The sequence below is a fragment of the Lampetra planeri genome, chromosome 4, assembly GCF_965212315.1.
Source record: "Lampetra planeri chromosome 4, kcLamPlan1.2.h2, whole genome shotgun sequence".
Taxonomy (NCBI): domain Eukaryota; kingdom Metazoa; phylum Chordata; class Hyperoartia; order Petromyzontiformes; family Petromyzontidae; genus Lampetra; species Lampetra planeri.
Window position 1 is genome coordinate 20,285,642 of NC_136110.1, and position 144,179 is coordinate 20,429,820.

General features: G+C 45.9%; 5 protein-coding genes across 8 annotated transcripts; 3 read left to right on the forward strand and 2 right to left on the reverse strand.

The window, feature by feature from the left end:
- The first annotated feature begins 6,990 nt into the window (after positions 1-6,990).
- LOC144717806 (chymotrypsin-like elastase family member 2A) lies at positions 6,991-13,142 on the forward strand. Its single transcript, XM_078593469.1, has 8 exons — positions 6,991-7,097; positions 7,753-7,847; positions 8,917-9,014; positions 9,302-9,430; positions 10,247-10,383; positions 10,728-10,870; positions 11,475-11,627; positions 12,212-13,142. Exons 1-8 carry the CDS (start codon positions 7,058-7,060, stop codon positions 12,314-12,316), a joined length of 900 nt encoding a protein of 299 aa, XP_078449595.1. The 5' UTR covers positions 6,991-7,057; the 3' UTR covers positions 12,317-13,142.
- A 4,514-nt stretch (positions 13,143-17,656) lies between these two features.
- On the reverse strand, positions 17,657-22,964 carry LOC144717805 (chymotrypsin-like elastase family member 2A). The gene is made up of 8 exons (XM_078593468.1): positions 22,856-22,964; positions 22,253-22,347; positions 21,690-21,787; positions 21,255-21,383; positions 20,401-20,537; positions 19,942-20,084; positions 19,027-19,179; positions 17,657-18,229 (listed from the first exon to the last, which is right to left on the reverse strand). The coding sequence occupies exons 1-8, from the start codon at positions 22,893-22,895 to the stop codon at positions 18,125-18,127; spliced, it is 900 nt and encodes a 299-aa protein (XP_078449594.1). The 5' UTR covers positions 22,896-22,964; the 3' UTR covers positions 17,657-18,124.
- A 15,755-nt stretch (positions 22,965-38,719) lies between these two features.
- On the forward strand, positions 38,720-45,442 carry LOC144717808 (chymotrypsin-like elastase family member 2A). Its single transcript, XM_078593471.1, has 8 exons — positions 38,720-38,798; positions 39,442-39,536; positions 40,607-40,704; positions 40,992-41,120; positions 41,939-42,075; positions 42,420-42,562; positions 43,167-43,319; positions 43,905-45,442. Exons 1-8 carry the CDS (start codon positions 38,759-38,761, stop codon positions 44,007-44,009), a joined length of 900 nt encoding a protein of 299 aa, XP_078449597.1. The 5' UTR covers positions 38,720-38,758; the 3' UTR covers positions 44,010-45,442.
- A 9,027-nt stretch (positions 45,443-54,469) lies between these two features.
- Positions 54,470-91,693, forward strand: LOC144717809 (stromal membrane-associated protein 1-like). Of its 4 annotated transcripts, none has more exons than XM_078593472.1 (11): positions 54,470-54,818; positions 61,142-61,275; positions 62,291-62,376; positions 63,622-63,700; positions 66,311-66,355; positions 67,822-67,890; positions 69,648-69,750; positions 80,750-80,871; positions 87,526-87,694; positions 88,368-88,804; positions 89,709-91,693. In XM_078593472.1, the coding sequence occupies exons 1-11, from the start codon at positions 54,701-54,703 to the stop codon at positions 89,844-89,846; spliced, it is 1,500 nt and encodes a 499-aa protein (XP_078449598.1). In that variant the 5' UTR covers positions 54,470-54,700; the 3' UTR covers positions 89,847-91,693. The 4 variants fall into 4 exon arrangements, with proteins under 4 accessions (XP_078449598.1, XP_078449599.1, XP_078449600.1 ...); XM_078593473.1 differs by having other exon boundaries at positions 69,651-69,750; XM_078593474.1 differs by lacking the exon at positions 66,311-66,355.
- A 27,905-nt stretch (positions 91,694-119,598) lies between these two features.
- LOC144718010 (galactosylgalactosylxylosylprotein 3-beta-glucuronosyltransferase 2-like) lies at positions 119,599-134,228 on the reverse strand. Its single transcript, XM_078593868.1, has 5 exons — positions 133,668-134,228; positions 128,495-128,764; positions 124,743-124,887; positions 122,768-122,916; positions 119,599-119,685 (listed from the first exon to the last, which is right to left on the reverse strand). Exons 1-5 carry the CDS (start codon positions 134,121-134,123, stop codon positions 119,599-119,601), a joined length of 1,107 nt encoding a protein of 368 aa, XP_078449994.1. The 5' UTR covers positions 134,124-134,228.
- Between the last annotated feature and the right edge of the window lie 9,951 nt (positions 134,229-144,179).

Genomic DNA, 144,179 nt, shown 5'->3' on the forward strand with positions numbered 1-144,179 from the left:
GTCGGGAACCGTCTGTCGCAGAGGCTCTGTGATTTGATGTGCTTGACTCGCACTCGAAATGTGGTTACCGTGCGAGCCATGGAGTCATCTTGCCCGTCTGAATAAACTAAACGGATGTGCTCACTTACGAGGAAAACCCAGTGTGGGTATTTTGGCAGGGCTCAGTTGTAGCCATCGCATTGTTACTTACACTTGGCCAGATCGTAGTGAACAGCTGGAAATTTGTATAGGTGCTTTGCATTTGTTTTTTAGACTTTAACCAAGCCTATGCTTTTGTATGGAGAGATGGACTAAACGAGTTCTAGGTTATTGTGGCATCCACAGTAAGACAATCAGACTCTTGCAGAATGTTTAATGGGACTCGGGATTTTGTGCAGCTGGGGGGGGGGGGGGGGGGGGCGAACACCAGAGAAAATTGAGATGAGCATTGATATTGCAATAAAATGTCCACTCTTCAATCTGTAATATTGGATATAACAGGAAGAATGTGTTGCTCCACCTATGTTATGTATATATGTGCATTGATGTACTGGTAAATAATCTCGAGTGCGTAAATGGCTTAAGTTTATCCACCGCATTGTGGATTACAAAAATAATCATTGCCAACACCAGTCACGATTATTTGAACTGGTCCTGGACCTTCCCGAGGTAGACTCAGCCTCAAATGAGTACTTTGTGCGATGTGTAAATTTCTCACTTGGGAGACAAAGGCGTCCGGGCGTGTGCTGGCGCTGATCTTAATAGGTGCTCACTTACAGCGCTTTCTCCAAAAGTGTATTAAGGCTATACGGGGGATCTTGGTCATTGTTCACAGATGGTCCTTGCCTCACACTGCACTCCACGAATATTACCGTCACTCTGGCAGTTTGTAAAAATAAGCAACCTTTAAATGACGTAAACATATCATAAGCCATTTCACAATGTGATATTTTGAAATTTAATATTTGTCCCTCCATAGTAAGTCCATAACAAGACAAAAATTGGCAGTGGCTTTTTAAAACTCTATACATATTTTTGTTATTGAATAGGGATTACATTACCACAATTTTAGGTGACTTTAAAGGTGCCCATTATGTGGTCACAATCTTAAATATCAGTAAAAAATAAATGTGTGCAGGTGCAATGCTCTCTTGCAAATGTCATTCTATTTGACAAACTGTGAAACCACGCACATCTTAAGCAAATACAAAGGAGGGCATGTGCCTGTGTCTTATTCTTCCTACATTATTTGTTCAACCATTTAATATCCTGCTGCTTCGAATGCAAACGCCGCTGTATCTTTTGACAAATTCTGTACGACCCAAGCCCCATGTGATGTCACCCGACGCGACATCTACGCGAGCAGGGTGGGGGAATTGGTGGGCCGGCGCCACCCGAGGTCTTGCCGGCGCCACCCGAGGTCTTCCCGGCGCGGCGAGTGCTGTTCCAGAGTAGCCCCCTGCCTCTGTCAGGCCCTCGTGTGCTCGCAAACTCCGTCGGGGGCGCATTGCGCGGCCCCCTACCACTCCGCCCGGCCTGGTTGCGGCCTCAACCGGCCTGCCCCCAGCAGGTCTCCATCTCGTCCTCAGGTTCCTCATCCCCTGTATAGAACAGTCCTTCCCCAAAGTGAGGCCCTCCTGGGGTGGGGTACTTGCCCCCCTACTCTAAGTGCACATGCGTGTGCGCCACAGGTTCGTCATCGCACACCTCAGCTGGGCAACCACTCCACACCTAACGACCTCACACAGGGATTCATATTCGACACCCCGCTTCGTTGAGCCTGAGACGCCCATGTGATCACCAGTTTACATATGAGTGTGTCTCTACGTAGGTGGAGGATATCTCTACATGTATATGGGTGTATCCGTGCGCGTATGTCGCCTCAAGGTGCACCCTTGAGGTGCCTCAAGGCACAAGCGTCAAGGTACCGTCACCGCCCCCTAGTGGTGAGCGACCGCTGGGGTCCCACTCTACAGGGTGCTTCAAATAAATGTTAACACTTATAAGGGACTATCGTTATTAATGTAAAAAGAACGGATAATGCACTGTAACATGATAACAAATGTATGTTAATACATTAAATAAGTCAAAGAGTCTCCACTTGTTCTCCATCATTGTCAACACATGCCTAAAATCTTCTCCAGGCATTTGTTGACAACCTGAAGATCGCCCCTTGCCAACACACAACCCCTAATCCTCTGTCCACTCGAGGTCACGCGGCCTTCGCACGGCCCAGGGAGACGGTTCATCGGCGTGAACACCCTGTGCACGCCTTGCTGGCGGCAGGGAATATTTTCTAAACTGAGGGACAACCCGTTCTGGTCGTGCCCTCTCAGAGTTAGTTACCGTCCCTAGCAACAGCACCCACTCACGCGCACACACACACAAACGCACCATCAACAATATAAAAACCGAGACTTTTTTTCGAATCATGTAGAGGCTTTGAAACAAAGTGGTACAGTACTGTGGCGCCCACACAGTAACACAGTGACTGCATGTGCAATGCAAGTCTAATGAGCGACTTCCGCGACATGTCGTGTAGAGGGTACTTCTTCTTTATTACTCACATTGGGCACAACACAGGCCAACGCTTATTCTTCCTTACACTAAGTACAACACTAGGTATTAACGTCTCTACTGGTTACACACAGCCGATCACTTGGTGTGGTCCCATCGCCCTCACTCGGCTACGCCGCTGGCTGGCGGCGTGACGATGACGGCGATGGAAACCACACAGGAGTTCTTCCACGTGGCAAGACGACAGAGAGATGACGACGAGCAGCGACGCAACCAGGACCCAGACCCCACACATGAGCCCCGAGCCCCGGGTCCGGGAAAACACTGGATGATCTGCACTAATGGACTCTAGAATCAAGTTGCCGTACTGATATCTTCTGGCCACTTTGTATCAGATCACGTGTGGAAGATTCTCATATATCTACATGGTCCACCAACATTCGACTATAAAATGCCGGATCACAGGCATGTGCCACTGCGTCCAGCTTAAAAGGCAAACAGGTATATCCCAAACACAACATTTAGGCTGATGAATTAATCTTCTATGTTGTCATAGACATAACACTTTATGATAAAATGTTGTAACTATCAAAATTAACAAAAAAAGGTCAAGAATCTTGATTTGAAGCTTTCTTGACTTCAGGAATCCATACTCTTTGGTTCTTTCAGTAAAGTCACGTATGTAGAAAAATAAAGAATAAATTATTCATCAGGACGTTTCGATCGCAACACAAGCGATCGTCCTCAGACATTAAAAATAATCCAGCAGTAGAACTGCTGAGCCAGGAAGAACACAGCGAGAGAGTTTCTACAACAAGAAGTTATAACTTTTGGCCAAGGGCAAGCAGGCGGGGTCCGAGCTGGAAAGGAGTCCCATCCCTGCAAGTAAGCACATCAGTTGTGTTAATGGGGGAGATTAGGAAGAAAGAGATTATGGAGAGAGATTAGCATGTCAAAGTAAATGAGCTTCTGTCGCCGCATAGGAGTACTATTGCCGCATATGCGCACAGCAGCAGTGTTAATGGGAGACAAGCACTATGTTGATGGGAGAGATTAGGCAGAGGGATTAGGGAGATTAGCAAGATAATGTCATGTCTATGTGTAACACAAGCTGCGGCGCTGCCAACTGCGCTGTGAGAGGCAAGCGCGTCAACGCAAGAGAACCACCGCAACGGTGGTCGCGCCAGTGAGACACACAGCCCATCACACAGCCAAAACCATCGATACATCGAAGCTAAGGGAGCAGAGGTGGCCATGTTTGTGAAACCCCAGCCCCTGAATGCAGAGGCACCCAAAAGGGCAATGCAAATCAGAGAGTTCGAGATAACAGCCAAACGGCAGGAAGGATGGAAGCACCATAGCAAGTTACAACTTTACTTGGTTAATAACGTCTTTCCAATGATTGCTCAGCTTATACCCATCTTCTCACTTAGCATTAAGAGATAAAATGTCCACATCTGCTTGGGACCTTGTAGATAACATGACTGTTTCTTCTGCCGCGACAATGTCAACCAAATGTAAAGTTAACCTGATTGCTAAATTCAACATCCTGTCAAAAAAGAAGCCAGATCCACACGTGAAAAGGTTAGATGTTAAAAAGATTGTTATCAATCAGAGTAACAGCCCAATTTCTGATGGCCTAAAATCGGTACTAGCTAGAGGGCTGAATTTTGCAGTCACCCCCAAATACATCCCAGTGGATGATATCATTGCCCAGGATGACGTAGCCCTCAAAGGTTTGGGACACATCCCAGCAGACGTGGCAAGATCTTAAATCGCCGCCATCCTCAAAAACACTAAGAAATCCATTAGTAACATCAGCAGGGACGAGCGCTCTGAGCTTGCTCAATTGAAAAAGAGAGATGACATTGTCATCTTCTCAGCCGAAAAGGGCAATGCCAAAGTCATCATGGATAAAACCACATACAACAACAACATCCAGGACCTTCTTAATGATATGTCAGTTATACCAAAATCAACGAAAATCCTACCAACCGTCTGGCTACAAAAAAAGCAATATCATCACTAATCCGACTTCTTTAATCGAACCGACCAAGCAGCTCTCTCTAAAACCTTGGGCTTGCTAGACCATCAAGAATAATGGCCTTCCAAAAATCCATAAATAAGGTACTCCACTCCGTCCTATCGTATCCACCAACAACTCACCTATCTACAAACTGGCACAATTTCTGTCTGAGACCCTGCTTCCATTCACGGGCAAGACCAGTATTTAACTCAGCTCACTTGGTTTCTCTAATCAAGGACATTTCACTGTCTCTAGATGATTTGCTTGCTAGTTTTTTTGTAATCTCTCTGTTCACCAAGGTAACCCTACCTGACACAATAGCAATCATTGAAGACTTGGTCCAAGAGGGACTGAATCCTGATGTACCAACTTTGGTGAGGCACTGCCTTACCAACACTTACTTCACCTGGAATGGTACATTCTACAAACAAAATGAAGGTACCCCTATGGGTTGTCTCTTATCACCAGTGGTAGCGAATGTTTTCACGGAGAAATTTGAAACAGATACCATCCTGACATCCACCCTCCGTTCTTCCCTGTGGAAGAGATACGTAGATGACACTTTCGTAATCTGGCCACATGGCCAACCAGCACTGAACCAATTTTTCAACCACATCAATTCCATACACCCTTCCATCAAATTCACAATGGAAGTGGAAAATGATGGCATGCTACCATTCCTGGATGTTTTGATCGAGAAGAGGCCTGATGGCTTGTTGGGACATTCTGTCTACAGGAAGGCAACCCACACGGATTCCTATCTAAAGCCTGATTCCCACCACCATCCGGCCCAGAAGAATTCCCTCATCAAAACACTACACCATAGGGTCCACTGCATCTCCGACCAGCGCCACCTAGCCAGTGAACTGGAGCACGTACACCAAGCCCTCAAGATGAATGGATACTCAGACCGCAAAATCCGCAAAGCTGAATCCCCAACCACGGGGAGACAACCATCTCAGGACCCAATCAAAACCATCACCTTGCCATACATAGCAGGTGTTACCAAAAATATTTCCAAAATCTTAAACAAACACAAGATCCAGGTCCGATTCAATACAGTACACAAAATCCGTGATTTGATTCCATCTGTGAAGGATGTCATTCATGACATGCGATACCCTGGTGTCTACAAACTAGGTTGTGTCTGCAGCAGCCGTTACTTTGGGGAAACGAAACGACATGTCTCGGACTGTGTTCACGAACACAAGGCAGATTTGAAACACGACAGAACCAATAACTCTACCTTGGCTGATAATTGTTATAACTCTGTGGGCTCGCACGATATTGTTTTTTCCGAGACCAAGGTACTCTGCAAACCTTCGGGCTACTATCAAAGATTCGTCTATGAAGCCATCCAGATTTATAAACACGGAGACAATTTCAACCGAGATGATTGGTATAAGCTGAGCAATCATTGGAAGGACGTTATTAACCAAGTAAAGTCGTAACTTGCTGCGGTGCTTCCATCCTTCCTGCCGTTTGGCTGTTATCTCCGACTCTCTGAGTTGCATTGGCCTTTTGGGTGCCTCTGCATTAATGGGCTGTTGTCTCACTAACATGGCCACATTTGCTCGCTTAGCCTCGATGTATCGATGGTTCTGGATGTGTGGTGGGTTGTGTGTTTCACTGGCGCGACCACCGTTGCGGTGGTTCTCTTATGCGGCGATGGAAGCTCATTTACTTTGACATGCTTATCTCTCTCCCTAATCTCTCTCCCTAATCTCCCCATTAACACAACTGATGTGCTTGCGTGCGGGGATGGGACTGCTTCCCAGCTCGGACCCCGCCTGCTTGCCCTTGGCCAACATATATAACCTCTTGTTGTAGAAGCTCTCTCACTGTGTTCTACTTGGTTCAACAGTTGTAGTGCTGGATATTTTTTTCCACATGAGGACGATCGCTGGTGTTGTGATCGAAACGTCGTGATATATATTTCTTTCCTACCTACGTGACTTTACCGAAAGAACCAAAGAGTAAGGTTAATAATGTAAAAAATGGGCTTAAAATAAGGAAAATAAATGAATGCATTACATTTCAAATCACTAAAAGCCAAACAAAAGTGTCTCCCTGTTCAACCAGTGTTTGGCAGTGTTCACTTCTCCTGGCGGGCCTAAGCCAGTGATGGATATTCCCCATACTGTGGTGTGGGGTATCTGCCTATAAAACTACCAACCAGGATAAGAGCTTCCGATCCTCCCATAGCGTGTGTTTTGCATAAAAATATAACTTTTTGCACATGCTGCATCATTTATAAAAGTTTTATACGCCTAAAAATACTTTAAATTCCACCACTTCTCTCCTGCTGACACCCACCTAAATATCAGACACGATGGCACGCCTTAATTTGAAACGTAAATAATTTGATATTTGCATGCTGTTTTGGTTGAGAGTTGGACTTCCCTATTCTGTTTGCCCCTGGAGGACTCACATGGGCAACAGATTCTGTATAAAAGCGAAGAGGTCCCAGCAGTGAGACACGGCAGTGATCAAGAAACTACAAGCATTCAAGAAGCTCCAAGTCATCGATCAACCATGCTCGCCTTTCTCGTCTGTGCTGCTCTGCTGGTTGCTGGTGAGTGTTGCTCTTGCTGACACATTGAGCTGCTGAGTGATTGCAATGCACGCATTTCATTTAGTGGAGCGACCGTTCGAGCTACTTCAGGAACTAGACTTAGTTCTAGAAGATGCTCGTATGGCACTTCCGCTTTTATTTCAGTCCGCATTCATTGACTGGTGGACACCCCCCTCTTTTCTCCCGACTCTCACTGAAACAGCTACTGATGTTTTTAACCCGTATGCAATAATACGCAGGCTATCACTGTTTCGATATGATTTCAGTTGCACCGTGTATTGGGTTTTAGAGGAAGACAGTCTCACAGTTAAAGTATTAATAAACGTAAAGGTACAATACTCACAATGAAATTATCATGCGTTATGAGTCTTGCTTTCATGCCGGCCCATCGGTATAGGTCTCTAGGATTTCCTCAAAGGTGGTGGATCGCGAATCTGAATGCTCCATTGATACGATAGCGTGAATCGGGCTCGGTCCATGGTAGACCGCTTGTAAAAAAGATTTAAAAAAATTGTTCTTAACATGTTATACTTGTTCGTCTGTTTATTCGGGACTCCTTGTGACCGACTGGGCCCATATGGGACGCATACGCTGCATACCCCAGAGCTGCACCCCTGAGAACATTTATGCGTGTGTGTGCTTTTGTTCCTCACAGCTGAGGTGTCGGCTCAGAGCTGTGGGATCGCAGCGTATCCCCAGATCCGCGTGGTGAACGGCGTGGAGGCTCGCGCCAACTCCTGGCCTTGGCAGGTAACGGCAGAGGCTGAATAACAGCCATCACAGCCACACGATGCATTGTCAGTCGATCTTAGTGCAGCAGCATCTATTGTTGTACATGCCACGTGGAGGCCCTCATCCAGCAGTACATTGATAAAAAGGCTGCATGTATGCAACATCAAAATTTCAGATCTTCCACTCTTCCCAATGACATTGAATCAGTCACTGTATTCCGAATGTGAATCAGAATGTTTTTATATTGGAGAAATCCGATTCGCTTTGAAGCTCTTTTTCACAGATGTCCAGTAGGGGCAGGTCAGAACGTTACAACAACACACAACGCAAAAACACAACAAGAGTGCAAAGTATAGGAAAGATAAACAAATCACTTAAAAAATATATATAAATTAAACGAAAATATATGTTTTATCTTACCAGATAAAGCCCACTGAACTATTTCTTTTTTAGATACGTCCTGACCACAAATGATAGCTCACCAAAGTGGCCCATCATGCGAAAATTTATATCAGCAAAATAATATTGATGTAAGTTTTTAAATATGGAGGGATAACCATGAGCACCCAGGGATAAAATCCACACGACCACAGGGAGAACATGCATACTCCAAATGTACAAGTGTGAGGGTTGGGTTTGAACCCCTGACCTCCCGCATACCAGGAGAGGAATATACCTTCACATCACTGTCGGGTCCCTCAAACATAAATATTATTTTTAATAAAGTTTCGAAGTTCATATTGCATTTGTACTTCAATTCCCATGCTTGGGAAAGGCAGTAAAACAACAGCAAAACAGTCCCAGAACACACCAGGACAACACAGATTTAATTAAATTGTACTTTGGGAGAGCGGAGGCACAGTGGTTTACGTACTGCACTACGAACCGGGCTACATGGGTTATATTTCCAGCAACTGTGGCGAGTGATATCTGAACCAGTCCTGGATTACACCCCTTCGCAATCAGCTCTAATCAGCATTGTGCATTGACTCAAGGGCTAAGTTAGGACTGTATTATTCGATATAGTAATTGGAGTCCTGGACAAATAACAGTAACCGCCACCAATCTCGCTGTGATTGCATTGCAGGCGCTCGTGCAGAGGTACTCTGGAGGAAGATGGGTCAACTACTGTGGAGGAACCCTCATTGCTCGTCAATGGGTGCTCACCTCTGCGAGCTGCTTCACGTGAGTCATGGCACCAATGGAGTCGCGAGTATGTGTGCAGGCAGTGCAACTGCACCGTGGCCCAGGTACTGTACAGTATTTTCCTGTACCACATTGTGGCCACCAAGGATGGAGCAGTCGATCTTGGCAACAAGGAGGCGGCATCTATCAATTACCTTCACACGATGCCACGTGGCAGTAAATCGCAATATTTCTATTTAGTACTTCCTCACTGAAATGTTTACAGATTTAAGTGATTAAGACCACCCATTGCTCTGTTATCTCCCCACATCCACCACAACGTGCAGGAATGGCTACAGCTACAGGGTGGTGTTGGGAAAGCACAGTGTGTCCACAACCGAGCCGGGGGAGATCACCCCTCCATTGAGCCTGGCCGTCTGGCATACCTACTGGAATCCCAGCATCCCAGCAAATGGGTGAGAACGCAAACAGGCACACTGGTTTTTGTGACACCGTGACAGAATTGCCATGGAGAGACAAAAATACAAACATAAAGTGTCATTTAGACAAACAGACAAAATATAAACACTATAAGTAGAGAAACAGACATGCATACAGAGACATACAGACAGGAACTGTAGGGTCTGCAAAAACTCCTATTATCCGTGGCCCTATTCTTCCAATTATACATGATTATCTGCAATTTTATTCCTATAAATAATAGGAGTAAAATAGCAGATAATATCATCTGCGATATTGGTCCCCCACATCACCACGGTTAGGGGAGAGTTATCTGCAAAGCGCTGAACCCCTATTGCATGGGGTATGTTGGATGTGGATTAGGCCCAGACTAGCCATAGGGCAGCATTCCGGGCAAATGCACAGTGGGCCGGTCCATTCCGAGGGCAGGTGAGCCGGTTTGTGTGGAAAAATAGCAAATGTGATCGGAGTAAAAATAAAAAAATGTTCTTACCTCTAATGTCTAAGCTCCATTGCTTAGTTGGCATTAAATCCTATATTTGGCAGCCAAAAAGATTATTCTTCACCAGTCCATTTGTTTTTTGTATCTGCCCAAATGGGCCAATGAAATTGCACGGCAAAATCACATGAATACGTCACATCGCACATCTAGCTACTCGTATATAGTTTGTCCCACAGCCCATTAAAAAAAATGATTGTCAATAGCCATAATTTGGGCAGGTTTGTTTACTAATGCCTGGGCCGATTTTTTTGTCCCAGTCCGTTACTGGTGTTGAGCCTTGCATCACGCTGCCCATCTCGATCCCCCACAGGTACGACATCGCCATGTTCAAGATTGCATCGCCCGTGACTCTCACAAGCAAGGTGCGCCTCGCCTGCCTGCCCACCGCCAACCAGATCCTGCCCAACAACTACCCGTGCTACGTCACGGGATGGGGTTCTCTCGACAGTGAGTACCGTTCACCCAGTGTCCATCGGTGCTACAGTTATGGGAAGTGATTTAAGCCCAATGCGTCAATTGCCCCTCCAGTTTTACGAGATGATTTTGGCTGAGAAACTGTCACAAATCACAGTAGAGGGTTGACTCAGCCCTTCATCTTTCTGTCGTCAAAATGAACACAACTCTGTATAGAGTCAATAGCCTGCGAGTAGGTGGGCTGTGATGCTATGTGCCGTTGGCACATTGAACATAGAGACACCAATGGTTCGCTTGGGGAGCACCTGTGAACGCCACACAACCCCGATGCTTTCACCAATGCTCTCCGTTTCCACATTGTCTGTGCGCGTGAGCAGCCAGCGGCCCCTTCCCCAGCGCGCTGCAGCAGGCCAGCCTGCCCGTGGTGGACTACGCGACGTGCAGCCAGCCCAGCTGGTGGGGGAGCAGCCTGAGGAGCAGCGTGATCTGTGCAGGGGGCAGCACCCGCTCTGCGTGCTCTGTGCGTATGGAGTTCAACGCGAGCCAACCCGCCTCAATTATTTAACGAAATTACTAATGAGAATAGTTATCAACACAATGTTTATTTTAAATCTGAATTTAGTCAACAGTGACTATGAGTGGACAACAATCACCAAGCATGGTGATGACTGTGACCACTAAGATCACTGATTGGTTGACCTGGTAATGTTGGGGAAGCGGAGGGGGACGGCGCACATCCAACCCCAATAATTAATAACTCAGACTGGACAAATTGTGTGACTGCTTTAGTCGCCTAGACTAACAGATTGACCACATGAAATCCGGTGACACTTAAATTTGACTAAAATTCTTCAGACTAAGTTTTTGCATGACTACATTCAATCAATAAATAACAGAAGGAATACAAATATTGACTAAATTAATGCCAGACCAAACAGGGTGCATATTGAATCAGGCCTTAGGGTTGTGTGATTTTACTCCGTTACTTAGCAACACGGTCATAAAGTGTATTTGAAAAGTTTGCAAGCTCCTGTACTTACCCTTACCAGCACCCGCCACCATATCCCGTGCATGCTTTACCCAGTTAACGTGGATGCATATCTATCCTCTTCTATGCATCATAGGGTGATGGAGGTGGCCCACTGAACTGCCAGCAGTCAGACAATGCCTGGGTGGTGCAGGGAATCACCAGCTACGTCTCATCTCTGGGCTGCAACACAATCCGCAAGCCCACCGTGTTCACCCGTGTGTCAGCCTACAACAGCTGGATCAGCAACGTGAGTGCCAATGCTGTCAATGTCAACGTTCTTACCATGATCGCGCTGTCAATGTCAATATTGATGCTCTTACTGTAGCAATGCCATTGTCATTATCATACAAATGTTACAGTAAAAAGCATTTTCAATAACACGTCACTGTCAATGTGATTATTGTTATTGCTCTTATAAGTGTCATTATCATTGTTAATGTTGATATTGTTGTAAATAGCTATGTAGGTGTCACTTAACCTTGAACCTTGTAATTAATCAGGGAAACGTTTTATGGATGGGGCATATGTGGAGGATTGAAATGAACATGTTACCAAGGCAGGTGTTGAAAGTGGAATTCAGTGGTCAGAAACCAAATGTGAAAACCACAAGATGGTGATAAGACTCGTGAACCTTGGCGCTCAAGTGTTGACTGTGCACTAGTATAAGTGATGGCAAGGTGTGATGTCCTTTTCTTTATCGATCACAATACAAAGGTGGGATTTGCATGAGTCATCGGTGTGGCTGGTATCGGCCAGGTATGATTGCTATCATGTTCGTTTATCTATAGGCAATGACGTTCAAACACCACCCATTCCCCGTTCCTTCCGCAGGTCATGAGCTTGTACCGTGAAGCTCCTAAGATCGCCGAGGGAGAGCAGAGCGTCAACAGCGGAGTCAATGCCACAATTGCTGCATTCAAGAAGCCGCAGGCTTAAAGTATCATGCTCTTTACATCAATGCTATCGCTAATACTAGAATCACAGTTTCTTGTTACGGGTATTGCCTTTTTTAATGTGGGACTGGGCACGTGAGCATAGGATGGGTGGTTTGATGCAGTGAGTTTGTGTGGCCATGCCAGACATTACCAGTGTTAATGACACTGTAACAATGTGCCATTTATATTAGACGTTAAACAATAAGCTTTCTAATTTGACAAGAAATACATTTTGTCATACCAGCATGCATACTGTACCGCCAGTGCTAAATATACAAATTGAAAAAATCTTTTTAAAGTAAAGATCCATAATAGAACTGCCATTTTCATAGTAAGTTAAAAATGTTCTCCCTTTGTGAAGACATAATGTTAAACAATATTGCATATGTAGTATGGTACGACTAATTACAAATCCATAATTAGCTAATTATCGACTCGATTTCCAAATAATGTAATCTCAAGTGTACCGGATCTGATAATGCTCTACCAGGCAAATATTACCTGGGGCCGTGTGATGTTCTGCGTTGTGTTCACGCTCCCGACTCATGCATAATCTGGTTGCGTGTGCATTACAAAGAGGATCCAGAAACAGAGCTCAATTGGTTGGTGGAGTTAATTTAAAAAATTGTTTTAGCCTCCACGTCATATTCAAAGCATCATTTCCCTATAAAAATGGACATACAGTACACTATTAATTGTAGACTCGATTTATAATGCTTGATGTGTCCGATTTGGTTTATGAATGAACAAAACTGTACTGTAAATTGATAATGTTATTCGTGAATGTTCGGGTTGGTGTAAAATAAACATTTAAAGTACAAAATAAAGTATCTGGTTTGTTTCATTGCCTGGCACATTTACCACACACCACTCACCTGGCAGTCATAACTTATAGGCACTCACAACTTGCTTTACGTATATTCATGTACGTATGTTGAACTTATTTCGAACACCATACATAGCGAACTGTGCTAATCATCTGACATCTGACACCACCAAACACTCCTTACTCAGCACTCACCACTCATCTTCCAATCACCAAAAACCGACATTCACTAGACTCACCACTGACCAAAGATCGCCCATGTAGCCTTAGTATGTTGGGGCAAGTGCTGTAAGCATGTACCTCTGAAGGCACTCGAGGGGTTGATGGGGCTAGTAACACGCCACAAGGCACTAGGTAATCATCTATCTGGCACGTTGTTTGGCCATGAACAGGGCCGTTGGCGTGGCTTGTGTCGTTGCTCTGGAGACTGAGAGCTCGTTCAGTCACCGTGTTGATGGTGTTCGTTGTTATTTCTCACTTAACACGTGAAGGCTGCTTCCTTCCACTTCCAACTTCCAGTCACCAAACACGACTGAACATGTATGACTCACCTAATTCTCGTCACTCACCACTCATTACTGATAATTCAAACAAGATTATAACAATGCATCACGTACTCGCTGATAATTAAAAGCAGGATGGCAGCTTACAGTTTTGCGTCGACTTCTGTAAATTGAACAAAGTCTCAGTAGAAGACGCTTCCCCAGCTGACACATATGGAGGATTCCATGGACGCATTGTCGGGCGCTCAGATTTTCTCCACATTGGACCTATTGTCGGGACCTATTGTCAGGATCCCTTGGTTAAGTCATCCAGGCCCGAAAACGGAATTCTGAATGCCTCAGGGACTGTTCCAGTTTAATTGTCTCCCAATGGGATTGCAGTTGGCACCGGCGACTTTCCAGAAACTCATAGAGTTGGTGCTGGCAGGACTGCAGTGAGACTCCTTCTTCATTAACTTAGATGACATCATCGTGTTTGGCTGCACATTCGAGGAGCATTTGCAGTGGTTGCGGATAGTACTCTCCAGCGTACGGTCGGCTAATCTGAAAATGAAACCCGCCAAGTGCCATTTGCTACAGACCTCGATGTGATATTTGTGCCAGATTGTTAGTGCTAATGGAATAGCGATGGATCCGGATACAATGGCGTCCATATGCGATTGGCCAACCCCCAAGTCGGTGGGTGAAGTGCGCAGTTTTGTCGGGTTTGCGTTGTATTACCGTAGATTTGATCCGCAGTTTGCGATGGTTGCGAAATCACCTTTCCAACGCGCCTCATCTTGACTACCCAGATGTTTCCCTAACGTTCATACTGGACACTGATGCTAGTGACATGGGCATAGGGCCTGTCCTGTCCCAGGTGAAGATCGTGGTGGAAAGCGTGATCGCATACGGGAGTCACATCCTGTCAACCGGTGAGCAGTGGTACTGTGTCACCCGCAGGGAACTGTTGGCCATGGTGTACTTCGTCCAACAGTACAGGCCTTCTCTCTATGGCAGAGACGTTGTAGTCTGCATGCACCACGTGGCACTCGAGTACTCTCTGAGAGTGGGCCAGCCTCCCGGACAGTTCTCACGCTGGTTTGAAATACTCCAGGAGAATTATTTCGAGTGGTTCATCGCAGGCGTGTGGGGCACTGTAATGCCGACGCATTATTCCGCTTGCCGCTGAAATAGACGCTGCGCGTGCTTGTCGCGCGCGAGCCAGTGTAAACAGCCTATGGCTGGGTCACCGGGGGTCGTAGCGGCTTTGAGTGACCCACCACCAGCTGTGGCGGTTGCACATAGAGATTACACATTGGGCCTTATGCATGCCCAATGGGGCCAGCTACAGATGGAGGATCTCTCCCTGTTGAATGTGCGGTGCTGCACAGAAACTGACTACAAGAACCCCGGGCCTAAGGGAGTCTCACAGTTTGTCCTTCGGGAAGGTGGGCTGATGAGGTGGCAGGAGGCATCGCACCGTCTGTGTATTGTGGTCCCCACCTCCCTGCGAGGTAGATTAATGTGGGCAGTGCATGAAGATAAGTTGATGCACCTTGGGCATTTGAAAACTTTTTTTAACCATGCAAAAGACTTTCATTGGCCGGGAATGTCAAACGATGTCTTTCATTTGATCAAAGGTTGCACATATGCGTGCGCCACAAGCCGCCATCACAAAAATCTCAAACACCATTTATTGTCCATCACGGTGTCCCACATTAACAAATTGGTTGCGTTTGACATCATTGGACCCTGTCCAGCTACACAAAAGGGGAATACATTTTTCCTAGTTGGGGTTCAGTATTTTTTCCAGTGTCCAATGGCTGCATCCATAGCCGATGCATTTTTGCATGGCTATGTGATGGAAAAAAGGGCCCCCGAGCAGATTCTCATGGATTAAGGCGAAATTTCTCGTCCAAGGTGCTGCGCAAAGCATGCGACGTGCCGGGCACAAAAAAGATCAGAACGTCGCAAAACCATCCCCAAACGGATGGTGTGGTGGAACGCTTGCACAGAAACTTAACATCTATGCTCTGTCAGGCAGTTAATGACGCACAGACAGATTGAGATTTGGACGTTCCGGGAGTTTGGCAGCGTACAGGATGGCCCCACATGCTTCTACGGGATTCTCCCTGTTTTTTCTCATGTACGAGTGGGAAAAGGAACCCCCCATTGATGCACAATTAGGTATCAGGCTCGGTTAGGAAGAAAGCAGTGATGCCCGTTCCCCTACAGGTGATTCTGCGTCGTCTCTCTGAAGCTCGCGAAGCGGCCAGAGAAAACACTGCCAAGATGCAAGCTTCTAATGACGTGAGCACGTGCTTCCATGGGCAATCGGGGACAGGGCCTCGTTATACTGTCCTCAGGTGTTGCTGGGTACGCCCCCCCAAGTTACATCGGCCATGGCAAGGTCCCCGCGAGGTGGAGGACGTCAGGAGGCTTCAGTGTGTGAGAATTCAGGTGGGACGCTGCCATTGGGTTGTTCACCCATCGCGCCTGAAACCATATGTTCAGCCCTCTGTTGACAGCTCACCCCAAGCCCTGTGTGGCCAATGTCTGGTGTGTTCAACGAGCCGGGGAAATCGGCCAAGGAACTTGTGCCTCAGGAAAATGCGTTGTTCCATCCACAGTTTCCAATTCCCTAAAGCCTGGGGAACCTTCAGAAGCCGCCACATGTGATGGACCACTAGCTGGAGCCCAGTCAAATTCCTCAGAAGAGTCCAGGGATGAGCCTACCCCTTCAAGGCTTTTGTGCAAGCCCCCATTGCCTGGAGAGGCACAAAAATCCACCCAGAGCGATGGACTGGCATCAAGGACCCTGTCAAAGTGTTTAGGATTCCGCTAAGCGGATCTCCCATGGTCATGGCGGGTTTTTTATTTTTCAACATTCGGGGTTTTTTTTATCCTAAAAAGCGTCGGGCATCATGTTATTTTATGCACTTCGGCTGCCCTAGAGTTCGTCGGTTGTCGGGTTGTTTATTTATGCAGTTCGTCTACCCTAACATTCGGCGGAGATCGGGTAAAAGTTTTCATTACTGATGCGGTTCTTTGGCCCTCACGTGGTACACTGTCATTATGAGCCGAGACGGCTGATGTGTTTCAAAAAGGGGGGGCGGTGAGGCAGAGACAGTGTGGGGGTAGAGACAGTGCTGTTTCAGGAACAGTACGTGGCCCAGTGGTCACGAAAACCATCCGGGAAGCTTGGGAATGGGCTAGAGGGTTCGAGAAAGGGGACATGGCCGGGGCGGAGTGAGGTCCACAACGGGAATAAAAGGATGCGAGACGCAAGGTTTGGGGCTGCCATGGGATCAGGTCGACTGTCTTCACGCCATTGCTGTCTTCACATCGCTATCTTCGCGTCGTCGCTTTCTTCATGTCATCGCTACTTGCGTGCTATCCCTGGTCCAAGTTAGCTGTGCTTTCCCTGTCCACGTTCAAGTTACCTGCATGAAGCACCCTAAATAATAAATAAATAAAACTCTACAGTTCAAGTTGTCCGAGTCATTACACTTAACCTAAACTTCACTAGTATCACATGACGTTATGATCCCTCTACAAAATCCAACCAACCTAAGGTCTCGTGATGACATGATCTCCATTTGGTCCCTCGACATCTCGTGACATCATCACCCTGCCTCCTCACAACATCACCCCATCCTGGCGTGACATTGATACGCCTCTCAACACCCCTGCATCTCTGATCCCATCAACCCCTTCACCTCATCCAAAACTCGCGTGATGTCATCGTGATGCATTAAAGACAGGCGCACACACATGAACAAGCGTATTATTTCTAGATTACTCAAGTGTGATTATATTTCTTCTTGGTTCTTTCGGTAAAGTCACGTAGAAGGGAAGTAATAAAATAATAAAAATAAAACATAATAAAATAATTCTCACGACGTTTCGGCTACAACACAAGCAGCCGTCTTCCTTACGTGTCATAGCAATGCAGATGAACGCCAAAAGAATAATCTAAGAATCCTGTAATTATGTGTATGGTTAATGTGGTATAACTTCCACCAGTCAATTCAACAAACCAGATACTTTATTTGTACTCCAATTTGTATTTACACCAAGCCAAAATCGCATCGCCCTAAATCAGCTGTCGTCCCACAATAACACATGATGTTCCATTCCCTACTAAACTATGACAACGGAAGCAATTTAACTCATGCTACCTCGGCCTCATCCTAATATTTCAGATTCAATCAATAACTTCTCAAGTGATATAAATGGCACTTTATGATCCAGTATGCATGCTGTATTTATTGCCACTTTCTTTCGTCACCAAATATAAAGATAACTGCCTAACTACTGGTATTCATGCAAAATGGAGTCAGTCATAGATGATGACATGTATAGCAATGTGACCACACAAACTCACTACATTGAAACACCCATCCTATCCTCACATGCCCAGTCCCATATTAAAACTAAATACCCGTAGCAAGAAACTGTAATTCTAGGGTTAGTGGTAGCATTGATGTAAAGAGCTTTACTCCTGTGGCTGACTGAATGCAGCAATTGTGGCATTGGCTCCGCTGTTGACACGCTGCTCTCCATTGGCGAGCTTTGGGGCTTCACGGTACACGCTCATGACCTGCGGGAGAAACAGAGAATGTGTGGTGTTTAAACGTCAGTACCTACAGATAAACAAATATGATAGCAATCATACCTGGCCAATACCAGCCTGATTCCTTATGCCAATCCCACCTTTGCATTGTGATCGATCAAGATAAAGTTGTCATCATCACACCTTGCCATCGCTTCTCATATTGTAGTTAATACCTAGACCCCCAAGTTTTACGATGATCTTGCTCCAACTTCTGGTTTACAATTTTTCCTTTTGATTGCAAACCACTGGAGCCCACTTTCAATGCCTGTCTTGGTAACAGACCATTATCATCAATCTAATTAGAAGATTGTAAGCCAGTTGAGCTTTACATTGATATTGACAACATTGACAATTATATTGACATGTACAAGAGTTATAGCAATAATTACATTGACAGTTACATGATTTTGGCCGTTGTTTTGACCCTAATATTTAGAGTAGAACGTCGATTATCTTCTCTCTTTGATGACACAATCTTTTGAGTTGTAAGGTATGTTGCATTTATAGACTTGGCTAATTAGTCTCAGCTATTGAATAATATTTTAAAATAGACCCATATAGCAGATTTGCTTCACGTGTATGCAGTTGTTAATCACATATGCATATCCCCTGAAATGTTCAAATTGTTTATACATTAGCAGTATGTACTCTCCACATCACCGCAAAATAATTGGAACTATACTGCATATAGTTTATGGCAATGATATTTCTACAGTATTACATGTTAATAGTGACAGCCTTATGATGTTAACAACTTGGACAGTGGCAGCCTAAACACTCACGTTGCTGATCCAGGAGTTGTAGGCTGACACACGGGTGAACACGGTGGGCTTGCGAATCGCGTTGCAGCCCAGAGATGAGACGTAGCTGGTGATTCCCTGCACCACCCAGGCATTGTCCGACCGCTGGCAGTTCAGTGGGCCACCTCCATCACCCTGTGGTGCATAGCAGAGTACAGCAATGCCTCACGTTAACATTGGATCAAGAAGAATTGGATTATGGGAGTGGGTGGCTGTGATAGCAAATGCCACCATGCCTCTCCAAACTTGTGTGTCTTTGCTAGCATGCGTTTGGCTTTGTAAGAGTGTGGGCATCGAGCTCCTGTCCAAAAGTTTTGAGCTCCTGTAGTAACAGGTGTCTGCGTGAGCCAACACTCGTCAAGTGTGCTTCAGAGCCATGGTGCTAAGTAACAGAGAGATATCGCAGAATGCCAAGGCCTGATCCCTCCCGTCCCCCAACTCTACTATGCTGCCTTTGTTTTTTCCATGCACATGGCACGATTTGGGAGGGACATGTTGGCTACAGTATTAGTTTATCTACCATATTTAATTCATGTCATCCTCTTAATATCTGGATTTTATTTTGAGTAACTCTCTTAATGTACGTGAATAAAACCGTCAAATTTGAATTTACTATTAGTTATACAAAAAAACTGCAACTAAATTGTAAATAATTAGATATATAGGTAGATTTATTGACGAATGTGTGGAGCTTGTAGTCATTTATGCTTGTGCACCACTACCAACATAGCATCGCCAAATAACTGGGTTATTGAATGTTGATGCGGAGGGTGCATAGTAAATATTTGAAAAATGCAAGTATAGCAAACTACCGTTATGGCCTTCCTCAAATATTCCCATTGGAAATTTTACTTAATGAATTGAAGCGGGTTGGCTATCGTTGCGCTCCGTACGCACATAGCACGCAGAGCGGGTGCTGCCCCCCGCGCAGATCACGCTGCTCTTCAGGCTGCTCCCCCACCAGCTGGCCTGGCTGCACGTCGCGTAGTCCACCACGGGCAGGCTGGCTTGCTGCAGCTCGCTGGGGAAGGGGCCGCTGGCTGCTCACGCGCACAGACAACGTGGAGATGAAGAGCGTTGGTGAAAGCATCGGAGTTTGGTGGCGTTAACAGGCACTCCCCTATCGAACCGTCCATCTCTCCGTGCTCAAAAGGGAAAAGCCACATAGCAACACCGCCACCCTACTGACAGACTACTTCCCACTGTTGACTCTATGCAGAGTTGTGTTCATTGTGTCAACCCTAGAAAGATTAAGGGCCGAGTCAAACTGCAGGGGCAATTCAAACGTTGGATTTTAAGCACTCCCCAAAACTCTATCTCCTCTTGTTTCATTGACAGGGAGTGAACGTTACTTACTGGAAAGGGATCCCCAGCCCGTGACGTAGCACGGGTAGTTGTTGGGCAGGATCTGGTTGGCGCTGGGCAGGCAGGCCGGGCGCACCTTGCTGGAGAGAGCCACGGGCGACGCAATCTTGAACATGGCGATGTCGTACCTGTGGGGGATCGAGACAGGGGCAGTCGTGATGTGACGCTCAACACCGAACATACAACAAGCAATAGGGATTCAGCGCTGTGCACAGGAGAACTCCCCTTAACCCGGGTGATGTGGGGGATATATTTCGTGGAGTTATCCATGATTTGACTCTGCACTTATTTGTGGGGACAGATTCATGAATAATGGGAAGAATAGGACCACAGGTAATAAGACGTATTGTGGACAATACAGCTTCTGTAGATAATGGAGCCATGAGTAATAGGGTCAAATACATGAGTTCTACTGTATGTTTTAGTTATTGTATCGTAAGCATTGTATGAGATGAAGCAATAGCATTGTGTCTCAACTGTCTGTATCTTTTCAAACACAGAATGGGCATGGCCTGGAAGCAGTGCGTAAGCACAAATCAAGACATCTCATCGCCTTGTCATTAACACTGCCTTATAACACTAAATGTTACTTCTGAAGAAAAATTATTCTTCAAAAGTAACATTTAGTGTTATATAATTCATCATTGCCTGACATTCCAATTATACTTTGTTTTACTGAAAGGCAGTGTCAGTGACGTGCTTCGAGAGGGAAAATAAATGTCTGTCTCTTTGCGTCTTTGTAGAATGTATCTGTACATGTTTGTATATATATGGATATGTATCTGTCTATTGCAACTCGTAATGTCATAGTGTCACGGAAACAGTGCGCCCGTGTGCAGTCTCACCCATTGGCCGGGATGCTGGGATTCCAGTAGCTATGCCAGGCGATCAGGCTCAATGCAGGTGTGACTTGCCCAGACTCGGTTGTGGACACACTGTGTTTTCCCAGCACCACCCTGTAGCTGTAGCCACTCCTGCACGTTGTGGTGAATGTGGGGAGATAACAGAGCGACGGGCGGTCGTAATCACTTACACCTGTAAACATTGCAGTGAGGAATTAATAAACAGAAATGGTGCGAGTTACATCATGGTATTTTCACTGCCACATTGCTGCATCGTGTAAATGTCATTGATAGAGGCCGCCTCCTTGCTCCCAAGATACATTGCTCAAACTTTGGTGTCCACAATGTGGTACAGGAAAATACTCTACAACACCTGGGACCCGGTGCAGTTGCACCGCCTGCACACACAAAAGCGACGCCACTGGTGCCGTGACTCACGTGTAGCAGCTCGCAGAGGTGAGCACCCATTGACTATCAATGAGGGTTCCTCCGCAGTAGTTGACCCATCTTCCTCCAGAGTACCTCTGCACGAGCGCCTGCAATGCACACGCAGAAAAGTGGTGGTAGTTACGGTTTTTTCTCCAATTTCTAAATCTTGCAATACAGTACTAACTCAGCCCTTTCGTCAATCCACTGACCATTTGATCAGGCCTCACAATCCTAGTCACAGCTGGTTGTGAAGGGGTGGAATCTGGGACTGGTATGGATTTCACTCCCTACTAATATTAGCAGTCGCTGGGAATGTAAAACATGTAGCATGGTTCGTTGCACGGTGCATAAATCACTGCGCTTCCACTATCCCATTATAATCACTGATTCAATGTCATTGAGAAGAGTGGAAGATCTGAACATTTCATGATGCACACATGCAGCCGTTTTGCCAGTGCACTGCTGGATGATGTCCTCCACGTGGCATTTAGAACAATGGATGCTGCTGCACTGTGATCGACTGACAATGCATCGTGTGGCTGTGATGGCTGTTATTCAGCCTCTGGCTTTACCTGCCAAGGCCAGGAGTTAGCGCGAGCCTCCACGCCGTTCACCACGCGGATCTGGGAATACGCTGCAATCCCACAGCTCTGAGCAGACACCTCAGCTGTGAGAAATAAAAGGACACGCGATACAAAAACAAAGATCCCCGTATAGCCTTAACGAAATGTTGGGGCAAGTGCAGTTAATGAGCACCTATGAAGACCGGTTGCGGCACACGAAGGGGTGGGTAGCCAGCACCACGCCCAACCGCATTTGTTTTCCGAGTGGCGATGTTTACACATTGTGGCAGGTACTCATTTGTGGTTGACTCGACCTAGGCGAGGCCCAAGCCCGACCTTGATAATCGTCACTGGTGTTGGTCGTGAGCGGTCATTGAACTCGGGTCGCCGGGTTAGTATCACAGGACGCTAAGCGCTCCACTACCTCTTCCATGTGCATACACACTATAGTACACACACAATAATTGTGATGTGTTTTTGGGTTGGTCCTTATGCATTTTGTGTCATGTTTTATTCCATGTACTAGCAACCTCTTCTATAACTAAGTCCAGTTCCTGAAGAAGCTAGAGTGATCACTCTACTAAAATAAATGTGTGCATGGCAATCACTCACCACCAACCAGCAGAGCAGCGCAGACGAGAAAGGCGAGCATGGCTGATCGAAGAACTGGAGTTGATTGAAGACTAGGAGCGTCTTGTGCACCAGTGTTTCCTTTCCACTGCCGTGTCTCACTTTGGGCCGTCTTGGTTTTTATACAGAATCTGCTGTCCACGTGAACCCTCAGATTGCAATCAGAATACTTCCCTATCTGCAAAACTGTCCAAATCAAGTTGGCATGCAAATTACAAATTCAGATATTTTTTTTTCAACATGAAAATTAGGTGTTCTTTTTCTGTATTGGTGAGCAGTAAGGGATATATTGTTTATCCTGCTGACAATACCAAACCAAATTTAAGGACAGATTTTTGTATCGGTTAGGTTATAGTGCGATACGTGGAGCTGACCGATGGTTGACAGATCTGGTCACTCCCATAAATGAGCTCCTTAGGCATGTAAGGCTGCGTTGGCTGGATTATGAAGCCCACATGCCCATCCACTACATACCCAAGCAACTTCTGCTTGGCTGGATAGAGGAGGCTAAAAGAGCATGGCACGGGTAGATAAATTATGGACTAATACTGTATAGGAGGATGTAGAGCTGATCAGACTAGCCGATGACTGCGGAGGAGGCTCATGAGGGACACGACTGGAGAGTTGGAGGCAGTTGCCCTCCAACAACAATGGAGGTCAGAGGAGTGTCGCCCAAAGCAACGAGTGGAGCGCGAGGTGGACAACGAGATGCATGCGGCATTGTGAGCATTTGTGTTTTGCTGCTGTGTGTGTTGAGTGTGTTACATTATTATACAAAAACACACACACAAAACATACACGGTAAATAAACCGTTCTCATAGTCGTTGCCTTCACAAATTCCAACCGATGTAAACACTGCTAGATTTGAAGCTTTCGTGACTGCAAGGATTTTTCGAAAAAACTTAAGAGTACGATGTAATACTCTCCTGGCATTACTTTTCAACGCGGAAATTATCATCGTAGCAGTGTGTATTGTCAAAACATCACCCCCGTGTTTTGTAGAACTGACTTAATTTTGTAAACCGTGTGTAAACGAAACACGCGTTCGACTAACACACGTTGGGCAGGGTTTTCCTCTATTTAGTATTTTTTCCGGGCTTAAAAAAGCTGTGTTGGAAAGTTCCATATATACCAGAAGTGGTATCATTCTTGAAAAACTACCATCAATCTTTAAAAAGTTCACAGTCGATATCAGATGGTGGCAAACTCAAAATCCTGGTTGGTGGCTGATTGAGCTAATTATCTCCTCTCTGGTTGATAAAATGAGTACCACGAGACTGGTAGATTCATTGAGCGACTGGTGAGATGGATTTACAGGACCGTGTGTAGAAGCGGTCACCAATTGAGGTAAACATTACCAGACACTTGTTTAAGCTGGGAGATACGTCGGCTTGGCACCCAGAGGTCGGCGACCCAGGGATAGACCTGAAACCTAATTCCAGATGGTGGTGATGATGATAATGAAAATGTTAAATTGGACTTTGACGGTTATGTGTAGAGTCAGCTGTGTGACATTTAGGTGATCTAGCAGAAGGTAGCAAGCATTGTGAGCTGCGGTGGCATTAACGGAATTGACCACAATCGTCTCTTGCGTGGCGAAGTCATGAATGGCCAAATTATAGGAAGACAAAAGTGGCCAGGTGTGTACGCGTTTCTATCCATACCCCACTCTCGTGTGTCATCCTGGCCTCAGCAAGTAGTCAATGACAGTACTTTTCCAAGTCTCTCCAGAAATATTACATTGGAGTTATTTTTGCTATGCATAGAAATGTTTGATTTGAACCAGCTAATTTCTGCACTCGAGCAGGTATTGATGTGATAGAGTTTTCTAAAAGGCATCACCCATCATGTCTTTCAAAACTGTTTCGCCATTGTCCTCAGGCAAACTTGGTTCATTTGAGGCCACATCCTCTAACCCCTCACTGGTATTCATAATAACCTCTCTGTCCTAGTCTAGAATATTCAACTTCCTTTGTTAACATTTGCTTCCTTGACTCTAATCTTTTTCACACAACGGTAGTACTCTGACCAGTTTAATGATCAGCATCAGAGTCTATATTTATCCTGGAGAAATCCGATGATCTATGAAGCTCTTTTTCATATATTTTCAGTATAGGTGGGTCAGAAAGTTACAACAACAAACAATAAAAACAACGATAGGAGTGCAAATTATAAGAAAGGTAAGTAAATCACGACAAATGTATACGTAAAATAGATAAAGTATATACGTCCAAGTTGCACAAGTACACCAGTTCCCAAACTTGGGCAAGGCAGCAAAACAACAGCTTAAACAGTCCGAGATCACATCAATAAAATTGCCCATTAAATTTAACTATTAATACATGTGTAAGCATGAAAGTTACAAATCACGTTTTTAATCACAAACGATCATTGTATAACGAGATACATTTTGGAAAGATGACCTGAAGGTGGCATTGTAGCAAGAAAGTCGCTGGCCTAATGTATCTGTCCAAATTTTGCATTGTTATCCCCTTTTACGTGTGAGTTTTCTCCGAGTACTCCAGCCTCCTCCTATCTTCAAACATTCTGTAAAAGAAATTAGCCAAACAACCCAAGCAGCATCCAACTGGAAAGAGCCTTGATGCTTACGAATGCTATTGTGGCTAAATTATGTATTACAACCTTGATTTACTGGAAATATCATACATCGCAAGTGTATTTTTTCATCTTTTGTGTTTAAAAAGCAGGTTATTGTATTGCCTATTAGTTGAATCGCAGATCGCAAGTTCAAATCTTGGTCATTACCCCCCCCCACCACCCCCAAAAATTGATTGAGTCTTTGCTCTTGTTTGTTCTTTTAATTTGCGAAATTCTCAATCTCTGAAACTAAAATATTAAATGTTGTCCTATGTTGCCGAATTGTGAGTGCATTGATAATATATCAAAACACCAAATTCCTGTTCAGTTATTCTCAATTTCAGCTGCCGTTCTTGTAATAACAAAATGTATACCACTAGAACTTACATAATTACAGATTGTAACATAATTGATTAATAATTCTGGCAAATACAGAGGCTACGAAATGTGTTACCACTTCAAAGATATGAACAATGTTTCACATTAACATTTTCTACCAACTCACATCCAGTGCAAAGGACTGAGTTGATCCATGTTTTACAACTTCTGCAGCATCTTGAACACATTGTAACCACTCCCCTTGCTATTTTATTTGTTTTAAAGATCAGGGATCGGCTCAGCCCATGATCCTTTCTGGGTTAATTAAATTTGCAAAACTTTGTGTACAGTCAACAGTTGATGCACTCAGGGGAGTCTGGCTCCCCACGGCAGCAATGTGGAATTTCCACTCGTGGATCGGGACTGCCAAAGAAGAGCACTGCCCAACTGTTTATGACTTGATTTAGATTTCTTTTTTTCATTGCATACATTTCTACAGGTCGCTATTACACATTAATTATGAATGTAATCTGTTGGAGATTCTTATTAAATGTCAGATGGTGTTTGGTGCGTTGTTCCAATATGTGAAGAGCTGACCGTTTCTCCACTTCCTCCCCCTCTACATCTTCCGGCATCTGGCCAAGCGAAAATACGTCATCCAAGTGAATGCATGCAAATTACTTGGAAAACATAGATGGGACATTATGAACAAGATAGGGCAGCCTGAAACCTGAGCGTGTGCAACACCATCAGAGCAGAGAGCGTTATCACAATGAAATTGACTCAGAAACATAGTGGTTCCTCGTGTGCAAATTTGCATGTGTGTGGAAATGTCCCTTTTGAAATGTTTAGAACTAAGCAATGGCATGGAAACCCAAGACATGTGTGGAGGTTAGGACAAGTGTGGTTTTATTTATAGCTACCTTGGAAGAAATTAAATTTTGGTGGAATTAATATGTAACTACAGCCCTTGGTCAATCGATTGCTGAATGAAGGCTTCCCTGTGCCGTATCAGTCGTAGTTAGATTATATTTGCCACGTTAGTCAGTGCAGGCTGGAGACGCAGAGGGGTCCAGGACTGGTTCACACTGGACCCTCCGCTGATGTTAGCAGTGGCTGAGAATCAAACTCAGTTCCACTGGGTCCATAGTGCAATGCGCTAACCACTGCTAACATTCTAAATGTGAGTGCGGTCCTCTGTCGACCATGCTAATATCGAATGGCAATGCACACACGAGCATTGTTTAGTGAGTGACGCATTACACTGGTATTCAGATCATTAGTGCAAATTAGAAGAACAGTGATCTTGTTGCTTCCTGTTCTCTGGAGATGTAAGAATATGTAAAATAGCTGTAACATGTGGAACTTCTGTGGTAAACCTGTGGAGCTTTGCAGTATTGTATAAGAATGATGTACGCGTTCTAGATCCAGATATGTGTCGTAGTTCTGATGCTGAAGCGCCAGATATATATATCAAGTTGTTTAATATATAAGTGCCAAGTGAGGCCACCTTAAAATAATTGTTCTGTCCATTATGTGCACTCTTTGGCACTAAATGACAGAATGTACAGGGATGGAATTGATAGCCTAATTCGGAGACTTGGCCACATAACCAGGGAGAGGCAGGGCCAGTTATTTCATAAAATGCAGTCTCCACGCTGAGCTCCATTATGTTATGTTAATCCATCATATTTGCAGCCCTTGAGACACAAAACTTGTGAGTAATCAATATTGTTTCTGGTGGAGACTTCACGAGTGTATTGTTAGTGCCACGTAATGAGTTTAAAGAAGTAGTGCACACTGCATGTATTTAACGTGCTCCAATATGAGACCTAATCAGGCGTAAGCCCAACCAATTTATTAATTTGGTTACAGTCTGAGATAAACTGTGAGTCACTCTTGAAAATAGCCACCCTGAATAATTCTTGAAGATACATCCAACGCTGCCTGGGGCAAGGATGATGAAGTGTACCTTGTGGTAAGCCCGTGTTGCAATGCTTGGTCGGTGATCTTTCAGCCAGTACTGTTTATATACCACAGGGATGAAGTTTGGCTAGCCTCTACTTAGGCATTTACCACTACTTGATGTAGCAGCATAGTGGCTGTGAATATAACGAGGGAGTTCAATGTTTAATTAGCTAACGACATTTATGTTTCGATGTAAAAGTTTTACCCTGAGATAGGTCCGTCTCCACCCCGTTGGGAAGACGGCCACGCTCATTAAAAGTATCAAGTTCAAAAGATCAGCCCGAGTTCTGACTTTGTTTATGAGCCAGGGTCTACAGTAATCCCTTGCCAACCGCGAGGGTTAGGTTCCTTAAAGCCCTCGCGGTTGGTAAAGTGTAGGGGCCTGTGGGAAATAGGGGCTTGGGGGAACCATGGCCGCTGTCATGCTCACCATAGCTTTACTAAGTTGCATATTTATTCACTAAACACCGAACAAAATACAGTACATTACACAATAGCATATATTAACTTTACATACCTTTAATATTAACGGTTTAGATGACGAGGACAACGAGTTGATGTGGGGAGGGCTGGTTAGAATAACTAAGGGGGGGGGGGCTCAGCCCACCCTCCCCCTCTTCCTCCGGGCCACAGACGCAACACTCTCATCGTCACCACTCGCTGCACGCTTCAGCTCCGTGATTACGGGCAAAATGAATGTGTACTCTACAGTATGTACAACAAAACAGTCGGACAGCACATCAAATTTGATTCATTCCGCAGTCAAAATAATTTATATTCTACTTTGGGTGCAAATAAAAGTGTGTGCATTAAAAAGCTTGTTTTTTTTCCTTAAAATTTCTACAGCTCAAGAACCAGGGCAGTGAATCACGCACTCGCTGTTGTGACTCTACACCTCAGCGTTGTCAACTCCTTAACATGAATACGTCGCCAAACAAACCTGAAAAGTTCAAAGCTGCAAATGACTAGAAACTCTACACCACAGACACATCTCCTGCAGGAGTTCAACTCTGAGTAATCGCTCTGTGATGCTGGATGTGATAACCAGCGAAAACTTTGAAAACTAATTGTCAAATGTTGTGCATTGCGCTTCAACATTCCGGTGTGCTTAAACAATCAATATCTGTGTTTGTACTCACGCGATATGACCAAAACGAAGTCAATATTAACGAAGAAATATCTTGTTTGTGTCTTGAAATCACGACCGCGTTGCAATTTCGCCACATCCGTTTATCTGTGTCGCCCTCTGGCGGGCGACATTCTAAAAGGAGGCAATAAGACTGAAGCTTGCGCCATGTTTTAACAGCCGTTGCCCACGGTTCCCACTCCTCAGGCTGCCGTTACGAGACTCAGATATTGATAGTGAACCCCGAGAATATTAAAGCTGCCTTAGTTTGGCTCTGTACGTGAGTCTCGTGCCTTACACGAGATAATTATAGACACGCCACATATTTCACCTGCATCTCTTTCTCTCTGCTCAACTATTGTATAAATATTGTGAAATTGATTGCTCCATATGTTACATAGGAGAATAGTATGATGTGTAAAACGTGTGTTAGGATTGCTGGAAGGCATATGTAGGCTTTTAAGCAAAGTGGGACAGTACTCGCCACAGTGGCCAGATGTTAACTACCTCGCTCGGTATACAGGAGGTCTTGAGTTCGATCTAGACCCTGACGCCTGTATATTTGGAGTTTGCATGCTCTCCCCGTGGTCGCCTGGATTTTTATCCATGGGGTTAAAGTATTTGGCTGCTATAGATTTCCACATAAGCAACTTCGTTCAGCTATCATTTGTGGCCAGGTCACTTGTGAAAAAGAGATATATTGCTCAGTGTGCTTTACCTGGTAAAATTTTAAAAAAGTTAATCGTTACAAGTAGTCATTTTCTCAAAGGGTAACACAGTGACTGGTTGTGCCATGCAAGCAAGGGTACCACCATATTTTATTTGAGGGGTATGTGATATCGTAGAAAAATCTGGACAACATACTGTTGTGCTAAAACACCAGGGCAATGCCTCGCTCACTTTGGAATCTGTTAAGAGACATGCATATATCTTCGATTAATAAAAACACCCTCCTTATTTGTTTATTGACAATGTATTGGTTCACATAAACAAGCGTGCCTCCGGCATGTACTCTTCATCTCACAACTATTTTCATTTGTCAGTGTATTGACTACTGTTCACTTGCACTCGCGCCTAACTCTTGCCAGTTAGTGCACGGTTTGAGTACACAAGTCCGATTTATATATTGAATAATACTAACAGTCCTTTTGTCAACCCATTGTCTGACTGACCATGCTTCACCATGCTTGTCAGTGTTATTGGTGCTCAGTATCTGTTTGAATATCACTCGTCAGTGATGTTTGTTATGGCCGGGAATTAAACTCAGGTCACGGGATTCATAGTGCAGTGCCGTAACCACTGCGACTCCGCTCCCCACCAGTATGATGACACTTGCTACCACAGACCGGCAAAGTGTGGTTAAAAAAACCCTCAATGACTGCCATGGCGTGGCGAGGCCCTCATCCAGCAGCATATTAACAACGGGCTGTTAAAAAATATATATCTATGCAAACTACAATTTAATTCCACTAAACATACATTTCCAAGGTTGCTACGGAGAAATAAAAAAACGTGCACTACTCAAATTACTTTATATTAAACGAATGTCTTCACATATGCAAATTAACTAGGAACCTTCATTTCCTTGTGTGATCACAAGGTATTTGTGATATAATCACCTGATTTTTCTTTGCTGATGTTCCTGCCTATGCGCAAGTTTAATGCTGCATCATCTAGTTCCTAAACACTGCGTGCTCAAACCTTTCTCATGACTGACACCGCATGAGGAGGCCTGCATCCAGTGATAGACATAAAGCTGAAATAAATGTGTAGGATCGATTTGTACTTTTCGCATGTTGGCTATATGTGGTCTAAAACTGGTTAAACAAGGCCATACAGAAGGACATCTCTGGTGTAGGCCGATCAGTTTTAAACAAAATGCCTATATTGTAAGAGCATGTTTTGCCACAAGTACGTTTGGTTAATGCAGCATTGATGCCTTGCAATAGGTGTCTACTTGGTGTTTGAACATCTTAACACCTGCTAATGCCAAAAGGGTAAAACCTATTATTGTTTCATCGCTGAAATAAATATAACTGATCACATAGCAGGTGATATTGCCTGAATGTGTTACAGGAACTTTAATAATAAACTTTACCTTAGGAAGTCTCACTGAGTCTCAGTACTCTTTTTAAGGAGGGTCCTGCTAACATCGGGGTGTTTGGTAAATTCCCATAGTGGGTGGCTATTTGTGGGAGGAAACGGGAGAACCTGGAGAGAACCATCCACGCCGTGGGACAGCCATTGGGGAATATCTGTTCACACGTGGCGCAAACCCACGGTACTATCGTCACATTGTGCGGGACGCCTCCTCTTCATAATCACCCCCCCCCCCCAGAGGGCATCACGAACCAGTTTTAGTGTGAAAATAAAATTACGTAAGTGGATAAAGCAGGATAATAGGATCTCCCCCCCCCGCCTTGCATTATGTAACTTCTGACCTACCTCTCCTGGACATTTGTGGGGGGAAAAAGCTCCGTAGGTCATCGTGCATTTTTATAGCTGCATTATACAAATTATAAAAATATAAACGTGCATGGAACCTGTTCGCACGCATATTTGAGATTGACTATTTGTATCGGAAACTACCTCAGGCAATGCAAATATTATATTTTGTTTCAAGTTCCATGTATAAAGGATGAAAGCATTTCTTGTGCTGGAGGTATATATATATATTTCATTACAAAGGATAATTTACATGCAGGAAGCATTTTTGTGAGATTTTGGTATGTTCGGGCGTGCATTTATATCTGCCTATTTAATTTATACCTGCCTGACATGTCAAACGTTCATGATTGTAGTTGATATTAGTCGTGCCCTGCAGTCGGGAACCGTCTGTCGCAGAGGCTCTGTGATTTGATGTGCTTGACTCGCACTCGAAATGTGGTTACCGTGCGAGCCATGGAGTCATCTTGCCCGTCTGAATAAACTAAACGGATGTGCTCACTTACGAGGAAAACCCAGTGTGGGTATTTTGGCAGGGCTCAGTTGTAGCCATCGCATTGTTACTTACACTTGGCCAGATCGTAGTGAACAGCTGGAAATTTGTATAGGTGCTTTGCATTTGTTTTTTAGACTTTAACCAAGCCTATGCTTTTGTATGGAGAGATGGACTAAACGAGTTCTAGGTTATTGTGGCATCCACAGTAAGACAATCAGACTCTTGCAGAATGTTTAATGGGACTCGGGATTTTGTGCAGCTGGGGGGGGGGGGGCGAACACCAGAGAAAATTGAGATGAGCATTGATATTGCAATAAAATGTCCACTCTTCAATCTGTAATATTGGATATAACAGGAAGAATGTGTTGCTCCACCTATGTTATGTATATATGTGCATTGATGTACTGGTAAATAATCTCGAGTGCGTAAATGGCTTAAGTTTATCCACCTCATTGTGGATTACAAAAATAATCATTGCCAACACCAGTCACGATTATTTGAACTGGTCCTGGACCTTCCCGAGGTAGACTCAGCCTCAAATGAGTACTTTGTGCGATGTGTAAATTTCTCACTTGGGAGACAAAGGCGTGCGGGCGTGTGCTGGCGCTGATCTTAATAGGTGCTCACTTACAGCGCTTTCTCCAAAAGTGTATTAAGGCTATACGGGGGATCTTGGTCATTGTTCACAGATGGTCCTTGCCTCACACTGCACTCCACGAATATTACCGTCACTCTGGCAGTTTGTAAAAATAAGCAACCTTTAAATGACGTAAACATATCATAAGCCATTTCACAATGTGATATTTTGAAATTTAATATTTGTCCCTCCATAGTAAGTCCATAACAAGACAAAAATTGGCAGTGGCTTTTTAAAACTCTATACATATTTTTGTTATTGAATAGGGATTACATTACCACAATTTTAGGTGACTTTAAAGGTGCCCATTATGTGGTCACAATCTTAAATATCAGTAAAAAATAAATGTGTGCAGGTGCAATGCTCTCTTGCAAATGTCATTCTATTTGACAAACTGTGAAACCACGCACATCTTAAGCAAATACAAAGGAGGGCATGTGCCTGTGTCTTATTCTTCCTACATTATTTGTTCAACCATTTAATATCCTGCTGCTTCGAATGCAAACGCCGCTGTATCTTTTGACAAATTCTGTACGACCCAAGCCCCATGTGATGTCACCCGACGCGACATCTACGCGAGCAGGGTGGGGGAATTGGTGGGCCGGCGCCACCCGAGGTCTTGCCGGCGCCACCCGAGGTCTTCCCGGCGCGGCGAGTGCTGTTCCAGAGTAGCCCCCTGCCTCTGTCAGGCCCTCGTGTGCTCGCAAACTCCGTCGGGGGCGCATTGCGCGGCCCCCTACCACTCCGCCCGGCCTGGTTGCGGCCTCAACCGGCCTGCCCCCAGCAGGTCTCCATCTCGTCCTCAGGTTCCTCATCCCCTGTATAGAACAGTCCTTCCCCAAAGTGAGGCCCTCCTGGGGTGGGGTACTTGCCCCCCTACTCTAAGTGCACATGCGTGTGCGCCACAGGTTCGTCATCGCACACCTCAGCTGGGCAACCACTCCACACCTAACGACCTCACACAGGGATTCATATTCGACACCCCGCTTCGTTGAGCCTGAGACGCCCATGTGATCACCAGTTTACATATGAGTGTGTCTCTACGTAGGTGGAGGATATCTCTACATGTATATGGGTGTATCCGTGCGCGTATGTCGCCTCAAGGTGCACCCTTGAGGTGCCTCAAGGCACAAGCGTCAAGGTACCGTCACCGCCCCCTAGTGGTGAGCGACCGCTGGGGTCCCACTCTACAGGGTGCTTCAAATAAATGTTAACACTTATAAGGAACTATCGTTATTAATGTAAAAAGAACGGATAATGCACTGTAACATGATAACAAATGTATGTTAATACATTAAATAAGTCAAAGAGTCTCCACTTGTTCTCCATCATTGTCAACACATGCCTAAAATCTTCTCCAGGCATTTGTTGACAACCTGAAGATCGCCCCTTGCCAACACACAACCCCTAATCCTCTGTCCACTCGAGGTCACGCGGCCTTCGCACGGCCCAGGGAGACGGTTCATCGGCGTGAACACCCTGTGCACGCCTTGCTGGCGGCAGGGAATATTTTCTAAACTGAGGGACAACCCGTTCTGGTCGTGCCCTCTCAGAGTTAGTTACCGTCCCTAGCAACAGCACCCACTCACGCGCACACACACACACAAACGCACCATCAACAATATAAAAACCGAGACTTTTTTTCGAATCATGTAGAGGCTTTGAAACAAAGTGGTACAGTACTGTGGCGCCCACACAGTAACACAGTGACTGCATGTGCAATGCAAGTTTAATGAGCGACTTCCGCGACATGTCGTGTAGAGGGTACTTCTTCTTTATTACTCACATTGGGCACAACACAGGCCAACGCTTATTCTTCCTTACACTAAGTACAACACTAGGTATTAACGTCTCTACTGGTTACACACAGCCGATCACTTGGTGTGGTCCCATCGCCCTCACTCGGCTACGCCGCTGGCTGGCGGCGTGACGATGACGGCGATGGAAACCACACAGGAGTTCTTCCACGTGGCAAGACGACAGAGAGATGACGACGAGCAGCGACGCAACCAGGACCCAGACCCCACACATGAGCCCCGAGCCCCGGGTCCGGGAAAACACTGGATGATCTGCACTAATGGACTCTAGAATCAAGTTGCCGTACTGATATCTTCTGGCCACTTTGTATCAGATCACGTGTGGAAGATTCTCATATATCTACATGGTCCACCAACATTCGACTATAAAATACCAGATCACAGGCATGTGCCACTGCGTCCAGCTTAAAAGGCAAACAGGTATATCCCAAACACAACATTTAGGCTGATGAATTAATCTTCTATGTTGTCATAGACATAACACTTTATGATAAAATGTTGTAACTATCAAAATTAACAAAAAAAGGTCAAGAATCTTGATTTGAAGCTTTCTTGACTTCATGAATCCATACTCTTTGGTTCTTTCAGTAAAGTCACGTAGGTAGAAAATAAAGAATAAATTATTCATCAGGACGTTTCGATCGCAACACAAGCGATCGTCCTCAGACATTAAAAATAATCCAGCAGTAGAACTGCTGAGCCAGGAAGAACACAGCGAGAGAGTTTCTACAACAAGAAGTTATAACTTTTGGCCAAGGGCAAGCAGGCGGGGTCCGAGCTGGAAAGGAGTCCCATCCCTGCAAGTAAGCACATCAGTTGTGTTAATGGGGGAGATTAGGAAGAAAGAGATTATGGAGAGAGATTAGCATGTCAAAGTAAATGAGCTTCTGTCACCGCATAGGAGTACTATTGCCGCATATGCGCACAGCAGCAGTGTTAATGGGAGACAAGCACTATGTTGATGGGAGAGATTAGGCAGAGGGATTAGGGAGATTAGCAAGATAATGTCATGTCTATGTGTAACACAAGCTGCGGCGCTGCCAACTGCGCTGTGAGAGGCAAGCGCGTCAACACAAGAGAACCACCGCAACGGTGGTCGCGCCAGTGAGACACACAGCCCATCACACAGCCAAAACCATCGATACATCGAAGCTAAGGGAGCAGAGGTGGCCATGTTTGTGAAACCCCAGCCCCTTAATGCAGAGGCACCCAAAAGGGCAATGCAAATCAGAGAGTTCGAGATAACAGCCAAACGGCAGGAAGGATGGAAGCACCATAGCAAGTTACAACTTTACTTGGTTAATAACGTCTTTCCAATGATTGCTCAGCTTATACCCATCTTCTCACTTAGCATTAAGAGATAAAATGTCCACATCTGCTTGGGACCTTGTAGATAACATGACTGTTTCTTCTGCCGCGACAATGTCAACCAAATGTAAAGTTAACCTGATTGCTAAATTCAACATCCTGTCAAAAAAGAAGCCAGATCCACACGTGAAAAGGTTAGATGTTAACAAGATTGTTATCAATCAGAGTAACAGCCCAATTTCTGATGGCCTAAAATCGGTACTAGCTAGAGGGCTGAATTTAGCAGTCACCCCCAAATACATCCCAGTGGATGATATCATTGCCCAGGATGACGTAGCCCTCAAAGGTTTGGGACACATCCCAGCAGACGTGGCAAGATCTTAAATCGCCGCCATCCTCAAAAACACTAAGAAATCCATTAGTAACATCAGCAGGGACGAGCGCTCTGAGCTTGCTCAATTGAAAAAGAGAGATGACATTGTCATCTTCTCAGCCGAAAAGGGCAATGCCAAAGTCATCATGGATAAAACCACATACAACAACAACATCCAGGACCTTCTTAATGATATGTCAGTTATACCAAAATCAACGAAAATCCTACCAACCGTCTGGCTACAAAAAAAACAATATCATCACTAATCCGACTTCTTTAATCGAACCGACCAAGCAGCTCTCTCTAAAACCTTGGGCTTGCTAGACCATCAAGAATGATGGCCTTCCAAAAATCCAGAAATAAGGTACTCCACTCCGTCCTATCGTATCCACCATCAACTCACCTATCTACAAACTGGCACAATTTCTGTCTGAGACCCTGCTTCCATTCACGGGCAAGACCAGTATTTAACTCAGCTCACTTGGTTTTCTAATCAAGGACATTTCACTGTCTCTAGATGATTTGCTTGCCAGTTTCTTTGTAATCTCTCTGTTCACCAAGGTACCCCTACCTGACACAATAGCAATCATTGAAGACTTGGTCCAACAGGGACTGAATCCTGATGTACCAACTTTGGTGAGGCACTGCCTTACCAACACTTGCTTCACCTGGAATGGTACATTCTACAAACAAAATGAAGGTACCCCTATGGGTTGTCTCTTATCACCAGTGGTAGCGAATGTTTTCACGGAGAAATTTGAAACAGATACCATCCTGACATCCACCCTACGTTCTTCCCTGTGGAAGAGATACGTAGATGACACTTTCGTAATCTGGCCACATGGCCAACCAGCACTGAACCAATTTTTCAACCACATCAATTCCATACACCCTTCCATCAAATTCACAATGGAAGTGGAAAATGATGGCATGCTACCATTCCTGGATGTTTTGATCGAGAAGAGGCCTGATGGCTTGTTGGGACATTCTGTCTACAGGAAGGCAACCCACACGGATTCCTATCTAAAGCCTGATTCCCACCACCATCCGGCCCAGAAGAATTCCCTCATCAAAACACTACACCATAGGGTCCACTGCATCTCCGACCAGCGCCACCTAGCCAGTGAACTGGAGCACGAACACCAAGCCCTCAAGATGAATGGATACTCAGACCGCAAAATCCGCAAAGCTGTATCCCCAACCACGGGGAGACAACCATCTCAGGACCCAATCAAAACCATCACCTTGCCATACATAGCAGGTGTTACAAAAAATATTTCCAAAATCTTAAACAAACACAAGATCCAGGTCCGATTCAATACAGTACACAAAATCCGTGATTTGATTCCATCTGTGAAGGATGTCATTCATGACATGCGATACCCTGGTGTCTACAAACTAGGTTGTGTCTGCAGCAGCAGTTACATTGGGGAAACGAAACGACATGTCTCGGACTGTGTTCACGAATACAAGGCAGATTTGAAACACGACAGAACCAATAACTCTGCCTTGGCTGGTAATTGTTATAACTCTGTGGGCTCGCACGATATTGTTTTTTCCGAGACCAAGGTACTCTGCAAACCTTCGGGCTACTGTCAAAGATTCGTCTATGAAGCCATCCAGATATATAAACACAGAGACAATTTCAACCGAGAAGATTGGTATAAGCTGAGCAATCATTGGAAGAACGTTATTAACCAAGTAAAGTCGTAACTTGCTGCGGTGCTTCCATCCTTCCTGCCGTTTGGCTGTTATCTCCGACTTTCTGAGTTGCATTGCCCTTTTGGGTGCCTCTGCATTAATGGGCTGTTGTCTCACTAACATGGCCACCTTTGCTCGCTTAGCCTCGATGTATCGATGGTTCTGGCTGTGTGGTGGGTTGTGTGTCTCACTGGCGCGACCACCGTTGCGGTGGTTCTCTTATGCGGCGACGGAAGCTCATTTACTTTGACATGCTTATCTCTCTCCCTAATCTCTCTCCCTAATCTCCCCATTAACACAACTGATGTGCTTGCGTGCGGGGATGGGACTGCTTCCCAACTCGGACCCCGCCTGCTTGCCCTTGGCCAACATATATAACCTCTTGTTGTAGAAGCTCTCTCACTGTGTTCTACTTGGTTCAGCAGTTGTACTGCTGGATATTTTTTTTCCACATGAGGACGATCGCTTGTGTTGTGATCGAAACGTCGTGAAATATATTTTTTTCCTACCTACGTGACTTTACCGAAAGAACCAAAGAGTAAGGTTAATAATGTAAAAAATGGGCTTAAAATAAGGAAAATAAATGAATGCATTACATTTCAAATCACTAAAAGCCAAAGAAAAGTGTCTCCCTGTTCAACCAGTGTTTGGCAGTGTTCACTTCTCCTGGCGGGCCTAAGCCAGTGATGGATATTCCCCATACTGTGGTGTGGGGTATCTGCCTATAAAACTACCAACCAGGATAAGAGCTTCCGATCCTCCCATAGCGTGTGTTTTGCATTAAAATATAACTTTTTGCACATGCTGCATCATTTATAAAAGTTTTATACGCCTAAAAATACTTTAAATTCCACCACTTCTCTCCTGCTGACACCCACCTAAATATCAGACACGATGGCACGCCTTAATTTGAAACGTAAATAATTTGAAATTTGCATGCGGTTTTGGTTGAGAGTTGGACTTCCCTATTCTGTTTGCCCCTGGAGGACTCACATGGGCAACATATTCTGTATAAAAGCCAAGAGGTCCCAGCAGTGAGACACGGCAGTGATCAAGAAACTACAAGCATTCAAGAAGCTCCAAGTCATCGATCAACCATGCTGGCCTTTCTCGTCTGTGCTGCTCTGCTGGTTGCGGGTGAGTGTTGCTCTTACTGACACATTGAGCTGCTGAGTGATTGCAATGCACGCATTTCATTTAGTGGAGCGACCGATCGAGCTTCTTCAGGAACTAGACTTAGTTCTAGAAGATGCTCGTATGGCACTTCCGCTTTTATTTCAGTCCGCTTTCATTGACTGGTGGACACCCCCCTCTTTTCTCCCGACTCTCACTGAAACAGCTACTGATGTTTTTAACCCGTATGCAATAATACGCAGGCTATCACTGTTTCGATATGATTTCAGTTGGGTTTTAGAGGAAGACAGTCTCACAGTTACAGTATTAATAAACGCAAAGGTACAATACTCACAATGAAATTATCATGCGTTATGAGTCTTGCTTTCATGCCGGCCCATCGGTATAGGTCTCTAGGATTTCCTCAAAGGTGGTGGATCGCGCATCTGAATGCTCCATTGATACGATAGCGTGAATCGGGCTCGGTCCATGGTAGACCGCAGGTAAAAAAAAATAAAAAAAATTGTTCTTAACATGTTATACTTGTTCGTCTGTTTATTCGGGACTCCTTGTGACCGACTGGGCCCATATGGGACGCATACGCTGCATACCCCAGAGCTGCACCCCTGAGTACATTTATGCGTGTGTGTGCTTTTGTTCCTCACAGCTGAGGTGTCGGCTCAGAGCTGTGGGATCGCAGCGTATCCCCAGATCCGCGTGGTGAACGGCGTGGAGGCTCGCGCCAACTCCTGGCCTTGGCAGGTAACGGCAGAGGCTGAATAACAGCCATCACAGCCACACGATGCATTGTCAGTCGATCATAGTGCAGCAGCATCCATTGTTGTACATGCCACGTGGAGGCCCTCATCCAGCAGTGCATTGATAAAAAGGCTGCATGTGTGCAACATGAAAATTTCAGATCTTCCACTCTTCCCAATGACATTGAATCAGTCACTGTATTCCGAATGTGAATCAGAATGTTTTTATATTGGAGAAATCCGATTCGCTTTAAAGCTCTTTTTCACAGATGTCCAGTAGGGGCAGGTCAGAACGTTACAACAACACACAACGCAAAAACACAAAAAGAGTGCAAAGTATAGGAAAGATCAACAAATCACTTTAAAATATATAAATAAATTAAACGAAAATATATGTTTTATCTTACCAGATAAAGCCCACTGAACTGTTTCTTTTTTAGATACGTCCTGACCACAAATAATAGCTCACCAAAGTGGCCCATCATGTGAAAATTTATATCAGCAAAATAATATTGATGTAAGTTTTTAAATATGGAGGGATAACCATGAGCACCCAGGGATAAAATCCACACGACCACAGGGAGAACATGCATACTCCAAATGTACAGGTGTGAGGGTTGGGTTTGAACCCCTGACCTCCCGCATACCAGGAGAGGAATATACCTTCACATCACTTTCGGGTCCCTCAAATATAAATATTATTTTTAATAAAGTTTCGAAGTTCATATTGCATTTGTACTTCAATTCCCATGCTTGGGAAAGGCAGTAAAACAACAGCAAAACAGTCCCAGAACACACCAGGACAACACAGATTTAATTAAATTGTACTTTGGGAGAGCGGAGGCACAGTGGTTTACGTACTGCACTACGAACCGGGCTACATGGGTTATATTTCCAGCAACTGTGGCGAGTGATATCTGAACCAGTCCTGGATTACACCCCTTCGCAACCAGCTCTAACCAGCATTGTGCATTGACTCAAGGGCTAAGTTAGGACTGCATTATTCGATATAGTAATTGGAGTCCTGGACAAATAACAGTAACCGCCACCAATCTCGCTGTGATTGCATTGCAGTCGCTCGTGCAGAGGTACTCTGGAGGAAGATGGGTCAACTACTGTGGAGGAACCCTCATTGATCGTCAATGGGTGCTCACCTCTGCGAGCTGCTTCACGTGAGTCATGGCACCAATGGAGTCGCGAGTATGTGTGCAGGCAGTGCATCTGCACCGTGGCCCAGGTACTGTACAGTATTTTGCTGTACCACATTGTGGCCACCAAGGATGGAGCAGTCGATCTTGGCAACAAGGAGGCGGCATCTATCAATTACCTTCACACGATGCCACGTGGCAGTAAATCGCAACATTTCTATTTAGTACTTCCTCACTGAAATGTTTACAGATTTAAGTGATTAAGACCACCCATTGCTCTGCTATCTCCCCACATCCACCACAACGTGCAGGAATGGCTATAGCTACAGGGTGGTGTTGGGAAAGCACAGTGTGTCCACAACCGAGCCGGGGGAGATCACCCCTCCATTGAGCCTGGCCGTCTGGCATACCTACTGGAATCCCAGCATCCCAGCAAATGGGTGAGAACGCAAACAGGCACACTGGTTTTTGTGACACCGTGACAGAATTGCTATGGAGAGACAAAAATACAAACATAAAGTGTCATTTAGACAAACAGACAAAATATAAACACAATAAGTAGACAAACAGACATGCATACAGAGACATACAGACAGGAACTGTAGGGTCTGCAAAAACTCCTATTATCCGTGGCCCTATTCTTTCAATTATACATGATTATCTGCAATTTTTATTCCTATAAATAATAGGAGTAAAATAGCAGATAATATCATCTGCGATATTGGTCCCCCACATCACCACGGTTAGGGGAGAGTTATCTGCAAAGCGCTGAACCCCCATTGCATGGGGTATGTTGGATGTGGATTAGGCCCAGACTAGCCATAGGGCAGCATTCCGGGCAAATGCTCAATGGGCCGGTACATTCCGAGGGCCGGTGAGCCGGTTTGTGTGGAAAAATAGCAAATGTGATCGGAGTAAAAATAAAAAAAATGTTCTTACCTCTAATGTCTAAGCTCCATTGCTTAGTTGGCATTAAATCCTATATTTGGCAGCCAAAAAGATTATTCTTCACCAGCCCATTTGTTTTTTGTATCTGCCCAAATGGGCCAATGAAATTGCACGGCAAAATCACACGAATACGTCACATCGCAAATCTAGCTACTCGTATATAGTTTGTCCCACAGCCCATTAAAAAAAATGATTGTCAATAGCCATAATTTGGGCAGGTTTGTTTACAAATGCCTGGGCCGATTTTTTTGTCCCAGTCCGTCACTGGTGTTGAGCCTTGCATCACGCTGCCCATCTCGATTCCCCACAGGTACGACATCGCCATGTTCAAGATTGCATCGCCCGTGACTCTCACAAGCAAGGTGCGCCTCGCCTGCCTGCCCACCGCCAACCAGATCCTGCCCAACAACTACCCGTGCTACGTCACGGGATGGGGTTCTCTCGACAGTGAGTACCGTTCACTCAGTGTCCATCGGAGGCACAGTTATGGGAAGTGATTTAAGCCCAATGCGTCAATTGCCCCTCCAGTTTTACGAGATGATTCTGGCTGAGAAACTGTCACAAATCACAGTATAGGGTTGACTCAGCCCTTTATCTTTCTGTCGTCAAAATGAACACAACTCTGTATGGAGTCAATAGCCTGCGAGTAGGTGGGCTGTGATGCTATGTGCCGTTGGCACATTGAACATAGAGACACCAATGGTTCGCTTGGGGAGCACCTGTGAACGCCACACAACCCCGATGCTTTCACCAATGCTCTCCGTTTCCACATTGTCTGTGCGCGTGAACAGCCAGCGGCTCCTTCCCCAGCACGCTGCAGCAGGCCAGCCTGCCCGTGGTGGACTACGCGACGTGCAGCCAGCCCAGCTGGTGGGGGAGCAGCCTGAGGAGCAGCGTCATCTGTGCAGGGGGCAGCACCCGCTCTGCGTGCTCTGTGCGTATGGAGTTCAACGCGAGCCAACCCGCCTCAATTATTTAACGAAATTACTAATGAGAATAGTTATCAACACAATGTTTATTTTAAATCTGAATTTAGTCAACAGTGACTATGAGTGGACAACAATCACCAAGCATGGTGATGACTGTGACCACTGAGATCACTGATTGGCTGACCTGGTAATGTTGGGGAAGCGGAGGGGGGCGGCGCACATCCCACCCCAATAATTAATAACTCAGACTGGACAAATAGTGTGACTGCTTTAGTCGCCTAGACTAACAGATTGACCAAATGAAATCCGGTGACACTTAGATTTGACTAAACTTCTTCAGACTAAGTTTTTGCATGACTACATTCAATCAATAAATAACAGAAGGAATACAAATATTGACTAAATTAATGCCAGAGCAAACAGGGTGCATATTGAATCAGGCCTTAGGTTTGTGTGATTTTACTCCGTTACTTAGCAACACGGTCATAAAGCGTATTTGAAAAGTTTGCAAGCTCCTGTACTTACCCTTACCAGCACCCGCCACCATATCCCGTTCATGCTTTACCCAGTTAACGTGCATGCATATCTATCCTCTTCTATGCATCACAGGGTGATGGAGGTGGGCCACTGAACTGCCAGCAGTCAGACAATGCCTGGGTGGTGCAGGGAATCACCAGCTACGTCTCATCTCTGGGCTGCAACACAATCCGCAAGCCCACCGTGTTCACCCGTGTGTCAGCCTACAACAGTTGGATCAGCAACGTGAGTGCCAATGCTGTCAATGTCAACGTTCTTACCATGATCTCGCTGTCAATGTCAATATTGATGCTCTTACTGTAGCAATGCCATTGCCATTATCATACAAATGGTACAGTAAAACGCATTTTCAATAACACGTCACTGTCAATGTGATTATTGTTATTGCTCTTATAAGTGTCATTATCATTGTCAATGTTGATATTGTTGTAAATATCAATGTAGGTGCCACTTTACCTTGAACCTTGTAATTAATCAGGGAAACGTTTTATGGATGGGGCATATGTGGAGGATTGAAATTGACATGTTACCAAGGAAGGTGTTGAAAGTGGAATTCAGTGGTCAGAAACCAAATGTGAAAACCACAAGATGGTGATAAGACTCGTGAACCTTGGCGCTCAAGTGTTGAATGTGCACTAGTATAAGTGATGGCAAGGTGTGATGTCCTTATTCTATATCGATCACAATACAAAGGTGGGATTTGCATGAGTCATCGGTGTGGCTGGTATCGGCCAAGTATGATTGCTATCATGTTCGTTTATCTATAGGTACTGAGGTTCAAACACCACCCATTCCCCGTTTCTCCCGCAGGTCATGAGCGTGTACCGTGAAGCTCCGAAGATCGCCGAGGGAGAGCAGAGCGTCAACAGTGGAGTCAATGCCACAATTGCCACATTCAAGAAGCCGCAGGCTTAAAGCATCATGCTCTTTACATCAATGCTACCGCTAATACTAGAATCACAGTTTCTTGTTACGGGTATTGCCTTTTTTAATGCGGGACTGGGCACGTGAGCATAGGATGGGTGGTTTGATGCAGTGAGTTTGTGTGGCCATGCCAGACATTACCAGTGTTAATGACACTGTAACAATTTGCCATTTAGATTAGATGTTAAACAATGAGCTTTCAAATTTGACAAGAAATAAATTTTTGTCATACCAGCATGCATACTCTACCGCCAGTGCTAAATATACAATTTGAAAACATTTTTAAAGTAAAGTTCCATAATAGAACTGCCATTTTCATAGTAAGTTCAAAATGTTCTCCCTTTGTGAAGACATAATGTTAAACAATATTGCATATATAGTATGGTACGACTGATTACAAATCCATAATTAGCAAATTATCGACTCGATTTCCAAATAATGTAATCTCATGTGTACCGGATCTGCTAATGCTCTACCAGGCAGATATTACCTGGGGCCGTGTTATGTTCTGCGTTGTGTTCAGGCTCCCGACTCATGCATAATCTGGTTGCGTGTGCATTACAAAGAGGATCCAGAAACAGAGCTCAATTGGTTGGTGGAGTTAATTTAAAAAATTGTTTTAGCCTCCACGCCATATTCAAAGCATCACTCTCCTATAAAAATGGACATACAGTACACTATTAATTGTACTTTTTATGAAATTTTCTTTTTAAACAAAATTATTTTTTTCTTAAGTAAAAATGACACTAATATAGCAACAACAATGTCTGTTAAGATGTTATACTTACAAACATGTGATAATTTACGTCGGATATTTCAGCATAACGGAGACATGGCTGACCTCTGTGCAATCTAGCCATCATTGTAGGTGATGGCTAAGACTGCACAGTAGGGCGAAGCTATTAGACAGTGGTGGAGGACTAAACACAATCATTTGAGACTGATCCTGCAGATCAAAGCTACCTCTGAACTATCTATTCAGGGACTGACATTTTGGTGACAATTCATCCAGGTAATTCTTCGCATCTGTTCTACGAACAATGATTGGAAAAATAAGTTAATGGGACGACCTTTAAAGGCATGCATCTTTGGACTACCAAAAAAATGTCATTGTTACACGTGTACAGTTTAGCATTATACAGGCCATTATATTACTTTAATATTGTTAATTTAATTTGAATATTAGGGTCAGGCCAATTAAGAATTTGTGCAATTCCGTCCATTATAATTTAGTAGTGTTTGGGTCACGCGGTACCGTGGTGTATTGTGGGAAGCAGATTAATGAAGGGTGATGAAGACTAGATTTATAAAGCTTAATGTGTCCGATTTGGTTTATGAATTAACAGCACTGTACTGTAGATTGATAATGTTATTCGTGAATGTTTGGGTTGGTGTAAAATAAACATTTAAAGTACAAAATAAAATATCTGGTTTGTTTCATTGCCTGGTACATTTACCACACACCACTCACCTGGCAGTCGTAACTTACAGGCACTCACAACTTGCTTTACGTATATGCATGTACGTATGTTGAACTTATTTCGAACACCATACATAGCGAATTGTGCTAATCATCTGACACCACCAAACACTCGTTACTCAGCACTCACCACTCATCCTCCAATCACCCAATACCTACATTCATTAGACTCACCAGTGACCAATGATCGCCCATGTAGCTTTAGTCTTCTTGGTTCTTTCGGTAAAGTCACGTAGAATGGAAGTAATAAAATAATTAAAATAAAACATAATAAAATAAAATAATTCTCACGACGTTTCGGCTACAACGCAAGCAGCCGTCTTCAGGTTGCTTGCGTTGTAGCCGAAACGTCGTGAGAATTATTTTATTTTATTATGTTTTATTTTTATTATTTTATTACTTCCCTTCTACGTGACTTTACCGAAAGAACCAAGAAGATGAATCCCTGCAGTCACGAAAGCTTTAAATCGAAATTTAGCTTTAGTCTGTTGGGGCAAGTGCTGTAAGCATGCACCTCTGAAGGCACTCGAGGGGTTGATGGGGCTAGTAACACATCTGGCTGCCTTTGTCTCCCTAATGACAATGTTTCCACAAGGCAGTAAGTAATCACTTGAGGCTGCGTCGACCTATGCGCGGCCCTGGGCCGGTTCAGATATTCGCCACTGATATTGGTCGTGAGCGGGAATAGAACGAGCTTCGCCGGATACAGAGCACCTTTGATTAGCTCTGTTGGCTACGTACGGTACGAAAAAAGTTAAACATACACACAGAGTGCAGTGCACTAACCACTGCGTATCTATCCCACTCACTACTTACTAGTGGTGATATGTCGGGCAGCCAAGACATGGGTTTCTTGGAGTGTCAGGACATCAATGTAATGTTTGTTCATTGTGTTCGCGAGATACTCGCACGTCCCTCAATGTTCAGTTTGAGGAAACCTGTCCCAGGGCCTATCTGGCACGTTGTTTGGCCATGAACAGGGCCATTGGCGTGGCTTGTGTCGTTGCTCTGGAGACTGAGAGCTCGTTCGGTCGCCGCGTTGATGGCATTCGTTGTTATTTCTCACTTAACAGAGTGGGCCACGTGAAGGCAAGCTTCCTTCCACTTCCAACTTCCACTCACCAAACACGACTGAACCCGAATGACTCACCTAATCCTCGTCACTCACCAATCATTACTGATTAAAACAATGCATCACGTACTCGCTGACATTTATTTAGGATAGATTGGTGGCGCACACAAATGTTGCGAAACTTCCTTCAAATGTGCGTCGAGGTGCCATACCCCGGCATGCCAGGAGACGGCGGTAGAGCCCACAGTCAAATTTCGATTTAATGCTTTCGTGACTGCAGGGATTCATCTTCTTGGTTCTTTCGGTAAAGTCACGTAGAAGGGAAGTAATAAAATAATGAAAATAAAACATAATAAAATAATTCTCACGACGTTTCGGCCACAACGCAAGCAGCCGTCCTCAGATGAAAACCAGGTCTGTCGAGGCGACAGCGTCTGAATGAAACAGCACACGTGCTTGGAGCATATATATAAGCTGGGTTGGAAGGGGGGGAAAGGGCGCCTTGACAAAATAATTTGCATATCAAGAGAAATTTAGCATATTGATGGGAAATGCAGGTATGTGATTAGTACTACTTATGCCCGTGCATTATGCAGGATTAGCAGAATCAAAGGGAGGGGATATGGGAAATGCAGGTATGTGATTAGTACTACTTATGCCCGTGCATTATGCAGGATTAGCAGCATCAAAGGGAGGGGATATGGGAAATGCAGGTATGTGATTAGTACTACTTATGCCCGTGCACTATGCAGGATTAGCAGCATCAAAGGGAGGGGATAGGGGTAGCATTAATAAAGGGAAGGAGTGTTAATAGTATGTAGCTGCAGTAACTAAAACCACCACGTAAACAACTAAATTATAAACTACATTGTATCATCAGTATACTAAATATACTCTACAATAAGCTGAGTTACTAACAGTAAGTAATACATTACAATTCTACGTCATAAAAAATATAACAGGTCCCTGCGGGGTGGGCTGGTAGGAACGAATAACCAAAGAATATAAACATAATGTATTATTACACTTGTTTAGCCAGGAAAGCCTCACTGAGTGTAAAGGTTTTTGTAGGGTCCTGCCAAGTGTTTGCAATAGGGGGCGATGTTGCTACACCTAATCGGACGATACAAAGGGAGAGTTTGAGGCCTAGTTCTAGGCTTTAGGCCTAGCTGTAGGCTTTAGGCCGCTGTGAGTTAATTTTTATTTTAAATGTTTGAATTATTAATGTATAATTATTAATGTAAAAGCTTTATATGTAAATGTTTCTATTTAAAAACATCAGGGAATGTAACATTGTTAAACATTAACTCCCTTTCACACACGCGGGGGTACGATACGAAGGGAGAGTTTGAGGCCTAGTTCTAGGCTTTAGGCCTAGCTGTAGGCTTTAGGCCGCTGTGAGTTAATTTTTAATTTAAATGTTTTAATTAAAAGCTATCTCAGGGAATTATAAGGGAATGTTACACTTGTTTAGCCAGGAAAGCATCACTGAGTCTAAAGGTTGTTTAATTAAAAGCTATCTCAGGGAATTATAAGGGAATGTTACACTTGTTTAGCCAGGAAAGCGTCACTGAGTCTAAAGATTTTTGTAGGGTCCTGCCAAGTGTTTGCAGTAGGGGGCGATGTTGCTACACCTAATCGGACATCGGACGGACGGACGGACGGACGATATAATCTATTGTAGGCTGGTTCACGGTTCCTACCAGTAATATGCTTCCATCTAAACTTTATTCTCTTACATCACACGAGTCTACACCGTACTATATACTGCCATAGACAAACCCAACATTTAATTATATACTGTATTGCTATAAACCACCCTAAAGCTTATACATTGTAATATTACACAATGTATTATTCTACCCACCCTAATGTATATCACACTGCTGTATATTCACTATACAATTACGATACTACATATTACTTCGTACATTGTATTAAGCATATAAATGTTATACTATTTGTTATTATACACTGTACCATTGACCGTCGTGTGAAAGATACTAAGAGGAAGCAACGAAATATGTCAATGGGAGAGTAGTGAGGGAAAATTGCAGCGGAGCAAAGAATCCATTCCCTGCGGAGAATACAATGCCAGTGAGTGGAACGCGGTCTGAAAGTCACCGTAAACGTGAACACAATCAGTTAAAATCCGAAATGGTTTAGTACGTCCTTCCAATGATTGCTAAGCCAGAATCCATCTTCTCGGTTGAAATTGTCTCTGTGTTTGTATATATGGATCGCCTCATGAACGAATCTCTCATGGTAGCCAGATGGCTTGCAGAGAACCTCTTTCTTGGAGAATTCAACATCATGTGTGCCCACTGAATTGTAACAGTGATCTGCCACGGCTGAGGTGTTTGTCCTACCGTGTTTCAAGTCTGCATTATGTTCACGGATGCATTCCGAGACATGTCGTTTGGTTTCTCCAATGTAACTGCTATCACAGAGGCAACTTAGTTTGTAGACGCCAGGGTACTGTATGTCTGGAACCACATCTTTTACAGACGGGACCAGATCACGGATTTTATGTACTGTGTTGAATCGGACCTGGATCTTGTGTTTTATCAGGATTTTGGAGATCTTTTTTGTGACCCCAACAATGTAGGGTAAGGTGATGGTCTTGAAAGGCTCCTCAACAGGATCCTTCTTGATGGTTGGAGTGATGGCTTTGCGGATTGTGTAGTCGGAGTAACCATTAGCTTTAAGAGCTTGGCGTACGTGTTTGAGTTCACTGGCAATGTGTTCCTGGTCGGATATGCATTGGGCTCTATGGTATAGAGTCTTGATGAGGGAATTCTTCTGGGGTGGATGGTGGTGGGACTCCGGTTTTAGGTAAGCATCCGTATGGGTGGCTTTCCTGTAGACAGAGTGGCTCATTGAACCATCAGGTCTCCTTTTAATTAGGACATCCAAAAAGGGTAGCTTGCCATCTTTTTTGACTTCCATGGTGAATCTGATGGCTGGGTGTATGGAATTGATGTGGTCGAGAAATTGGTCTAGAGCTGGCCGGCCATGTGGCCAGATGACAAAACTGTCATCTACGTACCTCTTCCATAAGGTCGGGCGTAGAGTGGCAGTCTGGATGGCGTCAGTCTCAAATGTTTCCATGAAAACGTTGGCTACAACCGGAGATAGGGGGGAGCCCATTGGGGTGCCCTCAGTTTGCTTGTAGAAAGTTCCCTTCCAGGTGAAATATGTATTGGTTAAGCAGTGTCTCACCAGGGGGGGGTACCCCAGTATTCAGTCCTTGATGAACCAAGTCTTCAATGATTGCGATGGTGTCAGGTACAGGAACTTTGGTGAATAAGGAAACCACAGGGAAATCCCCTTGATTGTCGATACCAGGAAAGTAGAGTTTAGTACCGCAGAGGTGTTTTTTCCAATGAAAGGCCGTAGGATTTCAGACAAAAAACGAGCCAGTTTGTAGGTGGGGGAGTTGATAGTATAGACAATGGGACGAAGAGGTGTATCTTCTTTATGTATCTTTGGCAAGCCATATAATCTTGGTGGCCTGGCTGCAGAAGGTTTCAACGAGAACTGTTTGGTCTGATCAATTAATGCGGTTGAATCAGAAACGATTTTGTTGGTTTTAGAGACGAGGCTCTTGGTGGGGTCTCTTTTTTTTTTTTTTGACGACCTGCTTGTCAGTTTTGATGTGGTTTCCTTATTCACCAAAGTTCGTGTACCTGACACCATCGCAATCATTGAAGACTTGGTTCATAAAGGACTGAATACTGGGGTACCTCCCCTGGTGAGACACTGCTTAACCAATACATACTTCACCTGGAATGGAACTTTCTACAAGCAAACTGAGGGCACCCCAATGGGCTCCCCCCTATCTCCGGTTGTAGCCAACGTTTTCATGGAAACATTTGAGACTGACGCCATCCAGACTGCCACTCTACACCCGACCTTATGGAAGAGGTACGTAGATGACAGTTTTGTCATCTGGCCACATGGCCGGCCAGCTCTAGACCAATTTCTCGACCACATCAATTCCATACACCCAGCCATCAGATTCACCATGGAAGTCGAAAAAGATGGCAAGCTACCCTTTTTGGATGTCCTAATTAAAAGGAGACCTGATGGTTCAATGAGCCACTCTGTCTACAGGAAAGCCACCCATACGGATGCTTACCTAAAACCGGAGTCCCACCACCATCCATCCCAGAAGAATTCCCTCATCAAGACTCTATACCATAGAGCCCAATGCATATCCGACCAGGAACACATTGCCAGTGAACTCAAACACGTACGCCAATCTCTTAAGGCGAATGGTTACTCCGACTACACAATCCGCAAAGCCATCACTCCAACCATCAAGAAGGATCCTGTTGAGGAGCCTTTCAAGACCATCACCTTACCCTACATTGCTGGGGTCACAAAAAAGATCTCCAAAATCCTGATAAAACACAAGATCCAGGTCCGATTCAACACAGTACATAAAATCCGTGATCTGGTCCCGTCTGTAAAAGATGTGGTTCCAGACATACAGTACCCTGGCGTCTACAAACTAAGTTGCCTCTGTGGTAGCAGTTACATTGGAGAAACCAAACGACATGTCTCGAAACGCATCCGTGAACATAAAGCAAACTTGAAACACGGTAGGACAAACACCTCAGCCGTGGCAGATCACTGTTACAATTCAGTGGGCTCACATGATATTGACTTCTCCAAGACAGAGGTTCTCTGCAAGCCATCTGGCTACCATGAGAGATTCGTTCATGAGGCGATCCACATATACAAACACAGAGACAATTTCCACCGAGAAGATGGATTCTGGCTTAGCAATCATTGGAAGGACGTACTAAACCATTTCGGATCTTAACTGATTGTGTTCACGTTTACGGTGACTTTCAGACCGCGTTCCACTCACTGGCATTGTATTCTCCGCAGGGAATGGATTCTTTGCTCCGCTGCAATTTTCCGTTCTCTACTCTCCCATTGACATATTTCGTTGCTTCCTCTTAGTATCTTTCACACGACGGTCAATGGTACAGTGTGTACTAACAAATAATGTAACATTTATATGCTTAATACAATGTACAAAGTAATATATAGTATCGTAATTGTATAGTGAATATACAGCAGTGTGATATACATTAGGGTGGGTAGAATAATAAATAGTGTAATATTACAATGTATAAGCTTTAGGGTGGTTTATAGCAATACAGTATATAATTTAATGTTGGGTTTGTCTATGGCATTCCAAAGAACGCAGTATATAGTACGGTGTAGACTCGTGTGATGTAAGAGAATAAAGTTTATATGGAAGCATATTATATTTTTTACGACGTAGAATTGTAATGTATTACTTACTGTTAGTAACTCAGCTTATTGTAGAGTATATTTAGTATACTGATGATACTATGTATTTTATACTTTAGTTGTTTACGTGGTGGTTTTAGTTACTGCACCTACATACTATTAACACTCCTTCCCTTTATTAATGCTACCCCTATCCCCTCCCTTTGATGCTGCTAATCCTGCATAATGCACGGGCATAAGTAGTACTAATCACATACCTGCATTTCCCATATCCCCTCCCTTTGATGCTGCTAATCCTGCATAATGCACGGGCATAAGTAGTACTAATCACATACCTGCATTTCCCATATCCCCTCCCTTTGATGCTGCTAATCCTGCATAATGCACGGGCATAAGTAGTACTAATCACATACCTGCATTTCCCATCAATATGCTAAATTCCAATTGATATGCAAATTATTTTGTCAAGGCGCCCTTTCCCCCCCTTCCAACCCAGCTTATATATATGCTCCAAGCACGTGTGCTGTTTCATTCAGACGCTGTCGCCTCGACAGACCTGGTTTTCACCTGAGGACGGCTGCTTGCGTTGTGGCCGAAACGTCGTGAGAATTATTTTATTATGTTATATTTTTATACAGGGAGGAACAATGTTCCACACTGCCCACCAGGGATTATTTAGCTGTCTGTCTGTCTGACTGTCTGTCTGTCGTGCATAAATAAATATATATATAATACACACAGCTCTTTGATTGGTGGAGACCTTACAAACAGCTCTTTGATTGGTGGAGACATACTGCCGGGTACGGAGAGGGGAGGTGCCTAAGGGAGGAGGGTCAGGGGAGGGGCCTAAGGAAGGGGGGAGTCAGGAGAGGGGCCTGAGGGGGGGGGGGGTCAGGGGAGGGGCCTAAGGATATGGGGGGGGGGTGCTCAGGGGAGGGGCCTAACTGAAGGGGGGTCAGGGGAGGGGCCTAAGGGAAGGGGGGTCAGGGGAGGGGCCTGAGGATATGGGGGGGTGGTCAGGGGAGGGGCCTATGGGAAAGGGGGTCAGGGGAGGGGTCTAAGGGGGGAGGGGCCTAAGGGAGGGGGGGGCAATAGTTAAGGGGGCTGTCTGCCTGGCTACCTAAAGTCAAGTTATCTTTTATACATACAGGTACGAACAACAGGTTCCACACTGCCCACCAGGGATTATTTGTCTGTCTGTCATGCACGAATGCGCTGTCCGACCAAGTTCCTACCTGCCCACTCCGAAGGAACGTGTTTATTTTATTACTTCCCTTCTACATGACTTTACCGAAAGAACCAAGAAGATGAAGCCCACAGTCAGTTTAACACGTTGGCTTTCGCGACCAATAACATCCATAAGGGGGCGTCCATAAATGACGTCACGCATCTGGGGGGGGGGGAGGTCAGACATTTGTGACGATGTGTGACGAAGGGGGGGGGGGTGAGAAATGTGACCGTCACATCAAAACTCGCAACTTTAAATAAATATAGACAACACGTTCTACTTAATGAAATAGACTTTTTAATAAATATTTTCTCCTACAACATCAGAGTGCAGCGCCACATTAAATACGCACTACAATGACAATAGTTTAAAGCGATTTGAAGCATGTTTTATTTTGGGGGAAGGGGGGCAGAGCTTTGTGACATCATATTTGAGGGGGGGGGTCTGACTTTTTGTGACGCCGTGTGACGAAGGGGGGGGGGATCAAAAATCGTCCAACATCGCGTGACGTCATTTATGGACGGCCCCTATTGCCAGAAAGGATACAACCTATTGTTATATTTTCATACCGGCAAAAAGGTCCCTTTTTGTAGCGAACCCCGAGCTATAAATAATCTGTTAGTGCATCATTGTCTTTTGGCGTTCTCTCGTCTGACGCTGGTGATACCAGACACAATTATCACTAATTTTGCGTCACTATATAGTGGCCACGTGTGACGTAAATTACCAGCTGGCCACTATATGACGTAATTGCCAGTTGTTTGCGTGGTGATGCCATAGGGCAATTACATTTCAAGTGACGCCACGGATCACTTCCACGACAATGCGCGGAAATGGCGACATGACGTCACGCACGCAACAACCGCAGTCGAAGCGGTTCAATTGTTCCTATTCGTCAAAGGCCTTTGTCGAGTCATCGACCGTCAACGGCGATTCGGTTTGGGGCAGCGTCGCCTCTGACGTCCGCGGCGGATCCACGAGGAACCGGGATCGACGACAAAAAACACAAACGTCACTTGCAACAACTCTTACATTTTACCCACGCGGACAAGGCGCCAACCTCGCCCCGTCTTGCAACGCGATTGGTCCGCGGCGCGTCAAGCGCGCGCTTAACCAATCACAGCGCGAATCTGTAAAAAAAAAAACTCCCCCCTCCCTATGCCTCGTTTATGCGCGTCATAAACACGCGCGCGATACTGAAGCGGTTTCCGCCATGTTGGAAAGGGAAGGCCCCTCGCCCCCTCCCCAACCCCCAATGGGCGTTCGCATCATAAACGGAGTCCCCTCCCTCCCCCTGACGTCATCACGGCGGCCTGTTGTGTCGCCTGCCCCGACCCCACCCAACATGGCGCCGCGCGCGCCCCTCCCACCCGCCCCCCTCTTTTAAACAGTCCGCGCCCATCGGCTGTGGGAAATGCAATCGACGGCCGCACCATATTCACGTCCTCGCCGGCTCCGCCCGACGCAGCCTCAAGTTGCTGCCGCCGCCGCATCTCTTCCCCCTCCACCAACACCACCACCACGTCGAGAACACAGCGGACAGCCCTCGTTGTCCCGGGGCCCCGTCGTCGCAATCGCGAGTTATCGCCGATTTAAGCTGAGGTCGCGGTAAACGCCGTTCCAAGGGCAAGATGACGACGCGCTCGGAGCGCGAGAAGGCGCTAAAGCAGAATGAACAGCACCAGGCTCTGCTCGTGGGGATGCTGCGAGAAGAGGACAATAAGTACTGCGCCGACTGCGAGGCGAAAGGTGCGGGACACGGGGACACACCCGGGGCCTAGGGGACATCGGTGATAGGTTTGGTGGCAGGGAGAAAAGAGACAGGGAGAGAGGATGTAGTAGGGGTACGGGGGAGGCAGGAAACAAGCAGTGTAGGGAGATTGGGGATAGGGAGATGCTAAGATTACGGGACAGAGGGACAACGATTTGGGATAACAGGTAACTCGAAGGAAGGGCAGACGAGAGGTGGGCGGACAGAGCGGAGGGAAACGAGAGAACATGAATTAAGAGAGCCCGAATGACTGAGGTAGGGTGATTGCTGATGGAGTGACGGAAAAGCGTGACCGTGAGACGGGATAATATGATTATGTGAGACGAGACAGGGTAAAGGGACAAGGAGACTGGGACATAACAGGTAATTAAACTGGCGTGGCACGAGAGGGCAGAGGAAAGTAGAACTCTATAGACAGAGGGGTAGGGGATGCGGATATGGTGAGACACAAGTCACCGAGGGAGGAGGGGGGATTGGGGACGGGAAGAGAGAGACGGAAACAAGAGACTGGCTGAGATGGAGGCTTATTAATTGGGAGAGCGACTGTACCGAAAGAACCAAAGAGTATGGATTCCTGCGGTCACGAAAGCTTCAAATCAAGATCAAATCAAGATAGGGATAGCGAGCTTTACTCAAATCTCAAATGATAAACCCCAAACCCAGGTTACCCACAAACTGAACAGTTGAACCAAGATTTAAAGAGCTGACCCGAGTTATCCAATGGGTTAACGCGCTAATTCTAGGCACAGGGATCAAACCCAAAACCAATTCGAAACAGAACCCTTTAACCTGGGAACCAGGTTCTAAAATGAAAGTCCTTCGCTCTGGCCAGTGATTGTCCTTTAGGGAGTATTGGGCACGAATGGAGATTAATTGTTCTCTCCTCGACGCAGAACTCGTGGTGTATCTCATGCCTGCACGCGATGTCCTGTGTTCAAACATACGGAACCCATTGTGCTTCGCTAAACTGGACCAGTTCTGCATTCAATCGAGAGGCTAGAATTACATCATTGTAAAGAGATGTCTGAAACAGCAATCTCACTGCGTTATTCTGTATTTTTCTTTATGTTTAACGAATTTTTAATCCGTTTTCGTAACCTTGTCGGATGTTTTATTTTTATTATTAACATGACAGGCATGAACTGGGAATAGGGGTTATGGCTGGGGTAAGCGTGATAGCTAAGGTTACCCTTCGCTCAATACCCTTAAGCTGTTCACATCAGCCGCGTATGTAGTGGAATAAGTAGGTAATGTGCATTGGCAATGTTGTTGAGTAAGAAGGAGCTGACATATAAGAGGGGGGAGGGTGAGGTGGCTGAGTGCCTCAAGAGGACCGAATGCTGAGTTGGCACTTTTGAGAATCTTTGTCAAAATCCAGACAAGCCACCTGTGATTAAACTGCATTTTAAACTGTTGAGTTGATGATCACAGCCCAATTATGATTGACTGTTCAGAGATATCGCTCAGAGGTAGTTCTGTGACATCCGCTTCGTTGGTCCATTCTCAAACGTAGTGGGTTTGCACTGTTCTGTGACAGTTCCAAATTAATGTGACACCAATAGCGCGGTAGGGTTAAAATTGGGGATGTGAAAACACTAACGCGGAGGCGGGAATTATGTATAACTAGCTTTACAACCCGGCTTCGCCCGAGACTTGGATTAATACACTGCCTACGCAGAGGGTGGGGGGGACGTCAGCAAGCACACTGCGTAACGTCAGCAGGCACGCTGCGTGACGCTGCCGCATGCGGGTGACATGACAAATGTGGAGTCACTGCTCACTTGCTGTGCAAAATATATCCATTATTGCGCCCCCCCCCCCCCCCCCCAAATACAAACGTCTATTTTTATACTTTTTGCATTGTGTACAGTCTGGAAGCTGCCCACATGCAAAATTTCAATTTTTTTGCATGTCGGGAAGTATGCTAAACATTTCGAACAGACACACATATTCACAAATTTCCCTTTATTATGTATGATTACATCATGTTGCTTTTCCGAGTTTTGACTTTTTCTGTTATTGCATTTAGATGTTAGCCTGAGGTGGGCAGTGGACCCTGTCCATCCACAGAGGTGTCTTCTTACCATGCTAGAGACAGCTCAGGTTGAGATTAAACGCACATGCACCCTGATATCTCCACTGGCGTCTAAGACTCGTCGTGCTAGATTAACTATTACCCTCATCCATGCTGTGTCCTGCTAGCTTGGTGCATGACAGTACATTCCCTGGCCGTTTTTCGTTTTGGGAAATTTGATGTGTGCTCAGCGAATGTGATTTACACACATAATCAATGTAATAATGCCAAGGCAAGTATGTTAGTGCACACAATTATTTTAACAAATTCCAGTGGGAGTTATTCAGTGTCATCAAATTGTATCACCTGTGCACTTAGTGAAATAAGGTTACCTAAGGCAGATCCACTACAGAATATTAAGATCTTTATTTAACCAGGAGAGAGTCCACTGACATGCACATCTGTTGTGAGACCTAAATAATGGAATCGAGAAGACAAAAGTAAAAGGGCACGGGTAGTAACATAATCCAAACCAAACACAAAAGGGGAACACAATAGAAATTAAAATACTGTGTCTTAATCACATTTGCTAACAACAATACAACGTGAACATTTCGAAGTACTTAAGTGTAGTGGCAGAAGACATCACAACTAGAAGACCTGTCAGGTTAAAGTCCCGGTTGGGAGTTGCCTCGGCTTATCATCCCTTTATGGAATGAGTATCACACTTTTAGGGACGCTAGCCCCTGTTATAGTAGTGGTGAATTTCAACCACTGGCTTAGAGCCAACAGTGGAGATGGTTACGACTATCCCGTGCTTGGTTGAACAATCCCCATGACACAACCGTCATTATTTAAGTTTTAAGTTAAGCATTATAAATCCATCCGTGCATCCTGAGACTATTAGAAGGAAAACATTTCCCTTATTGGAGTTGCGTATATATCGCAGTGGGCTCTTCCCGCGGCAAATTACAGATACACCTTTCAGATATATATTTTTTATGATCGAGTAAGTAACTTGAAAGTTCAGAATGGAGAGTTGAGGAAGGTCTTATGGACTTATTCGGGAAGAGGTGGTTGTGATGTAGGAGGAACACGTGCTGTATTTATTATGAAGACAGGTTACTTAAATGGATATTAGGGTGCCAACAAAAGGTTGCCAGTTTAACACGTAGGCTTGCGCCACCAATATCCATAATACAGGTTTTTTTTGGGTTAGATCGCATAAATATAAATGTCATTAAAACCGCCACCACCCGACACAGCAAATTAGTAAGCTTTGTCACGTAAACAGAACATGCCAATGCGTTGCTAGTACAGCACTCTGGTGTCTTGAGTAAATCAACAACATTCAGATTGTAAATGTTTATTGGGTTTATACAAAAACTACCCTAGGAGGTTGGATCATGAATGAAACAGCCATGCGATATGACAAGGTGGGAAGCTTGGCGTATCGACATAATTGGTTGTGGTGATCTCTGTATCCTGAACTAATTTGTGCAAGACAAGTCTAGCACGACAAGATGCATTGTGTGGCTGGGCGGCGATGATGGACGTCCACTGTCTTATGCGGCGTGTTGCGTGACGCGCCTCCAGAGTGCCACCGCTGCAGTTGACGCGGCATGTTGCGCGCACGCATTTCCGCTTGCCAAGTAGTCATTTCGCAAAACAGCTGACGCGCCTTTAATTTGCGTTGACACTGCCTGGGGGGGCTTCATGCTTCTTCCCTCAGCGCACAAAGGCAAACTATCCCTTTGTAGCCTGGTGAGGACGCGTGCTCTTCACATTAAAGACCCTGTTCAAAAGAAAAATTGGGGGGGGGGGGGGGGGCACGTTGGATGTCCTAAGCCAGCGTTAAAAATTCCTAATTTCCTTTTGTGGAAATTGGTTACAATGCCTCATAGGATTGCTACTGTTGACTTCCTAGAAATGAAGTGTTCATTTTCATGACAATTGGGCTCAGTTGGCCAGTAAGCAATAGTTAAACTTTCAGCTTTCCTTTTGTCCAGCAACTAGCAACTGGGCATGCCCAGCCACCTTAATATAATTTTTCTGATATTAACCATACTACATAATGTAGTTAAAGCCAAAAATAGATTCAGATATTGATTGGTATTTATAGATCGTAATCAAACCTGGGTTGTTGAGGTTATTGTACAGTGCGATAACCAACACAGCAACGTTCCCCGAACACCCACACACTTATAAAGCTTGCTCCCATGCTCATGTGGCACAGGACGTGTGCAATATATATTGGAGGGCAGAATCCCACTGGATATGGACTCCCACACGCATATTTTGGCACCATTGCACAGGAAATGTACAGGAGCATACAGATACAACAGCCGCCATTCACCATTAAGTGTCAGTTGACGTCACCACGGCGTTTATGCCAAACTAGGTGCACTTCGAGGCCATGTGAAGTGTTGATGGCTAATTTGAACTATTTTTAGCAAGCACCTGCTAAGACCAGAATTACACATCAGTGGTGGGTGGTGTGGCCCGAAACTTGCTTTTGTCATGCAAGTTTATAGCAAGGCAATGCTTTGTTTTGCAATTGTAGTGTCATTACAATAAATTGTCATTGCTATGGGAAGGTGAAGTTTCCCACTCCAAACATTGAATCATAATGAATTAATGGAGTACTGTATATGGCGAGTGTGTGTACAGTTAAATAATACGTCCTGTGTGTAATCTTTAAACGTTTATACTATCTTATATATATAAAAGGGAAATTTGTGAATGTGTGTCTTTTCGAAATGTTTAGCATACTTCTCGACATGCAACAAACTTGAAATGTGGCATGTGGGTAGCTTCCAGACTGTACACAATGCAACATGTATAAAATAGACTTTTGTATTTTGGGGGGGGAGGTGCAATAATGGATAGATTTTGCACAGCAAGTGAGCGGTGACGTCACATTTGTGATGTCACCCGCATGCGGCAGCGTCACGCAGTGTGCCTGTTGACGTCACGCATCCCCTCCCCACCCACCGCGTAGGCCGTGTATTAATCCACGACAAGAATCCAAGTCCCGGGCGAAGCCGGGTAGTAAAGCTAGTACAGTATAACTGAACCTGCAGTTTAGAAGGTATGGCACAATGAAGGTGTTGTGTGTGAATATTTTCTCAATTTCTTGTAGGGGCAAGTAGCGAACATATTAAACTCGTTATTTTGCTAAGTTTTACTGTGGTGCCTCGACAAGGAGAAACAATGCAGTGGGAACTTTCCACAAAGACCTAATTTTTATTTTATTTGGCAAACGTTCAACTTGCTGCCCTGAGTAATGTGTTTCTGTTAAGCAATGTGAATAAATTGTATGCTTCACATACACCACAACCATTAATTCAATTATGACCTAGTCTTCTACTTTAAGATGGCTACCAATACCATCAACCTATGGAAAGTTCAGAACCCCGTTTAATCACAGGTGGCTTCCTGGATTTATAATCTAGCATTTTAGAGTCTCTGCTTAGCACTCTAATCTCTGAGCTTCTAAACACGTCCAGAATTGACCCCACTTTGAACTCTCATAAGTAGAATATCACCCTTTGTTACGGAATGGCATGTTGAAGCAGATTTTTGCAGAACTACTGAGATCCCTTCAAGTTACCTTATCCGTGCTAGGGGACAGTACTGTCCCACTTTCCCTACAACAGAGGACTGAGTCGCATGGCAGTCAAGTGGACATTTAAAATTCTGTAAAGCTGAAATGTAGTCAAACTAAGTGGCAAATACAATTTAATTAGATGTTTGTGCTGCTTTTGGTGACTCGACTAATACTACAAACTCACGATACTTAAAAATGTAATTTAACCACAGGCATCTGAAACTCCGATTCCATCTCAGGATATCACAGTGACGATTCATCTCTCTTAACATAAGCCACCCAGCCGCCTCTCAAGAATCGAACTTCATGAACGAATTTATGCTTTTTTACACCCAAACTATATGTAAGGTACGCATTAAAACAAAAATATTTTAGCAGGTGTAAGGCCGACTGAGCTATATAGCATTTTTTTCCAAATGCGACCTGAAATTCATGGCAGCCAAATAATCTAAACGCATATTTTTAAATGTGGAGGGAAAACCACGCAACCACGGGGAGAACACTCCAAATATACAAGCACGAGGGTCTGGATCAAACCCACGACCGGTATACCAGGCATGGTAGTTAACGTCTCGCAACTGTGGCAGATCTCACATTCACTTTGAGTTGAGCACGAGGCGTGTGACCACCGTGGTGTGTGTGGCCACCCTGACTGGGAGCGCTCTCCGGTTGCCCAGGTCCCAGGTGGGCATCGTGGAACCTCGGCGTGTTCGTGTGCATCCGCTGTGCGGGCATCCACCGCAACCTGGGCGTGCACATTTCGCGCGTGAAGTCTGTCAATCTCGACCAGTGGACGCCCGAGCAGATCCAGGTAGGTGCCTCCAAGCTGCTGCAACCACGGTGTCTGCTGCATACGCTCGGTGTTGGGGGGAGAGACTGGAGGACAAATGCTGTCCGAACCAGAGAAACACGCTCAGCCATGTTTCACTCACTGCCTCCCCGCGGCTAATGATATGCTTCAAACTGGCTCCTGAGCCACAGGTATTCATCATTAGTAAATATTTTGAAGGCCTTCATTTGGCTTTTTGAACCGAATGCTAAGGGTCTTATTCTATCTATCTCACAATGAACCCTAAAAAATCGTAAATATTTTCATTATTTAGCCAAGCCACCAGCATTAGAATGGAATTCTGAGGGTCTTGAAGATGCATTGGTTTGGCCTCGTGAGCTTCAGACATTAATGTTCTCTAAGAATCCTGAAAGTGCTTTGATCTGAGTGTTAATGTTGAACCCTAACAATCTCAAAGGTGCTTTAATTTGCCTGCCTGTGCACTGTTGTGCTCTTTGGTAAGTGCTTGCTAATGTGTATCATACTGTGTTTTTTGTGTAAAGTGCATAAGGCCTGGCACAATCACTTAGTGGTGAATGGCAGTTGTTGTTATTGTTTGTGTACAGTACATAATACAGAAAAAATATATAATTTTGGTTTTGGTGTTACATGACACAAAATATGACATCACAACTTCCATTCACAATGCATGCATTGAATGGTGTGCATAAGAATTGATTATTTTTTAATTATGCATTTGTGCTAATAAAACTAATCGTATATGAATAGAGGAAATGAGAGAGAATATGAAGCAGACAATGCATGAGACTGTAGACAACGTAAAATAAACATGTTATTCTTCACTCGAGTCATGTCTCGAATTTGTGACAGCTCCATAAATGTAATTGGATGACTCATCACATGCCTGCAGATGAGCCTCCAGTCATCGACGAATGACTTTAACAAATTCCGGGAGAGGATTGTCAATCACTCACTGTCCCAAGAGGATGTTCGATGCATTATAACTGGTGCGCTGTGTGTTCCGCATGCACGGTAGAACATTCAAGAGATGGGCAACAGGAAAGCACGACGTCTGTACGAGGCCAACCTGCCAGACAGCTTCAGGAGGCCGCAGTCCGACCAGTATCCTTTGCCCGGCCCGGCTGAAGAAATGTTGCTGCTGTTTATGTACTGACTAAGCTGTCGCATTGTCCCTACAGGATTACCGGTTGACGCGAGCCCTGCCTTCCTAGCCCCCCGCCACCTTTCACTATGCGTTTGGGCACAAATGCCTGCAACGTTAATCGTATTCGGCATGCTCACTGCTTGTTTCCCTAGAAGCTGGACACCAATGCTTTAGTCCTGACATTTTGTCATTACGAATGATGATAATAATAATGCATGGCAGCATTTTGTAGGAGTACACACTCCTAAGGCCGTTTCCTGGCAAGTCAAGCTCTTAAACCTCAATCTTGATTTGAAGCTCTTAAACCTCATAGATAAAAATCCTCGGATTATGCAACGTTACACTGAGTAGAGTTCTGGACTCACAATTGGAAAATGTTGAGTTGAGGACAGATGCCGTCTCAGCTCATCTCTGCATGATGGTCAATAAAGTAGGCACAAATTTGTGTCTAGCTGCTCAAACAAGCAATGGGGTGGTGCTCATCTCCTTTGTTGGCCCTGAACCATTTGCTGAGAATGCACATTTTTATGCTGAGGACTAAAAAGTGATTCTCATTATGCATCCTTGAGGGGGATGATGAGTTGAATTGTTCCCTGATCTGAATTTTGAATGTGTGACCTTCCAAATACGAGTCTATCACTCTAAGCACGGTAATATATGGTGCGATTTTTTATATTTAGTCAATTAAATTAAATATCAATTGATAGTTATTGGTCCAAGTGCTTCTGGATGAAGGCTTCCCTGTGCCATGTCAGTCACGGGGGTTGTTTGACCATACTTAACCATGAAGGTCAGTTATGTGGTGGGGTAGCCAGGACTGGTTCGGATATCACTCACCACTGATGTTAGCATTGGCAGGGAATCGAACTCTGGCCATTGGGGTTCATAGAGAATGCGCTTTACCACTGCGCGAATGCGTTGCCTGTTAATTGCATACGCTCACGAATGCAGGCATACACGCACGAGTGCCTGTTCAGCACCTTTCGTGTCATTTAGCAAATGAAGTCACCGTTCACATTTAGGCGTGTTCTACATTAAATATTTAAAAGATGGTTTTAAATATAAGAAGATATTCATGTTTTCTGAATAATTTACTAATGTTTTGTGTTTACTGCTCTGTGTTGGAATTACTGTTTTGTAAAAGTATTTACACACTGGCAGTGTCTATCTTGGCAACCCTTAACCGCTAACCTACAATTTAGTGCCGTCGAGATTTTCATCCGAGACAAGTATGAAAAGAAAAAGTACATGGACAAAAGTTTGGACATTAATGCTCTTAAGGTCAGTAATAGTAAGATCGCAAAAATCCAATTTATTCTCAACCTACTTGTCCTTGGCATACAGATCGACAGAATCGATATTTTTTTGGTCGCCCAGACAATAATTACTGTAAACTGAAGAGCGTACAAGCAATAACTTCACTCCTGTGCAGTTTCAAAGTTCTTGTGGGAGTTTACACACAAGCAGAATACTTGAGGCTCTGCATTTTTGTGTGTTTATCAAGCTCTCATATTCACTGGGTCAATATGGCCAAGCTTAGCCACTTGTTTGTTAGGCAAACAGTGCAATGGTAATGAGTACTGACAAGCAGGCTACAGTAGAGAGGACGCATGGGGTGCAACGATGCTGCCACTTCAAGGGAAGTCTGACAACGCACTGCATGGTGGCTGTGCTTTTGACTTTCCCCAGACATAATAACAGTGGTTGTTCGAAGGTGATTCTGGCTCCTCACATGGGAATGTATTTCCACCACTGATTCAGGGCTTCCAATGACATTGGTGCTGCCCCATTGCTCATTTGATCAGAGCAATATCTAGACTTTGAATTGGAATTTTTAAACTTTCAATTGTTGATAAGATTTGTGAGTTATGCTATAGGACCAAATTATTTTCAGTTCAAATATCCAGTAATCCGTGTTAAGCTGAACGCTGTTCATCCTCCACGTGTCTCTGTGATTGAGAAAGGCACATGAAAGCATGTTTGCTGGGGACGTGGCATGCTGTACAAGGTCACACGGGTGCTCTAGAGGCACTCGATGAGTGCACTGGAATGGGGAATATAGAATGCATTGACGTAATGAGCCAACTAAGCTTTAGCGCGACAAACACATGAATACATATTCTATGGTTCTTTAGGTAAAGTCACATAGATAGAAAAAAAATAATAGCAATAAAATAATAAAAATTAAAAGAAAGTGAAAAAAAAATGTATTCACTTTATTTAATAAAAATGAAAATAAAATGAATAAAGATGTATTTGTATTCACTTTATTTAATAAAAATGAAAAATTGAATAAAGATGTATTTTTTATTCACTTTATTATTTTATTGTAATTTTTTTATATCTACGTGACTTTACCGAAAGAACCATAGAATATGTATTCCTGCAGTCACGAAAGTTGTAAGTCAAAACATGAATACATGTGTATATGGTACCTTTAATGGGATGTTGGCACATCTGTGATTGCTCTTCTGAACATAGTGATAGATAGTGATTGCTCTTCTGAACATAGTGATAGATAAAGCAATTGCCTTGAAGGACTGACATAAACCGGCGCTCTCGTTTTCTGCCAGTGCTGAAATGTCATTTTCTGCTTTTTCCCCATGTATAGATTAATACCACCCTACCAGGCAGCTGTGTGTCATAAGTGTACAGAACTTGCCACTGAGCCAGAGTAAACATGTCTGATGGTTCAATTCCTGCCACAGCCGCCCGGAAAAACTTGCAGATAATTTCTAGTGTTGTAACCATGTGTGGGTCAGTTTCCTCGCTGAAGTTTATTTGTAGATAATGCTAAGAGTGTCTTTCCAAACTCAAGCGAGGGTTGGGCATTGTTCAACTCCGTTCTTAGCCTTGAGCCTCTGATGGAAATTCCACATTCCTGTGGTGGTAGGTCAGTGTCTACACCTAATACTGTATATTAATGCAACTACCTATTTAATTTTGGGTGCCAAGCTGTATAATTTTGGAAAAATACTGAATCTTGGTGGACTCAGTAAATAAAACATTCCAATTGAATTGAGAACATTGGCTGCCAGCAGCGTCACGCTAGGCCGGCACCTGCGCAGCTCGCAGCGGTTGCTATAAACATAAATGTTGTGGTGCTCAACTGGACTTGCTTGATTAAAACTGTGCCCTGGTGTGACAGGTACGATGTGAAGAGATGTGTTTAAATTCATTTTTCAGTTCTATGTCTGGGTAATTGGAACCTGTTACCAAATCTGTTGGCTTTGTTGCCTGTCATTACACTTGTGCTGAGAGAAGGCTACTTTTGAAAAGTTACCAGTCTCTCATCATGGCTTACTTATTAAGGTTTTTTGTGTAACATAGCTGAATGTTTTCAAAATAATGTAATTTTATAAAAAAATTACTTTTGTGATTAATTGCTTCAAAAATGTCAAACTTTCCCTGTTCAAACGAGCCACCACCATTATTTACCCCACTGGCTCGAGTACCATCGTTTAACGGGAGACGCTTTCAATTGTGAGTCTAACCACAGTGAGACCCATCCTGTTGCATTAGCATAGCACTCAACACTGCCAGTACTTTTCTTCTTTATATGGCTGCCTTTGTCATTAAAGCTTCCAAATTTTCCGGGAAGCTTGACCGGGATGCATGATGAGCCCTGTCTACGTCTCTGTAAATCCTAATCACTGCTCAGGTAGCTCCGTCGTTTGCCCCCGATTGGCAGTCGAGCATGAAGCCCAAAAATATTTAGTAGAGGCGAAAACATGATTTTTTTCAAAAGATTGGGGACACTCGAACAGCCTTCCGACTAATAGGGGCAGTCCCAGTCAAACTGGGACTTTTGGTAGCCTTGTGCATGTTTAGTGTTCACTACGCGCGCCATGCGCCATGCGTGACAAATGTGCGCCTTTCTCTCGCAAACAGTCCTCGGCTTCCTCGGCGTCACTATCAGGAGAGAGCCGAGTGGAGGTATTGTCACCCTTCCCTATTTAAGCCACTGAAAAACTGAACGGTGCATGTCCTGCTATGTAAACGGCTGGGAATTCATACATTTGTTTGTTTTAGAAACATGAAAAAAACGTATTTGGATTAGGTTTTTTTCATGCTAGCTATGCTTGCATGAAAATATTTACCAGAACTTATTTGGCCAAGTGGCACTGTGGGCAGGGGACTTGACTCAAGTTGAAAAGTTGCAAGTTCAAATCCTGGTTTGGGGTTGCAACTCAGAACATTATATCTCCCAGGATGAAAAAAAAAGAATCAGTACTGCTAAAGGAAGTCAACCATGTTTTCCCTCTAGACTGGCCTCCGCTATAAATGTGGGATTTCCACAACTGGTTGGGGTCCGTCAAAGGATATGAGACACCATCTGACTTCCAATTGCGATTCAAGAGCTCTGACCACAATTCCACAGATCATAATGTTTAAATAATGCCACTTGTAGCATATCATCATCACCAGCCATTGTTTAACCACTGCTGGATCAAGGCCATCCCCCACCCTATATTGCCATCTCAAATGTGATGCCACACTCCATTTTACTCATGCACATGAACTGATCTCATCTTTGTTCATCCTTTTGAGTGCATTCTCTCCTTTGGCTGCCGTTCTAAATTCACTCTTGTCCGTAGCTCATCATCCCGTCTATCGATGTGTTTCGTTGAAGCTCACATACTTTTCTTCAGAGGAGATGTAACTCAAAAGCAAATGCTTGTCGATGCCTACATATGCTGTGTGTCCTGCTGTCTCCAATAAAAGTTACAGGTTTCCTTAATGATAAGAAATATGATAACATTAGAGCACTCTGGTGACATCACAGATGTCCATATGCCACGGTATGGTCCCTTGCTTGATCATAATTTTAAAGTATTTGGATTATCATTAACAAAGCTAAAACTTTACGTATTACACAGATCCTTTGCCCATCCATACAAGCTTAGAACGAATTGTTTTTTCGGTTACATTTTCCCAACAGTTGGATGCTGTCTCTGATTTGCATTTTTCCCTGATTTATATGACCCTCTTTTTCACAACATATAAACATGCTAAGAAAGCAACATGTAAAGCAACTTTGTCGATCTACATTTGACTATCATTTCACTTACTGAAGCTGATTAAGTGTTTTGTGTGATTCACCGCAGATTAAATATAGCAATCCAAATTAAGTGTTCTTTTGTGGTCACTCGTATACCAGTGGCTTAAGAATGGTCAGTGACTTGTAAGTGCCGTTGCTTCGCATATATGTATTGTGTGCATCTTACATATGTATGTATGTTGAAATTATTTTGCACCGTATGTAGCCAACTGTGCTAATTGTAGGTGCGGGAGAAGGATAACTGAACACAAAAAGCAGTTTTAAAGAAATTCGTTTTCAATCTAGATTTAAAACTGCATAGCTCCAGTGGCTTACGTGACACTTGCCTTATTTCCTACAGAAGGAGAAGGACAAACGGGTGGAAGAGAAGAAAAAGGAGAAGCCAGTTCCCCTCGGCAAACCCAAAGCCGTGAGTCTGGGGGACACTGTTAAAGCAGTTACCTTAGAGATGAGATATGTACTGTAGAGGTTGTTACAAGCTCGAGAGGCAAAGGCATTGCTGTGGTTTACATTGTGCTGGTGCTAGTGGCTGAACAGGAACTTGCAGTGGTGATGAAATCAGGTAAAGCAAACTGCAGCTGATATAGCATTTGTGTGCCCACTTGTTTACACGTGTGTTGTTTTGCCATTGTACAGTTTTCTTTATCATTTACACACAACCGTGCACCATTGTGTGTGCGCGTAAGAGTCTACACAATGCAAGTGGCCACATGTGGAAGTTTGTGTGGATATGCAGTTTTGTTTTTGCACTCAGCGTATTGTGTTACACAATGAGCATAACACTTGGCCTTCATTATGGTTGTCACCACAGAGACACGTGTTTCATTGTTTGACTGGGAAGTTATTTCACAGGCCATAACCCAATACATCTCGTTCATGAATGTCTTGTATCTCAAGTGCTGGTTTGTGCTGTCTTCTGTGTAGACACGTGAGTGCTTCACTCTCTGTCTTCTCTGTTGAAAACACACCAAGAGATTTTATTTTAAAAAAACATTATATCTAGGTCTGTTAGTGCAAAGTGAGAGTAATAGATTTAATCGGGAAGGCAGCCAGAGGTGGGGGGGGGGGGTGACCAAGAGGAAGACCTTAATCCAGATGGTGTTGATGAAACTAAAATAGCAGATATTGGTGGTTATGTGTCGACTGCAGTGGCTCAAAAATCTAGCAGAAGGCAGGAAGCGATGACAGTGTTTGGTAGGATTGGCAGCAGTGGCTGTGATTAACTCTTGACCTTGTGCATTGTGCTGTCATTGGTGACTGGGCTGGCACCACCACGCACACAAGATTTGAAGTTGCGGTCTGGGATGTGAAACCCAAGATCTCAGCACTGCCGGCTCAGGGCACCGACTTGGGTGTAATAAAAATTGAGAATACCGTATATTATTTAACACTTACCATGTTTTTGGAGTGTGTTCGGACAACAATATGAATTTCCCAGGGGAACAGTACCACAATAGTTTTTTCTACGCTACAAACCCTGAGGCCTGAGTTTGATTCCTAGACACTGCTAACGTGAGTGGGGAGCAATATCTGTAATAATATATCTCTCATCAACCCACAATGACCAATGAGGTGGAGTATGGTCAAACAACCCCTATGACTGGCAGACGGTGTGTTACTCCTAGTACGCACGGTGGATTTTCTCCTGGTTCTCTGATTTCCTTCTGCAAGCTAAGGGGCCATCCATTTAGTACGTTCTTCAAAAATCTGGCAAAACTTGACCCCTCCCTGTACGCACGTTACTTTTTACCCCCCCCCCCCACACCTGCGTACATACGCTTGACGCACCCCCCCCCCCCTTATTCTATAGAATGGCCGATATTTAATCCACACAGAAACGATCAAAGATTAATAACTAATTTGAAGGCCAATATAGACATATTATTATTGAGGCTCCACACCCCCCCCCCCGTTTCCTATGTGTACGTACATTGTCAGTAGACCCACCATACGCAAGTGTACGTATTTGGGTTAACTCCCCCTAAATGGATGGCTCCCAAACACACCTTATTAGTGATGACAAAATATCTAAATCAAGTCCTCTGAAAAAAGTATTGAGACTCGGCGAGAACTTTGTGGATAAAGAATTGGCATTGCTGGTTGTATCCGCTAGGGCTGGTGTTAATCAGTGGCCGTTTCTCCTTGTGCTGTCACTTCCGGGTTCAGAAGTCTCCTGAGCAGCAGCAGCAGCAGCGGCCACCAATTCCTTTACCAAAGGCAGCAGCTCCACCAAAGCCAGCTGAGCCTCCTGTGGACCTTCTCGGCTTGGGTAAGTATTGTAACTTCTGAAAGGGAGTCCACGTGAGTTGTCCTGGCAAGGGTATTTTGCCGTTTTGATCAACATGAATACTCGTAGGGTAGGGCAGGCACAGCGCGGATGCTTGCAGGGTATGAGCGCTCGTTGACTTCAGCCTTTTCTTCCCAAAGCCCCTCGCCTTGGTGCCACATCTTTTTATAAATCCTCTCTTCCTCTTTCCCGCCAATCTGATTGTTTTGGGTTGCCCCCCCCCCCCACCAATCGCCTATCCCCTCTTTCACGCCCCTTTCGTGACCCCTACATTAAATCCTGGCATGTCCCTGCATGACCTCTACACTTCCATAGGCTTCATCAATCAATTTGGAAGTAAATAAAATAAATAGATGTCTTTTGTGTTCCTATATATAAAATAAAATGCGTCTTAATCTGTTAGCTTATTGACCTTTCCAGACTTCCATGAAACAGCATTTGATTGCCCTTTGGTTCAATCAAATGCTTAGAATTTGATTGCTTATTTTTACCAGGAGCATGTTTTCTTAAACAAATGCTGCTGGTTGATGTAAGTGTAAAAATCCAATAGACGAATAATTTTTTTTGTGGAGATATAGGATGCAAGTCTGTATTTATTTACCCAGAATAATCCGCTGCATCACAATGAGTGTTTACATTGTGATGTTATTTGCAGTTGAATGTTATTCCTCAATAATGTACAGATTGTACAGATTGTACATTATTATGATTTGGGATTAATGTCTTAAGGATTGTATTGCCCACTTTGCAGAATGCAGTAAAAAAATACGCTTGCATACATTATTGGGAATTTAACTTTTGATCTTTTGCAACTTATCTCAGGCAAGTGGCCACCCAACCTTCTGATAAGACCATTCGGTTGCATTTCTCTCATTGAGGTCAATAGTGTGTCAGTAGGGAATATTAGCAACGTTTTATAGTAAATATTCTTGGTTATTTCGGTAAAGTCACGGAAATAGAAAAAAAAATCTAAAGAATTTAAATAAAATACAAATAAGAAATATTCTTTTGGTCTTTCGGTAATGTCACGTAGATAGAACAATAAAATAATACAAAATAAAAATGAAAATAAAATTAATTAAAAATAATAAAAATATCACAATGTTTCGATCGCAACACAGGCAATCGTCATCAGGTGAAAAAAGAAGGGGGAAAAGCTGCTGAGGCAGGCTGTTTTAAAGGTTTGAAATTGTGTAGTGCAAGGGTCCTAAACGAAGTGGGCGGGGCTAGTAATGTTAAAGTGAGAGAGATTAGCATGTCAATGTAAACGGCGGCTGTGTAAACGAAGTGGGCGGGGCTGGTGATGTTAAGTGAGAGAGATTAGCATACTCCTTGGTTCTTTCGGTAAAGTCACATGGGTATAAAATAAAATAAATCACGACGTTTCGATCACAACACAAGCGGTCGTCCTCAGGCGGAAAAAATATAATCCAGCAGTGGAACTGCTGAACCAGCGAGAGAGCAGTTACAACAAGGTTATATATGTGGCGATGGGCAAGCAAGCGGGTCTGATTTGGAAAGGAATTCCACCCCCGGACGCAAGCACCTCATTTGTGTTAATGGGGGAGAGAGTATCATGCCCGCATATGCACATAACAGCATTGTTAATGAGAGATTAGCACCCTGAGAGTGCAATCCAAAGGACGTGTGAGCATGAGAGTGCAATCCAAAGGACATGTGAGCATGAGAGTGCAATCCAAATGACATGTGAGCAGGAGAGTGCAATCCAAAGGGCATGTGAACATGAGAGTGCAATCCAAAGGACGTGTGAGCATGATAGTGCAATCCAAAGGACATGTGAGCCTGAGAGTGCAATCCAAATGACATGTGAGCAGGAGAGTGCAATCCAAAGCACATGTGAGCCTGAGAGTGCAATCCAAATGACATGTGAGCATCAGAGTGCAATCCAAAGGACGTGTGAGCATGATAGTGCAATCCAAAGGGCATGTGAGCCTGAGAGGTGCAATCCAAAGGACGTGTGAGCATGATAGTGCAATCCAAAGGGCATGTGAGCACGAGAGTGCAATCCAAAGGACATGTGAGCATCAGAGTGCAATCCAAAGAACATGTGAGCCTGAGAGGTGCAATCCAAAGGGCATGTGAACATGAGAGTGCAATCCAAAGGACATGTGAGCATGATAGTGCAATCCAAAGGACATGTGAGCCTGAGAGTGCAATCCAAAGGACATGTGAGCAGGAGAGTGCAATCCAAAGCACATGTGAGCCTGAGAGTGCAATCCAAATGACATGTGAGCATCAGAGTGCAATCCAAAGGACGTGTGAGCATGATAGTGCAATCCAAAGGGCATGTGAGCCTGAGAGGTGCAATCCAAAGGACATGTGAGCATGATAGTGCAATCCAAAGGACATGTGAGCCTGAGAGTGCAATCCAAAGGACATGTGAGCAGGAGAGTGCAATCCAAAGGACATGTGAGCCTGAGAGTGCAATCCAAAGGACATGTGAGCATTAGAGTGCAATCCAAAGAACGTGTGAGCATGATAGTGCAATCCAAAGGGCATGTGAGCCTGAGAGGTGCAATCCAAAGGACGTGTGAGCATGATAGTGCAATCCAAAGGGCATGTGAGCACGAGAGTGCAATCCAAAGGACATGTGAGCATCAGAGTGCAATCCAAAGGGCATGTGAGCAGGAGAGTGCAATCCAAAGGACATGTGAGCCTGAGAGTGCAATCCAAAGGACATGTGAGCATGAGAGTGCAATCCAAAGGACATGTGAGCATCAGAGTGCAATCCAAAGGACATGTGAGCATGAGAGTGCAATCCAAAGGACATGAGAGATTTTTCGATTTAAAGCTTTCGTGACTGCAGGGATTCATCTTCTTGGTTCTTTCGGTAAAGTCACGTAGAAGGGAAGTAATAAAATAATAAAAATAAAACATAATGAAATGAAATAATTCTCACGACGTTTCGGCTACAACGCAAGCAGCCGTCCTCAGGTGAAGAATGAGACACTACCAAGCTAGGAGCTTATATATAAACTGGGTTGGAGGTGGAAGAGCGCCTTAACAAAAAGAATGTGCATATGAAGAGGAATTTAGCATATTCATGGCAAATGCGTAGGAGGTGGGCGGGGGGGGGTTTCAAAGTCATATTATGCCAATGCATTATGCAGGATCAGCAGCACCAAGGGGGGGTGCAGGGAGTAGCATTAACAAAGGAAAGGAATGTTATTGATATGTAGCTGCAGTTACTAAACAACCACGTAGAAAACTAAAGTATAAACTACATAAAAAACTAAAGTATAAACTGCATAGCACCATCAGTATACTTACTATACTCTACCATAAGCTGAGTTACTAACAGCAAGTAATACATTACAATTCTATGTCGTAAAAATTATATAATATGCTTCCATCTAAACTTTATTCTCTTACATCACACGAGCATATACCGTACTATATACTGCCATAGATAAACCCAACATTAAATTATATACTGTATTACTATAAACCTTATACATTTCAACATAACACTATGTATTATTCTACCCACCCTAATGTGTATCGAAATGGTTTATTACGTCCTTCCAATGATTGCTAAGCCAGAATCCATCTTCTCGGATAAAATTGTCTCTGTGTTTGTATATGTGGATCGCCTCATGAACGAATCTCTCATGATAGCCAGATGGCTTGCAGAGAACCTCTGTCTTGGAGAAGTCAATGTCATGTGAGCCCACTGAGTTGTAACAGTGATCTGCCACGGCTGAGGTGTTTGTCCTACCGTGTTTCAGGTCAGCTTTATGTTCACGGATGCGGTCCGAGACATGTCGTTTGGTTTCCCCAATGTAACTGCTACCACAGAGGCAACTTAGTTTGTAGACACCAGGGTACTGTATGTCTGGAACCACATCTTTTACAGACGGTACCAGATCACGTATTTTATGTACTGTGTTGAATCGGACCTGGATCTTGTGTTTAATCAGGATTTTGGAGATCTTTTTTGTGACCCCAGCAATGTAGGGTAAGGTGATGGTCTTGAAAGGCTCCTCAACAGGATCCTTCTTGATGGTTGGAGTGATGGCTTTGCGGATTGTGTAGTCGGAGTAACCATTAGCCTTAAGAGCTTGGCGTACGTGTTTGAGTTCACTGGAAATGTGTTCATTGTCGGAGATGCATTGGGCTCTATGATATAGAGTCTTGATGAGAGAATTCTTCTGGGATGGATGGTGGTGGGAATCCGGTTTTAGATAAGCATCCGTATGGGTGGCTTTCCTGTAGACAGAGTGGCTCATTGAACCATCAGGTCTCCTTTTGATTAGGACATCCAAAAAGGGTAGCTTGCCATCATTTTCGACTTCCATGGTGAATCTGATGGCTGGGTGTATGGAATTGATGTGGTCGAGAAATTGGTCTAGAGCAGGCCGGCCATGTGGCCAGATGACAAAAGTGTCGTCTACGTACCTCTTCCATAAGGTCGGGCTTAGAGTGGCAGTCCGGATGGCGTCCATCTCAAATTTCTCCATGAAGATGTTGGCTACAACCGGAGATAGGGGGGAGCCCATTGGGGTGCCCTCAATTTGCTTGTAGAAAGTTTCATTCCAAGTGAAGTATGTATTGGTTAAGCAGTGTCTCACCAGGGGGGGTACCCCAGCATTCAGTCCTTGATGAACCAAGTCTTCAATGATTGCGATGGTGTCAGGTACAGGAACCTTGGTGAATAAGGAAACCACATCAAAACTGACAAGCAGGTCGTCTGGGGACAGGGCAATCCCCTTGATTGTCGATACCAGGTCAGTAGAGTTTAGTACTGCAGAGGTGGTTTTTCCAGTGAAATGCCGTAGGATTTCAGACAAAAAACGAGCCAATTTATAGGTGGGGGAGTTGATAGTAGAGACAATGGGACGAAGAGGTGTATCTTCTTTATGTATCTTTGGCAAGCCGTATAATCTTGGTGGCCTGGCTGCAGAAGGTTTCCGCAAAGCCATCACTCCAACCATCAAGAAGGATCCTGTTGAGGAGCCTTTCAAAACCATCACCTTACCCTACATTGCTGGGGTCACAAAAAAGATCTCCAAAATCCTGATTAAACACAAGATCCAGGTCCGATTCAACACAGTACATAAAATCCGTGATTTGGTACCGTCTGTAAAAGATGTGGTTCCAGACATACAGTACCCTGGTGTCTACAAACTAAGTTGCCTCTGTGATAGCAGTTACATTGGGGAAACCAAACGACATGTCTCGGACCGCATCCGTGAACATGAAGCTGACCTGAAACACGGTAGGACAAACACCTCAGCCGTGGCAGATCACTGTTACAACTCAGTGGGCTCACATGACATTGACTTCTCCAAGACAGAGGTTCTCTGCAAGCCATCTGGCTATCATGAGAGATTCGTTCATGAGGCGATCCACATATACAAACACAGAGACAATTTTAACCGAGAAGATGGATTCTGGCTTAGCAATCATTGGAAGGACGTAATAAACCATTTCGATACACATTAGGGTGGGTAGAATAATACATAGTGTTATGTTGAAATGTATAAGGTATAGGGTGGTTTATAGTAATACAGTATATAATTTAATGTTGGGTTTATCTATGGCAGTATATAGTACGGTATATGCTCGTGTGATGTAAGAGAATAAAGTTTAGATGGAAGCATATTATATAATTTTTACGACGTAGAATTGTAATGTATTACTTGCTGTTAGTAACTCAGCTTATCGTAGAGTATAGTAAGTATACTGATGGTGCTATGCAGTTTATACTTTAGTTTTTTATGTAGTTTATACTTTAGTTTTCTACGTGGTTGTTTAGTAACTGCAGCTACATATCAATAACATTCCTTTCCTTTGTTAATGCTACTCCCTGCACCCCCCCTTGGTGCTGCTGATCCTGCATAATGCATGGGCATAATATGACTTTGAAACCCCCCCCCCCGCCCACCTCCTACGCATTTTCCATGAATATGCTAAATTCCTCTTCATATGGACATTCTTTTTGTTAAGGCGCTCTTCCACCTCCAACCCAGTTTATATATAAGCTCCTAGCTTGGTAGTGTCTCATTCTTCACCTGAGGACGGCTGCTTGCGTTGTAGCCGAAACGTCGTGAGAATTATTTCATTTTATTATGTTTTATTTTTATTATTTTATTACTTCCCTTCTACGTGACTTTACCGAAAGAACCAAGAAGACATGAGAGATCTAAGATGACAATAGAGAGAGACACAGAGTTGGAAATAACAGCTAACATAGGCAGGCAGGATGGAAACATCACAGTCAGTAAAGACTTTACCTGGTTAATAACGTCTTTCCAATGATTGCTCAGTTTGTACCCATCTTCTCAGTTGAAGTTGTGTCTGTTTATATATCTGGATGGCTTCATGAACAAATCTCTGAAGGTAGCCGGTAGGTTTGCAAAGTACCTCCATCTTGGAAAAATCTATTTCGTGCGAGCCCACAGCGTTAAAACATTGATTAGCAACGGCAGAGGTATTGGTCCTACCATGTTTCAGATCCGCCTTATGTTCACAAACACCGTCCGAGTCGTGTTGCTTAGTTTTCCCAATGTAACTACTGCCGCAGGCACAACTTAGTTTGTAGACGCCGGGGTATTGTATGTCAGGGATCACATCTTTCGCAGATGGGATCAAATCACGAATTTTATGTACTGTGTTAAATCGAACCTGGATCTTATGTTTGCTCATAATTTTGGAAATATATTTGGTGACCCCTGCTATGTATGGCAAAGTGATGGTTTTGATTTGGTCCTCAGATGGTTCTTTCTCAACGGTTGGGGTGATAGCTTTACGGATTGTGTAGTCTGCATATCCATTCATCTAGAGGGCTTGGTGTACGTGTTCCAGTTCACTGGCTAGGTGGTAATGGTCAGAAATACAACACGCTCTATGGTGTAGAGTTTTCATGAGGGAATTCTTCTGGGATGGATGGTGGTGGGAGTCAGGTTTTAGGTAGGCATCCGTATGGGTGGCTTTCCTGTAGACAGTTTCTCATTGAGCCATCTGGTGTCTTCGATTAAAACATACAAAAATGGTAACTTGCCATCCTGTTCCACCTCCATGATGAATTTGATGGCTGGGTGTATGGAATTTATGTGGTTGAGGAATTGGTTCAGAGCTGGTAGGCTATGTGGCCAGGTGACGAACGTGTCATCTATGTTACCTCTTCCACAAGGACGGACGTAGAGTAGATGCCTGGATGGCATATGTCTCAAATTTTTTTATGAAAACATTGGCGATAACTGGAGATAAGGGAGAACCAATTGAGGTACCTTCAACATGTTTGTAGAATGTTCCATTCCAGGTGAAGTAAGTGTTGGTGTGGCAGTGTCTAACCAGGGCCGGTACATCAGCATTCAGTCCTTGTTGGACCAAATCTTCAATGATTGCAATGGTGTCAGGCAGAGGAACAAAGATACTACATCAAAACTAATGAGCAAATCACCTGGAGATAGTGAGATGTCCTTAATTAACGATACCAAGTGAGCTGAGTTAAGTACAGCTGAGGTGGTCTTACTAGTGAATGGTTGTAAGGTCTCAGACAGAAATCAGGCCAGTTTGTAGGTGGGTGAGTTAATGTTGGAGACGATAGGACGAAGTTGTGTGTCTTCTTTATGGATTTTTGGTAAGCCATACAATCTGGGTAGTCTAGCAACAGAGGGTTTTAAGGAAAACCGCTTGGTTGGTTCGATTAAAGATGTCGCATCAGTGATGATATTGTTGGTTTTCATAACCAGGCAGTTGGTGGGATCTCTATTGATTTTGGTATAGCTACCATCATTAAATAGGTCCTGAATTTTGTTAATTGTATGTGGTGTTGTCCATGATGACAGTGGAAGTCATCAGGCGGATGAAGACCACTTCTGTTGCGATAGAAACGTCGTGGGTATTTTGCTTTTATTTTTTTCAATTTATTTTAAATTGTATTTTACTATTTTTATTTTACTGTTTTATTATTTTCAATGTATTACTTGTATTTTATTTTTATTTTACATTTTTAGATTTTTTTGTTTTCTATTCACGTAACTTTACAGAAAGAACCAAGAATATACGTATATTAAGTGTCATGTATTGTCTCTTGATTGAGTGCTAAGCTCTATGATTCTTATTTTTTGGGTCTTTCGGTAAAGTCACGTAGATAGGTTCAAAGAAAATATCAAAAACTACGACGTTTCGATCGCAACTCATGACGACCGCTTGTGTTGCGATCGAAACATTGTAGTTTTTTGTTATTTTCTTTGAACCTATCTATGTGACTTTACCGAAAGACCCAAAGAATATGAATTCCTGCAGTCACGAAAGCTTTAAGTCTATGATTCTTGTTAATCATTTTATTATGCTTTTTTCTGTGTAACGTTAAGTGGTCATTGTATGTGTATCGTGGGATAGCAATTAGACACGAACGCCACTATTCATAGTTTTTTAAAAACATATACTTGCCTCTGCGTCAGTAGTTATGGAATTTCCACCACTGGCTTAGACTAATCTTCACGGCAAATTACCTCTATCAAAAATAATCGGAGCGCAAGGAGATGACAATTAAAGATAATTTAATCGTGTAAAAATCTACACAAACTTTACCATGACTACCATGTTTCCTATGCGTTTTACAAATTACACAGCGCGGGTTTGTTCAATGGGCTGCTTTTGTCTATGCATTATGAAAGCGTCATCCCTGTGCTTCTCTATGTCACCATGTCCCCTTTGTGGCCCGTGTTGGGTTAGTGTCACGGTGTAATTGGACTTCTCTTACAGATATTTGAGCTCATGAGCCAGTGTGGCTTTACTGGAATTGTTGGTGCCATGTCCTCAAATCTCCCACAGTGCCATCAATGACAGCCCTCTTAATGTGCTTGGTTGTAGTACATTTTATAATATAAACAGAGATCGCTACATAATTTCTTTACAAATGTGTGTTTTTTGGAACCACACTCATCTTGCTATTTGGGGGAAATTTCACGTTCCTGCGACAAGAATCCCCCCATACTTTTTTTTTATCACATAGCATCCTACATAGTTGGGTGGTGGGGGTGATGGAATCATGATTATGGTCAAGCTGAATTGACCTTGGAGGAGTTTCGACTTGAGGTCTACTGCTTAACCAACTGAGTATTTCACAATTAAGTTACAATTAAATCTCTTTGATCAAATAACATACTCAATTCAACTGAATAATGCGAAATGTTTTTTGTTGTCAAAGGCCAAAGCATAACTGTTCCTTATTCCAAACTAGCATTGGGCAGTGCTCATTTTCATTGACGGTCCTGAGCCAGTGATGAAAATGCCACGTTCTTATGATGGGAGCCGGTTTGTATGTTGCATCAACCACTCTTGAAGTTTCTGCAAAGTTGTAATGATTTTATCGACACTAGAGGGATGACAGGCTGCATATGTAGCAGTGTTGGTAACACACTGATAAATTGAAAAAATAGGCACATCCTGTGATTCCAGATACTCTGAGTGCATGAGATTAGGTGCATAATCCTGCAGTCAGACAATCTGTGATGCACATCTGAGACATTTCCTTTCCAGTGGCTGAGTCACTGCTTGTGTTGTGACATTTGTAGGTTTCATTTACACACAGCACAAAACCAGCCTCCCATATGCCGCACGTTTCTCGCTTAGAATTTCTTTCATTAAAACATTCTCTTAGAGGTTCCAAGGAAACACAATTGTGGAAAGTTGTTAGTATACTAGAAAGCATTCATTTGGCAGCAGAATTGCACAGAAACATGCCATCGTACAGATCAACATCAATCGTAATTTTTAACTAAATATAAAAACACAGTTTTTGGTCTTTATTGGTGCTGATGTTAATTTCGTAACAAAAAACATCTTGCATAGATTATCATGATATGAACATTCTTTATTTTATGAATATTGTGTTAAGTATAACAAAAAAATGCTGCCACTTTTCAATCCACTACTGGCATTGCAGAAGTAGTTTTGTGATGTCCACTTCTAAGGGCCATTCTTTAACGTGGGAGGTTGCACTCCTGTTTGAGATTTCCTAACGGATTCTTAATTTCACGAGATTCTGCAGCAGCACAACATTTGGGATACAATTTTGGTGGGGGGGGGGATAACCAGTTCATCAATATAATATATCATATCGCGAATGTTTGGAGGGCAACTTGAAAAGTAATATAGTATATACTCATTTTTCACAGTAACAGTCTAATTAATTACCTTTCCAAGTACTTGAATTTAATATGCAGAATATTGGATTGGTTTAATGTCTAAAATATCAGGCTTTATTTTAGTGATGTATACAGTTGCTGCTAATATTATTGCATGAACCCAAAATGTTGATAACATATAATTGTTTTGTAATCATCTTTTATCAATATCAGGTTGATCATGAAAAATAATCAACTGGTTAATGTAATAGTAATTGAATTGCACACTAGAAACAATTATAGTACAATATTACAGGATCTTCTTTATTGCAAAGAGTAACTTCCCAACACTGGTTTACAAAAGTCAGTGCTCTGTTTTGTGACTGCTTAGAACCCGGGCCATCACAGGCCCATTACAAGGGAAACCTGGGACAATGAAATCCAAGACTATACTACAATTTAGTGGCAAAACTAGAAAAGCAGTCCATATGAGTCAGAGTAGGGGTGATGTCACATCAAAGAGCATATCTTCTGTGTTGGTTTTTTGGATGTGTGTATTCAACCTGGGCTTGTATAAACAAGGCAAATCTTGAGCCTGTTTCACCTTCATTGTATTTAAGAGAAACTTCCCTGCTTGCCTGTATACTATTTTCTAAAATATTTGCGCGAATACATTTGCTTAAGCCAATTCACCAACCATAGGACACGCACTGCTGTAATGGTGAATCACACGAAACAATAGAATACTTTTGCATACAAGCACCGTAGGTGTCAGGCATGTGATGATGTAAGCGTTTCTCCCTTGTGTGTAAACCAATCCGCCTTAGTGCATCCCTCTTGTGTGTAAACCAATCAACCAAAGATGCTGCTTCTCGTTTCAGATGCACAAGGGTGGCACAGCGAAGGATCCGCTGTGCCCAATGGGACGGGTGGTGGAATGGGAAGTGACCTGGATATTTTTGGTCCCATGGTTTCCAACCCCCTGCCAGTGTCCACCAGTCAGGTATGCTAAGTGGAATGAGGATATATATTTTGGCATGTGTTATTTTGACATATTGTAATGCTTTGCATGTCACCAGAGCCAGTTCCGTGTCATCTTGGCAAGTTTTTGCAACTCCACATGTTTTCAATGGCACCTATCCTGTCACAAGCACTGTGGTAACGTTACCAACACTTATTGACATTTGACCGCTGTTGCAGTAGTTGTCCGATGTAGACACCAGTTTCTACCAAAGGAATCTAGAATATCCCCCACTATGGGCTGTTGGCTGAGATGAGCCTGTCCAAGGTTCAGTTGAGTACATTCACGTTTTTTTACGTTTGGGAAAGGATTCATATCCAGGCATAGTGGAATACATCTGCGATCCATTGCTTTTGAAGTTTATCAAACTCGGCCCACTGGGCTGTGAGATGGCTAATGGATAATCGCAGAGAAGGTGGTGGGTCTGTGAACCTGCCTGTCATTGTTGCCCTGCCCACCGAATGCGTGAATTGTCTTTGAGTACTCTGGTTTCATTGCAAAAAAAAACCTCATTAAAATGGAAATTGGCTAACAATCTCAATGACGGATCCGCCTTAAAAAAATATTGACATTCCACAAAGACTTTTCTGGTGAAATAAATTACATCATTATTACGGAAGCGTATCATGTGACAACACAGAAAAACGCAATGCATGCTGGGATCAGACCAAAATGCTAATTGTTTCAATTTCACTAAAAGAAAATTGGTTACTGGAGCCGAATATGCAGTACAGATAATTAATCTCAATGTGCTAAAAAATATATATATTGAAATTTCAATGTTGGTTTGGAAGTGTTTTGAATTCCTCCCTATTTGCAATCACTTGATCTAGAATAAAAACCTACATTGTTGCATTGCATTTGAAATCAGTTATTACTGAAGGTGGTGGAGAATAAAACAGGCAGAATTGGTGCTGTATATATAATTAATGATTCACAAGTATGCTCTTCGAGGAATTGGCTATTGAGAAAACCAGCAGCCATGTGGTTTTTGTACAAAGATAGTGTTTGATGCGGATTTCATTGCCATTACCAACTGTATTTAATGAGTGTCACTTATGGGGGCATATTTTTGAAGCCTTTGACTAAAACATCACCCCCCTTTAAATTATTGCTTATGAAGATGATTTTGTTACGTAAGGATTGGTCGTCTGCACACTATAGATTTAGAGCTTTTGGAAACCAAACAATTGTTGTTGCATGCTGTTTTGAACAATTTCAATGATAACACTATGTAACACAATTTGTGTTCCTAGGTAGTAAGTGTTATTTCGTAAATGCATATGCCTAAAAAGTATAGAAAATGGCTATTATTCCCCACAAACTTTACTTTTGTGACCAGGACAGTGATATTTTGAAATGTACCTATTTTCAATGAGAAAACGGGCGAATTTGTGTCTTTCGTTCACATAAAGTCAGACAAAAACAACATGAATCAAAATTAACATGTATTTATAATAAAATTATACAAATTACTACAAAAGATTTAGAAGTGAGTCATTTTTCGAGATTTACGATTATATTGTAAATCACTTTCACGAATCAGCCCCCAAATGTAGTCTCCCATCATGTTCTCGTTATACTGTCCTTGGTAGCGGCGTTCAAAGTCCAGTATATCCTGGTGGAAGCGCTCATCTTGCTCCTCCGAGTACGCGCCCATGTTCTCCTTGAATTTATGAAGATGAGCATCAAGGGTATGGACTTTGAGGGACATCCTACAGCCCATTGTGCCGTAGTTCTTCACCAGAGTCTCAACCAGCTCCACATAGTTTTCGACCTTGTGATTGCCCAGGAAGCCACGAACCACTGCGACAAAGTTATTCCAAGCCGCTTTCTCCTTACTAGTGAGCTTCTTGGGGAATTCATTGCACTCCAGGATCTTCATTATCTGTGGTCCGATGAAGACACCGGCTTTGACCTTTGCCTCAGACAGCTTAGGGAAGAAGTCTTGAAGGTACTTGAAGGCTGCCGACTCCTTACCTACAGCTTTGACAAATTGTTTCATAAAGCCCAATTTGATGTGCAGTGGTGGCATCAGCACCTTCCGGGGGTCCACCAGTGGTTTTCACTTGACGTTGTTCCTCCCCGCAGAGAACTCGGTCCGCTGTGGCCAGTCCCGTGTGTGGTAGTGTTCTGGAACTAAACTGAATGGATGGGCTTAAGGCCCTGTATTTATACTCCTATTTATATTACTGGAAAGTTCTAGAATGTTCTAGAAGTTATTCCAAGTTCACCCAGCACTGAATCTATCTGGAATGTTCTGGAAAATCGGTAAATTTCAAAAGATAAATGTCCTGGTCACATAAGCAAAGTTTGTGGGGAATAATAGCCATTTTCTGTACTTTTGAGGCGTAAGCAATTAAGAAATAATACTTACTACCCAGGAACAAAAAAAATTTGTTCAGTGTAATCATTCCAAAAAAAAAATCAACGTTCTATACATGACCCTGAAAAAAGGATTTTGCGAATATAAAAGGCTTATATTTAACTAAACACAATAGCCAAGTACTGCCTCGATGAATCACATTAGGGAAGTGTTTAATGTTAAAATAACTTTTAAATTCCCAACCAATAGACCTTCCAGGTTAGTGCTTTTGCTGTTGAAAAACTAGCTCCTGCTATTAGAATGTGGAAATTCTGACAGTAACCCAGGTCCACCATAGTAGATGCCTCATACCCTACACACTTACACTAGAACAGGTTATACCATATTCAGGGAATGCTGCTGGGTGATCCAATGTGATGGGCAAGACACTACTGTTCCTATAACACGATGCAGCAACAACAGCAAGAACCATAGTAGTGGCAGTAATGAGAAAGGTGTAAATTTTCCTGAACAGTTGAGTTCTACAAAGTTGGAAAGACAAGAAGGGATGGAGTTCCAAAGCCGGTACGATGAGAGTACCAGGATGAGAAATATTCCTGAAATTAGGGCAGCTGTACACAGTGCAGATGTGAGGCGTCAACCAGTGTGAGACAGCATCCTAGCAATAAGAGATGGAATCACATAACTCCTGAGATCAATTACCATGATAGTAGTGGTACACATGCGATGAGAGAAGTTGTCATAACAACCTTGATAGCAGTAGAGACCTAAGAAACCGATCAATGATGAGAGAAGCTGAGATGGTATTATAGGGAGTTTCATCTATGTGTAATAAAAGACTCGGACGCTTCTCTCTGTCCTGTGTCCTTTATTTGGGTTCGATCTCTTTTCCTCACGGTACTCCCCTATAAACTCTCCACTCTGCAGCCCCAGGCTGCTGTCGCTCACGTAGCCCAAACTTCCTCCTAGCAGCCCCGCTGCTGTCACGTCGTGCAGACCCCTGCTGCCGACTCCTCCCTTGCAGACCCGCTGCTCTCTGCAGCCTCCTCGCTGCTCCTCCTGCCCCGGGGTCGGTCACCGTTGGCCGACGGTGCCGATCCTCGTGGCTCGGGTGTGTGGCGACCTCGCCACTCTCTCTCACCCTTCGCCCTGCGTGGCCTCTCACTTTTCCCAGTCCCCGATCACTCCCGACTGCTTCCGGTTACCCCCCTTATAGACCCTTACCCTCTCCCCCACGTGACGTAACTCCTCCCCCCATGACGTCACTTCCGGGAGGTCGTTTACGCCCGCATTACATATGTTTGGTTTTGTGGTCTTGGGAGGGCATAGGAATGTCCATTCGAAATTCAGTGGAGTCGTGTTGGGGAGCCAACATTGAATCAACCACTTCAAGCACCTATTGTAATGCTGTAAAATAACATTCACAGAATCCCTGTGATGTTTTCAGTACACAGGAATGCAACTCCAGCAGGTAGATACAAGGCAGCAAGTAAAGTTGTTTAAACTAGTCTTTATGAAAGCATATCTCCACGCCAGTGGCACACGGGTTAAAGCCCACATCTCATAGTTGCCATTGATGCGTTGCAGAAACACCGTGAATAAGACAATCTTTGGTGGAGACACCCCACTTACTCACTGGACAATACAGTGGTTTGCATGCAGAGCTGTGTCGTAGGTGTATTTTTTGGTTTTCATTATCATACCTGACATAGTTCCAGCAGGTTTTGTTAAAATGTCAGTCGGAAATGTGTTACGCGTGCAACGTGGCGTTGCCTTGGGGGTTGTTGAGTAAATTCCTGCAAGAGCAGAGTTCCCGGGTTCCTGTGGTTTTTATTCATGCGTTCCTTTGCATACTTCTTAGCTCTGTATGGTATGTACATATGCAGCCCTTTTATTGTCAGTCCCTTGCCAGATGAAGGCCTTTCCTCGCCCTGTGGGTCGTGTGGATTGTTTAACCAAACTCGACCACGCTGGTCAGTTGGTGAAGGTGAGGAGTGTAGACGGAGACGAGTTCAGTACAATGGATTTTTATGCACTTCCCTTTGCTGACATCTCAGCCCCCATACCGAGACGAGTCAAGTTTAATCTGATCGTTCGCAACCTGGATTATTCATGACTATGTATTGGGGGATTTCTATGGATTCTGGCATCGTTTGAGCATTGTTCTTTCATATGCTTGGGTTTTCTCTGGACATTAGGTTCATTACATGTTAAAGAACAAATTGTCTGTATATCAGAATTATACCCAGTGCTACTTACTTGTTCATGTGGGTGGGCTTTATCCGGCTACTCCCAGTTTCATCCTACATACAAAACACCCTTAAAGGCATTGGCCAAACATCCCAATGTAGAACGCGCCTTTAAAAGTGTTTTGAAACTCATTGTGGCATCTGTATATAAATAAATGACACAGTTATTTATACATGCGCATGTCATTCATGTTACTCATGGTTATTTTGTTGACTTTGATTAATCTTATTTACATCACAAAGCAGCAAAATATATATAAGTCCACAAAAACAATTCCATTTCCCAAGCAATGCACTAAAGCTCATTTTCCTTGATGGCCCAGAGCCACTTATGGAAATTCCACATTGCAATGGTGCAGCCAGTATGTCCGTAGTATGACTACCTCCGATTAGCACGGTTGGCCACGTATGGTGCGAATAAAGTTCAACATACATATATGACTGTACAGTAATACAATAGGTCACCGTAGAATAGTCCTACAAATTTATTTGCCATGTGACAATGCGTAAAATGCTTATTGGGACAGAGCTGCTGACGTGGCGAAGGGTGTGTGCGCATACACAGTTCTGCACGCGTGCCTGACTCATGAGTAAAACCAGGGTTGGGAGTTTTTGTTCTTCTGACAGATGTGACCCTGATGTATGACGCGACTCCACAGACACTCGCTGAAGCCACCAACCACCGCCCCTTGATTACTTGGCAGTGATTAAATGAATGTTAACCCAAGGCAATGTAACCACTGTAAATTAAATGAAGCTGTGACCGATTTAGTTGGTGCTCCATTATCGAACCAAGTGAGATTAAGTTGATATTTGTGATCTCTCCTCATAAAGATATGACATTTCCTTATGTAATGTCAATTGTTCGTTTCGACATTAATAGCTAACATATGGTGCCACTTGTATTGCTGCTGGCCTTGAGGTTATGGATCTTGTGGAGGTAAATATTTACCTACAGGCTTTAGAAATAAAGACAAATTACATTTTTTGCAATTGTATGTGTGTGCACTTGCATGTGTTTTTGCGCACGTGTATATGTGTGTGCTTTCGTTTGTGTGTGTGTGTACATCTTTGTATTTTGTGCGTATGTGTGTTTGAGTGTGCATGTATATGTGGGGAGCGGTAGATTAGCGTTTAGTGCGTTGTGCTATGAACACGGCGACCTGAGTTTTAGTCCCGCTCACGGCAACCAACACCAGTGATGATAATTATCTGAACCGGTTCTGAGCCTCCACTAGGTCGACTCAGCCGCAAATGAGTACCTGGTGCAGTGTGTAAAGACATCACCACTGGGGAGACAAAGGCAGTCGGGCGTGGTGCTGGCCACCCACCCCCTCATGTGCTGTGCCGGCCTTAATAGGTGCTTGCTTAACAGCACTTGCCCCAAACAGTCTGTTAAGGCTATACAGGGGATTTTTGTCTGCATCTATATATGGAGAGTTGCAGCATAGTGGTTACTGCACTGCGATACAAATCCTTTAACCTGAATTCTATTTCGGTGACAAATATCTGAATCGGTCCTGGACCTTCCTGAGGGCGACTCGTTATTATATGAGTATCTGGTGCGGTGTTTAAACATCGGCATTTGGGAGACAAAGGCGGCCGGGGATAGTTCTCGCCCCCCACCCCCTCGTGTACCATGTAGGCTTTAAAAGCGCTAACACCACTTACACCAACAGTCTGTTAAAGGCTATATGTGGGATCTTGTCTTTGTTGTATATGTGTGGAGAATAGGCTTCCATTGGTTAGCACAGTATGCAATTATGCTGGCTGCTTGAGTGATTTCCGGTCATGAATAACATAAGCAGTGGAAGTGATTTATTCACCCATCTTGGCCATTCTGTAGGTTAACCCACATTTTTTTGAATACCTGATGCTGTGTGTGGACATCATTATTCTTGAGACAAAGGCAGCCAGTCATTCTCATGGCCTTATATATCTTTTGTGTGCTGTGACAGCCTTAGTCGGTCCTCGCTGATAGCACCAACATCTATGTGGGGGATCTTTGTCTTTGCTTGTGTTTGAATGTGCATGTGTGCTGTGCCTTCCTCCGCTCTGTAGGACTCAACAGGAATGCCTACATCAGAAAGTGCTGACAGTGGCAGTAACAGCGACCTGAGTCTTTTCTCCGAGGCTGCGGCCAAGGCAGAGGATGCCGCCAAGAAACCCCTCACCAAGGACTCCATCATGTCCCTGTACGGCCCAGTGCCCAGCCAGAACCTCAATCAAGGTAGTGGCATCATTGATGCAAAAGTACAACTCGTGCTCAGGTCATGGCCAATTCCCATAGCTCATTTGTGCATTGCAGACTGGCCCTTATACATTTCCCTTGCTTATTTGACCACAGATCTCCACCCTCTCCTCACATTTGGTGGAATCTTTCCATCCAAACAAATGCAAGGCTATTAATTATATCAAATCAAAGTGTCTCCACTATCGAGTGAGTGTTGGGCATTGCTTGATATTTGTTGAAACCAGTGGTGGAAGTGTCACATTTTAATACCAGGATTTAGTCTCTTCATAAAGATGAACATTATTTATGTAACCAGTGCTCTTTCCTGGAATTATAAAGTAGTGTTATTTTATGGACATAGGAGGGACGATGATCAGTTCTATTTTATGCATGTGAAACGTGTTTGGACCAGGTGCCAAAACATGTCTTTGTTTTTCTATTTGTGTTTCTTTTTCGGTGTGTCACTCTTAATTGTTTGCTCTGTGTCCGTCTAAGGCCGCAACTAGAACTCCTCATCTCCCATTTGCACACAGCTCCCACTAACCATTGCAGTGGCTTTCAAATTATGATAACAGTCTAAGCACTATAGTAAGACCAGAAATGAACAGCTGTTTGCGCACACATCTGCTTAATCCTTCTCGAACCCCACTCTCTGTGCCGCCAAACGCAGGCATGTACTACGCTCCGACCCCCAGCGCTGCATACGCACAGCAGTCGCAGCTCGCCGCATCGTACGGCCAGCCTCCTGTGGGTTACGGAGCTCCCGGCAGCATGACGCAGCAGCAGCAAATGCAGCAACAGCAGCAGCAACAAGCCATGGTGGGCCTAATGGCACAGCAGCAGGCCATGGCTGGTCTAATGGCTCAGCAGCAACAGGTGCACCAGCAGCAGGTGCTGGCGGGGGTAATGGCGCAGCAGCAGATGGCTGGGGTGATGGCGGGCGTGCCGAATGGATACGGTCCCAATGCAGGGGCAGTGACGCCGGCAATGATGGGCCTGAGTGTGGGGCCTGGCATGGTGGGAGGGCAGCACGGGATGGTGGCACAGCCCGTGTATGGTATGGCCCCACAGATGAACGCTGCTGCTCACCAGTGGAATGTCAACCAGGTGAGATGTACTTTATTTGCGTGGCGTGTGTGTGTGGAGCGTGTGTGCTTGCGTGCAGTGGGGAACGGTGATCCAGTCACCTGTATACTGCTGTGAGTCCAGCAGCCCGAGTTTTATTCCCAGCCATGGGAAATGTCAGTTGGCAAGCTTTGCCTAAGTTGACTAAGCCTTAAATGATTACCTGGTGCAGTGGATAAACATCAGAAGTTAGGAAGTCGGCAGTGACCGAGCGTGGTGCGATAACACGACGTTGTGCGCAGTGACGGCCTTAAGTGCTCACTCGTAGCACTGCCCCAACAGATCTGTTCAGGCTCTATGGGGATTATTCTGTTATGTGCCAATTTTTGCACGTTTGCATGTAATTTTCTACATTTGTATGTAAACATATCCTATGTGTGTTTACTTTTTGTTTATGCATTTGAATGTAAATGGGAAGGTGCGTATTTTACGGTGGTTAGTGCGCTGCGCTACAAACCTGGCGGCCCAGGTTTGATTCCCGCTCATGGTCAACACCAGTGACGATATCTGAACCGGTCTTGGGCCTCTCCTAGGTCGACTCATCCCTTAAAATGAGTACCTGGTGTGGGGTGTAAACATCCCCTCTGGGGAGACAAAGGTGGATGGTTGTGGTACTGGCCACCCACCTTCTTGTGTGTCATGCCAGCCGTCATAGATGCTCGCTAACAGTACTTGCCCCAACAGTCTTTTAAGGCTTTACAGGGGAACGTTGTCTCTTTGTCTTTGTATTTTTCGGTGTGCACCCATGTATGTGCATTTGTTTGGGGGGTTTGTATGTGTGCATCACCCAGTGGTGGGGACGGTTCACATGCTTAAATGACCCTCGCTTGTACTTCCCTTATTTTTTTGCATACGTGTGTGCACGTGCGCTTGTTTACCAAACCAGCTGAGTCAACAGATGGCGGGAATGGCGGTGGGTGTGCCTGCTGGTGTCATCGGATACGCGCAGCCTAGCGGTGGTGCAGGTGGCGTCTGGGGCGCCGGAATGGGGACCCAGTCCTTGGCCACGCACACCTGGAAATAGCGGAAGCTGCCCCGACGCACCACCAGCCCTTCCTTACCCTCATCCAATCAGCATCATTTACCCGCCAAGGACTTGCCCGTACAGTATGCTGGCCAGCTGGACTCAGTGTGTCTTGAGAAACACGGGTGCTCACCACCTGGGCACTGTCACCCACGCACCACCTTGCACTATTACACACGCCTGACAATCACACACACACCCACCCACGCACCACCTTGGATAAACACACAGTCTGGCAGTATCTCATACACTACCTACAACATTTGTATTCCACAATTGTTTGCAGAAGAAATCCTGTGAAAACATTCCATCATTGGGGCATCGACGTATCGTGTTGCTGGTGCTGGAGGTCCTGCTGTAGGTACTGGTTTTCGTCCTGGGGCTGATGGTGGCGCTGCTAGTGTTGCAGGCACTGGGCAAGTCAATTTATGGGTAAACGCAACCACATAGAGCCATCCTATCCCCATGTACACAGGTGTACAGTAATGCTATATATGAATATACAATATATTATTTTTAGACAAATATGCCACCATGTAATTCTTTCTCACGTGTGCTACATTCTGACACCCTGTTTAGTGGTCTTGGGCTATCGGGCGTCCAGAATTTGTGCATGCGTAGTGGGGTGGGGGCTTTTGTAGACAGACGTACCCACATGTGTCGGAGCAACACAGACACATACAGCGCGCGCTGCTTGTGTACCGGGCAGCATTGTGGGGGAAGTGCACCGCACAAGGATTATAAAACGTGCCCATCGTACGGTCCGTGACATTGCCCAGCATGCTGTCCTTTTGAGGTCCTTTGTGCTTTCCAATAATGTTCCAACCAAGTTTGTCGGTCACATGTTAAATAAAGAGGCAAAGGAATTTAATGTAACTAGAATAATCTCCACTGTGGAAGGTGTGTTCTGTCTAGCTTTGATTTTTGCGAGCCTTTGTAGAGAGGTTTGTTTGCTGTGATGCCACTGCCTTCGGAATTTGTACATGGGGACTAGGTTGTCGCTCTAAACTTAACTTTACCAAAGCATGTTGGGATTAAAATTAAAACAGTGAAATTATTATAAAGACGTGTGTTTAACAAATAGCGTGTGCTTTAAAAAGTCACGGAGTCTGCTCAAACAGCCTTTAGGTAGTACACATCCTCCATTGGCAATCCTGAGCCAGTCATGAAAATTCCACGTTCATTTTGCATGATCCAGGCTTCTAATCGAACAATCGCTGTTTAAACAGACTGATGTGAGAATGGACAACCAAGCTTATTGAAAGTGCTTTGTAAAAGCCAGAGATGTGAGTTTGCTGACTGATTTTATTAAGACACGGCCTTGAGTTGCTGGTGTTGCCCCCTTAGACAATATCTTTCTGCATTCTGCTCAGCTACGGTTGGCTGTCATTGTCAAGAATTTTGCACAGTTGTGCAAAGCCTTGCTATTGTGTGTGAGCAGCACAGGCTTTTGTGTGTATCAACAGCTATGGTTCTTTTATTACATCTACCAGCTGGTAATTGTCATGTTGAGCTATGTAACGGATTTTTTTTCTTGTTTGACATTGTAAGAAAATGTATTGCCGTGTCTGATAATTGTTTAATGTGGAAATTATAAATACAAAAACATAAGTGGGGGTCAGTAAATGTCTTCACTTTGATCAATGTTGCGATCTTGTACAGAAATCAGTTTGTTATATGAGAGATCTGCCAGTGGTTATTGATTTTTGTTCTGCAAAAATAGTTAGGCATGTGTCATTCCCCATGTCCGTACGATTGAGCACATGCTTGTATATGTACTATCCATTAACGTGTAGACATCATGGTAAGAAATTAAATTAAAACAAAATTAGTACTATGTACAGCATGTCCTTGTATAGTACATTGTTGTATGGGCAAGTCAAAGTATCTCCCTGTTCGTACAAGTATTGGGGTGGTGCTGCTCATCTCTGTTGGCAGTCCTGAATCACATTCCAGTGACAAGGGTCAGTTCCTTTACAGCACGACCACTGTTTATTTTTTCTCCAGAGTGGTCGGCATTTTATTGACCCCAGAGGGATGAAGGGGCTGAGTGGATTTCACGGCCAATATTTGAAGTCGCGACCCACCAATTTGCAAGTTGGGCACTTAACTGGAGCACCACCTGTCCAGATAATGTATGCTTGGGTCTACACACAAACACACTATGTGCACCTTTCCATAACACCAACTCATTTGTGTTTGTAAACTTGAAACTATTTTTGCTGAACAGATCTAAATTATAAGCTTAAGATAAGCTTAAGAGGTAAAGACTTGATGCATGATGGCTGAATCAAGCTTATACAATGATTTAAATTTGTCTAATTTCCTATTGCATATTTTATAAATCTGTACGATTTCTGTAGCAGAAAGTTCATTTTATATTGTTTTTGTAGCATATGCTTCCTGTGTATTACATATATAGACACTTAAATCAGTTATTTAAATTGTAATTTGCGATGGTTAACCATTGCATTGTTTTGAGGGGGGAGGTACTTGAGGGGCTTCTTCAAAGCAGTGGCTGTCAAAAGGGACATTGCCTGCCAAGAGCATGTGCACGCTTGGCAGCAATTGTGTACAAGACAACATGTAAACGTGTGAGCCATATGCTAAGTTTGCACATTTGTAATTTGGTTTCTTGGGATTTGGTAGCATTGCACCAATAAAAAAAAGTATCGGTTTGTGTCCCTTTTAAGCCAGCATTGTTCGGTGCCTTACTTCCATTGGCAATCCTGAGCCAGTGGTGAAAATTGGACATTCCTTGGTTGGGAACCAAGTCTCTCCACAGGATGACCACTGTTGTTGACCTCCATTGACCATATTGTGCAGCCTTCCTGCTTGATACCGATTTCAATGACCCCAGTTGGATGATTTTCCTACAATAGCTGTCTGCACTATTTCTCATTGACAACAGCATGGAGATGGCCCTCTATGGGAACTGGGCTTAACGTACGTGCCTAAAACCCAGTTCTTGATGGTGTACAGCAAATACATTGTTCGAATCGAGGTACAAATATTCTGGCATGGTAGTTTGACGCACAAACGAATTGGTGCAAGTTAAAAGTCGCTACCGGGGTGTCAGCTCTTCCCATTATACCTTCGGGGTGAATACAATTATACGAGTACAACTTCATAGGAAGTCAACAGTGGTCGTTATAATCAACAGACTGGACCTTGTAGGAATGTGGAATTTCTGTCACTGGCTTAAGACCAGAAATCGAGTTGAGCACCACCCACAATAATTGTATGGTCGTGGAGTAATAGTATGAGTGTGCACTTGACTTTGTTTCTAATAAAACACCTTACGATGGAGTGTCTGGTGACTTATGAAATTTTATTGAAGGTTTTGGCCATTGTCAGTTGCATTCGTTAAGTTGTTAGGGTAATTTAGAGAATGCCATGTATTCTGGTATTGGCTATTGAGACACATTTATTCAACGTAATTGTCTTTTATGGTTAGCTAAATTTTGCTTAATATCTTAAGGCCAATCCTAGGAATCCTTATTTAGACCTTGTTAAGCGAGTATAGGCATCTTGCTACGATACAGATATTTTGTGGTGGCCGCACATGCCCTTAACACTGACTTGGGAGATTGAATTGGTGGATCGTTCAGAGATGGAAATGCTGAATCGTACCCAGTTGCAGTGTAATAATTCACTGTAACAAAAACATATTCCCTGGGTAGTAAGTGTTATTTTCTAATTGCTTATGCCTCAAAAGTACAGAAAATGGCTATTTTTACCCACAAACTTTGCTTTTGTGACCAGGACTGTGATATTTTGAAATGTACTTATTTTCAATGTGAAAACGTGTGCATTTCTGTAATTCCTTCACAAAGTCCTGGTCACAAAACAAAGTTTGTGGGGAATAATAGCCATTTTATATACTTTTTTGGCACAACCAATTAAAACATAATACTACCCAGGGACAAAAATCGTGTTACATCTATATATATGTAAAGGAGAGCCGACACAAGATTGCAGGGTTTTCGTCTTTTAATCCTTGTCTCCCATCCACACCTGTCCCCAGCCGTCCCAATCTCGTTCCCGCCCAAGGCCCCCTCTTCCCGCCCGTTCTCCCCTTATATCTCCTCGATCACCCCTCCCACTAGTTCAAGTTCATTTATTAGGTATAGCCCTGTGAGCCATTCAGCTCTTGAATCGGGTGCAACCGCAACAAACAAAAACATGAACAAAAAACATCTTAAAGTGAATATGTGACTAAGTGCAAACAGAAAATCCAAGAAAAGACAGCAAATATTGCAGAAAAAACACCGTACACCAACGCTGTGTGCAAAAATCCCAGTGGGATGCAAGTCAAACAACAACAACAACAACCACAAGACAGCTTAGATTAAGGCCATCAGTCTAACTCTGTACTACAACAAACAAACATGGCTAAACCAATACACTTTTCGAAATCACCAAAATAAAGCCATGAAAGCAATGAAAAAGCAATCATAGGAACTGTGACAGAATTTTCACAATAAATGGCATAAACAACATGTACTACCAAAACCCTGCAGCCATAGCTGGCTGCATGAGTCACTCCACCTTTAAGATCAGCACACTAAATCAAAACACAGGTCATACTTTGTAGCGATCATCCGGAGCGAAACATTTTATTTTAGGTCACTGAATAGCACTGGCAGCTAGGGGTGTACAACTCCTCTAGAGCAGTTTTGAGTGAAGATCTCATAGGTAGTGACTCAAGTTTCAATTTATTGGCAACAGCATTCCAGACCCTGGGGGCATCAATAGCAAAGGCCCTTCCTCCAGTATATGTACGGCAATAGGGAATATTAAGCTGGTAAATGAGTGTAGACCTTAGGTCAAATTTGTTCTTTGAAACAGAGATGAGATCCAGCAGGTAATCTGCAGATTCTTTTGCAAGTACATCATGAATAAATAAGATCTGGTGCACAAGCCGTCGAACATTCAGAGATGTTAAGTTTGACCCAATGTAGAGGTCACAGTGGTGAGTCCTATATGGGCAGTTCAATGCAAATCTTAAGGCCGAGTGATACATTGAGTCAAGCTTCTTCAGTACAGTACTTGGGGCTGATTTATAAACAATGTCACAGTAATCAAGTAGAGGCAGTATGGTAGCTTTAATCAATTCCAAACGGAACATAGGGGGGAAGCAGTGCTTGTGTCGATATAGAAAACCAATTTTAATTTTTGTCTTTTTCCCAATATAATCAATGTGATCTTCAAAATTCAGTTTTGAATCCAGGATGATCCCAAGATACTTATAGATCTTAACTTGCTCTATTTGATCATTATTTAAGGAATGTAATTTGGGGAAAATAACTTCCCGCTTTAGTCCTGGTGAGAAGCATAGCACCTTGGTTTTGGCAGGATTTAGGACTAGTTTAAGAGCAACTAGCTGATGTTGTAGTTTGTTGAAATCACTCTGGAGCTTAGCAATCACGTCATCCGGAGAGCGGCCAGCAGTAATTAGTACCGTGTCATCTGCAAAAAGATTTACCCTGGAATAATCCAGTTCAGTGCCCAAGTCATTTACATAAAGAGAGAACAAGAGGGGGCCGAGAATGGAACCCTGTGGAACCCCTTTTGTTATCTTAACACTGACCTCCAACCATCTGTGAATACAGTTTGGGTGCGAGAAAAGAGGTAATTTTTTAACCATTTTACTGTGTTTTCGGAAAAACCGAGGCAACTTATTTTACTAAGCAGGATGTTGTGGTCTACTGTATCAAAAGCTTTGGACAAGTCAAGAAAAAGACAGGCGCAGTACTGCTTATTATCAAGGCTACTGTAAATGTGATTCATAGAGTCTAATGCAGCAGATGTGGTGCTGTATTTTTTTCGGAACCCAGATTGTTTTAGATGTAATAGATTGTTGGCGTACAGGAAACTGATAATTTGGTAGTTCAATAATTTTTCAAAAATTTTCATCAACGGGGACAAAATTGAGATAGGTCGGTAGTTATTTGGATCATCTTTAGGGCCCCCTTTGTGAAGTGGACGAACATAGGAATGTTTCCATTCTAGAGGAACTGATGCTTCTTTGATGGACAGGTTGAAAATATGGGCTATAGGTTTGTATATTAGGTGACCAACACTTAGTAGAGCAAAGACGGGAATACTATCTGCTCCGGTAGAGGAGGACCCTTTGAGGAAGGACAGTTGTTTCAGAACATTACTTTCGTGGATTGGCTGAAAACTAAATTCGCTTAATGTTTGGATAGGGGTGTAGGAATTTGCATGAGCAGGGGTGACTCCCAATAGATTATCAAATAGGGTACCAGCTTCAGAAAAATGAAGGTTAAAATTGTCAACTATTTTTTGGGGATCTGAAAAATATTCCCCATTTCGGTTAAGCTGAACGGGCAGATGATCTGTTTTGGATGCCTTTTCGATACATTTGATTGTTTTCCAGAAAATCCTGGCATTTCCATGAGATTCAAGGAGAGTAGAAGAGAAGTAGTCATTTTTTGCATGTCGTATTTTTTTGACGCATCTATTCCTTAAAATCCTGTATTCTAGCCAGTCATTAACCAAATTACTTTTCTGAGCACATGCCCAAGCCTTGTCTCTAGTTTTCATGAGTTTTGTAATCAAAGGATCAAACCATGGTGGACGATTGCCTTTAGTTTTAAATTTAACCAACGGAGCATGTTTGTTAAGAATCTGTAGAAACGTGTACCTGAAGGTCTCCCAAGCCGTAGTCAGGTTTGGAATATCACAGACCTTGTCAATATCCGAGTGAAGCACATCATTAGTAAATGCCTGTATGCTGAAGTGTCTCATGGAGTGCTTCTCAACCAATTTAGGGGGGGCTTTGTGTCTGGCTGATGATCTCACCCCAAAAATGAAGGAGTGATCACTAAGGTTATTACCTAGAACACCAGTCAGTGCGAAATTGTGAGGGGCATTTGTCAATAGGACGTCAAGCAGAGATGACTGTCCCGGATTTTTTAGGTTGGGTCTTGTGGGGACATTTATTAATTGAAACAGGTTAAATTCATCTGCAAAATTTGTGGCCACGGCCGGCGGGTTTAGCCAATTCCAATTTAGATCACCCACTAAAACTATTTCACCTTTAGGGAGGCCCCCAAGAAGCTCTCTCAGTGCAGATGCAGCTTCAACATCCTTACCACTAGGCGGTCTATAGCAGCACACTACCAATATGTGTTGATTATTAGGGAGAGTTATTCTGAGAGCCAGACCTTCAAAGCAACATTTTTTAAACAAGGAGTGAGCTGGTGAACATGCAATAGTATTACGAACATAGATGGCAATTCCACCTCCTTTAGATCCTCGGTCAAGCCGAAAAAGGTTGTAGTTGTCAATCGTAATCTGCAAGTCATTGACGGCAGGAGTGAGAAATGTTTCTGTTAGGCAAAATATGTCCGGGTCAAGATTTGCTACTTCTAGTTTTAGTTGACTTAATTTAATCAAAAGCCCTCTGATGTTGACCTGTAGAACACCAACACCTTTTCTGCCAGAAAAATCTACAGAATTATATGAGTTCTTTACATTTGGGCCAGGATGAAGCTCAATACCACCCAGAAATAAGAAAAGTAGAATTAATAGTTTGCACAGGTATTTTCTGTGAAAGGATGAAGAGCGACGAACCTTGGACGAATAGCAGCAGCTCGCAGATGGTGTTATTTTTAAGAGCAGAATGAAGTTTGGAAGGAGTGCTGGTGAAGTAATGGGACAAAGATAGGGTTTAAAAGGATACAATGATGGAGTGTAGAAGTGTCTATAAGTTGTTTCATTAGCAGGTGTAGTGGCAAATTTAGCAATAAGTATTGACGCGAAGTAACGCGGGTAGCCGTTTGTAGAGTTGAGTGTGGCACTAGATATGGCCGGGAGGGACAGTAGTAAGATACACAGCAGGTGAATTGACATCTTTAAAACACTAAATTTAAACACACACACAGCTCACTCACACGCAGCTCACCCTCACCCACTCTCACGCACAGCCCACACCCATGCAGCACAACGCACACACGGCCGCACACGCCGCCGCCATCTTGCTGCTGTTGTTGTTGCAGCTGCTGTTGTTGTTGCAGCTGCTGTTGTTGTTGCAGCTGCTGTTGTTGTTGCAGCTGCTGTTGTTGTTGCAGCTGCTGTTGTTGTTGCAGCTGCTGTTGTTGTTGCAGCTGCTGTTGTTGTTGCAGCTGCTGTTGTTGTTGCAGCTGCTGTTGTTGTTGCAGCTGCTGTTGTTGTTGCAGCTGCTGTTGTTGTTGCAGCTGCTGTTGTTGTTGCAGCTGCTGTTGTTGTTGCAGCTGCTGTTGTAACCCTCCTATTGGTGGGAATCCTTCCCCTGACACCCCTACATCACCCCCCCACCCCCCCCCCCCCCCGGAGAAAAAATAACCGTCCTCGGTTTTGCCTCCCCCATGGACCATTTAAGTCCCCCCATGCCTCCCACCACTGACAGTGACGACAGCCCTTAACTCCCCAACCATACAATGCAATATAACACGACAAAATCAATTGCGCGGCCTGCCCAGGTCTCCAGCCAGCGTCCCGTAACAGCCCAGACATCCACAGGCAGCAGATGACCGTGGCGGCCCCCTCCTTCGAAGGCCCTCTCGTCGCGGTCCCTGGTTCGGTGTGCCGGTGTTGCCTTGCCTGGCGCCGCTGTCTCTCTGGCCCCCGCTCGTGCTCCGTCAGGCCTCACATGGGGTGCTGTAGGTGACAAGGGAACACAGGGCACCGAACCCCCTGCCGGTCGGCGCGTGGTGGTCGGCGACCTTGGCCTGGGTAGGGATGATGATGATTTTGGCAGTGATGTTGGTGGTGATGTTGGTGAAGATGACGGTGGAGAGATGTATGGCTTAAGGCGGGTGGGGTGTACAAACCATCGTCGCTTACCCAGTTGGACCTGGACGCACTGCGGTCGGAGTGCTTTAATGACCTCGACCGGCCCTTTCCAGGGTCTGTGCAGCTTTGGTGAGAGGCCAACCGGCACCTGAGGACAGTGTAGCCATGCTTGGTCCCCGACTTTAAAGGGCTTGGCTGTCACTGTCCTCTCCCGTATCCGTACATTACTCTCTTGGCTCGTGGCCGATGCGGCCTCGGCTGCTTGGCGGGCCTCTCTCAAATAAATGAGGGAGGTCTTTAGTGCCTTCGGCCATGCGTCAGCTCTTGCGGGAGTGTCCGTCAGCTGCACCTCAATAGGCGGAACGGGATCCCGTCCGTACATCAGGAAAAACGGCGAGAACCCCGTCGCCGCGTGCGGGGCCACCCTGTACGCCGCTAAGACCGATGGAATGTGGAGGTCCCAGTCGGAATGGTTTTCGTCCACCACTTGGGACAGCATGGCCGCTATGGTGCGGTTAAGCCGCTCTACCATCCCATCGGTCTGGGGATGATACGGAGATGTTCGGACCTTTTTAGTGCCCAGGATAGAGCAGACGTCCTTCAATAGCTGTGAGGAGAAATTCCTGCCCTGATCCGTGAGCAACCGCTCCGGTGCCCCCTTATCAAGGACATAGCCTCCCACGAAGGCATCGGCAATGGTCTGTGCCGTTTGGTCCGGGAGGGCCCACGCCATCGGCCACCTCGTACAGTACTCGACTCCGACCAACAGGTATTTATTTCCCCGTGGCGTGACCGGCAGTGGTCCCAGGATGTCCAACGCAACCAATTCGTTGACCCTGGTCACCGTGATGGGCTGTAGGGGCGCCCGGCTAACCCGGGGTGGCGGCTTTCGCCACGCACATTCGACGCAGGTAGCGACCCATCGATGCACGTCAGCGGTCATACCTGGCCAAAAGTACCGACCCTGTAATGTGTACAGTGTCTTCCGCCCCGCCAGGTGCAGCAGCTGGCGGCCGTGTACGTCCATAACCAATTGTTGACGCAGCGACTCCGGAACTACCAGGCATCGCCGGCACCCTGTCGGGTCCCATCGCATGAGGAGGTCCTCCCATACGATGTACTCCTCCCCCCCTGCCTCTGCTGAGGCGCGTAGCGTTTGCAGTAGGGCTTCCTCCAGCTGTAGCCGTCTCCAATCGTCCAAGGTCAGCCCCAGGTCGTGGTCGGTCAGCTGGACCTCACCCTGTGCGCCCTCCGCCGTGCGTATGGGAGCGATGGCCGTCCCCTTCGGCCTCGCCTCCTTGCAGCGTGCCCCGCCTGTGGTGCATGCACAATGGCCCTGGGGCGCCAGTCGGGACAATGCGTCTGCGTTGGCATGTCTGGTCCCTTTGCGATGCACTACTTGGTACCTGTACACCTGCAGGCGCTCTATCCATCTGGCCAGCTAGCCCGAAGGCTGGTTGATGCGGAGCGAATACTGCAAGGCCGCGTGGTCAGTGCGGACCGTAAATTTGCGACCATACAAGTAGGGTCGGAATTGCTGCACGAAGTGAACGACTGCCAGGAGTTCCCTACGTGTGACGCAGTAGCGCTGCTCCGCTGATGAAAGCACGCGACTACCGTAGGCGATAACCACCTCCCGACCCTGCTGGACTTGCGACAAAACACTGCCGATGCCCACATCGCTGGCGTCCGTGTCCAGGATAAAGGGGAGGCCAAAATCCGGAAAGGCCAATGGTGGTGCATCTGTCAGACGTGAGCGCAGCTGCTGGAATGCCTCTTCCTCCAGAGGGCCCCAATAAAACCTCTGGTTCTTCGCCGTCAACACGTGCAAGGGCTTGGCAATGGTTGCGAAGTTGGGTACAAACCAGCGGTAGTAAGAAACAAAACCACAAACCGGCGTACCTCTGGAACCGTTGTGGGAACAGCCCAGGACCTCACGCAGGCCGTCTTTTCCGGGTCTGTAGCCACTCCAGACTCACTGACGACGTGGCCCAAGTAGCGTACCGACGACTGCATAAGGTGGCACTTCGACGGCTTGAGCTTCAAGTTCGCGTTCCGGAACCGCAGGAATACCTGACGTAATCGGTCAATGTGTTCCTCGAATGATCGGCTGAAGACAATGACGTCATCCAGGTAGATGAGGCACGTTTCCCATTGGAGGCCTGCTAAGGCCAACTCCATTATGCGTTGGAACGTCGCCGGCGCAGTCTGGAGGCCCATAGGCAGGCAGTTGAACTCGAACAGGCCCTGTGGTGTCCAGAACGCTGTTTTAGGCCGGGAGTCCACGTCTAGTAGGACCTGCCAGAACCCGGACAATAAATCCAGCGTACTGAAAAATTTTGCTCCCGCCAGTGCATCCAATAAGTCGTCGATACGTGGTAGGGGATATGCGTCGGCCAACGTGACGGCATTGAGGCGTCGGAAGTCCACACAGAATCTCAGTGACCCATCTGACTTCTTGACTAGGACCACCGGTGCCCCCCAGGGACTCGAGGATGGAGAAATTATGTCGGCCCGCAGCATCTCCTGCACCGCTTGTTGAATGTGCCCTTTTTCCATTGGGCTCATTCTATATGTGTTTTGGCGCAGGGGTGCGGCATCTCCCGTGTTGATGTGGTGCTGCGACAGATTTGTGCGCCCTAGGTCGAACGGTCCCCGGCTGAACACGTCCGAGAACTCATGCAATAACGAGTGCAGCTGGTGTTTCTGGTCGGGCGGCAATCCTGGCTCAGGCCCCGCCAGCTGGTCCATCCACGATTCGGCCCCTCTGTCCTCGGACTGACTGATGTTGCCTACAAGCTCGGGCTCTGTCCCTGGGGCTCCTAGTGACAAGGGACTAACGTGGGCCAGAACTGTTCCCTCCTGCACCGTCGCTGTTCTATCAGAGGTGTTCAGCACCTGAATGAACAGATGCTGGTTCCTCTGTACAATAGTTTCGGCTCCCACCAGCGCATGGCGATCCATGGCAGCTGACGCTGGAGACACCAGGATGGGTGAGTCTGGTCGGGCTTTCACGAGGAGGGACCGATATCGCAGCGGAATTAGCATCTGGGCTGCCGGGGGGATGGAGACAGACTTACTGACCAGAGCCTGCACGTAGGGTACACCCCGGCTGGCCCCCTCCGCCTTTAGGAAATGGAGATGCGTTCCCTGGACTTCCACCCGCCCATTGGCCAGATCGATTTTCATTAGCATCCGCCTCAGAAAATCCGTCCCCAACAAGCAGGGTACGGGCAACGTTGCGGAGACAAGGATGGGTCCTGCTACCGAAAGCTGCCCAATCTGTATCGGGGCTTCAACCTGGCCCAGGAAGCCCATGCTGCCTCCATTTGCTGCACTGAACGTTGTCTTGACGGGGACTAAAGGTCGGATTTTATCCGGCAGCATCTCGTGCATGGTGCTCGAGATGATCGTGGCTGATGCCCCCGTATCCACCAAGATACGTGCCGACACTCCCGCGATATCACCGACCAGGACCGAGGTTCCTGATGTGGCCGCTACCACCCGCCTTGCCAGCTTCCTTTATTGTGTGGCTGAGTCCGGCCACTGACCAGGCGGCGTCTCGTTATCCTGTGGTACATGGTGAGATGATGGGGGATGGATGTGAATGGACCGAAGATGGGGTTCCTCCCCTTGGAGTGCGTCGCAGCAGGGTGAACGCGCCCTTGTTACATAGTGTGGGCTTCCCCCTGGGTTGCGGGTTGGGCTCTCTATGTGGTGCAAATTGCCCCCCTTGGTGACGTAGGATGGGCCCCCCTTGTGGTGTGGGGAGGCCCCCCCATTGTAGGGGGCGGTGGGGACTGGGGGGTGGGCCCCTCCCGGGTGGGCCCCTCCCTTCTCCCCTCCCTTCTCCCCTCCCTTCTCCCCTCCCCTTCCTTTGTCACGGGGGCGTGGTCCCCCTGGTTCCGTCTCGCTCCGCCGCAAAGCGGTGGTGAGGCGGGCCGTGGAACTGCTCCAGGGCGCAATGTCAATTTTGTGTGCCGCCTCAGCCCACGGGCCGTTGCCCCTGGCAACTCGCCGGCGTCGCAGGTAACTAGTGACGCCACTTCCGGTTGTGACGTCACGCCCGCCCGCGAAACCACGCACGCCCGCGACGGCACGCCCGCCCGCGACGTCACATCCGCCCGCGACCTCACTTCCGCCTGCGACCTCACTTCCGCCCGCGACGTCACTTCCGCCCGTGACGTCCCTCCCGGCCTCGGCGCGATTCCCGGCCTCAGCGCGGTCCCCGGCCTCGGCGTGATCCCCGACACGGTCCCCGGCCTCAGCGCGATCCCCGACGCGGTCCCCGGCCCCGCGCAATTCCCGGCGCGATCCGCGACACCACTTTCGGCCGCGACGTCACTTCCGGATGCAACGTCACGTCCGTTCGTGACGCCACTTCTGGTCGCGACGCCACTTCTGGTCGCGACGCGATCACCGGCCCCGGCGCTATCCCCGATGCGATCCCCTTCCCCCGACCAGGACAGTGGGGACCGGGGAACGACACTGACGGCGCCCACCCCGAGGAGACTCCCGGTGAGTTCGCGGCGTCGGGGTTGTAATTGCTCGGCCCGACCGAGAGGCCGGGCGGGACGGCGTCACTCGCCTGGATCCTGTCGGCGTTCGGCCCCGGCGGGTTCCAGGTGACGTTGGCAGCATCCGGCTCCGTGCGGCACCCCCTCGCCAAATGCCCCTCTCGACCACAACGGTGGCAGACCCACGGGGCGTTCCGTCGGGGGGGCTCGGCGTGATGTTGTAGAGGCGGCTGCCAGCGACGCGGCGGCTGGTCGCGCCCCTGGTCCCTCTGCTCCGCCAGTCCCCGGATCGCCGCGTACACCTCCCGCAGTGATGGCTCCGGCTCAGACGTCGGGGGTCCGTTCCCAGCTGCCCCACAGGCAGCCTGTGGCGACGGTGCAGGTTCGGCGGTTGGTGTCGCTGGACCCACTAGCGCCGCGGCAACGGCTCGGCTGTTCCCCCCCGACGCGCCAGCCACCCGGCCCACGGGTGGCGCCCGGCCCATGACCTGCTCGTGCGCTTGGATGGTCCGGGCAGCCCACAGCGAGGTGCATTCCTCCGGCGTCACCACGGGCATTACAACGCCAGCGCGGCAAGCGTAGGCGATGAGGTGCGCGACCACGAGGTCCTCGAGCGCTTCTTCAGCCAGGCGAGGGAAAGCCCTCCTCACCAACACGAGCAGCGCACCCCTGTAGGCTAAAGGGGATTCTCTAGCCCTTCGCTGGCGGTCCTGGAACCGTTTAAAGGCTCCTTCCGCCGGGCAATAGATCTCCCCCAAAGCCTCGTAGGCCGCCTGTAGCGTGGTCTTGCTGTGCGAGGGAAGGGAGGTGTAAGAGGAGACTGCCTCTTCTTCCAGAACGGATGGCAGCGCTCGTAGTGCCTCTTCGTCTGTCCACTCGAGAGCGTGGAAGGCAGCCTCGAATCGGCGGACAAACCCCTCCCAATCTTTTTCCTCGGCCACGAACTTGTCGACGGGCCCCAGCCGACGCGGCCGTCCTGCCACCTGCTCTCCGTGTTGGGTGTTTAGCCCTGGGGGTTTTGGCGGGAGCGGCGGCGGCTGGCGTGACGAGGTTGGTTGCGGCTCCTGCCCGGCCGGCTGGTCGGCCTCTGGGTCCCGTGGCCTCTCCTCCCGTAGTACGCATGGGGGTGGGGGTCCCGGTGCTGGCGGGCCCCCCATAGGGAGCCTCTGCAGTAGCTCCTGGAGTGCCCTCTCCACGCGGGCCATGCGGTCCTCCATGGGGTCCTCCAGGCGATCCAGGCCCCCTGCTGCTGCTTCTGATAGCAGGCCCCCTTGTTTCCCAGGATGGGAAGGATCCCCGGCCCCTGCTTCCTCTTCTCTTGGCTCTTTTCCGCATGGATTCTTTTTTGTAGCCATTGTAGATCCCACCGCTGCCACCAGATGTAAAGGAGAGCCGACACAAGATTGCAGGGGTTTCGTCTTTTAATCCTTGTCTCCCATCCACACCTGTCCCCAGCCGTCCCAATCTCGTTCCTGCCCAAGGCCCCCTCTTCCCGCCCGTTCTCCCCTTATATCTCCTCGATCACCCCTCCCACTAACCCTCCTATTGGTGGGAATCCTTCCCCTGACACCCCTACATATACAAGTCAAAATTTGTCTCTGGGTTTGTGTCATTGTTTGTGTGTGCTTGCGAAGGATTTGCGTCTCCAATGGTGGGATTTACGTAAAATAAAAATAGCCAGGTACCACGCTGTAAGCCCCGCCGTGAGCAAGCGCTATTCCTTTTTCACATCCGTCAACTTTAAATTAGTTTAGCGATTTTGTGCGATTTCTGTGCGCTTTATTTATTTATGACTCGTACACGGCCATACCAACTCACGCGCCTTTGGTGCAGAGGACGGCCAATGCCAAGTCGCACGCCTTCGGTGGGAGTGAGGGGGACATTTTCTTTCGCGTTAAAAATGCTATAAAAATACACTAAACGCTCAGGTAAATTCTTAACTGTGTGATGTCCCCCCCACCCCGATGCGTGCAGTTACTACTATACAGTCGGGACATGCAACTATAGGCTGTACATATTACTGCAGAGCGGCTGGGGAGATCGTGGCTGGGGGGGGGGGGGGGGGTCAGGGGTAGCAGCCTAGCCCCAGTCTGCCAAGGTGCCACATCAGCCGGTTGGACAATCTAGGCGAGGCCGGAGGATCTGCACGGGACTAGGCCTCACCACTCTACTCTGTCAGGTGACTACTTTGTACTACTGTAGTGATAGCAGGTACCACCACAGTCGTTATGCACTGCTGTAATCATAGCAGATACCACCACAGTATGCACTGCTGTTAGATTTTTAAGAGTAGGTTTGAAATATTTTTTTGACCCAGGCAACGCCGGGTACTTCCCCCTAGTAGTTTATATAATACGACAGTAGGAGGCAGTATACCTGAGTTTGGGAAATCAGCGCCTGCATGTTACAAGTTGAAATGATTACATTTCATTTATTAAAGGCAAACGAGAGCAGATTGTCGTGTTTTATTAGGTCTGAAATTATGAAAAGCAACTTAGTAATGTGCCGAATGAAGAACCGATTTAATCAGTGGATCAGAAACATTGACATTCATAATAAAATTGAACAAAAGCTGAAAGGCTTTGAAAGCATGGTGAGATGCATGCTCAGAATTACATGAAGACAGAAAGAGGAACAACATGGATAAGGCAACAAACAAAATCAAATACATCGTATTGGTGTGCATCCAGGCGGTGGTGTCTCGCGCTTATAATCCAGGACTGGAGACGAGTGGTTGGTGGATCACACATGTTGCGAAACTCTGTGGGCGGTACCAGTTCATCAAGGAAGTGGAAGCTGACAGAACTCTACCATTTCTGAATATTCTGCTCGGACGGGGTAGAAATATTAAAATAACACAGTTACATCATGGGACTTTCTTTGCCAGTGTAGGGGTTATTACGGGGAGAAAGGCGGACAGAAAACACAAGGGTGTCTGCACCCACACACGGGTGTCTACATCCACGTCTGCATCCGTTAACCACTGGGGGGCCATGGGGGCTCTGTGATCCCCCATAACCCCGCCCCTCGGAGGGAATCCCTATAAAAGGCGGGGAGCCAGAGAGCTCGGGGCCAGTGTGGAAGAAGCTTACCAGTGAAGTCTGAAGACCGGCAGAATAGGCCCTGGGACTCCCCTGTCTCGCTGCCCTTGTCAGGGCCGAGCTGGGCAAGCCAGCGGTGCGGCCCCAAGAGCTTCCGGACCTCTGCTCTTGTAAGAGCAAGGCCGGCTTAGCTGGGTGCCGAGATCCGTGCTTACCAGGGCCGGATCAAACAGCCTCCCGTAGCACTATTAGAGGACTGGGAACAGGACAGGGGAATTAGTGCTAGGGGTGGGTTCCCATCTAGTACGGGTGAAGGGGCCGTTACCCCTTCAAGTATTGTACTGTCCTTGAGTTTAATACAAGAGTGTGCCTCGACTCCGTCGTCAGTCTCCCTGGAACTCACTACACCAGTACCAAAATATAATAGGTTTTTCCCTTTTTTCTGGCAACAAACAGGCCTCCTCCTCGCCCGCTGTGAATAGCGAGCGAGGAGGCGACCCGAGTGGCGAATGTGTGAGGGAATGAGTGTGTGAGGGGTTAGGGGGTGACAATGGTCTTGGTGGAGTCCCAGCACTGCGGCCTGGTGCCCCGGGGAGCCTTGGTCTCGCCTGGCTCAGCAGCAGGGTTCGGCTCACCCTGGTCCTGCCAGAGCTTGAGCTCCGAGGCCGGGGCCGCTTCAGGCTCGAAGGATGAGGGATGAGGCACTGGGCGTGCGTCCGGCCTCGGTGGCCCCGCAAGAGGCAGTGGCTCCCGCATCTCTCTGCCGAGGAGACGCTCCTGCGTTGTCTTTGAATCTGATTGGTCCACACCAGAGACAGCTTTCTTTTGAGCCTAGTCTAAAAACGGTGTTAGACCAGAGGAGGCCAAAAGGCGTACAGCTCAAAGACAAGCATTATCAGAGTAATGAGAGCTCAGGGTGAGCAGTTACATCATGGGACCGCCTTTGTCAGTACCAAAATATGAGAATAGGCTTTCCCCTCTTTTTTTGCCAGAAAAAAGGGGAAACCTCTTCTTGTCCCCACTCCAGTGTGTGCACTTACTACTATAGGGTCGGTAGATACTAATATTATAGCGCTCAGATAGTATTATTGTAGAGCGGGCAGGGGGATGGTGGGGGGTGTTGTATATGTTGGGTCTTGAAAAATTAATAAAAATAATAAAAAATTTACGAAAATGGAAAAATGCATAATTATCCGAATTTATGCTAATTTGTGTAATTAAGTACATCAATTGTGCTAATAAGGAAGTTGTAATTGTATTAAGTTTCGCAAATGCATGCAATTATGCTAATATATGCAGTTTTGATATTTAGGCTCTGCTTTGTTGTCTAGGGTCGTATTATCAATCTGGATAATACAATGATTCTCGCTTTAACATTTACTGATTATGTCTTAGTGTGTTCATGTCAGGTCTCCAAATTCAAATCTCACCGCAGGATACAGTTCTCATAATTAAGATTAGTATGCATGAACTTAGAAAGGCACCACTCAGACACTTCTGTGTTAAGCAATTTTTATTTCTAACCAAAAACATAACACTAATATTCGAACTCTTATGCTTGTAATTATCAACACAGTACTCCTGGAGATGTTCTCCTCATTGATCCGTACATTTAACCCTCAATGATTACGTTTGTGATAGCAGGTTCCACCACAGTCGGTATGCACAGCTACAGTGATAGCAGGTACCACTACAGTCGGTATGTACTGCTGTAGTGATAGCAGGTACCACCACAGTCGGTATGCACTGCTGCAGTGATAGTCAATACTGCTATAGAGTTGGTAGATACTGCTATATAGAGTTAGTAGATACTAAAACAGTCAGTATTTACCACTATGGTCAGTAAATACTACTACAATCAGTAGATACTGCAATACAGTCAGTAGACGCTAGTGTAGTGTCGTGAATACAGCCACTACTGTAAGTGTAGAGACACAGATGTCTCTGTGGGTCGCGCCAGCCACAGTGCTGGAGGAGCGCCGGGTGCCCCGATTGGACGAGCTAAGGTCATGTGACCGGAAGCGGGCCTCGATTGGACTAGCTAAGGGCAAGTGACCGGAAGCGGTGTCCGATTGCACGAGTTAAGGACACGTGGCCGGAAGCTGGGGCACCATCCTTGATACAGCAAGGGGCGGGGCCGGGGCCAAGGGATAAATGGGGATCGCGTTCGGGGATTCGGGGCTCGTTCGTGGGGATCAACTCATCGCTCTTCGCTCCTCATTCACGTGGAGTCTTAACTTAGGATCGTGGGTCAGGCAGCGTATATGCTGGCTGGCCCGTTTGTTCAGCAAACTCACACACACATAGTGAACAGTCAATTAACAGTATAGCCACACTTAACTGTAGAACTCAGTGATTAGTGTAGTCGTTTATTAAACGTGTTGCCTAAAAAAATAGTGTGTGTGCCTCAATAATAACACACCACTACTATACAGTCAGTAGATACTGCTATAGAGTTAGTAGTTACTACTATCGTCATTATATACCACGCCATCTTGTCTTCTGTATATTTATTAAGAATAAAGTCTAATGACAACTCAACACCTAACCGTGAGTGACTCCGTACACTTGGGTATCGACACAACTCTATTCTGAGACAACATAGCTTCCAGTCTCAAGACAACTTGCAGACAATTGAGATGACCCGATCAAAGGCGACGACGACGGCAGTTCCCCACACCAAGCAGCCCCAAGTCTCCGCTTGCGCTGCTACTTATCCTCACGTGACCCTGTCAATGCTTGTCTCATTAATCATCATTAGCCCGTCCATTAGTAAGCTATCATTCCACACTGTCATTACACTACTATAGAGTTAGTAGTTGCTACTATCGAGTCGGTAGATACTACTATGGTCAGTAGTTAATACTACAGTCAGTAGATAGTACTGTAGGGCCAGTAGATACTACTACGGTCAGTAGTTGCTACAGTCAGTAAATCCTACTATACAGTCAGTAGCTACTATTCGCTCAGTAGATACTACTGTACAGTCAGTAGATACAACTACAGAGTCAATAAATACTACTTACTTTGTTTTATGTAGGGTGTGTACGTATATATACCTATGCGTGGGTACAAATTTTTTTTAAAGGGGGGGTCGACAATTTTCGGAAACCTTTTATATCAACTATTTACCCCCCACTTTCTATTACTTTTTTGACTTCTGCAAGCCTCTCATAATTTTGTTGTTGGAGAAATGGACAGAAAAACGGGCCACCGGGCTTTCACAATAGCTTAGTACTTCCCGCTAATCTTCTTTTTAACCTATACATGTCATTGTTTGTCTGTCTGTGTGTGTGGCCCAAACTTGTGAAGGATTTGGCTCGCAAACCGTGGGGTTTACATACAAAAATAGTAGCCAAGTACCACGCCATAAGCCCCATGCTGAGCCAGCGCTATTCCGATTCTGCGTCCGTCACCTTTCAGGTAGTTTAATTAGCGATTTAGTGCTGTTTTCGGTTATTAATTAGCTAGCGCACTCGAACATACCAACTCACACGCGTTCGGTGGGGGTGAGGGGCCATTTCTCTTTTGTGTGGACACTGAGCTAGGTAATACACACGAATTTCCAGCTCCCTTCAAACATACATCTATGTTAGTTCTCTCATTTCTATTACTGTTTTTCATAATACAGTGTACACATTAACCAATGTTTTATGACAGTAAATATACACAATGTAACATGTTTTTTTACCTGCGTACTAGCTGTTACATTTAATTTGCTTAAGACAACAAAGTCCAGCCAATGCATCTTTTTTTCCCACAAACTTTCCTGTTGCGAGCAGGACTTTAAGTCACAAACTATTATTACTTTGTTTACATTTGTTTTTCACTTCCGCTCTCCGCAAATTTTATAAACAAGATGTTTCATTACAGCAGATATACACTATGTAACACGCTTTCTTCCCCTGCATACTCACTGCTCTATTTCATTTCGCTACGACAACAAAGTACAGCCATTGTGTCTTTTGCCTCAGAAATTTTCCGATTGTGAGCAGGACTTTACACCACGAACCATTATGAGTTTGTTCTTATGGTGGGTGAGGAACATGGTAAGAGAGACATTGTGCTTCGATACCAAGACAACATCATCAAACGAATTCCTGAGACAAACAGAGCATATGATGCCCTACAATACCCCATTACACTGTGGCAAGGCCAAGATGGGTACCACGTCCAGATTCCTCAAATTATCAAAGCTACAGGACAAAGACATCCTCACAAAACTGTCTTTAAAGACTTCTATTCCTTCATGATCATGGACAGAGAAGGAGGAAACCACATATTACGGTGCGCCAACCTCTTTCACCTGTATGTTGTTGATTAGTATGCCAAATTTGAGAGTGAGCACCTTCTTTACATTCAACTGAATAAAAACGCCTGTGTATAGACAGGTATGCTCATCTCAGGGACTCTATCAATACTGAAGGAGATTCAAACGCTCAGAATATAGGGAGATTAGTTATGTTGCCTTCATCCTTCACAGGTGGACCAAGATACATGCATTAGAAGACTCAGGATGCCATGACGTACATCAGGCAATATGGCAGGCCCGATCTCTTTGTCACCTACACTTGCAATCCTAAATAGAAGGAGATCCAGGTTGAGCTTTATCCAAACCAAAAGCTAACAGACAGACATGACATCATTGCAAGGGTCTTTAAACTCAAAGTTGATGAACTCATGAAGCTTATTACGACTAAGGAAGGCGACGTGTTTGCAAAGACAAGATGTAACTTGCACACCATTGAGTGGCAAAAACGTGGTCTACCTCATGCTCACATTTTGCTATGGATGAGGGAAAAATGTATGCGAGTAACATTGACACATTTATCAGTGCTGAGCGACCTAACCCCCATAAAGACCCTGCTCTATTTGATGTGGTCTGCAAGGAAATTGTCCATGGCCCATGTGGGGAGTTAAATCCAAATTCGCCATGTATGCAAGACCACAAGTGTACCAATAAGTATCCACGAAACTTCTTGAAAGTCACTCAGTCAGGGCATCATGGCTATCCTTTATATCGTCGCAGAAATACTGAGGATGGTGGATTTGAAACAACGCTCAGACCTGGCACTAACTCTGAAATGAAGGTTGACAACCAGTGGATCGCTCCATACTGCCCTCTTCTGTGCAAGATCTGCGAGGCCCACATTAAAGTGTAATTCTGCAATTCTGTGAAAGCCTATACTCTTGGTTCTTTCGGTTATGTCACGTAGATAGAAAACAAAAATTTAAATTAAAAGCAACAACCCACGACGTTTCGATCGCAACACAAGCGGTTTTCTTCAGGTGGAGAAGACCGCTTGTGTTGCAATCGAAACGTCGTGGGTTTTTTGCTTGAAAATGATATTGCTTGTTTTCTATCTACGTGACATTACCGAAAGAACCAATAATATGAATTCCTGCAGTCACGAAAGTTTAAGTCTAAATCTGTGAAAGCCATCTAATATGTTTGCAAATACATCAACAAAGGCTCTGACATGGCTGTCTTTGCCTTACAAAAAGAGGGGCAAAGTGTGGATGAGGATAAACTTTTTGTTCAAGGAAGATACATCAGCAGCAATGAGGCCATTTGGAGAATTGTTGGCTTCCCCATCCATGAGTGTTACCCCACAATCGTCCATTTGGCAGTTCACTTCGAAAATGGTCAACGTATCTACTTCACCAAAGGAAATTCCCAACAACAAGCCCTGGCTCCAAAAGATACTACCCTGATGGCGTTCTTTGGTTGTGCCAAAAGTGACCCATTTGCTGTCAACCTGCTCTAACATGAAGTTCCCTCCTACTATATATGGACTGCTAAAAAACAATGGAAGCGACGTGCTGGTGACGGTGAATCTGATGCATTAGGAAAAGTTGATACAGTTCATTCCAACAATCCGGAGTGCTATTTTCTTTGAATGCATCTTCATGTTGTCAAAGAGCCCAAATCTTTCGAAGACCTCAACTGAGATTGCTCTTCTGCTTAATTATTCAAGTTTGTAGCCCATCTAACCCCATGGGACTCTGGCAAAAATACAAAGAGGGCATGAGTGAGGACATCCTCCACAGAGCTCAACGAGAAAATCCAAACCTCGACGTTACCTTTTCTGATGTCATTTTTAACCAGGCCCTCATCCTCCTTGAGGACAAACTTCACTCCATTGGTGAAAAAGACCTCACGTCTATCGGACTACCAACACCCTACGGGGACAACCTGCATGCCCTTGCTCAAGAGATCCTCGGTGAAATATCCTATGATGGATTAGAGCTTCTTAAATTTATTGAGGAAAATGAGCCAAAGCTGATGGATGCACAAAGAGAAGCCTACAAGAAAATATTGGAAGACATTGAGACTAAAAATGGAGGCATATTTTCCCTTGATGCACCTGGTGGTACTGGGAAGACCTTTGTTCTCAACCTGCTCCTTGCTAAGGAGGGCTGTGGCATCATCGGGGATTGCGGCAACTCTGCTTACTGGAGGAAGAACTGCCCATTCCACATTTAAGCTTCCATTTGATCTATCCCGACAAGAAAACCCTGTTTGCAATATTTCAAAGGGGACTGCCCTTGCACAGGTCCTGCTTAAGTGTGAATTAATAAATTTCGATTTAAAGCTTTCGTGACTGCAGGGATTCATCTTCTTGGTTCTTTCGGTAAAGTCACGTAGAAGGGAAGTAATAAAATAATAAAAATAAAACAATAAAATAATAATAATATAATTAAATAATATTATATAATAATATAATAAAATAATATTCTATAATATTTTTATTATTTTATTATTTCCCTTCTACGTGACTTTACCGAAAGAACCAAGAAAATGTGAATTCATAGTGTGGGATGAATGCACCATGTCCCACAAGGGAGCATTTGAGGCTGCCAACACAACTTTGCAGGACCTCCGCGACAATTCCAGGATTATGGGTGGTGTAACTTTTCTCATGGCTGGTGACTTCGAACAAACATTACCTGTTCTACTTCGAGGAACCAAAGCTGATGAGTTAAATTCCTGCATCAAGTCATCATTCCTCTGGAGGCACGTGATAAAACTGAGACTAACTACAAACATGCGTGTATATCTCCATGGAGACCAAGAGGCAGGGAACTTTGCTGGAGCTCTTCTTGACATTGGAAATAGCAGTATTGTTGCTGATGGCACAGATGGACTTATCACCATGTCTAAAGGCATCCTTTCCACTTCGGAACAGGAACTGGAGGAAAAAGTGTACCCAAACATGCAACAACACTTTCAAGATGTTATCTGGCTACGGGAGATGGCCATTTTGGCTCCAAGATATGATGCTGTTCACAGAATCAATTCCATGCTGTTGCACAAATTACCTGGAGAGAGCAAGTCCTACAAATCTATTGACTCGGTGTTGGACCATGATCAAATTGTTCACTATCGAGTTGAATTCTTGAAATCTCTGCTGCTCCTGGGTGTTCCTCCACACAACTATCTACTAAAAATTGGGGCACCTGTCTTTCTATTGAGAAACTTGGACCCACCTAGACTATACAATGGCATAAGGTTAATTGTCAAAGAATTACATTCAAATGTTATCGAAGCTACAATCATTACAGGCAATTCAAAAGGTGAAGACGTTTTTCTCCCCATCCAGCTCAGCTTTGCAATGTCGATTAACAAGGCGCGAGGACAATCTTTAAAAGTGGTGGGACTTAATTTGTCAACTCCGTGCTTTTCTCATTGCCAACTTTATGTCGGATGCTCTCGTGTAGGCAATGATAAATATTTACATTACTTTGCGCCAGCAGGCAAGACCAGAAACATTGTTTACAAAGAGGCTCTTTGATAGCAGGGTGCGGCTCAGCAATAAGTGGTAGTTTCTTTGTTTTGGAGAGGCCCTGTTTTGTGTTTCACTACTTTGGAGAGGCTCTTGCTTTGGTTGGGGGCGCGACTCCCCTCCCACGTGTGCTGCTTTACCCCATGCCTGCTGGGGGGCAGTTCGGCTGTCGGCGGGTGCTCACTGAGCCGCGCCCACACCTTGCTGCCCTGTGCGGCCTTCATATCGCTTTCCTTCCCAGATCTCCTTCCTGCACCCGCGCCTGCCGGCCACCATTTCAGCGGCCTGGCTGCCGGCGACTGTTGGTGATGGCGCTCATGCAGCGTGGCTTCCTCGCCGTCCCACATCTCATCGCTCCATCCCCAAGTCTCCTGCCTGCCTCCATGCCTGCCAAGTGTCCTATCGGCGGTCTGGCTGCCAGCGGTTGTTTGCGGCATCGCCCGCTCGCTGTTCTTATTTCGCCATGGCCATGACCTGCCCTACCTACCTTCTCATTTACCCGATTTATCTATTACAAATTATAGACCGTCTGTGCTTCCCCAAGCGCCTTACTACAGTACTATTAAAAACAACAGTAATAAAGACTACAGTACAAATACTTAGATCGTTTTATACCATTAACCATTTACTTATGAATCATAGCATTCATTACAAGGCAAAGGTATATCATATAAGTTAAGTATGACCTTCACCTTTGATTACAGTGTGCTGATCCTCAAAGGTGCATTAATAATTGTTTTAATTTTCCCTCTTCATTGTTTTTTTCCCTAACATTACGTACATAGAAAACTAATCTTTACTAACTGAGTTAGTAAATAGAAAAGTTCAAATGTGTGTGTGTAAGTCGATGTCTGTGTGTGTAAGTCCTTGTGTGTGTGTGTGTGTCAGACGCTATGTGTGTGCGTGTGTGAGTCGATGTGTGTGTGTGAGTCGATGTGTGTGTTTGAGTCCATGTGTGTGTGTGGCAAAACAACCCCCTACCTCCTCGTGGTGACGGACGGGCAACGTTGTCGTGGACAGTGATGTGGGGGGGGGGGCAATTCCGATTGGCCTTTTCCCTCAGTGCATTTGTAACCACCACAGCGGCTAAATGAGGGCTCTGGATGGGTGCGAGGGGCTGGTAACCCCTCAACCTTCAATAAATTACCAGGCCCCGAGGGAACAGGTGTGCTTGTGCCGGAGGCCCCGAGGGAACAGGTGTCTATGACGTCTCCTGGCCAAACCCTATTTGGCGGAGCCAGGAGAATTAATCTTTACCTTCGGGGCTCCTAAAAAAATCCACAAAAAGCCACTACCAATGGCCACGTGAAATGTTTGAAAGCTCACTGCGGAGGAGAGGCTGCCACTCCTCTGTCGGGAGCTGGAATGGTACCGCCTGGATCTTTGTGGTATTCAGGAGGTCCGGTGGACCGGCTATGGCTCCTGCCACCATGAGGGGTGGACAGTCCTCTACTCGGGGCAGGAGACTACCAAACAACAGGGGGTGGCTCTTCTTCTGAACAAAAGAATGAAGGGGGCGTGGGAGCATGGCGGTGAGGTGTGGGAAGCTGTAAGCCCCAGGCTACTTTGTGCTCGCCTTCCCATCAACCGGAGGCGAGGAGTGGTGGTCGTAGTTTTTTATGCCCACACCGAAGACAAACATCCATGGAGGGATGCAGGCAAGGCCGATGAGTCAGATGCCTTCTATGACCTCCTGTCACAGGTGCTAGGTAAAGTGGCCCCTCGGGATAGAGTCATCTTGTTGGGTGACTTAAATTCCCGAGTTGGTCACCTGGTCTGGAGTGATTGGAAGGCATGGGCTAGATCAGCTCAATAACAACGGTAGGAGGCTGCTAGATTTTTGTGCAGCCCATAGGCTTGTAATTACCAACACGCTGTTCTGGTATCGAAGCATCCACACAACATGCATGCCGGCTCCAAGCAAGAACATCTGCTGGACTTCATAGTGATGGAACAGCGGATGCGGGCCCATGTCCTTGACACCAGGACCTACCGAGGAGCTGATCTGGGACCCCATTCAAACCTAAGGTGGCCTGGTCTCAGCTAGCTGATGAAAGTTGCAAGCAAGAATTACATCATCGCTTGCACCTGGAGTTGGCATCGTCCCCCACTCCTCCAGATGTCGAGGGTAAATGGGCGAAGTTTAGGACTGTAACTCAGGCAGCTGCAATGGCTGCTTTGGGTACGTGGTCCAGACCTCCCCAGATACTCTGGCTAACAGAGAAGGTGTTCAGGATGGCTGAGAAAAAGCGACAGGCCCACTCTAATCGTCTATAGCATCCCACGTCAGAGAATGAGCAGGCTTACCACAGCCTTCGCTCGGAGGTTCGGAGAACCGTGAGGCGCTGCAAGGATGGGTGGTGGTAGCGGGTTGCTGAGGAGATGGAGTCTGCCTCAATGGCCCGCGATCACAAATCCCTATTTATCTCCATCAAAAAAGTAACCTGCAGCACCACATCTATTACCGTCATTAGGGGAAAAAAGGGTGATCCAATCTGCGACCCCCAGGAAGAGGTTTGCAGATTTGCTGAGCATGTCTGTGTAGTCCTGGGGAGGGGAACTCCCTCGACATGGAAAACCTCATGGGAAAAAGTGGGAATGACCCTGCTGAGGCTGCGGTGCCCCAAATATTGGAGGAAGAAGTCACCCCATGTGAGTGGCTGGCTGAGGTGTCATCTGTTGAGGAAGTACTAAAGGCGATCCAGAGTCTGAGACCAGGAAAGGCACTGGGCAGAGATGATCTCCCAAGCGAAATGCTGAGGGAGGGTGGCGTATGTGCACAGACTGCCCTACATGACATCATAACAACAGTCTGGAACACTGGACGGGTTCCGCAGGATTGGAAGGATGCCCTTGTGGTCCCCCTCTTTAAGAAGGGGGACCGCACAGACTCTTTAAGAAGGGGGACCGCACAGACTGTAACAACTACAGGGGCATCTCACTCCTCAGTGTGCCGGGAAAGGTCCTGGCAAGAATTATTCAACATCGCCATGCCAGGCACGCTGAGGAGAGGCTTGCGGAGCCCCAATGTGGTTTTACAGATGCCATATTTTCTTTCCGTTTGCTACAGCAGAGATGTAAGGAGTTCCAACAAGAACTACATATCTGCTTTATTGACCTGGTCAAGGCCTATGATACCATCAGTAGACCTGGGTTGTGGGTTGTTCTTCGTGCTTTCGGGGTGTCCCTGACCCTCTGCTCACGATCATTAAGGACCTTCATGATGGTGAGCGGGCCCGGGATAAAAGTATGTGGCCAGGAGTCGGAGCCATTCCCTGTTCACCTTGGGGTGCGACAGGGATGTCCTCTGGCTCCCACATTATTTAACATCTTTTTCGACCACGTAGTTCGTGAAGCCTTTGATGGCTGTACCAGAGAAATTTCCATCTGGTACAGATACAATGGGAGGCTGATCGATGCCCGGGTGCGGTCAAGGGATGGCTCCCTATTGGTCAACCACGTTATGTATGCCGATTATTTGGTAATTGCTGCTCACTCAGAGGAGGAGTTGGAGGCACTGCTGCTGAAACTGGAGCATGCCACTAAGAGGTGGGGCCTTACCATCAGCCCCACCAAAACTAAGCACCTGCCTGGGTATTTTGTACCATCAGGCACTCCACCCCCACAACTCCCAATCGGTTATGGGGCAGTTGTGGAGAGAGTGGAGAGAGAGGTCTCACTCAGAATCAGTTGAGCGGAATTATATTTTCATCGGTTGCATAACGCTTTGTGGAAGCTACCTGGTCTGTCGCTCCGCACGAAGCTTCAAGTCTTCTCGGCCGCAGTCATTCCCTCCCTTCTCTATGCTTGCGAAACGTGGACCCCCCTAATGGAGCATCTTCACCGATTGGAAACATTTAGGCTGCCCTGCCTACGATCCATCCTGGGTTTAACCAGGCTGGATTGTGTGAGGAGCTCCCAAATTCTTGAAAGATCTGGGCAAAGTCCCATCGGTGAGCTCCTCCGGCAGGCAAGGCTGCGTTGGCTGGGTCATGTAGCCCGCATGCCCAGTCACCGCATGCCTTGTTCGGCCAGATAGAGGGGGCTAAATGGGTGCAGCATGGGTTGGAGGAGAGATGGAGTGATGTGGTGCAGGAGGATGTGGAGCTGAGTGGACTTGCCGATGACTGGTACCAGCGGTGTCAAGATCAGCCTCTGTGGAGGAAGCTCGTGAAAGACGCCTCTGGGCAGTTGGAGGCATTTGCCCTCCAACAACAACGGAGGGCGGAGGAGCGACGCTCACAACAACTAGCGGAGCGCCGGGTGGCTAAAGCACAGCAAGTTGGCACAGTCGGGGGCACAGGTGGTGCATCAGCCAGTCGTCTCAGTCCGTGGCACCTGGGTCTGCCCCGTGACCTCCTGCCAGCGGGCGTTCGACACTTCACGTGGCCTCAAGGTGCACATAGCCTGGCACAAGCATCGTGGTGACGTCACCGCCACTTAGCGGCGAATGGCGGTTGTTGTGTGTAAGTAGATGTGTTTGTGTGTGTGTGTCGATGTCTGAATGTGTCTAAGTCGATATGTGTGTGTGTGTCTTTTTCACCCGGGCAACGCCGGGTACTTCCTATTAGGTTAAATTTCTGATTGACAAGCCCGAATAAGTTCTGCTTGGTAAAACACTCAACATGTGACTTAATCGGTTCTGATACATGATGCAAGGTTCTGCTGACTCCATTCAGAAAGCTGTATCTCCACAGCATAAGTAAGTTGGAGGCTAAGAAGTCGTTATCACCAATGGCTGTTGAGGCCTCCACAATTCTCCATCACTTCTTTCCTTTTGCCAGGTCTCTCAGCTGTTGGACAGCCAGGCGACGGTGGTGCATGCCTGTAATCCAGCACTATGGAGGCGATGTTTGGTGGATCACTGCACAAATGTTGTGAAACTCCCTTGTCGCAGTTATTGAGGAGGTGCTATTCGCTGGCTCAACCACAAGAATGCAGTACAGCAAAAATGTGGACTCCACCGACTCCATCTGAATTAGATAGTGTTTTCCCCTCGCCACGAATGGGTTTTCTTCATTTGCTCCGGTTTCCTCCCATATGTAAACGCGCATTAATTGGTTGATAACACCTTCATTTATAGAGGACCACAGAGCTTGGAGAATTCTTAGAGCCAGCTCACCGCGTGGCAGCCTTCTTGCTCATCTGTGGTCCTTCGCCCCTCTGAGTCGTTCTCTCTCTATGAGAGTGAACAAATAATATGTGGTGCATTACAAGTTGAAATTATTATATTATTACAATAGACAACCTCCATGGTTGGCTATAATAGTATTATCATCAACCTCATCTGGCTTTAGGTGCTTCTCATGGCTGCCATTGTCTGAGCGCCACTCCAATGGATGTGTCCAATACCTCTTGACAATAGCATACTTGTAATATAATCGGCGATTGTCCAAAAAATACGTGTGTTTTCGAGTAGTACTGCGAGTTGTTCATCACGATGCCAGAAATGCCGCTCGCATGTGCTGGGAGCTTCTTGAGGAACTGAACTGAAAAGTCCTGGCGTCCTCGGTAAGCTGAAATAGCAACGAGGAGTGCGGGCTCACTGTGCAGACACGGGCAACGTGGGTGATGTCCACTGCAAACACGGGAGGGCGGCAGCTGCTCACACCTCCACCTCCACGCTGTCGCCCTGGCCGCTTGGCTCGTTGGCCAGATTCACCTTCTCGGTGCGCGTATGCCACACGAGCACCTGCGGAGAGATGGAGAGAGGATGACAACAGACGCAGAGCAGGTGAACGAGCAGATGGATAGACTGACACGGTGGGTGAGAGTGAATAAAAAAGAATACATATTACATGGTTAATCCCTCGAGATGGAATATCTCAATGACAAAAGTGTCCTGGGTAACAAGTGACACATGCATAGCCTATACAAATACCTTGAAATCTCTAACGCAAACAGTCAAAGGTATTCATACAGTATCAAGAATAGGAAGAAGCCAATGTTTGTTTGTTTTTTATAGACTTTAACTGCACCGGACAGAGTTTAAGATTTGAATGGGGATTAACCTTTGGAGGTCCTCTTTTCTTTTGGCGGCAGTACTGGGGCAGCTAATGGTGTAAATTTTATATATTCCTATAGCCCATCCATTGGGCACTGTTGAGTTCAAACTGAGTGGTGCAGACTCCCCTAGTGATGCTCATATCAACAACTACGGAGGGACGATGATGATTATGGTGATAGTGATAGCGATGGTGGTGGTGATGGCGATATCGAAGATGATGAAATCGATGATGACATGGTAAGTTGATGCTAAACGATTGAAAATTTAAACACAGTCCCACCATAAATTTGAGCCAGAAGACACTTTCTACTTCGACTTGAGTCTTAAAAAGTAACATTATGAAAACAAAAATCGTGCAAAAAATTGATTACACATATTTAGACAGAGTATTTCAATCCTGAAGGTTGCCACATTGTTCAATAAAGGTGTATATATACAGTATAGTTCTTCAGATGTATCTTCAATTGCAAACGCCAGTGTCGCTTGCTGATAAAGTCATTGTGTTAGAATGCACATTGACGTTCTGGCCAAATCACCACCTTCAGAGACGCGGCACTTGTTTGCGAAAATTGGCAAGAGAAATTCATTCGCCCAATCCCGAGAGAGAAATTGGAAAACGCAAAATGCGGGGAGGATGAGGGCGACAGAGTGCGGGACCTCGCGACCTCGTCGTGCCTCAATAAATGAAGTGATGTGAACCCCCGTTAACCGGTGCAGGCAAACAAAGCTCGCAAGGACACACACTCGGAGCTCGACGAACCGCAAGGGCACGCACCTCGATTGCATTGCCCCCTCCTCTGCAGGCAAACGGCAACAGAGAGCTATTGCTCGCTCACACCACTGATGGCAGAAGGGCCTCCGATACAAGGAAAGCTCCTTGCTTGGGTCATCTTGGCCTACTCTGCCACGCTGGCCAGATGTCTTGGACTAGGTGGGCGTACCCACACTAGACCCGATTAGCACCTCCAAATATCACGCTTGGCTACATACGGTGAGATTGAAGTTCAACATACATACACCGCACCAAATGCGGCCTGCTTGCTGACTAACCATGATGTACACATTTACACTGTTGGGTGAACACAGAAGGGAGCGGGAGGAGGGTGTGGATTTAAGACACACCTTGCCCCATTGTTTAAACTGCCGCGCCAGGAGATCGAACTCTGGATCGCAAGTGCAGTGCCCTGACTGTTACACTGCAAGCAGTGTGCATATACTTGAATAGAAAGGTTGTTAAAAATTGAATTGATCAAATGTCCCAGTGCAGGACCCCCTGAATAAAATGTATTGAGACTCAGCGAGGATGTCCGGGATAATAAATGTATATGGAATGTGAGGCACCACGGTGGCGAGATGTTAACTACCTCGCCTGGTATACAGGAGGTCGTGAGTTCTATCGCGACCCTGACGTGTGTACATTAGAAGTTTGCATGTTCTCCCCATGGTCGCGTGCATTTTCCTCCGAGTCCAGTTTTTCCATCCACATTTACAAACATGCATTTAGAGTATTTGGCTGCTATAAATTTCCACATGATAAGCCACTTCTTTAAAACTAACATTTGTGGCCAGGTCGTTTTTGAAACAGAGCTATATAGGCACAGTGGGCCTTACCTGGTCACATTAAAATAGTTTATTGTTTTTATAGTTTATACTCTCCTTCATATTTGTCATTTATTTTCTCACACGGTAACAGTCACTACATGTGCCATGCAAGCAAGGGTGCCACCATATTTGATAATGCGAAGGTTATATAGGTTCAGTGAGCTTTACCTGGTATAACAAATAGTTGAAATATGGTCCATGCAGGCTGTTGCTGTGATATTGTTTAGTATGCATTTTTCTCATAGTCTCACTGAATGAAGCAGTGCTGGCAAGGCACTACTTTTGCATTTAGATGCTTTACAAAACCAACATGTTATTTGCTTGTTCTAATGCTTCTCCCTGATCATATGAGCATGTTGCAATATTCAAGATTCAAGTGCATTTTGTTCAACCAGATTAGAGCTCGAGAGACAAGGACAGCCTCATTGGACAATCTCGTAATAGTCATCAGAATACTTCATCTCAATTTCAACAATTGATAGGCTGATGGTGGGTTGGTAATTTCATTGTTCTTTGACAAGATGCCATTCGTTATATGTTGCATAGCAAGATTCTATCTTACCATGAATATTTTTTTTTTTGTGAGTAGTACATATTGCTCTATTTATAAGACGATAATTTATGTTCCATGCAATACTGGTCCTGACACTTGCCATGCATACCATGTTTGCTCACTGATTTGTATTGTTTGTGTGTACTTTTAAAAAATGCGCCTGGATTTTACGTAAATCCTGTAACTTTGTTTGAAACTCTGTTTGCTTTATGGAATATTAAACAATTTTTATTTTATTTTACTATATAAATGAATAGCCCAATGACGTGGCTGATCACGTGGAAATTTACAGCACACAAAATACTCGTAACGCATGATTCTAATTGTCGAGGGAAAAACCGAAAGACCTGGAGAGAAATCCACGTCACCACAGGGACAATATTAAAACGTTAAATATACAGGCGTCAGGGTAGGGATCGAACTCACGACCCCTGTATATCAGGAGAGGTAGTTAACATCTCGCCACCGTGGCGCCCCCCCCCCCCCACCACATCTGCTGTCAACACAGGAATCCCGCATTCAGAGCTTTCGAGCTCAGCGGGACCCTCCTGCAGCAATCAACTGAACTCGACCTCCACTGGTGACACAGAGCACATGGCTGAACTTCTGCACCTTGGTGCAGTTGCGAGCCTTGGGCTCCAGCTCCTGCATGGTGGTGATCTGACGCAGAAAGTCCGACTCCTGCATCCCAGGGCGACCACCCCGGCGCCGAAACTGCACGAAGGGGTTCTCCAGCAGCACCTGCAGATTCACAGCGAAGCCTGCATGCGCACGTGGACACACACGCGCACATGAATACACGAAGCTAAATATCCCCCGCAAAGCTTTAACAGACTGTTGGGGCAAGTGTTGCTAGCGAGCACCTATGAAGGCCGGTACGGCACACGAGGGGTGTGAGTGGCCAGCATCACGTCTGGCCCCCTTTGTCTCCTGAGTGGTGACATTTATGCATTGCACCAAGTACTCATTTGTGGCTGAGTCGAGGCCCAACACCGATTCATATAATCGTCGTTGTTGTTCGCCGTGAGTGGGAATTGAACTCGGGTCGCTATGTTCACGGTGCAGCGCGCTAACCGCTACACTACCATTGCTCACTGTGGACAGGTGCATACATACGTACATAGATATCCATATAGACTTTAGGCTGTTGGAACAAGTGCTGTTGGCAGTTATCTAATATTAAGGCCAACATAGCGTTTGTCTCCCCAGTGCTGATGTTATACACTGTACCGGGTACTAATTTAAGGCTGCATAGACCTAGGGGAGGCCTAGGGCAGGTTCAGATATTCACAACTAATGTTAGCTATGTCCGAGATTTGAACTTCGGTCTCTAAGATTATAGTTTAGTGTACTAACAACTGCGCTACTGCTCTACTTACAAGAACAAACACTCACATACCTCCTGCTTTTACAAAGCACGAGAGTAAGTTTAACTAGGAGGGGTGGCCTTGTTTATGAAATGGTAAAATATTGCTGAAAGTCAACAGCCAACTGTCCTATGGAAGTAATGGCCCCGAGCAGATGAATGTGGAATGTTTACTACTGAATGCCAACTGAAACATGTATTTATTTGAGCAGGGATATATATGTATATAAAATTAGAACTCCTAGATAGAAGTAATATTCATGAATAATTCGTATATTGTAAGTGTATGGCAGGGCGTGTGGTAGTCAGCTCAGTCCTTCAATATTCCTGAGTCAATAAAATCAATACCACTTTGCGTGAGGTCAACAGTAGTCACCTTATGGAAAGACTGGCGCCTCAACCACTCCGTGGCATTATCCGTGAAATCCCAAAGCTCGGGACCACCGCTGAGGATGAGCAAGGGAGACACTGACCACGTGGGACTCACCACCGAAGGAAAATCGATCGGACGTTTGATATTCGTTTGACAATCGCAACGAAAGCACTTTGGCCACACCATTCCAACTGGAAAATGAAGGAAAACGCTTGTGGAAATGTGTGGCGCCATTTGTTTCACCGTGAATCCTACCAAAAGTCTGTGAAAACCTATAACAAATATCATAGCACACTATAACGTACTAATGGCAAAAAAACAAACCATTTAGCCACACAGAGTAATAGGTTTTGTCGCATATTCTCAAAAGTACTTTCCTTTATATTCCAGTTGAAATGGTGTAGCTAAGTGCTTTGAGTTATTGTTATAGCGTTAGAGAGTTATATGATTTGTTATGGGTTTTCACAGATTTGTCGGAAAGTGCTTTGGTTGCGAATGTCAAACGAATATCAAACGTGCCGTAACCCTCGACCACCCTACACAGCGAGTAAGGTTAGTCACGTAAAAAACGCGCCAGTTAGTTTCTACTTCAGCCCACCGGTGTGTTGGAGAGTAAATCCAGATTTACAATTACTCTCCAACACACCGGTGGGCTGAAGTAGTAACTGATTGGCACGTTGTTTATGTGACAAACCTTACCGGCTGTATCGGGTGGTGGATGGGTTACGACACATTTATATTTACGCACTCTAACCCAAAAACCTTTATTATAAATAACATTGGTCGCGAAAGCCTACGTGTAAGACTGAATATGAAACGTCCGACCGATTTTCCTTCAGTGGACTTACCGGCCATGTCGGTGGCAAAGGGCCGGTCTGGCCGCCAGCCCGTGTACCAGGCGACCACGCGTCCCGCTCGCACCACGGGCCGCTCGTACCGCCGCCCGCCCACCAGACCCACGGGCCACACGGACACCTTGCGCGTATCCCGCATCTGCATGACGACGGACAGGTGCGAAAGTGCCGTCAATTCCGGGAGCACACCTCCGATTAGCGCGGTTTGGCTAGGTACACGGTGCGAACGAAGCTCCGCATCCATACTGGGCATACAAACATCTCAGCGACTCAGCTGCATGCAACCCAAGTTGGACGTTTGCATGCAACTAACGCATGCTGCAACTGATTCCTCACACGTGGATCCAGCTCTAGCGAGTGTATGCTATGGCCACTATTGCACGCTAAACGAGGAGGTGGTTGAGGCCAGGGTTGTAGGCTGATGTTGACCAGATCTTTCCTGGTGCTCATTTTTAGGCCGAGTGAACTACTGTTATGTTGCATTGCGTGACCATGAGAGGCGGTGAACAGCTTGTTGAGCCCTTCGTCTAGCGGTTGATAGATCATGGCCGATAATGGTGGTGGGACGGCGGTTGAGTTCAACTCTCTACTCTGCAGCTGAATCAGCCGATCATCCCTCTGAGGTCAATAAATGAGTATTGTTTTGTGGAAAATTTATTTGGAGAAACTTGTCCCCACCATAGGAATGTGTAATTTCCACGAGTGGCTCCGAGCCGCTAACTGGTATGAGCATCGCTGTACTCATTTGAGCATGGAGACTTCTTTGATCTTTGAAATAAAAATGCCTTACAACCAAATTCGCATGTTTTGTATTATCTGCAATGTTACTCTTGAACAATTAGTAGAAACTGACATGCGAATGAATAAGAGCTCGTATTAACATATATATAAAGATCGCTGTTGGTTTGCTACGATTACATTCCCAGGGTCCCTGTGCTTATTTTTGGCCTGCAACAGATGCTGCTCTGCATTCCCTCGGTGCTCAGTGTTAATTATTTGACCAAATTCCAAAGGCGCCATCGGAGGTTACAGCTGCAGCATTGTCATTAGCATGTGGTGACACACATGGGAAATGCAAATACAATGAGACAGCAACAGTGCCATTTCAAGTTGGCAATTTAAAATAAGTGCATTCGTTTGTGTCCCTGTATTCGTATATTCGCCTGCGTCTAGTGGTAATTGTATGGTCACCAATTTCCAGTGCAAGTCACAGTTTCGAACAACACGTAGACGTGCAAAAGCACACAAGCGCTGTGCGCTATGCAACAACCATCAGCATTTTCTGAAGAGGTGCATTGTGGTCGTCTTGCCTTAGGCCACCGTTACAATGAATGCGAGCAAGAAAACCGTGTCAGTATGGGAGTCATCGTGGAGACAGAGTGACGATGTAACCCTCACATTCCGCGTCAAACTGGGGGAGGTCGCTCTCATTCCGAAACTCTCGCCGCGTTGCAGCAGCTCGTGCAGGGAGCGCGTTGTATAAAATGTGCGTTGTTGAGAGGAACTCGTTTTGAAAACATTCAGGACGAAAACTGAGTCACTTTAGATGGAGACTGCCACAACAGCTTCCTAAAGCTACGTGGTCTGACAGTGATTGTATATCAGTGTGGACAGCCGAATTGGTGCACTATTATTATTTGACTAGATCTCCTATGCTGGTCATCTCAATGAGCGAGAATTTCCCAACACTGGTTCAGGGCTGTACGGAGATGAACACTGCTCCAATGGGTATGGAACTCTTTCACTCGATCTTTATCTGTAATGTTGGCATCCCCAAGCACGCGCCCTTGGACGTGAGCACGCGACAATTTTCTCGAGCTGACCAGCAGGTGGCAGAAGCGGACACCGTAAGATGAGATGCAGTTTAACGGCACGGGCCCCGTGTATTTAAATAAATCACGAACACATTTCGCCACTCAAACAAACGTGGGGGTGGTGCCCATCCGCATCCGCACAGGCCATGTTCAGGCAGTAGCGGAAATTCCACGTTCCTATGATGCACCGGGCTGGAGATGTCCTCCGTTGCGGGTTACGAAGAGGAGAGAAATTGGACAGGAGGCCCCATTTACTTAATTTCACCGGGGCGAATACCAAACACGCTCCACCACTGATGCAATACAGTACAAATTTGTGGGATGACACCAGTGGGTTTTTTTTATTTACCATGGAAATATGGAATTTCCATCATAGGTTTGCGGCCACCAATGAAGATAAGTGCCATCACACACTCGTTTGACAATCCCCAATCCCGTCAGCACAACAATTAAAATAATTGTTTAGAAATATCGCTGGCAAGTAATTGATCATGGCCCAAGTTCTAATTGGCACAGGCGGCGTGTGTAAATGATTTAAACCCCAATGCGCACTCTCTTCATATTTTTAAAGCATTTTTGTCTCCCTAGATGCAGGCAGATACATCTGATGCCTTGAAGAGGAGGATAAGTCGTGGAAGACAGCAATTGATTTCGGGTGGCATCAAATTAATTGCCAAATATAATTTATGCATGTACAGGGCGGCCCACAAGTCAGCACACATAGGGTTATTTCATTTATTTATTTATTTTAACACATGATCAAACTGACTTTCATGAACATCAATGAATGCATTAATTATCTGTTGAAATGCATTGTGTTTTTTTTTATTGCAGCTGCTTTCTTTAGCGTACATAAAATCGAATTGAACTCGTTCGTCTTTCGTCAATTTTCTTCCCATTTTTTAACGTCATCTATGATAACAGATTCATTATTAACTGAAATAAAAAAAATATATTACATTTTTAATGCCGGTGTTCCAAGCAAATTAAATAAATTCTAGATTTGAAGTTTTCGTGACTGCAAGAGTTCATACTCTTTGGTTTTGTCGGTAAAGTCACTTAGGTAAAAAAGAAAATGAATAAATTAAATCACGACGTTTCGGAGGCAACACAAGCTTCCACGGCCCATCCTGGCTCCTCCCCCCCCCCTTAACCTGTATATAATCTCGTGTCTCTTAGAGTTCTCTTCACTTGATACAGTAACTTTGCTGTGACGGTTCCACCTGAAGACGGAGGCTTGTGTTGCCTCCGAAACGTCGTGATTTAATTTATTTACGTGACTTAATAACCCTATGTGTTCTGACTTGTGGCCCACCCTTTAAATGTGTGTGGGGAGCGGTGGCACAGCAGTGAATGCATGACGTCACAATCTTGGCAAACGAGGTTTGACGTGTGGGGAGGTGGGGTAGCGTGGTCGGCATGGGCCCTGGTGCAAGGAATGAACCGGGATCTCCTTCCCGGCGTCGTTGTCCCCCCCACTCCCCTATGCGTAGCGCAGTGCTTGGGCCCCTTTGCCTAGGCAAGGCCCATGCCCACCCATGTGTGCATCGCTCTGCCATCATAGAGACGACGCAGGTTTTATTGCTGACCACGATGCACAACACAGCAGTAAATGACATCTGCAGTCGTCCTGGGATTTACCTTAGATCGAATCAGCCTCAAATGAGTATCCGGTGCAGTGTGTGAACACATCGACGCTGGGGTGGCAAAGGTGGTGGTGGTGGGGTGCGATGCAGGCGTATCGACTGCGAGGGTGGGCGGTGAAGAACGCCCGGTTGTGCCGAGGCCGTAAGTGGACATTCCAGAGAGCGGGAGCCAACTGCGACCGCTGGCCGGATCTAACGGAAGTGGGAGCGGCAGCGGCGTCGAGACGAGGCGGCGTCAATGGCACGGGCCACGACGACGATGACTTCTCGACCTCCACGACCTCACCTCGTGGAAGAGTTCCAGGCTGTAGGTGTTGTCGTCGTCGGCGAAGTAGACGACGGCGGGGAGGGGCCCGCGCGCCGCCTCGCCCCGCAGCCAGCGCAGCGCCTCGTTGCGCTGCTCGCTGGCGCGGGGCAGCCCGGCGCGGCGGTAGCGGCGCGGCGTGACGGCGCACAGGTGCGTGGCGCCGGGCACGCCGGAGCGCGCGAGCAGGGCGCGCACCATGGGCGACTGCGACGGCGCGTCCTCCACGAGCACCCAGTGCAGCCACGGCACCTGCCGTCGCGCGCCCGGAATTTAAACGCGGGGCTGTCGTCACGTTTTGGGCGCATCGCACGCACGGTTGTCTGGACTCATCTGGGCGAATGAACAGAGTGGGTGGATATCTCCGTGGTGTGAACGGCCAGGGTACCGCACTTGCAATCCAGAGTGTCGCCGGATCGATTCCATCTATCAGCGTGCCAGTTGGAGCAGCAAGGTACATTTTTTTTTGTCATCGCTCATTGTCGTAATTGTGCAATCAGCCATGTAAGTTGTCTGACGTGTGGCTGAATTTTCTCTTTCTTACCCCCAGTACGCCCATGACAAACTAACATCTTCACTGCGACTCACTTATTTTGTTATCTCAATGCGCCTGCTGTGACATGCAGATGTGGTGTAGTTATTAGCACACTGGACTGGCATATCCAGAGGTCGTCAGTTCAACTCAATCTCAATGACGCGGCAGTTGAAACTCCGGGCGAGTTTCTCAAATCACCCCACACTTGTCCACCTCGCAGTATAGAATGCTCCACTACACTCGATCGGTAGGTCGTGCGTGGTGGGGTAAAGCGTGGGTACTCCCGGCTCTTCCAAGATGTCTAGCCAGCGTGAAAGTGTAGGCAGAATACCCGCTCTCTTAAGATCCCCGTAGTCAAGGCCCTTCTGCCAGGAGTTGTCAGTAATCGCAGGGCTGCACAATTACATTTTTGATCTTTAGACAAGTGAACCAAATAGTATTTTTTTTTAAAGATCAACATTGAGGTGGCCACGTGGGAGGGTGCCTGATGTGTCAGAGGACCGTGCTGGCAATGCTGGGATCCTGTGAAGGCACTTGGATCTGTAACGTAACTTCCGTGCTCTCCACAATGCACGCGACATGTGCTTATATATATATCAAATGATCTACAGAATGAGTTTATCATTTCACATATAAGACAGAATTTTCAACGAGCGAGGTTATGGATGATAGGCCAAGTCAACCCTGTGACTGGTATTTGACCCGTCCACTCGCTCAGAGTTTGCTTTGAGCGAAGCACCACCACACGCAGCACACTTAAAGTGGTCAGGGCACGGATTCATGTTCTCGTGGAAAAGTAGCAGAGGCTACGAATTTTAATTGCAAATGGCATTTGCATCATCTTCCACTCCAGTCTCAATTACTGAATTTGCAGTGAACACACGGAGATGTCGGGGTGGCATTAATTCAGAGACCCCCCCCGTGACCCCTCGCCCCACGCAGTCCGGGTGAAAGGAATTCCCAGCAGCATCTTTGAATCGCAGGCGGTTGTAACCCCCTCATGGGATGATACATTTGCAGCTCAAAGTTCACACCTTGATTTCCCAGTGTAGTGACGTGAGATAAAGATGGAATGCCTAATATAGACAATGAGAAAAAAATTATTTCAATTTGTTTGGGTTGACTGTGATTTGTTGTTTCACTCTGTTTTGCTAACCTTGTAGAAGAGGTACAGGGGAGTGCATAACGGCCACCGCAGAGCAATCGTGTGTAATCCCTTAACGCGGGATTTTTTAATCCTGGGGTGACCACGGTTGACATCCCACAACACGGTTCTCATTGTATTAACCTCTGCACTCTGGTGTATTATTTAATGTAAGTGTGATTGTCTCATTGATTTCGTTGTTCAAAAGTGTTTCTGAAAAGGTCGACTCTTTTGATGCAATCAATTTGCCAGGTGATGCACGCCTGTAATCCCGCGACTTGGGTAGGGTTGGTGGATGACGAAGAGACTGAGTGAGATAGCCACCGACACTGCAATGAAATATAAACTGAATTCATCCTTTCCTATAAACGGCAGTATAACAAGTAAGCTGCCATCAGAGTGTCTCATAAAATATCTGTTGGCCAAACAAGTGTTTTGTTTGACCATACTTCACCACGCTGGTCAGTGGGTGGAGGGGGTGCAGGACCGATTCAGATATTACTGACCACTGATGCTCGCTGTGGCCAGGAATCAAACTCAGGTTGCCAGGTCCAGATTGCGGTGCACTCACCACTACAACACTATGTCCAGAAAACGACGATTTATTTTAAACGTGTGTTATCTGTAAAAAGCTTTGTTGACACAGCCTCGAAGTGTTGAAGGCTAAAAAGTGGCCAAGCCTAAAGTAGGTACGTACATCTTCCCTCATGACAAAACCATTCATTCATACTCTCTGTCACACACACACAAAGACAGCGATGCCCTGTGTAGCCTTAACAGACTCTTGGGGCAAGTGCTGTGAGCGAGCACTTATGAAGGCCGGCACGGCACACGAGAGGGTGGATGACCAAGACAACGCCCGGCCGCCTTTGTATCCCCAGTGCCAATGTCTTACACACCTCGCCAGCTACTCATTTGGTTCTGAGTCGACCTAGGTGAGGCCCATGACGGATTAAAGTATTTGTTACTGTTATTGGTTATGAGCGGGAATTGAACTCGGGTGGCAGCAGCACAGCGTGCTAACCGCTACACTACTGCTCCCCACACATTCACACGTATACTATCTGTAAATATATTTTGGAGGTATCTGATTTTAAAAGTGGAATAATGCATTTTAAATTGCCTCTCGGGAAAGGGGTTTACATGGCAATGCTTCAGGCGACAGGCATTTATCCGCTGGGTGTCTATCATTTGGATTTCACATTTTGCTACAGGAGCTGTGAAAGTGACATACGCAAGATGATCTGTAACTAGGTCAGTAGAACAGACAACTTGTACGTATTATTATAATTCACATCCAAGAGCCAATGTTGCCAAATCCTTGAGATTATATTGTGGAGAAAAACAATAGATTCTCAAGCATTAAGTGCAAACTCTGAGCCCCAATGATCCAAAGCAAGAGCTCATCGTATCTTCATTTCTCCAAGCCGAATAATGTATAAAATACATACAGTACCGTGATGTACAATTACTTATTCTATACAGTATACAAAGGCATCACTGAGTCTCAATACTCGTATTTCAACATGCTCCTGCTTAGGATGTTTTGCAACATCCTCATTGAGTTTCTATACGTTGAAGGAAATGGGAATGACTGGAGAAAACCCACGCATATGAGAGGAAAACACTCAAACATCCGCCCTGTTTGGTCCGTAACCAAAGTAACGTTCTGACCTGCCTCCACTGGGCACCTGTGAAAAGAGATTTGTAGCTCATCGGATTCCTCCACGATAAATACTAATTCTGAAATAGATGTACAGGTAGCCCTGGTAAATTATGAACACTTTTTGATTTACGAAATCTAAATTCCGCATTAATGAAATTTCACTCTGGCACGCGCCACGAGATCATCAAACGAGAAGGTTGCTTCTCGTTTGACAGCGTCACAGTGAAACGGTAACGCCTCCATGTCACCTCCTCAAGTCATTCCAACATGCAGCGGATGTTTTGGTGAGTTCCCAGAAATGGTTACGAATTTATCTTTGTAATTAATTATTATTCAATCGTACATTATATTATTTGTTAACATGTTTTGTATCGTCAAAAAGTGGGTCAATATTTTTACATTAGGAGAAGGAAACACATCCATAATTTTTTGTCATAAACTAATTAGAAAAGGAATTTCGATTTACAACATTTCGTTTCACGCGTGTGTTTTTGGAAGAACGCATCCCTTTCGTAAATCGAGAGTCACCTGTACTGCATCCCATTGCCTTGCAAGTTGGGGAGTCTCACATGCCACATATGACAGTGATCATGGGATGCACACTCAGGCGGGGTGGTTTTATTTAAATTGACAGCCCCCCCTTGCCAATAACGGCCTCCCCACGCTGTGTTGGGTCATGGCGAATTGTTTGAGCATACTTCACCATGTTGATGCTTAACTTTCACGTATGAGGTATTATACTGGATTAACTAGAACGGAATGGGGAAAGAGATACACGTGAGCAAAGCGGATTCTCCTCTGCTTAAACTAAACTAAACTTTTTATTTCACCAGATAAGGCCCACTGAGCTATATAGCTTTTTTTCAAAAGCGATTTGGTCATATGTGATAGCTCAAAGAAGTGGCTTATCGTGTGGAAAGTTAAAGCAGACAAATAGGTTAAACGCGTGACATTGATTTTAAATGTGGAGGAAAAGACCGGATGACCCAGAGAAAAATCCACGCGACCACGATGAGAGACGCAAACTCCAAATATACAGCAGCACGCGTCCGGGTCGGGAACGAACCCACGACCTCCTGCATATCAGGCGAGGGAGTTAACATCTCCTAGCCACCATGGCGCCACCCAGAGCCGCAGTAATTTCTCGCGATCTGCGACTCGCGGTGGTCCCAATCACGGTCCATGCTGCTGTTTGCAGCGTTTCCCCATTCCATTTGAGCTTAGCTCCAGAGGTGTAAAGTACCCACACCTTACACCTACCACAAGCGACCTCCACTCATCGACCAACTGCGGCATACCCCATTCATACTACAGCTGGGTGGACAGAGGGAAGGGGAAGATACATTTTATCGCCTTAACAAACTTGTCAATTGCTTCAACTGCCGTGCGGGTAAATCGAATAGAACCGTTCGGCTCGCTAATCCAGACCGCTCACCATTACACCCCGGCGGCAGCAGCAGCCTCCCAAACGCTGGCGCGTGTGTGCGGTTGCGTGTTGCGGTACGAACCCGGCCACCTGAGTTCGATTCCCCGCTCACAGCCAGCACCAGTGACGATTATCTGAACCGGTACTGGGCCTCCCCTATGTCGACTCAACCTCAAATAAATACCTGGTGCGATGAGTAAACATCGTCACTGGGAAGACAAAGGCAGTCGGACGTGGTGCTGGCCGCCCACGCCCTCGTGTGCCAGCCTTCATAGGTGCTCGCCCGCAGCACTTGCCCCAATAGTTCAGGCTATATACGGGGGATCTTTGTCTTAGTGTGTCCATAGACAAGCGAGTGAGTGACAGCAAGGCAGCGAGGTTCACCTGTCTGAACGTGTTCGCAAGCCTCGTGAGCTCCGCCTTCTGAGCCGGCCGTGCGTACGTGGGCGTCACCACGTAGATCACTGCTGCAGGTGTCCCTTGAGCTTCCGCTGATACTAACACTGCCGCAGCTGCAGCGTGAATGGGAAGAGGAGGAGGTGCAGGAGGAGGGGGAGGCGGCTGCGGCACCGATAGAGGTCGAAGCCTCCAAGCTGCTGCTGCTCGTGCCGGCACTGCTCCTGCCACCGCCGCTGCTGCGGGCCGTGCGAGAGGTGACGGTGCGTGCGGCCGCAGCTTCTGCAGCTGTAGGTGCCGCTGCTGCTGCTGCAATATCCTCTCAGTCGGCGAGGACGTGGGCGTTCTGGGTCCGGCTCGGTTCAAATTGAAGTCGGCCACGAGCAGAGCGACCAGGAGCCAGGGGAAAGCGGCGAGGAGGCGGCTGAACCTGTAGGACCTCATGATGAGACCGCCGGCAACAGTAACACGACCACCACCTGCTGCTTATGTTGCTGCATGGGCTGGAGATCACACAGAGGTGGAAGCTGGGGTTGAGCTGGGCTGGTGGGCATGGCACACGGAAGAGGATACTGGAGCCCAAGTGCACCTCCGTCACGCCCATTCATTAATTAACTCTGCCACCCTACCATCCATTCGTTCATTCATCGTCGCCTCCATTCATCCACAGTGTAGATTAATTGATGTATCCGTCCAATTCATTCATCAGCCAAGTTCTGCGGACGCCTTTGTCTCCGGCTTTTGTTTTGCGAAGCGACGTCATACGGACGATTCAGCCACGACACGTGTATGAATGAACTCTGGGACTAGGCTCACAATGCTACCGACAGTTCATACGCCGCGCCGTGGTGCCGAGAGAAGCCGTGCGTACGCGTGGACGTGCGCACGCACGCACGCACACGCCGCTCTATTGTAACGCTCCCATTCTGCGCCTACTCCTGCCACGGTGCGTGCGGTAGGTGGAGCTGTGTGACTGGAGTCCCCTTGCAAATGCATCGAGTGCGAGAGAGACCTCGTAAATTTATATGATAAGGAAGGGGAGGTGGCGGGTGGGGGAGTGGGGCGGGGAGTGTCATAAGCAGGGGTACACGCGCACACACCCCCTCTAGCCCCCACCACCACCCCTCTCCCGAGAGCAGGACACTCAGAACACCCCCGAGTGTGGCTGTTCCAAATGATAATAAATCACTTTTATACGGTGCCTTTCATTGGAAGAGCACTCCGAAGCTGCCTTGCAGTCACCCGGCGCTTAGCTCCTCTTCCGCGCTGCACTGAACTTAGAGTCGTCATACAAATCCACGGAGACACGCGGTAATGGGGGGGGGGGGCGAAGTGGTTGGCGCACTAAATATTTGAGCCCGTCTAACTGAGTTTGACTCCCGGCGATGACCAACAACCCCGCGTCGAGAGATGTCTACACTGACCCTGTAAATTATGAACAATACAATGACTTTAGCACGTAAGAGGCTTTGGCGACCAATATCATTCATGATAGAGGAGGGGGGGGAGTTGAAGGGGATTAGATCGTGTAAATATAAATGTGTCGTTTAACCCGCCACCACCTGACATAGCCAATGAGTATGGCTTGTCACGTAATCACACGTGTCAATTAGTTACTAGTTCAACAAACCGGTGTGTTGGAGAGTATACCCACAACATGTACAATTGTAAATGTTGTGGGTTTGTTTCCGTGATAAACCTTACTAATTGGCTGTGTCGGGTGGTGGCGGGTTCAACGACACATCTATATTTAGAGCGATCTAAGCTGGAGTTCAAACACTGAACAACACCCTGTTATCATGACCTGCAATCCTATTAACGTCAGGTATGTAACCACGAAGCATCGTTGACCTTCAAGACTCATTTCAGGAAGGTCAGGCATTCCATAAGACAACCATTGTTTACTTGAACAAATCAGTCCGGTACTCTTTTTTTTATCCACATCAGATGGACGATTGGCCGAGTCAGCCCCTGAACCGGATTTGATTTCGAATACGTACCATTGTGGATCATGCATTCTTAGCCACTTGTGACCCAGACACCCTACATGCATCTGATCTCGTCGCATCTCAGAAGCAGCTTAGCACGGTTGAGTCTGGTTGGTTCTTGGTTTGGTGCGACTTTCCGTGGACGGTGTTGTAATGCGTAGGCCTGTGAAATGGCCAGGAGAGAGCAGTGTGGCGTGATGAGCCGTCATATGCTTTGGTTTTCTCAGAGTTCACTGATTTCCTCCCACAAGAGACCGAAGACAAATGAATGCAGTCACCCAAACATCGAGATTGAGATTCCCTCTGAAATAGAGTCCTGGGACTCGGCGATGCTTTCCCGGGTAAAATAATCAGTCTCTTTTTTGTATTCTATTTGCAGTGCTACCCAGGCGATTACAGTGTTAACATGATTCCGTTAATCTTCTCACGGCGGCGCGAACCATGGTAACTCCAAACAGATGTGCAGCGGCGCGCCTCTGTGAATAGGAGAGGGCATGAGCACTCCTCTTCGAGGAGCAAAATAATCTAAACACAAATGCGGCGGCCCACCGGTGAGATAAGGAGCAGTGTTTGGCTTGAGAGACAGCCAGATGTGATCCCCCGTAATATTATGTCTGACCCGACGACTGCACCCCCCCCCCCACAGCTAAATGGAATTCCCAGGGCGAGCCATTCCGTCAATAAGACACGTGCAGTGCCTGCACGGCATTGGGATAAATCAATGCAATTCAAGGGGTCTTTATTTAACCAGTTCAGGACCTATCGAGCTTCTCTGGCTTTCAGTTATTTTTTTTTACAAAGGTAGACAGGACATCTGCTCAAACGTGAAATTTCGCTCAGTCGTGCAGTAGCAACCTTTATTTTACCATAATGGTAAAGGTGCAGCCCTGCAATTACTTACCCAAGGCACTGCTGGCAGAAGGGCCTCAGCGAGAGGGAGCTCTCGAGAGCCCCCTCTCGAGAGGGTATTTGGCCTCCTCTTCCACACTGAGCATACACATTTGTTTACTGTACTCCACGACACCCGACCTGGCAATTGACTAACTGCGGTGTACACACAACATGACACCACGGCAGCATCACGCGCGTGCTGTACTTAATGGTAATTAAATGCCGTGGATTGTTGGTCACATTTTCCTTGTCCTCATTTCACAACAGAGGCAGCGGAGTAAACAAATACATTTTCATTAGTCCAATATCTAAGGCTCTGGCGTGTCATTATGGCGTGCTATTACTTCTCCAGCCTGTGTACTTTCTGTTGACTACAAATAACATCTTTGAATAGGTTCGGATGAAAAGGATCCCCATTAACAGCCGCCACCGCGCTGATCTAACGGCAATTTAGGGGGCAGTGCATTTTGGGCTGTGAACGGCACCGGCGACACGAACACAACCGCCTTAATTTGACGAACGCGTTCGCAGACAAATCTTTTCCATTGTATCTGTCACCGCGCTGCCGCCTTCCAACTGCAGCATTTCCTATTCAATATGCAACTTGTATACCAATACAGGGACGCGTCGCGTACGGCGTGTTGCATTTGTAAGCAACAACAATAAAACATATATATAATCATTTACAGCCCTTTGTATATCAACTACTGGATGAAGGTCAACCCACTTCATGTCATCACGGAGGTGGGTGGTGGAACATTCTTCACCATACTGGATAGTGTGTACTGGTGAAGGGGGTAGGCCATGGACAGGAATCACACTCAGGTTACTGGCTTCCACACGCAATCCCCTTACCAAGGTGCCACCGCTCCACCCCGTTATCTGATACCATATTTGATTAATGGAATTTGAGATATTTTGCAACTGTTGTGCTTTTTTTTTGTCCACGCCTATTTTAAGTATTCCAGGTCATCATTAAAAAAGACAGAGAGTGTGCATATAGAGATGGTACCTGGTTTTTAATATAGATGTGTGTCTCCGTCTTTATTTTAGGGTGACAAACAACCTCTCAGAATCGTGGCTTCCTATTATAAAGAAACATTTGGCTGCTGTGCATTTCTTGAATGACGAGACTCAGCCGATCCACGATTCGTCCCCTTGCCAATCCGACGGCCCTGTGACGAGTTCCTGAATTGTCGGCGTCGCTGTGGTCGTCGTTTCAGCTCCGTGCATTTGCCGACTACGTGGCAAGCCTGTCCATTTGTCGTGTCCACAACCGTGAATCAAACCTGATAGCTCCAATGGAGCAGCAAGCATATCCACATCCCCCCCAGACCATTCAGCTATAACGTGCCGATTGGGCCGCATTGGTCAATGCAGCAAACACTGCGACTCTGAGTAATGCGGGGTGCAAATTGCTCTGCCGAAACATGTTTGGGAAAATATCACAATTTAGGAAATGGCCACGCTTTTACAATCGGATAAAAGCCTCTTCGCGCGTATAAAATAATATTATTTCTCAGAATTATACACTGCTTAGACAGTTCTAAATACAATTTGCATTCGCCGAGAGATAATTTACGATTCGCATTCTGTCCCATTGCGGTTTAAAGTTCAAATGTTTCCTAACGTCCAACTTTAATTACACACCAAGCGATGCTATAAGGGAATCTACTACATCACGGCTAATTGTTTATTCATCTACAACGTGGATTTCATCGCCCGTGCATCAGTCTGGGGGGCAATCTTCACGTTTGCTCGCGATGCCCACGTCTCCGTGTCTGTTTTGATATTTTTAAAGAGCGTGGTCCCCCCCCCCCCGTCTCTCTATCGATGTTGACTCTTGCTTGCCACAGCACCGTGCCCATCCACACAAGTCAAGATTTGTTACCACATCATCATTTTACAAACGTTGTTTCATAAATGAATTTGACACTGAATAAAATTATAAGCTAACATGTTAGGCAATGACACTGCTTTATACGCACTGAGAACAGATAGGCTATAGAGGGTAGCAATTAGATAGAATGAAAAGGCATCTTACAAAAATGTCAGTGTCTTTATTTTCAAATGTGGGTTGAGGTGGTACTTATCTCAGCGGATATGCATGAGTCTATGGTGGGCATTCCACGTTACTATGGCAGTGGCAAAGTAGCAAATAGAAAACAAAGCGAGACTTATTTTTTAACTGCTGGAGAAATGCGAGGTTAACAGTTGTGAGCACGTCTTAACAAAGACAACGATCACCCGTATAGCCATAATAGACTGTTGGGGCAAGTGCTGTTAGCGAGCACCTATGAAGGCAGGCACGGCACACGAGGGGGTGGGCGGCCAGCACAACGCCCAGCCACTTTTGTCTCTCCAATGCTGATATTTAAACACTGAAACAGGTATTCATTTATGGTGAGTCGACCTAGGGGTGACCCGGGACCGGTTTGGGTAGTCTTTACTGGCATTGATCGTGAGCGAGAATCGAACTCTGGTCGCTGGGTTCGCACACACCCACACGCACGCACCCACGTGGACATCCACTCATGCACGCCCCCACATACACATACGTATACAGACAAATATCCCCCATGTAGCCTTTGCAGGCTATAGGAGCAAGTGCTGTAAGCGAGCAGCTATGAAGGCCGGGGTGGGTGGCCAGCACCACGCCCGGCCAGGTACTCATTTGAGGCTCAGTCGACCTAGGGGAGGCCCAAGACCGGTTCAGATCATTCTCACCGGTGTTAGCCGTGAGCGGAAATCGAACTCGGGTCGCCGGGTTCGCAGCGCAGCGCGCTAACCACGACACTACCGCTCCCCACACACACACACACACACGGAGGCAGACACACACAATGCAAACGGACGCACGCATTAAAACAAAACATGCCGATGCTCTGGCAGGTATAATCTTGACAGTAAATCAATGGGCTATGATTATCCAACGTGACGTTTGCAGGGGAAGGGCGTGTTTAGAATTTATCTTCGTTAGGCTGCGTTGCGTGATCGCTCAACATGGCGGCTGCGCGGTGATTCCTGCTCACACTGTTTGTGTTGCTGTCAATGCTGAGTGTCTGCGGTGGTGGAGCGGTGAGCGCGCTGTGTTACGAACCCGGCCACCCGAGTTCGAGTCCCGCTCACGACCAACAACAGTGACGATGATCTGAATCGGTCCCGGGCCTCCCCTAGGTCGACTCAGCCTCAAAAGAGTACCTGGTACAGTGTGTAAACATTGCCACTAACGAGACAAAGGCGGCCGGGCGAGGTATTGGCCACCCACCCCCCTCGTGTGTCGTACCAGCCTAAATAGGTGCGCGCTAAAGCACTTGCCCCAACAGCCTGTTATGACTATATAGGGGATCTTTGTCTTTGCTCTGTGTCGATACAGGGGGAGCCACCTGCTGAATTACCAACAAATGACGCATTAATTTCCGCTAATTGCAATTCGTAATAATTGTTTGGCAACGTTGGAAGAAAAATGCTGTAATTTTAATTCTGTAATTGCACTGGGGAATTGAATAGAATATTTCTAGACTAATTTTCTAGTACAAATCTACATTTACATTATAATAAAATGGGCAAACTATCAGGGATAATAAAAAAAAACATTGGCAATTCTGCTTCGTTTCCTGGCTTTAAGACTGAGCGTGTTTTCTCCAAACACCTCAAGCCACGGCTCTGTGTTGATTAATCCCCTTCCGTGCCGTGCAGATGAGAATATAATGTGGCAAGAAAGTGATGTCGGTGTATGGGGCACGTGGGCAGGGTGGTGGGGAGTTGGCAACCGATACAGGTACCAGAGTGGAACCTAAATGTCGGAAGACCGAAAGCCCGACCGTATTGTTGAGATTGGAAGGGCGGTCCTTGAAGGATGTGGTCAAGTGTGACAAGGTGGACGTGATGATGACGGCCATTGTTAACAGTAGACCTTGGGAGTTCACTCTGCAACAGCTGAGAGATCGAGCAGAACGAAGGACGCGATGCTGGTGGTGATGGCATTGGTGGCACCACTCACAGCATCATCTTATTCTTTGAACTATATAAGAAGCTAGCAGATAGAGTTTGACAGCTTAGTTATCTCTGGGAACATTAAATCGCTTACAAATTTCACAAACACAATAAAAAAAACAGACAAAGCCCCTGAACACGCGGCCCTAAAGAAAACTTGTTGTGGCTGTAAATGCATTATCTTGCACAGGCGTGGTACGAAACAGCTCATTTTGCAGCCAATAAACCCTGAGACAGGTGATGGATACACCGTGTTCTGTGTGGAGCGGCAGACAAAGCAAGCGATGTACACTCGGTGCTCTGCGTGGAGCCGCGGATGAGTTACGAGCCCGGAGAGCCGGCAGGAATAATGACGCTTCACTTACTGAGATGTTCTGCCCAGTGACAATAAGAACTTCCGAGGTGGCCAATGGAAGGCAGCATATCAAGTAGGTTTTCAAGATTACCTGTGCGATCTTTGAGCATGTTCCTTTTTTGTGTTAACTCTATGCATGGGTGGAGTTATCTTTGAATTTCTCACAAATGGCCTAACATTCAAAATAAAACCTTCCTGAAAAAAACGCCTTGAGAGTAATCTGAGTTTTTTTCTGGGTGAAGGTCAAGCCATGATACCTTCTTGCTAATGCAAGCGCAGAGCGATGCTCATTTCAATTCCATTGGCGGCCCTGAGCCAGACTTGGAAATTCCACATTGCAAGAATGGGGGCCCAGTATTTTTTCAGAGGATGACCACAGCAGACAAACTGGCGTACCAAGTGTTACCAGCAAAGTTGTTTCCTTGGGAAGCTTTACATGTGGAAGATGTATACAATATATTAATTATACAATTCAATATGTGGCACGTGGCGTGTTGGTTAGCGAAATAAACCTGCTGTCCAGAGGTTGCTGGTTCGATCTCCTGGCACGGCATTTGAATCCATGGAGCAAGATTCTTAAATTACTCGCCTTTGTCTGCCCAGCAGTATAAATATATGTATCTTGATTTGAAGCTTTAGTGACTGCAGGAATCCATACTCTTTGGTTCTTTCGGTAAAGTCACGTAGGTAGAAAAAAAATAGATCACGACGTTTCGATCGCCACACAAGCAATCGTCTTCAGGTGGGAGAGAGAAATAGGCTGCTGAAACAAGTCCTTATATATAGAGCCGAGAGGGGGGGAGGCGGGGCGTTGCCGCATCGGGCAAGAGGGTGGGGGCTAGATATTGTGCCTAAGCGAGTGGGAAATCCAAAGGTGGGAACCGAGATGGGGGGGGTGATGCGAGAGCTGAGGAGGTGGCCATTGTATTGTGAGAGATGAACATGTCAATGCAAACGAACCAACGCAACGGTGGCTATGCGAGTCTCTCTCTGTGCGTGGGTGTTGCCTCTCGGTGTGCGTCTCTCTCCTTCCCTCGATGTGGTGTTGTCCCTCGTTTGTTCCCCTCGTTTTCTAACGAGCTGGATGTCTGACTCACACAGCCATTGACATGCTAATCTCTCAACCCCCCCTACCCCCATCTCGGCTCTATATATAAGGACTTGTTTCAGCAGCCTGTTTCTCTCTCCCACCTTAAGACGATTGCTTGTGTGGCGATAGAAACGTCGTGATCTATTACTTTTTCTACCTACGTGACTTTACCGAAAGAACCAAAGAGTATATGTATGGATGTTGAACGTCTTTCTTGCCGTACGTAGTCAACCGTCCATATGGTGGGATAAAGTGTGGATATCATGGGACCTCCTTTGCGAGTGTAGTGGTGGTGTTGACGTGCGCCGACTGTGACAGTGATGGATCACGGGGCGGCGCGGGGTGCAGGGTTGGGCACGCGTTGTGGGCGTGGTGTGGACGCGCGCGCCGGGAGTGACAGATGACGGGGCGGCGCGGCGTGGGTGGTGAGGCACGCTGAGATGTGGGAAAACAGGATCGTAGCCAGCGCCCAGTGATTGGTCGAATAGGATGGGTGCTCGCAGCGACGTCCGCAGGTGGGGTATAAAGGGGGACGCGCGAGAGCACTCGGGGAGAGTTACCCAGTTGAAGACCAGAAGACGGAGCTGAAGACCTAGTGCCCGAGACCCCTAGTCCCGCCGTCCTTGTAGGGACCGGGGCCCTGTGTGGCTCGGAGGCGAGACTGTGGGACCCAGGGTCCGACGCCCACGTGGGTCGGGCTGGGGACCCACAGCCAAGACGGACACCCCGGGCAGGGAGTGTCCCGAGTAGCTCAGTGGGCGTTAGTCGCCAGGGTAGCTAAGTGGGTGTTGGTCACCCGAGTAGCTCAGGGGCGTTAGTCGCCGAGTAGCTAAGTGGGTGTTGGTCACCCGAGTAGCTCAGTGGGCGTTAGTCGCCGAGTAGCTAAGTGGGTGTTGGTCACCCGAGTAGCTCAGTGGGCGTTAGTCGCCAGGGTAGCTAAGTGGGTGTTGGTCACCCGAGTAGCTCAGTGGGCGTTAGTCGCCAGGGTAGCTAAGTGGGTGTTTGTCACCCGAGATACTAAGTGGGTGTTTGTCACCGAGATACTAAGTGGGTGTTTGTCACCCGAGATACAAAGTGGGTGTTAGTCACCTGTGAACGAGTTTGGTAAAATAAAGAGTGTGTTACCCGTGAAGTCGTCTCCCGCCGAGTTACTACATTACAACTGGCGTCAGAAGTAAACCTGTCTTCAAGAAGTATGGACACGAGGAAGACTACCCGTACCCACGAGCGAGGTCGGGACGACGACGGCGTACCGGGGACACCAACCTCGGGAGGAGAGGACGAGGAGTTGCCGCCGATGCAGCACTTCGCGGTGATGGCCGACGCTCCGCTCGCCTCCGACACCAGCCTCCAAGACGCACACTCCCGGTTGGCGGAGTTGCTACTCGCCGCTGTCTTGGCGGACATCTCCGTTCCGGCGAGCGGAAAAACGGCTGCGGGGTTGGTGGAGAAAGCGACGTTGGAGGGATCCCGCCAAAAGGCGCTTCGCGCCAAAAGTCTGGAAGTTGCCGCCGTTTTTGAGGGGCCGCCATCGATTGGCGGGAAGCACGGACACCACGTGGCCAGAGACCTCCGCTCAGCGCAGCCCACGTCATCAGCGCGCGCCGGAGCTCTCCATTTTGCGCCTGACAACCGAGCCGACATTTTACACAACTACAGCGGAGCGCGGGAAAATCTCTCCGACGTCGACGACGATCGGGTCCTCCAGCAAAGATTGCCCGCGCTGTCGGCGTTCAAGGCGGATGGGGGCGACTGGGGAGCCTTCCAACGAAGGTTCCTCGCTCATCAGGAAATGTCGGGGTGGTCCGACACCACTGCCCTGCGTGCGTTGCCAGCGATGCTCGACGACGACGCGCTTGCAGCCTTCACATCTGCTGCAAGGTCGTCCCGCTCTACGCTCCAGGCCACACTACACCTGATGGCGAAGGTGTTCGGACCGCCCTCCACCTGTCGCCACCAGTTCTACGATCGGCGGAAGGTGGCTGGAGAAACGACGCTCGCCTATCGCACGGCACTGCTCGCCTTGGCGGACGCAGCTTTTCCCCGCATGGACAAGGAGGGGAAGGACGCCATGGTGACGGAGCAGCTGCTGGCGTTGGCCCACGAGTTGGGGGTCCCCATCAATGTGGCGGACGAAATGGATATCTGCTCCCTGGCGATCGCCACGAGCATTCACGCGT

Coding starts and splice junctions, on each gene's coding strand:
- LOC144718010 (XM_078593868.1), bottom strand. CDS start 134,123: ATGAGGTCCTACAGGTTCAGCCGCCTCCTCGCCGCTTTCCCCTGGCTC. Junction 128,765..133,667: donor TTGCGAACACGTTCAGACAG/GTGAACCTCGCT, acceptor GCGCGACGGCAG/GTGCCGTGGCTGCACTGGGT. Junction 119,686..122,767: donor AGGCTCGCAACTGCACCAAG/GTGCAGAAGTTC, acceptor ATCTCTCCGCAG/GTGCTCGTGTGGCATACGCG.
- LOC144717808 (XM_078593471.1), top strand. CDS start 38,759: ATGCTGGCCTTTCTCGTCTGTGCTGCTCTGCTGGTTGCGG. Junction 39,537..40,606: donor CCAACTCCTGGCCTTGGCAG/GTAACGGCAGAG, acceptor ATTGCATTGCAG/TCGCTCGTGCAGAGGTACTC. Junction 43,320..43,904: donor ACAACAGTTGGATCAGCAAC/GTGAGTGCCAAT, acceptor TTTCTCCCGCAG/GTCATGAGCGTGTACCGTGA.
- LOC144717806 (XM_078593469.1), top strand. CDS start 7,058: ATGCTCGCCTTTCTCGTCTGTGCTGCTCTGCTGGTTGCTG. Junction 7,848..8,916: donor CCAACTCCTGGCCTTGGCAG/GTAACGGCAGAG, acceptor ATTGCATTGCAG/GCGCTCGTGCAGAGGTACTC. Junction 9,015..9,301: donor ACCTCTGCGAGCTGCTTCAC/GTGAGTCATGGC, acceptor CACAACGTGCAG/GAATGGCTACAGCTACAGGG.
- LOC144717809 (XM_078593472.1), top strand. CDS start 54,701: ATGACGACGCGCTCGGAGCGCGAGAAGGCGCTAAAGCAGAATGAACAG. Junction 87,695..88,367: donor CAGCCAGAACCTCAATCAAG/GTAGTGGCATCA, acceptor CGCCAAACGCAG/GCATGTACTACGCTCCGACC. Junction 88,805..89,708: donor ACCAGTGGAATGTCAACCAG/GTGAGATGTACT, acceptor TTACCAAACCAG/CTGAGTCAACAGATGGCGGG.
- LOC144717805 (XM_078593468.1), bottom strand. CDS start 22,895: ATGCTCGCCTTTCTCGTCTGCGCTGCTCTGCTGGTTGGTG. Junction 22,348..22,855: donor CGCTGCTCTGCTGGTTGGTG/GTGAGTGATTGC, acceptor TATTTCTCACAG/CTGAGGTGTCTGCTCAGAGC. Junction 20,085..20,400: donor GGGCTGGGGATCCCTTTCCA/GTAAGTAACGTT, acceptor GCGCGTGAGCAG/CCAGCGGCCCCTTCCCCAGC.